Source organism: Onychostoma macrolepis, chromosome 04 (genome assembly GCF_012432095.1).
Source record: "Onychostoma macrolepis isolate SWU-2019 chromosome 04, ASM1243209v1, whole genome shotgun sequence".
Taxonomy (NCBI): domain Eukaryota; kingdom Metazoa; phylum Chordata; class Actinopteri; order Cypriniformes; family Cyprinidae; genus Onychostoma; species Onychostoma macrolepis.
This window is the reverse complement of record NC_081158.1, coordinates 27076633-27198711: the sequence shown is the minus strand read 5'-3', so window position 1 is coordinate 27198711 and position 122079 is coordinate 27076633. Positions and strand designations below refer to the sequence as shown.

At 36.4% G+C, this 122079-nt stretch overlaps 7 protein-coding genes and 1 long non-coding RNA gene across 11 annotated transcripts; all 8 read right to left on the bottom strand.

Moving 5' to 3' along the window:
* Positions 1 to 11702: 11702 nt before the first annotated feature.
* Positions 11703 to 20655, bottom strand: dera (deoxyribose-phosphate aldolase (putative)). Its single transcript, XM_058773306.1, has 9 exons — positions 20498 to 20655; positions 19908 to 20005; positions 19682 to 19829; positions 16848 to 16943; positions 16591 to 16725; positions 16264 to 16392; positions 12837 to 12949; positions 12603 to 12752; positions 11703 to 12360 (listed from the first exon to the last, which is right to left on the bottom strand). Exons 1-9 carry the CDS (start codon positions 20526 to 20528, stop codon positions 12304 to 12306), a joined length of 957 nt encoding a protein of 318 aa, XP_058629289.1. The 5' UTR covers positions 20529 to 20655; the 3' UTR covers positions 11703 to 12303.
* Positions 20656 to 20861: 206 nt separating this feature from the next.
* LOC131539030 (DNA helicase B-like) lies at positions 20862 to 28937 on the bottom strand. The gene is made up of 13 exons (XM_058773305.1): positions 28648 to 28937; positions 27599 to 27952; positions 27096 to 27325; positions 25935 to 26990; positions 25032 to 25209; positions 24752 to 24893; positions 24435 to 24571; positions 23800 to 23884; positions 23642 to 23701; positions 23261 to 23492; positions 22954 to 23109; positions 22249 to 22860; positions 20862 to 21792 (listed from the first exon to the last, which is right to left on the bottom strand). The coding sequence occupies exons 1-13, from the start codon at positions 28856 to 28858 to the stop codon at positions 21664 to 21666; spliced, it is 3582 nt and encodes a 1193-aa protein (XP_058629288.1). The 5' UTR covers positions 28859 to 28937; the 3' UTR covers positions 20862 to 21663.
* A 244-nt stretch (positions 28938 to 29181) lies between these two features.
* Positions 29182 to 37047, bottom strand: LOC131539116 (DNA helicase B-like). Of its 2 annotated transcripts, none has more exons than XM_058773452.1 (12): positions 36629 to 37047; positions 35651 to 36013; positions 34902 to 35122; positions 33774 to 34628; positions 33497 to 33674; positions 32784 to 32925; positions 32459 to 32589; positions 31998 to 32082; positions 31074 to 31133; positions 30779 to 30995; positions 30435 to 30590; positions 29182 to 30316 (listed from the first exon to the last, which is right to left on the bottom strand). In XM_058773452.1, exons 1-12 carry the CDS (start codon positions 36813 to 36815, stop codon positions 29993 to 29995), a joined length of 2919 nt encoding a protein of 972 aa, XP_058629435.1. In that variant the 5' UTR covers positions 36816 to 37047; the 3' UTR covers positions 29182 to 29992. The 2 variants fall into 2 exon arrangements, with proteins under 2 accessions (XP_058629435.1, XP_058629436.1); XM_058773453.1 differs by lacking the exon at positions 36629 to 37047 and having other exon boundaries at positions 35651 to 35815; positions 35943 to 36146.
* A 308-nt stretch (positions 37048 to 37355) lies between these two features.
* On the bottom strand, positions 37356 to 46335 carry LOC131539497 (DNA helicase B-like). 2 transcript variants are annotated; one of them, XM_058774106.1, is made up of 13 exons: positions 45841 to 46335; positions 44044 to 44409; positions 42952 to 43175; positions 42131 to 42814; positions 41867 to 42044; positions 41643 to 41784; positions 40974 to 41101; positions 40724 to 40808; positions 40393 to 40452; positions 40093 to 40309; positions 39757 to 39912; positions 39373 to 39647; positions 37356 to 37526 (listed from the first exon to the last, which is right to left on the bottom strand). In XM_058774106.1, the coding sequence occupies exons 1-12, from the start codon at positions 46025 to 46027 to the stop codon at positions 39378 to 39380; spliced, it is 2697 nt and encodes an 898-aa protein (XP_058630089.1). In that variant the 5' UTR covers positions 46028 to 46335; the 3' UTR covers positions 37356 to 37526; positions 39373 to 39377. The 2 variants fall into 2 exon arrangements, with proteins under 2 accessions (XP_058630089.1, XP_058630088.1); XM_058774105.1 differs by lacking the exon at positions 37356 to 37526 and adding an exon at positions 38512 to 39295.
* A 195-nt stretch (positions 46336 to 46530) lies between these two features.
* On the bottom strand, positions 46531 to 52663 carry irak3 (interleukin-1 receptor-associated kinase 3). 2 transcript variants are annotated; one of them, XM_058774107.1, is made up of 13 exons: positions 52419 to 52663; positions 51537 to 51719; positions 50930 to 50973; positions 50651 to 50717; positions 50338 to 50489; positions 49625 to 49689; positions 49421 to 49532; positions 49215 to 49333; positions 48932 to 49130; positions 48666 to 48728; positions 47538 to 47705; positions 47010 to 47463; positions 46531 to 46884 (listed from the first exon to the last, which is right to left on the bottom strand). In XM_058774107.1, the coding sequence occupies exons 1-13, from the start codon at positions 52531 to 52533 to the stop codon at positions 46757 to 46759; spliced, it is 1869 nt and encodes a 622-aa protein (XP_058630090.1). In that variant the 5' UTR covers positions 52534 to 52663; the 3' UTR covers positions 46531 to 46756. The 2 variants fall into 2 exon arrangements, with proteins under 2 accessions (XP_058630090.1, XP_058630091.1); XM_058774108.1 differs by having other exon boundaries at positions 51537 to 51700; positions 52419 to 52573.
* Positions 52664 to 53993: 1330 nt separating this feature from the next.
* On the bottom strand, positions 53994 to 55848 carry b2m (beta-2-microglobulin). Its single transcript, XM_058774194.1, has 4 exons — positions 55689 to 55848; positions 54762 to 55034; positions 54634 to 54678; positions 53994 to 54504 (listed from the first exon to the last, which is right to left on the bottom strand). The coding sequence occupies exons 1-3, from the start codon at positions 55750 to 55752 to the stop codon at positions 54665 to 54667; spliced, it is 351 nt and encodes a 116-aa protein (XP_058630177.1). The 5' UTR covers positions 55753 to 55848; the 3' UTR covers positions 53994 to 54504; positions 54634 to 54664.
* A 15515-nt stretch (positions 55849 to 71363) lies between these two features.
* On the bottom strand, positions 71364 to 105843 carry hmga2 (high mobility group AT-hook 2). The gene is made up of 5 exons (XM_058774301.1): positions 104989 to 105843; positions 102263 to 102349; positions 97575 to 97625; positions 80470 to 80502; positions 71364 to 75730 (listed from the first exon to the last, which is right to left on the bottom strand). The coding sequence occupies exons 1-5, from the start codon at positions 105109 to 105111 to the stop codon at positions 75692 to 75694; spliced, it is 333 nt and encodes a 110-aa protein (XP_058630284.1). The 5' UTR covers positions 105112 to 105843; the 3' UTR covers positions 71364 to 75691.
* A 548-nt stretch (positions 105844 to 106391) lies between these two features.
* Positions 106392 to 111568, bottom strand: LOC131539471 (uncharacterized). Its single transcript, XR_009270875.1, has 3 exons — positions 111434 to 111568; positions 111289 to 111328; positions 106392 to 107299 (listed from the first exon to the last, which is right to left on the bottom strand). It is a non-coding gene; the product is annotated as an uncharacterized LOC131539471 (long non-coding RNA).
* Between the last annotated feature and the right edge of the window lie 10511 nt (positions 111569 to 122079).

Genomic DNA, 122079 nt, shown 5'->3' with positions numbered 1-122079 from the left:
ACTTAAACGCAGAGCACTAATTTCGAGTATGGGTTGACAATACGTCACTAACTTAACAACTTATATGCGAAAGCACCTTTACTTCACCAATAAATCATATATATTATATACATGTATTCGTACCAAACCGTCATGGTACAGACATCTTGGTTCGGTCGGTGCATGAGGCCTTACAACGAAAACAAACAATTCACCCCCAATCCAAAAGGGGGCACCCGCAGTAATGCAACGCTGTTTGATAACCACCAGCAGAAGAACAGCGAATGCCATGAGTTGCGCAATTGAAAACAAAGCCCACTAGACAGTGACCAGGTGCTGATTCTGAATGCGTCTCTCATAGACTGACAAAGGACTATACTTTAAAGGCTTGCGCACTCAACTGTTTGCGAAATGGAGCTTTGTGCTCGTGTATCCTACCTCTCTCATTCGGCACAAACCCAAATATTCTGTAATATTTCCATATATATTTCCATATTTGCAATGTAACGTATCTGAATGCTAAACTATTATTTATTATGTAAATTATAGGCGTTGTACTTCAGTCGCGTTCCAACGGCGGGCACACTGATGTTTGGTTTGGTTTGATTGTATTTTATTTTGATAAAGTACCAACTGTGCAGTCAAGTTAGCAATGCACTCCGGCGCAATCACTTCAAATGTTTCCTTATATCAGCAGAATCAGAAAGCATAAAAATAAAGAAAACAAATAAGATGTCGCTTTCTGCCATTTGAGTTTCCTTTCTGTGAACAAATTAAGCGTGTCACAAAAATTAACTGAAACTCAGCATAGGCTACGTTACGTCTTGCACTTTTTTCCCCCCCTTGTTTATCTGTAAACTAAATCAAATATATTTCAAGAATTTATTCCTTGTATGCATATATGTAGGCTACTGCAGATTTTATATCTCAATGCAATAATATTTAGTATTTTCACATCTAGGTGGAATTTTTTTTTATTTGTACTACTGTTTGTTCAAAATAAATGAAAAGAAACTAAGTATAGTATTTGTTGTTGTTTTTTTGTTTTTTTCCCCCGAACCGAGATACGTAGGCATACCGACCCATGACATCTACCGTTCCACCCCTTATATATATATATATATATATATATATATATATATTCAATTAGCAAATCAACTCAAAGTCATCACTGATGGACTGCCACTTTTATAAAATAAAGTGAAAATTTCTATATACTGCAAAAGTTGGCATCACTCTAAATATTCTGTAATGTTTTGCTTGTTATTCGCACTAAACTTCACCTCTATGGCAGCAATAAAACTTCAAATGACTTCAAACGAGGAAGCGCAGACAGGATGAAGTCTGCTGTGGTAAAATGAATACACCTCAAACAGAGTCATTAGCAGGAAAGGGTTCACAAATTAAAGATGTAAAAGGGACTAAAGATCGATTGTGGGGGATTTCGGCTGAAATCACAGCGTGAGAATGTTTGCTGCGTTGTAAGGAGGGGTCTGGATCATACGCTAACCTCCATTCGGTGTGCTAGCTGGCGGCCCCAGTCATTGACAGGAAGGAGCGGGCCGCCAGGGCATTGATTGATTAATCAAAGCTAATGTTCTTTTGATCAGCGGGGGCTGCCCTATTAACCAGCGAAGGAAAGAGGGGGAGAAATGCTCCATCTTTTATTTACCCGCTTGCGAGGTCCCTCGTTGACTTCCATCGCTAACTTCAAAGGAGACTGTGACAATTCTGTCACAGTTTTGACTGATAGAAAAAAAAAGTTTTATATATATTTTCCCTCGACAGTAGATTTTGTTTAATCGTTTCCAGCCTCGCTCGGTTTTAATATGTGTCGAGGAAGAGAATACAAGTCTCATGTTTTCTTCATGACTGTTTCCTTTCTCGTCTAGTTGTCTAGTGGGTTGTCCTCTTTTTCGCACTGTGCCATTTTATGCCGTGCACTGCCTGTCACAAGGACACCCAGGGAACTTCATGCAACTTTTTGTTGTTTGCTATAATTTATCCCCTTGTTCCAGGTTGGAGTGCACAGACTTTCAGTGTCAAGCATGTGTTGTGAGAGGCCTAAAACGACAGTGTTTGACACTGTATACAAACCTCCCCTAAGAAAAACACTATTTTTCATTTGTCTGCAAATCTTGGATATTTAATCATTATAAATCATTTCAGAGTTAGCTTTAAGAAATTTTTGTAACAGAAAATGATTGATTGATTTTAATACTACATAGTTTTTAATGTTTTTGTTTGTTTTATTTACATTTTTAGATTTGAAAAAGTTCTAGTGTGCAATGGGACAGCAGTTTTGGAAACAAGAAAATTACTTTGAAATCAGTTGGTAGTTAGTTCAGAGAAAATCTTGTGATATAAATATGTACATACATTTTATATATGTGACCCTGGACTCTTTATAATAATAATGATAATTTATTTTTATTAAGTGTGTATTATTACTATTATTATTATTAATAATTGTCAAGGCAAAAGGCACAACTATATATGATTGTTGACCAATAATAATTTCTTGTTTTCTCTGTTCGCACAGAAAAATAATTAGTTACCGCTACATATTTTTGTACAACAGTTTAGCTATTTGATAATATCTAAAACAATACAAAATCATTTTTAAAATATCTGAAAATAAAAAGACATTAAGAATATGTTATCAGTTATATACGTCACAAACAGAAAGTTGGACATGGATCCATTTTGGTATTATTAGCGTAGAAACAAATTATTCCTAATTACATTTGTGAACATCAATAGTCATCTCATAATTACAGTAACACCTACATGGCATAAACACCCTTTGACTATTTTCACAATATACCTCTTGTACCTCAATGGTTAATAAAACTTGTGCTACCGAGTACAACAACTTTAACTAAGATAAACTCAGAAGAGCCTACAAAACATTCACCTCAAACTGAAGGGCATCTTCTTGGCTGCAGCACACATTTGTGGACACTACAAGACAATCAACTGAACACCATCCCACCCCAGAAGGGACGTTTGCAGGCCCTGTGGCGTTTCATATCATGTTCAAAGTTCCTAAAAGTACACTGGTTCCTTTCTTTTCTTCCAGATGAAGAGAGAGACACACCTGAGTGTAGACTAAGTGAAGTATCCTTCTCCGTTTTGTTTCATGTGGGTTGACTCTCAAAGTGATGAGCAGGTGGAAAACTGAAGGTCTTTTTGCCGGATCCTTGAGGTTCTTAAGCCTTTCGAAGGTCTCTGAGGGAAACGGTTATATCTCATATTTAATAAAAAAGTTAAGAAGCAACTCTCTCCACACATATACAAACATACACAAGCAACTTAAAACACAAACGCCACTTACAAGTTGTGTGAAGTCGCCTTTGTCTTTGTTTTTCCTCTTCTGTTCTCTTTGGCTCCCCTCCCTTTCTCATTTGAGAGCCTGTTTCCTGCTCAACCCCTGCCCTTGAGTTTTTCCCAATGTCAGCGCACACTTCAAACACCTGCTGACAAGCTCAGAAGAGTCCGCTGAGAATCCCCATTCCAAACAATTATTCCGTCTCCTACACGCCGGCAGATCTCTTCCCAGCATTACGGCTAACAAAAAGTTCCCTTTGACCTGTCAACAACACCATAGACTTGCTGATAAATTTGCCCCTTGTTGGTAGGTCTGAATATAGTAATGCGTACATATGTTTAATATATAAGAACGAGCAGCGCTGATGTTGATTTCTAGAACTGAGAACGCCTGAAGAACATGTTTGGGTTGCGTTAAATCTCTCTCTCTCGGTATCTTCAACCTTTAGCAGGCTTCAGGCAGTGACTGTACCTGGGAAAGTTTTGTTAAACAAACAACAGGCTTTCATCTTGTGAAACCAAATCATTTTTTATAGATTAAAGCTGGGGTAAAACACCTCAGGAAACCTGTCCGCAGTCAGGCTGCATGAATGCAGATCCACTGTGGGCAACGAGCTTCTCTAGATGCAGATGCTCATGTGAAGAATCTCTCTACCAAAGTGCACTCTTAAAAATAAAGCCTCCAAGTGGAGGTTTTTACAGCGAACCATTTTGATTTCCCAAAAGACCTTTCAGTAAACATTTTAAAAGTCCACTGTATATTTTTCTACTATAAAGAACCTAATGTGGAATGGAAAGGCTCCATGGATGTTGAAGGTTCTTCATGGAACCATCAATGTCAATAAAGAACCTTTATTTTTAAGAGTGTAATCTGAACATTTTTAGTCTAGTTTGATTTTACTTTGCGAAAAGTTTCCCCAAAAGCCTGGATGTATAAATTTAAAATTTAAAATAGGCAAATTGGTCCAATCTAAGCACATTTCATGATGTGCAAACCTGAATTTTAAAACAGCATTTATAAAATTGCCCAAACGGCCTCACAGGAGTCAATAATTACACTCACTGATTAGAACAAAGACAATCAATAAAGATCACCGCCATGTTTTTGGAGTATCCATCAAATGTTGTAATCTGCGATTGGAGCTTGATCTTTCAGTGCCCCTCCCTGAAACTCATCTCCACCACCTGAACCTCCTCTGCAGCCTTTTTTTCATTTATATGGAGCACAGACAAGTATTTCCATATTGATTGTGCTGCAAATGTGGCCTTTTGTTTGGTAAAACCCAAAGCCAGTCTGAAATATGGCCTTGTTCATGTATATCAGGTTGCAGATGTTCAGTTTCTCACTTATGAAGAGGCTGAGGGCTTGAGTTTGGTCACTGCAAACACCAGTTATCAACTAATATTATGCCTAGGCAGTTGTAAAAGGCCAGAGAAAATGTAATGTTCAAAAAATAAAATTCATCCAATGGATTCAATTGGCTGAGACAACTTTTAATGAGTACTCAATTAGGTGCCTACTTAGAAATGACAGACGATTATTTTATCTTAATCATGAAAAATATGTAAATTATTGCAGTTTCCAGCTGAAATGAACACAGTGGTAGTCAAACACCAATCATTTTCATCATATACAAATTATTACAGGGGCAGATCATTGATATAAAGATGATAAAAACTCTTCATGCAGTTCCATGTACAGTACTATATTATGACCTCAAAACATTTTTCATAGCACATGATTCGTAAACTAAAGTTTGCAACACATAAATAGATCCATATGTATGGATTTTATGACACTGTAAACTTGCTTGGTAGCTCACCTGGTACAGCACTGCACTTGCTTCATTTCTTGCAACGAAATAATATTTTGTAGAAATGTTGCCACATTTTTTCCAGTGGGCCTAGGTTGTTCGTTTAACAAGCTAACAGTGCAGCCCACTAGCTTACCATAATGCTAACTTGAAAAGTTTTTGATTAGCTGAAAATGTTTTTGACCTGGGCACAATGTCAGTTCTGGATGCTAATGCTAACATAGATGGTATAGCAACAGCTAGTGAATCTAGCCAGCTAATAGCTAGAAACTGATCATGTATCAGGAACAATATGGAAGATTTGCCTAAAAAATTTGAATAAAATTAAATCTAATCAACATCTTTTAGCTTGTGATTCACAATACGCATATCACTTACTTAAAGCTTAAAAGAACACAGTTAAACAAACTTTTCCATCTATTGTCAGCCTACATAGCCTTTTGCTTGAATGAGGATTTATTGATATTGGGTAAATGCCAACAGTTAAACTCACGTTAGTCTTTGTAAAAGCCATTCACCTTCCATTTCGTCAGCCACGTAGCATTTTAATGGATTATATAAATACTTGGCTGATCTGTCAATGACAAATAATTTATCCTCTGCATATCTGAGAGAGATCAAAGCTAATTAACTTTTCCTCGTTAATTTCAGCTGCAGCGTTTGACAAGTGTGGCTGGAGCAAAGGCTCTTCGGAGAGTCAGACATCAGACCGCCGGTGCCAGGTGAGGCCCGAACGCAGGTTTGATCTCATATACATGTATTCCTTCACTACTCGCTCGCTAGGGAGCTCTGTGCCAAGGTCAACATTCAAAGACAACTGCACACAGCGAGAGACACTCCTGCACGAGCGGCGCTGCGCAAGCCATGGCTCTTTTGTTGTGTGCATCACAGCAGCATCAGAGGGTTCGGACTGACACTAGTGAAGTCCCTGGATAGCAGCCATCGCTAACAGTTTCCGTCCCCTTCACAGGAAAACTAGTATACGTTCTAATTGCATCATTAATATCATTAGAGATTAATTGCCTTCTCCGCCTGGTTCCCTTTTACAGCGTTGATGAGGTGCAAAGTGTGAGTTTTGATGACCTTCAACCCCAAGTGAACAAAAGAAATCTTTTCTCCAGTGGCTGAATATAATTTCTTGATGTGTACTTGAAGGACAGCTTCTCTTATGTGCAGGATTAATTTTCCAAAACTATTATTCATTCTAGCTGTCCTTTAACCTTTCTGGCAGATCTGCTGGTTTGAATGAAATATTAAGTCTGAGACCATGAAAATCGAAGATTTAAAATCTAATTTAAATCTGGAAAATACTGACAGATTTTCTTGCAGATCATAGCAAACCAAATAAATAAATGAAGGAGCACATATAACTGAAATTAAAATAAAATTTAGACAGCTGTCCTTTTAACCTTTCTGACAGATCTTCCGCTTTGAAGGAAAGTTGGAGACCACAAAAAAAAAATCGAAGATTTAAAATCGAAGTAAAACCTGGAAAATACTGACAGATTTTCTTGCAGATCATAGCAAACCAAGCAAAGAAAGAAAGAAAGAAAAAGAAAGAAACACATATAGCTAAAATGAAAATAAAATTTAAATAGCTGTTCTTTTAACCTTTCTGGCAGATCTGCCACTTTGAATTAAATGTTTTCATTCTTATTTCATCATTACCTAATTTAAACCTGGCAATACTGACATTTTTTTTTTTTTTTTTTTGTAGATCAGATCAGATTACAACAAAACAAAACAAAAGATAAACACATATAAATGGTATAAAAATAAAATTAAATAATTTTACGTAATAAAATACATTATATAATAGAAAAGTGTCCCAGATGGAGAGGATCTGCACTGTAAAAAATGACTGTGATTTTAACGGTAAAAAACTGTGAAAATGCTACAGTAAAAACCTGTTAAATGGTTAACCGTAAGTTCCTGTAAAATTTACAGGGAAAAATCGTAAACTGACGTTCCCAGAATTCCTTGCATTGCATTTCAAATTTTTTTTGAATTTGATGTTTTTTTCTTTGAAATAACTATGTTTCTTCTTAGTTTTTATTAGGGTTGTATGTTACATCTAATGTTGTTAAATTAATGTTTATTGCATATTTCAGTTTAATGAGTCTCACCATGATGGTGTTTAGTGTTTGTGTGAATGACACTGTGCACCATCTATGTATGTATGTTATTATTTAAAAGCTGCTTGTGATGGGCTTTGGTTCATCATGTGACTTTCTCACCACCACCTGCATTTGGTGGTTATCAGTGTATTTCAAAGGTACAAAACAGATTTCAGTACTTTAATAGGTTGGTATATTAACATTATATCAGTTAATGAAATTACAGTATTTAACTGTAAATTTAAGTTAAAACCGTAAAACCAAAAATGTTGTTACCGTATTTGTTACGGTAGAATTCTGGCAACCACAGCTGCCGTTTTTTTAGCGTAAATTTTACGGAATTTTTTTTTACAGTGTGTCTGTCAAAATGAAAATAAAATGTGAATCTTCAAAGCGGATTCCAAAGATATAAGGAAATCATATTTATATAATAAAAGAAAGATTTATTATAGGAGAAAAATAGCTATAGCTAGTCATTGACAGCTATTTCAGCATAAGAGTAGCTTGACTGCCCCTAAACTATATTAGATTATGACGGGCATGTAGCTTGGAAAGTTAAGTTGTCAAAAGCAGGTTCACCAACATGGCGCACACACCATACACGTATAAATGGACAATATCAGTTTTGTCAAACTCCAAAATTGAGGATGCCAAAACAAGCATGTTAACATGCAATTGACACAAAACTGTCAGGCCTCACTGTCATATGTCAGCTCAACAAATGTTACCAATTATTCATAATCTCACCGCCTGCGTTTCGAAGACAACTTCTGACATTCTGTCACAGATCTTTTACAGTCGTTTTGCTCTCTTTTGTCTCTCAGTATGTTAAAATTCAGCAGCCGAGAGATGACTTGCCAAAGATAAGCAAAGGCACGCTATCAGAATGAATGCAGCACAGCGCTGGATATTTCTGTTTAAGCATCCTTGAGCAACTCTCAGACAAATGAGAGAAACATAAGATGTGTGTATGCTATTAATCACACAGAATAACATGTTTCCATAGCAATTGATTACAAGCTAGGCTGGTGTTGCCGCTGGGTAATATGTGAAAAGCACACGCACAAACCTCCAACACGCAAAATCCTGGCCTGTGATGAATGTAGTTGACAGGTGACTCACATGTCATTAAAAATGATTTTTTTTAGCCTGGAAACACCACCCTGAGCACACCATTTTTCACAACTGCTTCAAGGAACAAAGAGAAAGAAAAAACATTTATGAATAAAACAGCAGAAAAGCAATCAATCTGAAGAAAGACATTTGTCAGCGAGTGAGTGAGTGGCGACCAGCTGACAGAGTCAGTCAGATTGTTTCAGAAACCAGGTTACTGCCTCAATATACAAGAGCGTTTGCACCAGCCACCTAATCTATGCCACACATACTGGATTAAACATATATGACAGATTGATCCCATGTACGTTAGTTTATTAGTAATAACCTGATAATGCTGCCAGTCGGGGTCCAAATTTACTTTTTGCCACAGCTGTCAATTGTCAGGAAAGTAAGATCAATTTTCAGTCCATAAATACAATCAGAAATAATCATCAATTATAATTGTACTGTTATTACTACTAATAATATTAACAACTTTGCATAGTTTGGATTATGTACTCATTCATTTTGGAAGCTTTATGCAAGGAAGAATGTTCCACATGTAGCCACGGAAACTGACAACAAAACAAAACAACAAACTGCAAAAAAAAAAAACTGACATAACTGACATAAAAATAAAACAAAATACCATAAAAAAAAACAGCTAAAATAAATAAATAAGTGAAGGAGCTCATAAATTGTAAAAAATTATTTTGCATAATTTATATATTTTATAATTTTATAGATTATTTATTTTGTTTCTCATATTATAATTCTGGACACTATTCCAAGTGACAGGAGTCTTTGATTTTCATCGATCACATTGAAGGTCAAATTGCTGTTCTTACAAATCTTAAAACATGCATTATGTCAGAGTTACCAGTCAACTAGAAAACAAGTTTTATTTCCTTGTCAAAGTCAATTTTCACTTACTTGGTGAGTGTTAATTTTGGACCCCGTTGGGAATGCTATTGTGAACCACAAATTTTACCATTACAAGATTTCTATGGGATTTTAAGAATTGTATCAGATTGTATGTCAAATGTAATGAAACACTTCAAATGCAAAACAGCGCCTTCAACAGTAGACCTACATATTCTAATGAATAATTCACATGTAATTCAGTCATTCCCTTTGGCATTTCAGCTGTTTCCTGGGTTCATTTACATTTCATTCACTGCATGACCTCATAATCAAATTAGACTGCTAGAACAAATGGATGTGTTCATAAAGATTTGAAAGAAAGAAAGAAAGAAAAAAGAGAGAGAGAGAAAGAAAGAAAGAAAATGTGATATGGCGGAAACCAATAAAACTATGGCTGGGCAATATATTGCATATTCGCAGTATATTCAAAATACTTTTTCTGCTATTTTTGAATTACAGTTGTGAATCAGTCTTGTTGGATCGTCATAAAATAATGTCTCCATTTGGCATTTTCATATATTCAAATGTTTTTACATTTGAATATATGAACATATTTGTTAAACAAAACATATTTGTTTAGATGTTTATACTACTGTTCACTGTGTGAAAAAAATACTATAGAAAACTAGATTTTAGCTATATTTTATTTGCCTTAAATATCAAGATATATCTTTAAGTATCATATTTAGGCTTTTTGACACTACAGTATATCACCAAGCTCTAGATATAACTTACTGGCACTTGAATGCTGTATAATATACAACAGCATATCTCTTCACATGTATTATTTAGTCAGATTTGTTTATTTTGGCTTAGAATGCATGATTGAAGCGCTGTTTTGTGTTGGACAAGTAGAGAGGACGAAGATTAATAAAATACACACATTATATCTGCCAGCTATATGAGCTTATATGAAGTACAACTGCAACTGATACAATGCCTTAAGGAGAGAATGTGATTGAGTAAAAGGAAGGCGAGAGCTAGAAGAAAAACAGGGAAGAAAGCAAAGGAGAGGAAGTGTTTGTCTGTGGAGGGGAGAATCAATCTGAAGGCTAACTCAATCCCTCAGCGTTATCTGGCTTGGTGGCGCGGGCCATGGGTCCAGATTGCAGATGATCTACATGCCTTTATGTAAGTGAAGCTAATCTGTCATGGCCTGAGGGAGGTGGGGAGAGCCAGACGGAGCGCTAGGGCTCCATCACTCTTACTCAGCCCTGCCAGTGTGGCCTCATAAACTACCAGAGTCACTGCTAATGAAACACAGGCACAACACACAATCAACATGTGAAATAGATAGATAGATAGAACGATAGATAGATACAATGATATAACGATAGATAGATAGATAAAACAATAGAGCGATAGATAGAATGATAGAACGATAGATAGATAGATAGAACGATAGATAGATAGAATGATAGAACGATAGATAGATATAGACAAAGACAGAACTATAGAACAATAGATAGAATGGCAGACAGACAGATATTAGACAGACAGATAGATAGATAGATAGATAGATAGATAGATAGATAGATAGATAGATAGATAGATAGATAGATAGATAGATAGATAGATATGAGAGAAAAAATTAAAATGGACAGATAGATGGATGGATGAATGGATGGACTAAAGGACAGAAGGATATAATATATGGTCAGAAGGATAGATAGATAAATGCACAGGATGATAGATAGATATACAAACAGAGGGACAGACATAAAAATGGACAGACTGGTAAAAGGATGCACAGGTAGGTAGGGAGGTAGGTAGGTAGATAGACAGTGAGACAAACAATTGACAGATGGATAGACGAATGGACAAATGGATGGGCAGAAAGAGAAGGATAGATGGGATAGACAAACTTAAATTTAATCAAGCTTTAATCAAGTTCTAAATAATTCTTTCTGATCTTTAAGAAATGCTAATAGAAGCACTACAATAGTGCTCATACAGGTATCATTAAGCTTTTGTGAGGATAGCTTTTATCGCTTCTCCGCAAATACAAATCTATTTGTGCTCCAGTTTTCGGACTAAATTTACGGAAGTTTCTTTCTTGCTCCACTCGCACCTCTCGGCTCATTCCCCATTCCACAATTAATTCAGTCATTTATCCTCCATCCCAGTCAAGGGCACGGCCCGAGATCTCTTAATTAAAGAAGAAAGAGGGAGAAGAAAAAGAAAGTTCTCTGTCTTCAAACGAAGCTCTAACTGGCACGCGGCTTTATCTGATCATTTAAACTCTCTTAACCCCTCTTAATTAATCCCAAACACACACTTCTGACATCCAGTGCTTGATTAATGAAATTAGCTCAGCGGAAGTCAAATAACATCAGCCTCGGACAGTGATAGCGTAACCCCAGGTGCAGCTTACGAGATCTGTACGCTTGTCTGAAGAACAACTGCTGGGAATCGCAGATATGAGAAAGTGATGCAAGAGGCCTTTGCACTGACGTAAAGAGAGCATTTTTACTTCTGATGGTTCAGGTTGTACCATGTCAAATCCAGAAATTCTCTTGGGTTTGAATTATTATACAAGATATCTTTAAAAAGACATTCATATCTCAAGTTTTTACATTGGAATAAAATATATTCTTAGTTTATGATAGATACTGGACTTCATTTAAAGGGATAGTTCACCTAAAAATTAAAATTCTGTCATCTTTTACTCACCTTCTACTTGTTCCAAACCTGTAAGAGTTACTTTCTTCCATTGAAAAAATATATTCTGAAGATTGCTGGTAGCCAGTTGACAGTACCCATTGACTTCCATAGTATTTTTATTTTTTTCCCACAAAATGGAAGTCAATGGCTACCGTCAACTGTTTGGTTACCAACATTCTTCAAAATATCTTATTTTGTGTTCAGCAAAAGAAAGAAAAATTTTACAGGTTTGAAACAACTGATTAAATGACAGAATTTTCATTTTAGGGTGACTTTTCTTTATAATTGTCCTCATAAACAGGTGTGACGTCTTTCCATTACATCACTGGCTGATCTGATCAGTTTTCATTGGCTCAGATCTCCCCTGATTTTTCACAGATTCAGGCCATAGGAAGCTCATGATATGCAGGATAGCGTCCAGTCACGTAGTGGTAAATCTGTAACAATAAACAGACAGATTAAAAAATAATTCAGCTTCAGCAAATCTATCTAAGTTTCTAATACATACATAAAAGGGCTAATCTATATCCTATTCACCACAGGAGACCAGGGTCACGACTCCACACTCCCTGAATAGTGTCTGTTTCCATCCATAATGGGTGGTAATTATCAGTTTATCACACCTGCAGACATAATAGAGCGGCTTTGAGAGTGTGAAACAGTGTGTTGGTTTAATTACCTGCCGTTCGATGTCAGCTAACAGGCTACTCGCTCCCAGTCGGAAAAGGTGAGGATTGAGCCACTCGTCTCCAAGCTCTTCCTTCATCAGGGTCAGCCACACCAGGGACTCCTGCGCCGTACGGATGCCTCCCGCGGGCTTGAAACCCACCTGAGGAACAACAAATGCATCAGTCAAACAGGCTGGATGATTTATTTAAAAGAAGGTGATTTGGAAGTACTATGGGTCATTTACCTTATAGCCTGTCCTTAAGTAGTAGTCACGGATGGCCCGCACCATTACTATGGCAACGGGGTAAGTGGCATTGACAGACTCCTTGCCAGTTGAAGTTTTGATGAAGTCAGATCCTAGTGGTTACAAAGTACAGGAGACACAAAACCTTTTGACTACTGGCATGAAGTCTGGACCACTTTGATTATTATTTAGGCCAAAAAAGCCAATGTAAAATTATTTTAATTTCTAAATTGATATTGATGTGTGTGTATACATTTAAAGCTTTATTTAAATAAACAATAAATATATATATATATATATATATATATATATATATATATATATATATATATATATATATATATATATAATTACATTTATAAAAATATATATAAAAGCTTATCCAGATCATCCAAAAAGTATGTGTGTGTATAAAATCATACAATGGTCAAGTCTTAATATCAAATAATTTTACCTTTTTATAAATCTGTCACAATATGGTTAGTGTCATGCGATGGCTCTCCCAAAAAACAATATTTACCTAAAATATGATATATGGCCTCAAAAAATACTTTTAAAAACCTTTTTTGAACATAATCATTAAGAAATACACTCACATGTTTTCCAATACTGTATGAATTATCTAAGCAAATTAAAATTAAGTAATTATTAAGTAATAAAATATTTTTGAGGTCATATATCATATTTTGAGGTAAATATCATTGTATTTTGCAAGTCGCACCACATGACATCTAGCAACTAACCATACTGTGAATACTTTTAAAAACCTTTTTGAACATAATCATTAAGAAATACACTCACATGTTTTCCAATACTGTATGAATTATCTAAGCAAATTAAAATTAAGTAATTATTAAGTAATAAAATATTTTTTTGAGGTCATATATCATATTTTGAGGTAAATATCATTGTATTTTGCAAGTCGCACCACATGACATCTAGCAACTAACCATACTGTGAATACTTTTTAAAAACCTTTTTGAACAAAATCATTAAGATGCATACAATCACATGTACTCAAGTTGTAAAAAAAAATAACTGTTAATTTTTATTTGAGGATTACACCACATGATATTTTCATCAAGCTGAAACTTTTCTCGGAAATTATATTAAGATCTTCAAAACTGCCATGAGTGCAAAGAGTGAAAGATTTCAACGAAAACAACATGTTTTTAATTGTCAGAATGCATCTGCGTACTCCAGATCACACCGGTTAGTCATTCTAATTGTAACTTTGTTAACAATCCCAAAAACTTCCATCTGACACTTGTTTTGTTCAGACTGACAGGTCAAAGTTCACTCCAACGAGCTCTGAAAATAGAAAGGCCTGCACATTTTTAGCACCTCCATTCAAGCACTTCTGAGAGGCGTCAGATTTTTGCACCCCGACAGGACATTAGTCGCGAGGGCAGGGGAGGCTAGACAAGAACATATGGTCCCGTCGGCAGGGCGCAGAGGGTGTGCGTTCGTTCATCAATAAGAGCTTTCATTTCTCCCTTCCTCTCCTTCATAGCCAATTACGGTTTATCAGCGTTCCGATAAAAATAGAAGATAAAATGACGCTTCTAATGGATGAACCACAAACTGTGGACCAGCTCTAACCCCCAGCACCCGAGTCCCGCCTGCCCTTCCTCATGTCTAATGACTGTTCATTACCGCACAGAACAAGATGAACATTTTCCAGTTCATTAAAGATACGTTCTATGTGTTTTTCCACTCTTTTTTCCACCCCTTCCCCTTTCCTCCGACACTCTTTCACTCTATTGCTCACCCTCTCCCTCAAACTGACATAATCCTTGAGATTCGTTCTGGGGAGTCTTAATTACACGATAATGGATAACGGTTATTAAACGCGGGCGACAGTAATGAAGCTCTATTCATTTGCGGCGGAGCGGGGGGACACTGCCGGAGAGCGTGGGAGTAAAATAGCTCCGGCGTCGCAGATTAATAGGTGAAATTATCATTCAATTTCAGAAACCTCATACGCAATTCATAGGAACAAGGGGAGATTAAGGAATGAGCGCAGCGACAAAAGCAATGCATTTTAATAACGATCCCTATCAGAGCCGCTGACAATTGGGTACAGTAATCGGCTTAATGTGCAATGGCTATTTAAGCATACAGTCGCTGGCCTGCTCTGTGTGTGTGTGTGTGTGTGTGTGTGTGTGTTTGGACATCTGGATGCGGAGCACAGAAAGGATGAGCAATGGCGCCACGCTGTGGGCAAAAGATCAAACTTGCTAAGGCAAGCATCGCTGTTAGTTTTGATCATACCAGGAGGTCAGATTTAACTGGTTAGCTTGTGCAGTTACTCCCTGCTGGTGAATGCTGTTACTGCACAGGCACCCAAATAGTAATCCTGCATTTTTCTGACTAAAGGGAGGAAAACGAAACTAAAATAAATAAATAAATAAATAAACATTTTCCCCACAATTAAATGTGTTAAATAATTTGTTACATAACAATTATTTAAATAAATAAATGTAATAAATATTTAATGTTAAATAAATAAATACTTAACTAAATATTTATAATAAGTAAAACCTTAATTACACAATAATGGATAATGTTGCATAATTTGTTACATAACAATTACATGTGTTAAATAAATAAATACTTACATTTTAAATTATATTTCTAATAACTAAATCCTTAATTAAAAATATGTTTTTGATTTCTGAATTAAAATTAATATAGATATTTTTTGAAAGGCACGAAGTTAGAAATATCAGATTGACAGAACTGTCCTGATGTAATTTAATCATTTTAATAATTTAAAGTTAAATTAATTCCTAAAATTTATTCCTAAAAGAAAACCTTATCAAATAGTTTGACATTATTATACAATATATAACCTATTACAATATATAACCTATTATTTCTTTAAAAATGTAAGTATTTATAAAATAAAAATATTATTTATTATTATTAACATTTGAAAAACATGTGTCCAAAAATAACAATGTCCAAAGTCATGTGGAATGAATGAAGGAAGGATAACGATCATTTAAATTATATAAATTACCAAAAATAATAATAAAATAATAAATGAATAAATAATAATAATAATAATAATAACTCATGCCCTCTGACATTTACGTATATTTTGCAATAAGGAATATTACCGTAATACCATCGATGCAAATCAAGCTTGAAGGGCAATGACGCAAAATGCTCATGGTACAAGACACGAGACAGACGTATATTTGACACCTTATTTCTTAACGTCCTGTTAAGAAATAAACGATTTGAAAACCTTCTTTAATAATGACTTAAAAATGATAATGTAAAAGAATCTAGACTTTATAGTCTTTTTTATGATTTCTAAGTTCAAGGCTACACAAATACAAGCAGTTTCCTACATAAATCCATTTTCTGCGATTTAAAACTAAATTACACATCTGATTTCTATGCTTAATATTCTCACCTGCCATCATGGACACCAGACTGGCCTTGTAGACGTTTGTGAAGGTTCCCAGCTCTCCCACTGCCAGGATGGTCTTCATATGGGCGTCTCCACAGGCCTCTCTGAACTGCCGGATCTCATCGTAGAGAGCTGAGGAGACAAAAATGAACTCTCATCCAGTTGTATGTTCAAAAAATATCACTCTAGAATTAAGGAAAACCACGCTAATGGTTGAGGCCAATGTCAGCTGCTCAGTCTGAAAGAAACCAGTGTAAACTAAGAGCAACAGGCTTGTTTAAGAGAGTTTTTTTGGTATCTGAATTCTTTTAGCTCGCTGGTTACACACACCTGTCCACTGCCCAGTGAGTGCCAAAGTCCGGTTTATGACAATATCGATCTCTGTAGCACCATCCTCCACGGCCATCTGTACCTCCACGAGACGGGTCTTCAATGGCGTCTGTCCAGCAGGGAAACCAGTCGCCACTGAAGCAAAGAGAATGTGAAAAAGAGAACGTGAGGTGAGACAATGCGGTTGCACCCTCTCTGGGAAGATGTTTGAAGAAGGAATGAAACGTGTTTTAAGATAAGCAGCTTCAAAGTCTTACCAGATGCAACAGGAAGACTAGAGTTGGCTGCTTTAAGAGACTTCACAGCATCAGCCACCCGTGATGGGTACACGCAGACTGCTGCAGTCGTGATTCCTGAAATCATGTGCACACACACACACACACACACACACACACACAGTGTTCAAATCAGCAAAAATTCTAATGAATTTAATGTAGACACACAATCGTAAAAAAATACAGAATGAAAATATAAAGAAAAATGCATTAATACATTAAGTCCTGTTAATGTCTGTTTATTGTTGCATACTACTGTTTTAGCAAACTGTAGAATTTAAGTTGTTCAAGTAAGTCACTGATCTCTTCAGCGAATCAACTTCTGTGAAAAGAGCTTTGTCTCCCTCTTGTGGGCAGATCTACAGTGACAAGCTTATGTTATTGATACTGACAACCATAAATACAATATGAAATATAATATATATATATATATATATAATATATAACATTAAAATAACAAATAAAAATCGCTCTTTAAAATTTTAATATCAATATTTGTATCACTTTTTTATCAATCTTCAAGTTCAAGTTGAGCTTTATTGTCATTCCGCTACATGCGGGGGCATACAGTGGAACGAAATGTCGTGCCTCACAGGACCACGGTGCTACATAAATACAGGCATACAGCAATGAAGTAAAAACAGTATAAACCTATACACAACTATCCTACTGATAGATTTTGATTATAAATATACTATATATTCAAAAAATAATAATTTTTTTTTACCTATACATAAACTAAAAAATAAAATCTATACAAACTATACGAGTGCTTCAGATAAATACTGTAAAACAGTCATGCTGTTTAATGTTTTGTGGAAACTGTAATTATTTTTTCAACATTTAATTGAAAATGAAATCTTTTGTGACATTATAAATCTCTTTACTATTACTTTTGATTATTTTCTTTCTTTCAAAAAAAAAAAAATTATATATATATATATATATAAAAGTTACATTTACAGCATTATTCTGAAACATCTACTGCCATTAGAAAAAAGTAAAAATATTTAGAATGTTTTACTACAATAGTGAGTTTATCAAGACTTTTCATTTGTAATTAAGTTGTCCTTTGTAGTACTAGCAAATCTGCATAGATCTAAATTTCTGAATTAATTGATTTATTGTTATGATCTAAAATGCTTCTAACAGTAATTTGTTTAATAGTTTTAAATGGTTTTAAATTCATTTTTAGTTACGTTTAAGGAAAAAAATATTGTTTTACATTATGCAATCTTAGTAACAGAAGAAAACAGAGAGATGTGGAATCAGTAATTCAAGTGCACCAAGAGGGATGATGTGATATACAGTCATGGCCAAAAATATTGGCACCCTTGGTAAATATGATCAAAGAAGGCTGTGAAAATTAATCTGCATTGTTAATCCTTTTGATCTTTTATTTAAAAAAATTACAAAAATCTAACCTTTCATTGGATAATAAGAATTTAAAATGGGGGGGGAAATATCATTATGAAATAAATGTTTTTCTCAAATACACATTGGCCACAATTAACGGCACCCTTTTATTCAATATTTTTTGAAACCTCCATTTGCCAGTTTAACAGCTCTAAATTTTCTCCTATGATGCCTGATGAGTTTAGAGAACATTTTACAAGAGATCAGAGACCATTCCTTCATCCAGAATCACTCCAGACCCTTTAGATTCCCAGCTCCATGTTGGTGCTGCTTCTCTTCAGTTCACCACTCATTTTCTGCAGGGTTCAGGTCAGAGGACTGGAATGGCCATAGCAGAAGCTTGGTTTTGTGCTCAGTGACCCATTTTTGTGTTGTTTTTGAGGTTTGTGTTTGGATTATTGTACAGTTGGAAGATCCAAACATGGTCCATTATAAGATTTCTAACAGAGTCACACACTTATTGATTTTTTTATCTGTTGGTATTTGATAGAATCCATGATGCCATGTGTCTAAACAAGATGTCCAGGACCTCCAGCAGAAATATAGGCCCACAGTATCAAAAACCCATATTGAGTGTTTGCTGCTAAAAAGCCTGACCATAGAAGCCAGTCCCATTTGAAGTTCCAGTCGTGTATATAACTGAATATGCTGGAGTTTGTTTTTGGATGAGCTAGGAGAATTTTTCTTGAAACCCTCCCAAACAACATGTGGTGATGTAGGTGCTGTTTGACCATTTTCTTTAAGGTTTTCTGACCCCAAGACTCAACTATTTCCTGCAATTTTCCAGCTGTGGTCCTTGGAGAGTCTTTAGCCACTCAAACTCTCCTTCTCACTGTGCATTAGGACGATATAGACACACGTCCTCTTCCAGCCAGTTTCGTAACATTTTATATTGATTGGAAATTCTTAATTATTGCCCTGATGGTGGAAATGGGAATTTTCACTGCTCTAGCTCTTTTCTTAAAGCCACTTCACTAATTTGTGAAGCTCAATTATCTTTTGTTGCACATCAGAAATATATTCTTTGGTTTTTCACATTGTGATGGATCATTAAGGGAATTTGGGCTTTGTTTTCCCTCCTATTTTTATTTCTGTGAAACAGGAAGCCATGGCTGGATAATTTCATTTCATGAGATATTTTATTCATAAGAATTTCTAGGGGTGCCAATAATTGTGTCCAACGTGTACTAGAGAAAAACATTTATTTCATAATGATATTTCCCCCCATTTTAAATTCTTATTATCCAATGAAATGTTAGATTTTTGTGAATTTTTTTTAATAAAAGATCAAAAGGATTAACAATGCAGATTCATTTTCACAGCCTTCTTTGATCATATTTACCAAGGGTGTCGATATTTTTGGCCATGACTGTATGAAACAATCCTCCAGACAGAGGCACCTTTGTCGTGCATGTCCATGATCTTCAGCAGATCATGACGGATCGGCTGTGTGGCTTTCATGCAGAGTCGATGGACATTGGAAGGTGTATCATCACCAGCGAGGGTTGTCAGATCGATACATGTGACGGCCTTCAGCAGCCAGGCAGCCTACAATAACAATGCAGGTGAATAAAGATGTATTTGAGCTGGCATAAAGCAAAATCATAAATACTGTAAACTGTTTACCTGCCACTGTTTTTTAGCCACTTTGCATCCCTGGATCTGCTGAGCTCGTTTAAGAACAGCCTGAGTGTTGACTCTGACTTTCAGCACCCATTCAAGATCTAAAATAAAGCAAGAATGAATAAAAAAAAGAGGTTTTAAAGTCAGTTTTGTCTTATTTCGCTCTGCTCAATGTGAGTCATGAGACACGCAAGTCATGTGAGATTCATTACGTGTATTTCAGCAGTAAATGGTTTGAAATCAACTGTATATATGGAAGAAATAACGAAATCCAGAATAATATTTAAAATCAATTACAAAGGCCAGCAGAATGTTGAATTTGGGAGTTCGTAACTGGTCAGATGGAGTTAAAAATTACCCATAACACCAAGAATATACTTTGCACATCACATGTTCAATGTTAGACGTATAGATTAAATTACACCACTTACACAAATAAAAACTTTATTTTTTGTTTTCTGTTTAATCTAATGCTCACACTGTCGCGTGGAAAAAGTAGCGGTATAGATTAATGTAAAAGCTTTGATTCGTTTGGAGAAAATTATAATTCGATAGAATTAAATAATAATAAAAAATAAAAAAAAACAGCTCACCAAGATCCATTCCTGGATTTCTAGCAGACATGATGAAAAATAAATTACTGAATGAAATGAATTGAAAATCGAGTTAATTTCGCAAGTATTATCACTAGGTTTAACGATACTGCGCGTCTTCCGGGATTGCTAGTCACTGATACGTCGCCGCAGAACACTTTCAGCCAATCATTTCACAGCTTCGCAAGGCGTAGAATGATGACGTTTTTTTTTTTTTTCGTATTTACTAGTGAAGGCTCCAAAATCACATTAGAGCAGTGGGACTTTTTTACAAGAGAATTAAGAGTCAACATGAAATGAATGTTTCATATACATAGATCAAGCATGCATTTGAACTTGAATAAACAACAAAACAAACAAAAAATGCTATACTGTTCAGTCTGGTTTATTGTTAGACAACCGTCATACTGAGCTTTTGCACCTGTCACGTGCTTCAGGCTTTAAATAAAAAGTGAAATTATGGCAACATTAACAATATAACGACCAATTAAACCTTAATGACATTTTAAAGTGCACCCTAACTGCTAAGACATCTTAAATTCTTCAGTCTAGAATCAAAACATTGCTCTGCCCCTAAAAGATAGAAACTCTGTAATTTACATTATATAAACACTGAGGGAGTTTAATATATATATATATATATATATATATCCTGCATAACATGTTTGTACCTTAACAAGTTTGCTAGTAAGATATGAGATAAAAATATAAAAGTGTTTTAAAATGACATGGTAATAAACAAGTACAAGTTGTGACTTCAATTACAAATCCAATCTACATACGATACCATTTTCTTGTATAGGTATGGTAAAACGGCACTTCAGATTTCAGATTTTATAATTCTTTTACACAATTGTTAGTTACATGTGATTTAAGAATAATGCTTTTCTAAGGATGTCTGAGCAGATAGAACTCACACATTTCTTCCACAGAACCACAATATATAATAGGATATAGTTATTCTTGGCATTCTTTTTCTTATGATTATTATACAATACAGTACTATTTTAGATAACAGAAGTCATGAGTGAAATTAGCAAATTATTCATAATTAATCATTATATAAACACTAACTCATGCTCATCCAAATCCTCTGAAAAACCAAATAAACTGCATTAATTACGTTCTTTCCAGCTGTGGCATGTCTGGTCTTGGCACTGACCACGCTAAGGCTGTTCCCTGTGAGAACATGAATTGTCTGGGAAGAGCTGCCTGCCGGATTTGGTGCTGGGACTGGTAATGGACAGAAGCTTCAGCCTTGAGCTCCCCAGCGGAGACTCTTCTGAAGTGGTTTGCTGCAGAGGAGATGACAGAATGTTATGCACATTCAGCCAAAAACCTTTGGTATAGGACTTACATTTCCAACATCACATGGGCATTCTATATTACACATTTTGAAAATAATTTGCAATGAATTTTATAATCTTAAACAAAGATCTGACTCATCATCCCATTAAAGTGATTATTTCTGCACATTCGATTGAGTGTTTTATATTACATGGGCAACTGTTTGCACTTTTTGTTTCATTGTTTTGCTGCATCTTATTTCATTTATAATTTATTTGTGTAAATACATTCTTCTTCATCATTGCACAATTACAATGCCATTGCACCAATGTGCATGTGGCAAGTAAAGCTTAGCGAGATCATCTATCAAACATTCAGTAATATTGTTTTTTTTTTTTTAATCACAGTTACATAATGGCACATTTTTTGTCGATCATTTCCAGATGTTCTAGTACATTCATTACCTTTGGTTGTTTAGTTGGTGTACTGCAGATGTCCACAGGAATTAACCGTTTAGAGCCCCTACTGCATTCATCTGAGGGAGAGCTAACTGCTGCTAACAATGGTACATTTTCAACATGATTGGATAATTCCGATGCATTTTCATTCTGCACTTCGTCCATAGGTGACCAAGAGTAGCTTTGACTGAATGCTACATCATCTTGTAAAGATATATTGGAGGTTTGACAGCTTTGTTCATTTTCGTCCTCGTAGAGGTGGCGTACACATGAAGGTCTGGAGAGCTTAGAGTGGTGGCGACTAGGGGTCTGTGAGGCCACTGGTGTGGACTGTGAAGGGCCGAAACCGTGGTTCACAGGAGTTTCTACTTGATTCTGACTGCCGGCAGACTGAGTCAAAGAGTCTTCAGGACCTGGTTGGGAAACAGCATCCGTGACTAAGCGGCACAATCGTGTGTTACGAGGGATGATCCATCTCTTGATGGCTCCTTCTAGATCGTGCTCTCTACCCACCACATACACGCGCTTCTGACCACGTGTTACTGCAGTGTATACGTGCTGCCAGTTTTGAGCAATGCTGTCTCCAAGAACGTACACAATAGTTTCGGCTTCTGAACCCTAAAGTGAGAAAACAAATTAGCCACATGAAGCTGAGACAAATGCTAATGTCAGGTGTGAATGGGGCCGTAAATGAACAAAAAGCATCAATACCTGAAAGGTGTGAATGGTTCTTGCCCAAGCATGGCGCAGTTTACACTCTCTCTGTAGCTCCCTGTAGCTACAAGTCACCACACGGCCGTTGTCATCATCTAGTGTCAGGTAGCGTATCATTTTATGTCCTTTTTCCTCGTCCTGCTTAGTCACATCCTGTGATTGATGTAAAATAACAAGGGCAAGTTAAATGAATCAATAATTACTCATGTGCTTACACAAAACCAAGCATTTAAAAATATAAAAAGACTCTTTCTATTTCTCAAGCCAGAAAACATATATAAATTGTTAAATAAAACATTAGTACATCTTTAATGAAGAAAATTTCCCCATTGCACAGTCGCTCTCTCTTCTCTTTCGTCTGTTCATTTTGAGTCTGATTTCCAGCATTATCATGGGAAGATCGGGTGCTATGTTGTACAGCTCTGGCAGTATCAAAGGAAGTAACTTCTTTCTTCTTCTCATGGTCTCTGACGTAGCCATTCTTAGTGCAGCAAACTTTATCATCTGGTTGAAAGTTCAGTTTGTTTTTGGAAGTCCTGAAATGAATGAAAATGAATATTAAACCCAAAATATTCGGCTAAAAATATAACCTATAAAGCTGTGATAAATTAAAAATGTTTATATTAACAAAAAAGAAAGTGTCCTGCTTATTTAGTTGTAAGAAAACTAACTTCTATTTACACACCTTGTAGTATGTTGAGAATAATGTTTGCAACAAAGCTCATTGATCAACTCGCAGTCCTTCCTGTGAACAATAAGAACAGCAATTTTAGCTTCAAGATCAACATTTGCTGAAAAAGACTGTCTTCTCAGCATAGTATGACAAAGTGTAATCTGTCTTACCTCCTGAAAGCCACAAACTGTGACCATTTATGATCCTCCAGTCCAGGACCTTCCTTGAGTAAGAATGTAATGGCATCCTGGAGGTCTATGCAGCAAAATATAATTAAATAAACTTCAAATACAGACTTTCTTTGTCCATTATAGTGAATACGTAAAATTTCACAGCATTCAATAATGTTAGGCAAGAGCTTTTGTTGTTGGTCAGTGTTAGATATTCTACCGTTTTGGCATTTCAACAATGTATTCAAATTCTAATTGCAATAAAGTTGCACTGAGGTGCTTGTGGGGAGTGAAATGTATTGAAGATGGCTGTGTAGCTTCTGGGTTGATCTCAACCCAAGGTGTTGAATGTCACAGATGACAGGAAGTGTATTTTCAGGAACTATCCATTGAAAACCTGCAATATGTTAGACATACAGGAACTAAAATGTGATCTAAGTGTGTTTCTTGTGTTATTCTGATTGTATGGGCCGTCAGGTTCACCTTTACTGCATGAGCAATTGATGTGCTTCTGAGGCACATTGTAAATACCACACATCATTCTACAGTTCCAGCTTAGAATAATGAAGTGTTAAAAGAATAAATCCACTAAAAGACATCCAAAATTTCCACATATTTCATAACTGCTCACTTACCAAATCTATCATTTCCACCATAGATTTTGACAAAAATGAACCTTTTGTCAGATGGTACTTTGGAAGGTCTCATCATGTTTACAGTGGCATCAAACTCCAGAGGACTGTAATATTTTTTTTTACCCATCTCTGAGATGCTGAAAGTTTATGGAAATAACAACAGTATAATTAATAAATGAATAAAGGTTTGAGTCCATATTACATAAACACACATACACACACAATAGTCTGCAAACCACAAAGGAACTAAAATGATGAAGTTTGTATAAATTTATATAATCCCATAAAACATTTAACAATACAAACTATCTGCTCACAGTCCAGCGTTTCTGACGATGAGCTCAGACTCGGCACGATGGTTGGTTCGCATCTCAATGGCCCAACGGACCTTCCTGAGACCTTCAAACAGATCGTACAGTGTGTTTCCAGGCTCGATGCTGGGCAACTGTCTCACATCTCCTGCAGACACAATAAAAATGTTTTTATTTGTTTAATAGTAATACAAGAAGTTACTTAAGCTGTAGAATAAAGATGCCGATAAAATACATTGCAAATAAGCTCTAAATAAGAAATATTATGCATGCAATTTGCCTTTACCCAAAAGGATGAACTTCTGGAGTTCTGCGTGTTTGGTAAGCATGCTGAGAACAGAGTGAAGGATCTGAACCGACACCAGACTCCCCTCGTCGACCACCAGAACCCGCACCTTCGAGAACTTCCATTCTTGTGGATTTCCACTTTGATCTTTTTCTTTGGTCATGAAACTCCATAAAACCTGAGAGAAAATGGATTTTTTTGTGATATATGTAAGAAATACAAGGTATTTATAGCAACTGAAACACATATATGCTAAAATTAAAATTTTGTGCACAATATTTATTCATTGAAGATATGTTAAAACAGCAAAAGCACATTAACCATTGACAAACCTTGTACAAGTGTAATGTACGAAATGTATTCTGAAGTTATGTAATTTAAGTAAATGTTGTTTAAATCATATAATGTCATGAAATATCATGTAGTGTATCATTATGTATATGTAACATGTTATGAAAAGTAATGTTCCACCGTAAAAACAAATGTAATACAATAATTAAAATTAAGTTCTGAAATGTTACGAAATGTTCAAGGCTTAAAATGCTGTGAAATACTATGTAATGTAAAGTTGTTATTATCATTATTATATTATGACATTTTATGTAATTAATGTAAAGTTTAAGACATAGTTGCAAAGTTGTGTGATATAAAGTTGTATATAAAGTTGTAATGAAATGTTATGTAGTGTAAATATATGTTAATTTGTGAAATTGTTATGTAGTGTAGTTGTTTATGTAACACTATGTTATGTTGCAGAAGTGTAAGATTTGAAATGTAATGTCATCTATTGTTTAAGTCATGTAAAAAATTATTTTTATGTTTTTGTGTAATTTTTAACTTATGTAAGGTTATATTAGGAAATTCTATGTAATGTAAAGTTATGTTAGGTTACGCAGACTATACCTGGTGCATAGTATAAGCAGTGAAACCGGTTCTCTTGGTAAGAAGTGAAGCAGCTCTTCCTGTAGGCGCAGTGAGAAGAACCTCCACAGGCTTTTCATCACGGTCACTCCCTTCATTATCTTTTTTCTCCTCGTGAACATCTGACAGCAGCCCATTACTGGACCCCTGAGAGTCATTCTGAAAGTCCACACAGGCCTTCAGCACTTCTTCTCTGTCACTTGTCTGTTGCTCCATGGCCGCCTTAAACACCAGGCTGACCACTGTGGTCTTCCCACAACCACCCTTCCCACTGATCACGGTCACCGGGTTGTCACACATCATTTCTGCTGCTTGCACTTGATCGGGGTCTAACTCTATAGTTGATGGATCAATGTCGAAGTAAATGGAGTCATCTGAGGAGTCTGAGTCTGAAGTTACACTTTCCTCTTTAATGGTGAGCTTTGTAATTTCATAGGCCTGAAGAGAATCACATGTTGTCATTTCTCCATTGTGGTGGACCACGCTTGAAGTACCAGGCTGGGGAAAAGCAAGACCTATCTGCTCAACCTTAACCTTCTGAATAATGTCATTTTGTGCTTCTAAGACTGACGTTTCTGCGTCAGCCTTAGATTTCCTCGAACGAGTCATACTGTGTTTTTCACGGGCCTTCGCCCTTAATCTATCCAGTTGAGCTTCGCGAAGAACCTCTCTCACATCCAAGTGGATCTTCCAGGGGTCTCCCTCAAGCAGGCCTCTCAAGCATTCGGCAATGCCTTTCTCGTAGCCGAAGAGGTTCCGAAGTGCCACCCTGTCACCTTCTCTTTTAAGCACCCCCTGCTCCACAAGAAAACGTAAAGCTTCCCAGGCACCCATATGTCCTGTCTCCTTCGATATATTCTTCTCCAGCAGCTCCCGGTCGGCGTATGTGCTGCCAGTCGCTCTGCAGTGTCTTTTCAGTTCTGTATACAACAGCAAGGCATTACGTTGCAGCACCGGGATACTCCAAAATAAACGACAGAGCTTGAAGGCCTCCATTTGTGCTTCACACCGAACCAGATGTAATTCTTTAAACATGATCTGTTGAAAAAGTTTGAAAAATATTCATATTAAACAATACAAAATAATGAAGGAAATAAAGTGAGCTTAAGATTTAAAAACAAACAACCAGAGTGGCAATCTTACATAATTGAAGCCCAGCTTCCAAACATCAGTTTTAATGAGCTCCTCAAGTTTGGCCAATACATTTGTATTGTTTCGTTCTTGTGTAGTAGAATCATCTCGTTCAGACGTTTTTGGCATGCGTTCCATCCTTCCTTTATTTATTATGTCCAGAAACTGGCCTGGCAGCAATGTTGGTAAGTATTTCATGATTTCAGGGTACAAGCTGGCAACTCTCACATGTGTCCAAGCCACTGTTTCGTTTAAAGATCAATGACATTATTATGATGTCAGTATCACTTTTTCATATTCATTATGCATGCAGAAGTGTATATTTAAGGTTCAGGCATCAGATTAAGCTCTAGGAAGTTACTTCAGATCTGGCTGTGCCCAGGGTCTTCTGTGTTTTTTTGTTTGTTTGTTTTTTTTTACGACTAAACATATGATTTGAATTATTGCAAAATTTAATATTCTACCAAAAATCACTTTAAGTGTCATGCAAATTATATTTATATTATATTTCCAACCTGAGCTATTGACTTTTGACTTGAGCTGTTCAGCCACAGCTTTATTCTCAGGAGATGAATCTTCAAACTTCTGCAGGACATCCAGCACATTGACAGGCTCCACATGTATGTCGTTGGGCAACCACTCCATAAACATGTTAACAAAATCAGGTTCTGCCCTACATGCTTTAAGAAAGAGAGACACGAGTGACCGGCCCTCTGTTCCCAGATCAGTGCGGAGCCTGTAGGAGGGGAAGCCTTTGACAAAATTTTTGTGCCGGCCTTGGCGAATTGTACAGGTAACCTCCCACCAGGGGTCATGGAGGGGAAAACGGCCATCAACCTTATACGTCTTATTACCGGCCATCAATGCCACTGCAAAAGAAGAGGATAAGACAGGCATGAAGCATTTTGGTCCCTAAAAAAGACTATGTATATAACCAAATATAATACAAGTCAATGTACAAATAAGCTTTACTTCTCTTAAAGAAGTGAGACAAAATATGGTGATTTTAAGTGAAACAGTGTAAACTTAAAACAATTATTAGACATAACAGTGTAAAATGTACTAAACGTTGTTTTACTAACACCATAATCTGTAAATATGATAATTTTAACAGTGAAAACTGTAAACAGGCTTACTTTCTAACTACGTAAACTGTAAACACAATTACTTCCACTTGTGTAAACAGTGTAAATTGTAAACAGGCTTCTTTTGCAAGTACATAACCTGCAAATATGATTATGTTTTCTTATAACAGCGTAGATTGCCGGACTACTTTGTTACGCCAACATAAATTAATGGCAAATTAGGAGTAAAAGTATCCATAAATCATAAGAACATAAAATAAATGTATACTTTTTTTTGTTTGTTTTGTATTTTATATGGTATTTTGGCCTAAGTTATCTCTGTAACTTGAAACCGTGTTAAACGTAAACATACTTGTTTACGTATTTTCCGTACACACATCTATGTTTACTTATTAAGTGTGTTAAAACGGTTTCATCTGGTCACAAAACGAATACACAACCAAAGGTATACAAATGTTTGTTAGTATTCGTTGTTCTACCTTCTTTTGACGCTGACACGGAAGATTTAAACATGCTTCCCCCAGATGAAACAGAATCCATCTCTTTCATGTCCAGAAACTCAGGCTGTGTTTCCACTTCTTCATCTTCACTTTCTGAAACGTCTTCTTGGTTTGACTGTACATCGTGACGTTCTGGTAAAATGCAACCAGTTATGGTTTTTAATCCAGCGGTGGGACTTTGCAGCGCCATGTTGACTGCAGACTTTAGTCAGTTAGACAGTTTTCGACTGTTCGCGGTTCGACTGTAAACACTGTCAACAACAGCCAATCACATCACGTCAAAATAAAAGTCCGTTCCGTTTATGCGCAGCTAGCTTCCTGTCAGTGGAATCACCAACGCAAGAGTAAATAGAACATGATGGAACATCATGAACAGACATATGATGGAGAGGCAGTATAAAATAAATGTGAAATGATATTAATACACAAATCAACAGAATTTATTTTAATTTCAAACATTTTTAATTCATTTTAATCATTATTTTTAATCATTCTGGAATGATAATTGTGATGAAATGTTAGAAATGCCACATTACATGCTTCAGACTTATAATACTAATAAAAGAATTATAAACATGCCATTAAAAACATTTAGAATGTCCACAGTCAAAAGTAGAATATAGGGGGATGCAGAAGTGAGAACGAATACATATTGTAATATTTTCTTGATTTATGCAATAATAAAAAGGAAAGAAGGCATTCAAACCCAAACTTTAAATCTAAACCTTAGAAAAAATACAGAAAGTGCATAGATTGCATGATTAATATTTGGAACATTAAAAGCATGACAAAATCACAAGTAGGAAGATTCATAAACCTGGGGGAAGACAATGGCACTCACAATGTCAGTAACATAATCAGTTATACTAATTCACTGCTTACTACCTAATTTCAGAAAGTTAACAATATTAGAAAACTAAATATTTATTAGATGATTAAAGATGTAGAAATAGTATAAAATCTTAAATAGTTTCCATTCACTTTACAGCATATTTCTTTGTTTTAGTTTTTCAAAACTTTTGTTGTATTTCCAGGATTGAATCATCTTGGATCTTGGTTTCAGCTTTTTGTTGATGCCACTACCCGTTCTACTTTGTAAACGAAAATTATTCATAATTAACTGCATGCATGTTCCCTGTGAGAATGTGAATCTTCTCAAGGAAGTTCCTCGCTGTGAGACTTGGGGCTTGAATTAGGGCTTGAATTTGTGCGGTCTAACGGAGGCTCTTCTGAAGTGGTTTGCTAGAGCAAGAGTAGGTCACAGAATGTTAAAAACAATATCAGAATACTTTTGATTATTTGCAGATGTTTTACTCTGTTACATTTATAGGTTTGCTCTGTGTAGTGCAGGGGTCTGACTGAGCAGGCCGCTTGGAGGCCACTGGTTCACAGGGGTCTCCACATGACTCTGTCTGCAGCCAGATTGAGTGAAAGAGTTTTCAGGACCTTGCTGAGCAACTATCTCCTTGACACGGCCTCGCAATCGTGTGTTACGAGGGGTGATCTTTTTCTCTATGGCTCTTTTTAAGTCACCATTTCTACCCACCACATACACACGCTTCTGACCGCGTGTCACGGCAGTGTATACGTGCTGCCAGTTTTCACCACGGCTGCCAAGAACAAACACAATTGTTTCTGCCTCTGATCCCTGAATAGAGAGAAAACAACTGATTAGGTGTGAAGATGAGACAGATGATAATATAGGGTTTAAATAGGCCATTGATGAACAAAGTATTTTAAAGAGTGAGAGTGTGTGAACTCAATACCTGGAAGGTGTGAATGGTTCTTGCCCAAGCATGGCGCAGTTTACAGTCTCTCTGTAGCTCCCTGTAGTTACAAGTCACCACACGGCCGTTTTTATCATCTAGTGTCAGGTAGCGTCTTATTTTGCATCTTGCTCCCAAATCCTTGTCAGTTACAACCTGTGATTGGTTGTAAAATATCATAAAAACGCACCAATCCAATTGAGGTAATTACTCTAAATGTTCACAAGTTTGTATCCTAACAAATGTCAGTTTACTTTAATATCAGATATTTCAGATTAAAAGGCTTTTTGGCATTGCAAAACAACAATAAAACAAATCAAGACATTTTTCACAAAACACTTCACCCCTTTAATGAAGAAAATTTCCCCATTGAACATTCTCTCTTTTTTCTCTTTCATCTCTTCATTTTTTCTTTGGGTATTTGGAATATTTTGGGAAATTCCAGCAACATCATGTGCAGGCTCTTCTTGCATGTTCTCATCATCTTTATCTGAGATATAGGCATTCTTTGTGCAGCAAACTTTATCCCCCACTTGAAAACATATTTTATTTTGGGGAGACCTAAAGGAAATCAAATACATACAGTTAAAAAGAGAACAAATAAAGGTAATAAAGGTGAAAGTATTAGGTTTTACTTACATTGCAGAATGGCAAGAATAATGATTGCAGCAAAGGTCATTGATATCCTGACAATCCTTCCTGTAAGCAAAAGCAACAATTCTTATCATACAGCTCACTCATATGGGACCCCATTACATTTAGTTGTGATGCAAGTTTTTCAGTTGTAGGCAAAAGTGGGCCAAATTGGGAGATTGAAATTAGAGCAGTGATGATCAGTGTCAAAAATCCCAATAAGTGAGCAGCATTCTGTTCACATTTGGTTGTGTCCAAGCTTTAGGTTTCCCTTTGAGCAACAAAGATGAATTAAATGAACTAATTAGACAGATTATCTCTGTCTAATGTGATTTCAGATTTATTCAATGTCAGTATCACTTTTGTAGCATTCCCTTGGATCCGAGAGCCTCAACTGATGTGTGGGGTTTCCTTAAATTCACCACGACGACAACGCAATGTATTCAAACAGCATCTTTATTCCGTACACATTGAAGCGACTAACAACACCCCACAGCACCGTGAAAACTGTTTTAACACATACAAATGACAAGATTCATAATTCAAGCATAGACTCGTAAACGTGTTGAATTGCATAAATAAACATCACAATCGATTACATTACACAACAAACGTTCAGGTATTTCTTTAATTACAATCACCATACCTCGCTACGCTCACCAAGGAATGCAAATCAAATATGATAATCCTTTCGTCATCATCAGACATGCGTCTAATTCATTTCAAAGTGATACGAAGTATAAAATCCACATTAAAACAATATAGGGTCAAACGATCAGCGTCTCACATCCACCCGCCATCTTATTAACCTTATTAGTCCACCTGATCACTAGGACAATTTCAAGACATATATTCCATGATTTCCGGTTTCAATACATAAACACACACAGGGTGCAAAAATATTCACTATATCTTTGAATGAGATCTTACCTTGTAAATGCCACAATCTGTGATGATATATGATCTTTGAGTCCAGGAGCTTCCTTGATTAAGAATGTAATGGCTTCCTTTAGAGCTAAGCACAAGAAATATATTTACAATATATTTAAAATGCCCATACAAATACATATTTCAATACCAGATTCACTCATTAGAGCTGAGACAACTTTAACATTTTCCAACAGAAATCAACAAATTATTTCATTCGTGATTCTTTCATGGGCAATGTTAGATTTTTCAATAAGCAAAACTAGTTTTGCATCTGATGCACTGTCATAGTTCTATCAGTAATCTACAGTATCAGGAAACAGTTTTATATATATATATATATATATATATATACAATTCTTCAGTATGTAGCGTACATGACCTAAGTGCAAAACATTTCATGCCATTCTAATTATAACATGTCAAAGATTTTACATGCAATGTGTTGTAAACTGCTCACTTACCATCATTTTTCTCACTAATCTGGATAAAAATGAACCTTTTGTCAGACAGCACTTTGGAGGGTCTTGTCATTTCAATGATGGCATCAAACTGCAGTGGATGATACGACTTGGTTTCACCCATCTCTGAGATGCTAAAAGTTTGTGGAATTAACAACAACCGTATGAACAATAAACTATTATTAGGATTGAGCAAGAATTTGTTCAAGCATAAAAACACATACACACAACAGACTGCAAACCATTAAGGAACCAAACTGGGAGAGGCTATATACACAAATTTCTGGAAAGCTCATTAATTGCTTAAGAGTACAAACTAGCTGCTCACAGTCCAGCATTTCTGACGATGAGCTCCGATTCTGCACGATGGTTTGTCCGCATCTCAGTGGCCCACCCCACTTTCTGGAGACCCTCAAACAAATCACACAGTGTGTTTCCAGGCTCGATGCTGGGCAGCTGCCGCATATCTCCTGCAGACATAAAACAAAATGAATAAAGTACGGCAGCTGTTTATTTATCGTCTGATACACTATATTGCCAAAAGTATTGGGACACCCCCTTCTAATGAACAGGTTTGACTACTTTACTAATTTCCATAAGTAAAAATCTTAATGTTTAAGCATATGAGGATATTTTAGGGAATTGTGTGCTTCTAATTTTATAGCAACAGTTTGGACAGGACCCTTTTCTATTCTAACATGACAATTCCTCTGTGTATAAGGCAAGGTTCAAAAAGAAATTATTGATTTAGTCAGTGTGGAAGAACTTGACTGGCCTGCAGACAGCAAAGTCCTAATCCAAGCTGAACACCTCTGGTGTGACCTTAAATGCAGACCTTGAGCCAAAAACTCATCACCAAACATATACAGTCATTTTAGACACCTCCAAAACTGTTGCAACAGAGATGAAATCACAATTTTTAAATACATGGATTATGTTTCCATCTTTGTTGCCACAGTTTTGGAACTGCCTTTTTTTGTTCGAAAGAAGGGGGTGTCCCAAAGCTTTTGGCAATATAGTGTACATGCAATTTGCCTTTACCCAAAATAATGAACTTCTGGAGTTCTGCGTGGTTGGTAAGCATGCTGAGAATGGAATGAAGGATCTGAACAGACACCAGGCTCCCCTCATCGATCACTAGCACCTGCACTTTCGAGAACTTCCATTCTTGTGGATTTCCAGTTTGATCTTTTTTTGCATTCATGAAACTCCATAAAACCTGAACAAAGAGGGCAAATTAACAAGAAGGAACATCATGAAGGAGTCCATTGTATCCATGTTATTTGACTGCTCTGTATACTGTATAATGTGGCTATACCTGGTGCATAGTATAAGCAGTGAACCCAGTTCTTTTAGTAAGAAGTGAAGCAGCTCTTCCTGTGGGAGCAGTGAGGAGAACCTCTAAAAGAGGCTTTTCATCACTGTCACTCTTACTGGTCTGTTTCTGCATGGCTGCCTTAAGCACCAGGCTGACCACGGTGGTCTTCCCACAACCACCCTTCCCACTGATAACCGTCACCGGGTTGGTGCATATCATTTTTGCTGCTCGCACCTGATCTTCGTCTAACTCTATAGTAGAGGGATCAGCGTCCGTGTAGGTGGAGTCATTTGAGTCAGAAACTTCAAAGGACTGGGAAGAATCACAATGGGTTGCCATTCCTCCATTGTGGTCCATGCTTGAGGAACCAGCCTGAGCTTCATCTTTTTGCTTGCACCCAACCCCCTGCTCCATGTCATTTTGTTCTGTGGTCGATGATCTTGCATCACAAGACTTTTCCCTTAGTCTCTCTATCGCAGCTCTTTGAAGAACTTTCCTCACATCCAAGTCGATCTTCCAATCGCCTCCCTCAACCAGAGCCCTCAAGCATTTAGCAATGTCTATTTCGTAGCTGAAGAGGTTGTGAAGTGCCACCTTGTTGTTCTGCATTATCAGCACCCTCTGCTCATTTAGGAACAATGCCCCTTCAAATGCAATTTTCCACTGTTGCATCTTCTCCAGCAGCTTCCTCTGTTCAATGTATGTGCTTCCAGTGTCTCTGCAATAGTTTTTCAGTTCTGCATACAATCGCAAGGCATGATGCTGCACCTCAGGGATTCTTCTGAGCAAATTACAAAGCTCGAAGGACTTCATCTTTGCTTCACACCTGATCATACGGAATTCTTTAAACATGATCTGTTGAAAATATGATCACTTTGAAGCGACAGTCAAACCAAAAAGATACCAAACAATGGATTATATTAAAATGTTTTAGCAATAGCAAAAAAGTAGAGAAGGAAAGCCCTGTCTGAAAGTTTAAAACAGTTTTAAAAGCTTTAACTCTAAATAGACAGACAGGCAGAACAGACTGAAGGATTGAGCCAAAATGAATGAAGCTTGAAAGCTCTAGAAGGTTGAAGGTTGAAGAAAAAAAGTAAAATAACAAAATAATTACAGCTATAAGCTTACATAGTTGAAGCCCAACTTCCAAACATCATTCTCGATTAACATCTCCAGATCCTCCAGTAAGTCTGTGTTAATGTGCTGCTGTGGAGTTTCTTCTGTGGAATCCTGTTTGTTTTTCATCTTTCCATTGCTTATTATCTCCATAAACTGGCCTGGCAGCAGTGTTGGCAAGTATTTCATGATTCGAGGGTACATACTGGCAACTCTCACGCGTGTCCAAGCAACTGTGTTTTACGACAAAATTTACAAGGACAAGCACAGTAATATTATTTTCTACTCATCACTTACAGTCATGTCAGACATCAACAGACATGTCAGAAATGAACCAAGAGTTGTTTTGTGTATATATAGTGTATGAAACTTAAATCTGTATCATTAATGACTAGATGTTCATGTGACAATGTAACTAAAGATACACTTTTCAACCATTTGAAATGAATGTAATAAAAATTAATTCATAATCAAAAATCCTTATAACATTAAAATATTAAATAATAAAATATTTTTATAGTATGTTATATGATAATACTATTTTGATAACATATTTTGACTATTTCAAAACAAATTGTATATATTTGTATATACTTTGAATATGTTTGTAGAATCACAGTGTTTTTGGACATTAAACATTCTTTACTCAGCTCTTGCTGTGTCTAGTTGTAGTTGGTTAGAGTGGTTCTTCAAGAAATTATAGAATGAAAGAGCTAAACTGTTTTAAGGAGTATGAAAGTAGGTAATTTATGTCGTCCAACCTGAGCGAGTGACGTTTGACTTGAGCTGTTCAGCCACAGCTTTATGCTCTGGTGCAGAATCTTCAAAATCTTGCAGGACGTCCAGCACATTGATAGGCTCCACGTCTGTGTTGTTGGGCAACCACTCCATAAACATGTTTTTAAACAGAGGATCTGCCTCACACTCTTTAAGAAAAAGAGACACAAGTGACCGGCCCTCTGATCTCAGATTGGTGCGGAGACTGTATGAGGGATAGCTGGAGGGGAGGGTACAAAACCCACTCCTGCCATGGTTAAGAACTTTGCAGGTTACCTTCCACCAGGGATCACAAAGGTGAAAATAGCCCTTGACCCTGTATGTCCTGTTACCAGTCACTAATAACACTGCAAAAGATGAAAATAATAGAGTACAACTGCAACAGTTTAGTCCGTCTTTCAGGAGTGGGATGAAAAATCATGATAATTTTACAAGTAACAGCATAACATTTTAAGTTACTTTTACTTGTAGAAAGTTTACACTTTAAACATAATTAATTCAAAGTACAATCAAACGTTGTTAGGCTATTTTTTAATATTAACCCATTTACTCATCTACGACACTTGTTGCCCATGACCAAAAAAGCTTATATATTTTCTTAAAAGTATTATTAAGATTAATTTGGTATAGATAAGGATATGCAAACGTGTCAGTTATCACATCTAAATGAACCACAAAACCTTGCAGAACGTTTTGAATAAATAACGGATTCATTCACATTATAAAATACAAATAAAAGAAATTTACTCTTCAAAGTATAGGTACGCTACATTAAAAGAAACAACGTAAAATAAAAAAGAGAAATACACATTTATGGATTAGGCCTATTTCTCCCGTTTTAACTGCTTGATTAGTTAAAAAATAAATATATATATACATAATAAAAAAAAGGGACTAAATGCATTTAACAGTTGGCTATTAAGTGATTTGCTGTTTGAAAGTTCATTCATATTTTGCCTTACCTTCTTTTAACGCTGGCATGGAGGTTTTGAACATTTTCCCCCCAGATGAGACATAATTCACCTCATTCATGTCCAGAAATTCAGGCTCTGTTTCCTCTTCATCATTTTCGATTTCTGCATCATCCTGGTTTGACTGAAAATCCTCATCGTCTGATCGAATGTGACCCGTTAGTTCAAGCAGCGACATTCTAACTTCATCTCTAATCAAAGAAATGGTTTCGATTTGAATTTCGCGGTTATTATTGATGACGGTATTAGGCTACTGTACCACTCGACAACCAGATTATCCCAAAATAAAAGTCTAGGTCAAACTGAACACACGTATTGTGGTTTCTTACGTTTCTTTTATTGTCAAGAACACTGTACTTTATTTTCATTTAGTTAGATATACGCGCACAAAAATTAGATCAAAAGCCCCTTTTGTTTTCACAAATTAATTATACTTAGTAGCGACCTCAAAAGCATAGAGCTTGAAGTATTTCAGGAGACTGTAAGGTAGCAAGGACAACGGGAAATGTTTTAACATGGTGTCAGTTCATCTTTAGAATTTAAAAATCATTATTTCAACGAATTATAAACACAGTTTGGGAATATGTTATGTTTATTTCTAAACTACTTTCATTTGAAATATGTAAAAATACTTAAAATATATTCAAATAAATATTTTAAAACAAGCACAAAAACAAACATTTAAACAAAATGAGCTCCATGCAACACGCCCCACTGCTGATCAGTCTTTTTTTTTTTTTTATGTTGAGATATACAAACTTGCTGAATCACTCTGACTTTAGTGAAAGAAGTTCTTCAGTTTTTATTAACCCTTGGTGATGAATTTTATTCCTTATTTTCTCTTTTGCTGGATTTGTGATGTCATTCTGAGAGGGCTGGGCATCATCATCTGAAAAAGTAAAAATAGCATAAAGATAACGTGAACGACGAGATCAAACATATACAGGTGCATCTCAATAAATTAGAATGTCATGGAAAAGTTCATTTATTTCAGTAATTCAACTCAAATTGTGAAACTCGTGTATTAAATAAATTCAATGCACACAGACTGAAGTAGTTGAAGTCTTTGGTTCTTTTAATTGTGATGATTTTGGCTCACATTTAACAAAAACCCACCAATTCACTATCTCAACAAATTAGAATATGGTGACATGCCAATCAGCTAATCAACTCAAAACACCTGCAAAGGTTTCCTGAGCCTTCAAAATGGTCTCTCAGTTTGGTTCACTAGGCTACACAATCATGGGGAAGACTGCTGATCTGACAGTTGTCCAGAAGACAATCATTGACACCCTTCACATGGAGGGTAAGCCACAAACATTCATTGCCAAACAAGCTGGCTGTTCTCAGAGTGCTGTATCCAAGCATGTTAACAGAAGGTTGAGCGAAAGGAAAAAGTGTGGAAGAAAAAGATGCACAACCAACCGAGAGAACCGCAGTCTTATGAGGATTGTCAAGCAAAATCGATTCAAGAATTTGGGTGAACTTCACAAGGAATGGACTGAGGCTGGGGTCAAGGCATCAAGAGCCACCACACACAGACGTGTCAAGGAATTTGGCTACAGTTGTCGTATTCCTCTTGTTAAGACACTCCTGAACCACAGACAACGTCAGAGGCGTCTTACCTGGACTAGGAGAAGAAGAACTGGACTGTTGCCCAGTGGTCCAATGTCCTCTTTTCAGATGAGAGCAAGTTTTGTATTTCATTTGGAAACCAAGGTCCTAGAGTCTGGAGGAAGTTTTTTTTTTATTATTGGTCTTATGAAGTATTCTAATTTGTTGAGATAGTGAATTGATGGGTTTTTGTCAAATGTGAGCCAAAATCATCACAATTAAAAGAACCAAAGACTTAAACTACTTCAGTCTGTGTGCATTGAATTTATTTAATACACGAGTTTCACAATTTGAGTTGAATTACGGAAATAAATGAACTTTTCCAGGACATTCTAATTTATTGAGATGCACCTGTATTAGAAATGTGATAAATACAGAAATCAACAAATTATTTAAATCATTCTTAATATTGATTTAATGTTCTTTGTGAATTGACAATTGTGCTGAAATGTTACACGTGCACATGCCATTACATGCCATTCAGACTTAAAAGTAATAATAATAAAAAATAAAATAATGTAAAAGAAAAACACGCCGTCAAAAACAGTTAGAATATCCACAGTTAAAAAGTAGAATAGAAGGGATGCAGAGGTGAGAATACATTATATTGTAATAAAAGGCATAATTCAAACTGAACACAAAAAATACAGAAAGCACACTGATCACATGATTAATATTTGGAACATTAAAAGCATATAAATATCACATGCAGGAATATTCATATACCTGAGAGAGACAGTGCCACTCATAATGTCAATAGCATAATCAGTTATACAAATGCATTATAAAGACTACCTAATTTCATAAAGTTAACAATAATAAAAAGAAAATTGATTATATGATTACTGAAAAAGAAACAGTGCAGAGTATTAAATAGTTTCTTTCAATTTACAGCATATTTGTTATAAAGTCAACATCCTGAGACTTTGTATTTGCACTGGTTTAAATTAGATCTTGAATAAGGAATTATCAGGGAAGCTCCTTGCTGTGAGATTTGGAGCTTCAGCTTGTGCTTTCCATTGCAGCTTCTTCTGAAGTGGTTTGCTAGAGCAAGAGTTGGTCATAGGTTAAAAACAATATCAATGTACTTTTGATCATTTACAGATGTTTTACTTTGTCACCTTTATTAGTTCGCTCTGTGGCGCTTTGAGACTGGACTGCAGTCAGACTGAGTGAAAGAGTCTTCAGAATCTTGTTGGGCAACTATCTCCTTGACACGGCCACGCAATCGTGTGTTACGAGGGGTGATCTTTTTCTCAATGGCTTGTTTTAGATCATGCTCTCTACCCACCACATACACACGCTTCCGACCACGTGTCACTGCAGTGTATACGTGCTGCCAGTTTTGAACAAAGGTATTTCCAAGAACGTACACAATTGTTTCAGCCTCTGAACCCTAAAGTGAAGACAAAACGTGATTGGTTGCATGAAACTGAGACAGATGCTAATACTAGGTGTTAATTCTTAAACAAAGAGCATCAAGAGTGTATGTGCAAACTGGAGACCTGAAAGGTGTGAATGGTTCTTGCCCAAGCATGGCGCAGTTTACACTCTTTCTGTAGTTCACTGTAGTTAGAAGTCACTACACGCCCGTTTTCATCATCTAGGGTGAAGTAGCGTGTTGTTTTGCGTCTTGCTCCCATATCCTCCTCAGTTACATCCTGTAATTGGTAGTAAAATATCATAAAAATGCACCAATCAAATTCATGTAATTACTCTAACTGCTCACAAATTGATGTCAGTTTACTTTAACATCAGATATTTCAGATTAAAAGACTTTTTGGCATTGTTAAAAAACAATAAAACATTAAATCAAGACATTTTTCCAAACACTTCTTCACCGCTTTAATGAAGAAAATCTCCCCATTGCACATTCTTTCTTTTTTCACTTTCTTCTGTTCATTTTTTCTTTGGGTACTTGGAATATCTTGGAATATTCCAGAAACATCATGTGCAGGCTCTTCTTGCATGTTCTCATCATCTGTTTCTGAGATATAGCCATTCTTTGTGCAGCAAACTTTATCCCCCACTTGAAAGTATATTTTATTTTCATGAGTCCTATAACGGAAACAAAATATGCATACAAACTGTTAAAAAGGCAACCAATAAAGGTATTATGAAAATATTATGATTTTACTTACTTTGTAACATGATCTGAATAATGCTTGCAGCAAACCTCATTGATCAACTGACAGTCCTTCCTGTAAGCAACAGCAATAATTCTAGGTTACCATTCATTTGGGACTCAATTACATTTGTTGCTATGCAAGTTTTTGAGTTGTAAGTTAAATAGGGCCAAACTGGCAGTTTTAAATATGGTTAGTGTCAAAATTCCTCATCAGTGAGCAACATGCTGTTTACATGGTCTTTTCCAATAGGTTTCCCTTTGAGCAACAAAGATGATTTAAATGTAAACATGCGAAGCAGTTTAAGGATATCGCCTCTTTTATTAACCTTTGAATGAGATCTTACCTCATAAATGCCACAATCTGTGATGATTTATGATCTTTGAGACCAGGAGCTTCCTTGAGTAAGAATTTAATGGCTTCCTGGAGAGCTAAGCAACAAAAATATATTTAAAATGCACATCAAGTAAATTTTTCAATACCAATTTTGCTCATTAGAGCTGTTTCTGTTTGTAACAGTAATCAACAAAACATTTTATGTCATTCTAATTATAACATGTCATAATGAAATCGTGTGTTGTAAACTGCTCACTTACCATCATGATTTTCCCTAATGTTGACAAAAATGAACCTTTTGTCAGATGGCACTGTGGAGGGTCTTGTCATGTTTATGGTGGCATCAAACACCAGAGGACTGTAACGTCTTTGACCCATCTCCGAGATTCTGAAAGATTATGAATAAAAACATAACAACAACACTATGGCCCGGTTTCACAGACAGGGCTTAGCTTAAGCCAGGACTAGGCCATAGTTCAATTAGGATTTTAAAGTAATTTTTATAGACATGCCTTGTCTTTGTCTTGAGACAAAACAAGAGCACTGACATATTTCAAGATCAATCAGTACAAGTTTCTTTCAGTTAAAACAGCTCAGACTTACATTTTAGTCGGGGACTAGGCTTAAGCCTTGTCTGTGAAACCTTGGGTATGAGTACTAAACTGTTATCAGGATTCAGCAAGAAATAGCATTAATATTTGTACCTACAGTGTACTTAAAGCGTACATACCCCAAAAGTATTGTAGTATAAGGTAACTACATGGGATAAGGTTAGATTTAGGGGTAGGTTCAGGGTTAGTGCCTAGCTATTCCCCAGTTATTGTAATTGCTATAATAAGTACATTGTATGTACATGCGGAACAGGACTGTTAAATAAAGTGCTTCTTTATTTTCTAATCAAATGTTTAGAGTACAAACTATCTGCTCACAGTCCAGCATTTTTGACGATGAGCTCAGACTCGGCACGATGGTTGGTCCGCATCTCAATGGCCCACCGGACCTTCCTGAGACCTTCAAACAAATCGCACAGTGTGTTTCCAGGCTCGATGCTGGGCAACTGTCTCACATCACCTGCAGACACAAAATAAAATGAATAAAATACAGCTGTTTATTTCCATTATTGAAATCTGATACACATGCAATTTGCTTTTACCCAGAAAGATGAACTTCTGGAGTTCTGCGTGTTTGGTAAGCATGCTGAAAACAGAGTGAAGGATCTGAACAGACACCAGACTCCCCTCGTCGACCACCAGCACCCGCACCTTCGAGAACTTCCATTCTTGTGGATTTCCATTTTCTTCTTTTCTTCTGTTCATGAAGCTCCATAAAACCTGAAAAAGATGAATGCACAATAAGGAACATCATGCAGGAGTCAAATTAACATTTATTTGACTGTACTTGTACAATGTGGCTATACCTGGTACAAAGTATAAGCAGTGCAGCCAGTTCTTTTAGTAAGAATTGAAGCAGCTCTCCCTGTGGGAGCAGTGAGGAGAACTTCAATAGGAGGCTTTTCATCACTGTTTCTCTTGCTGGTCTGTTTCTCCATGGCCTCCTTAAACACCAGGCTGACCAATGTGGTCTTCCCACAACCCCCCTTCCCACTGATCACCGTCACCGGATTGGCGCATATCATTTCTGCTGCTCGCACCTGATCCTCATCTAACTCTATAGCAGAGTCATTTAAGTCACCACGAGCCATCTCCCTTAATCGCTCCATTTCTGCTCTTTGAAGAACCTCTCTCACATCCAAGTGGATAATCCAGGGTTCTCCCTCAATCAGGGCCCTCAAGCATTCAGCAATGCCTTTCTCATAGCTGAAGAAGTTGTGAAGTGCCACCTTGTTGTTCTCCTTTATCAGCACGCCATGCTTGTGAAGGAACAAGAGCCCTGCATCTTCAATTTTCCACTGTTGCATTTTCTCCAGCAGCATCTTCTGTTCAATGTATGTGCTGCCAGTATCTCTGCAGTAGTCTTTCAGTTTCGCATACAATTGTAAGCTGTTACGCTGCTCCTCAGTCATTCTGCTGAGAAAATTACAAACCTCGAAAGCCTCAAGCTTTGCTTCACATCTGATCATACGGAATTCTCTAAACATGATCTGTCAGAAATATGATAACATTGAGACAACAACCAGATCAAAAAGATGCCAAAGAACAGATAATATTTATTAAAAATGTTTCCAAAAAAATGGATTATGGATTTTGGAGAAAAAAAAGAAGACAGCTTTGTGCTTACAGAGTTGAAGCCCAGCTTCCAAACATCAACCGTCTTAATTAACTGCTCCAGAATCTCCAATACGTGTGTGTTATTCTGCTGCTCTGGAGTTTCTTCAGTGGTATCCTGTTTGTTTTTCATCTTTCCATTGCTTATTATGTCCATAAACTGGCCTGGTAACAATGTTGGCAAGTATTTCATGATTTGATGGTACTTTCTGGCAACTCTCACATGTGTCCAAGCAACTGTTTTTCAGGACAAAATTAACAAGAACAAGCACAGTAATATCATTTTAAACAGTTATGTCAGATAGAAAATCAACAAATAACTGATTTGTGTAAAAATCATTAATGACAGGATGTTTATATAACAATCTAACTGAAGATACACATTTTTAATCATTTGAAAGGAGTGTAATAAATATACCAATTCATCTTTATATAATATCACTAAAATATATTTTAATAATGTTATATGCAAATACTATTTTAATAAAATTGTAATTATTTGACATTTTGTATTATTAAATTTAAAACTGAGTGTGTGTGTGTGTGTGTGTGTGTGTAAACATTTTTGGCTAAGTTTTGCCTAGTTGTCTTTCTTTCACATTCTAATGACACTATTGTCTCTATTTTATGATAAATATTTTAGAAAAATTCTTAAATTGTAACAAAATATTTTCTTATATCCACCTTATTTTTCCCATAAGAGTGGGCGTAGCCATTTGTAAATTTTATGGGTCTGGCTTCCGGTCTCATCTGCGTCCAGCTATTTTTAGCTATACAAAACAGCTTGTTTTGCTTCTTGATATTGCAAATTGGTGTGTCTTTCCATATTATTTTAATGTATTATCTTAATTATGAACACACTGGTTTGTAGTGCAAACAGTTTTACCGTTTACAGCACTTTGTTACTCTACTCATTATTTCCCTATAGTGACTAATAAACTGGAAGTCTCGCCCATAAGCTTACTTCAGCATTGAAGAATAAGGTGAACAGATCACTTCAAAACACAATCTACTTAAGCAAACGTTGTGGAGTGGTCCTTCAATATGTTATTGAAAGTGCTAAATTGTTTTAAGTATTATGAAAATATGTGATGAGTCGTCCAACCTGAGTTAATGACATTTGACTTGAGCTCTTTAGCCACAGCTTTATTTTCTGGTGCTGAATCTTCAAAATCCTGCAGCACATCCAGCACATTGATAAGCTCCACCACGTGTGTGTTTTTGGACAAAAAGTCCATAAAGCTCATAACAAACTCAGGATTTGCGCCACACACTTTAAGAAAAAGAGACACAAGTGACTGGTCCTCTGAACTCAGATTGGTGCGGAGACTGTAGGAGGGATAGCTGGAGGGGATGGTAGAAAACTTGCGCTTATTGCCACGGCGAACTGTGCAGGTTACCTTCCACCACGGATCACAAAGGTGAAAACGGCCCCTAACCCTGTAAGTCTCCTTATCAGCCATGAATGTCACTGCAAAACATGAAAATGATGCTCAATTGCAACAGCTTATTCTCTCTTTCAGGTATGAGATGCAACAGCAAGAGAGTTTAACATGTAACAATGCAAAGTTTGTTATTTTTATTTGTAAAAGTGTATGCTCTAAATATAATAAATTATGGGTTGTTCCTAGGCATAGGAGAACTGGGCAGTTGCCTCGGGCACCACCAGCTGAAGGGGCGCCAATGAGCTCCTCAACTCCTCCATTAACATGGTAACATGTTATTGTTTAGCAATAATTAGGCTAACTACGTTTTACCTTTTTGTCTTTGTTTAATGTTATCAAAAAGACAGTAATCAATAATCTAAATATTTAGGCCTATTGCATAATATACATTTAAAAAGTGAAAAAATGGCATCAGCAAACATTCGTCCAGAAAACACAATAAAATATGGATAAAATCTAAATGTCAGTTGTATACCTCTTTTTTAAATATTTTAAATGATCATACTATTATACTAATCAAATGCATCATATTCCATGAATTATATACATATATATGTTTATACATAAATATGTTTATTTTCAAAATTTGCAACTATAAGCTGCAGTCAAATCAACGCGTTGCTATTTTAGCTGTGAGGAGGGAAAGCGACGATGGCGCCAAAAAGGATCTCCCTGGGGCCTTAACCTTTTCAGTGGTGAGTTTAAAATATTCCAGCGGTCCCCCCAGAGTTAGTTTTTTTAGGCGACCCTTATTTTAGAACGTTTCCCCTTAATGTTTCCATGGCGACGCGTCATGATTGTCACGTGACACACCGCGGCCACAATAACACTGTATGACAGATGGATGGTTTTTATTTCGTTTTTCCTTTTTTATTCAAAATATTCATAAACTTACTTACCATATAATCAACTATCTGATATTCCGATTCACAGATATGCGCAAATGAGTGTGTTTTATCATTTAAAAACAGTTCTAAATGAGAGAGTCTGAGTGTATTTTACAAACTCTAAATGTATTGTTTTACTAGTACTTATGCGTATTTAAATGTCTAAAGCATAAAATAAACATTATGTGGTTAAAAACACTGCATAGGTGCGATTATATGACATGTGCAGCGGCATCTCAGCGTCAGACAAGGCGCGAAAACGCAGTTTGAATTTGGCAGTTACGCGATGTCACCAAACGTTCTAAATCCCATATGTGGGACCGTACTCCCAGTGGCACGGAAATGAAAATCCCATATGTGGGACCGTACCGCTCAAAAGGTTAATGGTCAGAAACGGCCATGTTTCAACGATCAACATTGTTAGTTTTATTGTTAACCTATTTACCCACCAAAACTTATTTCTAGATTTAAAAGGTTTAAAAAGAGCAGATGATGTATTATTATAAGGTCGCTTTTGAAGGAGCTGCAAGAACCTGGAGCGGTGAGAAAATGACAGAAAAGTTAATATACCTTCTTTGGACGCCGGAAAGGAGAACTTAAACACTTTTCCTCCAGATGAGACAGAGTTCACCTCCTTCATGTCCAAAAATTCTGTCTGTATTTCCTCTTCTTCATCTTCGTATTCTACATCATCATTCGGTACAATATAACCAGTTATGGTTTGTTCAATCAAGGTACCTCGCGTTCGCCGCGACATTCTGACTCAAATCAAAGAAGTGGAAGGTTTCGATTATAATTTCGCGGTTCTTGTAGATGATGACAATCATGTCATGACATTACTGTACCACAGCCAATCAAATATTTCCAAAATAAAAGTCTCCATAAACTTTAATTTGTTTCGTTAATTATGGGTAAAGCATTGTACATAAGTTTTATTGGATAAAATGTGTACATACATAGATAAGATTAAAAGCCCCTTGTGTTTTTATAAATAATTCAGTCGTCAAAACAAATTTACAGAGCTTCACTGAAGCATGGAGATTTGTAGGCACTATAAGGAAGTGGGAACACCGAGAAGTGTTTCTGATGTGGTGTGAGATCGGCTTTACTCTTTGAAATAATTGCTTTAACTAATTACAAAGAAGTAACAGTCTAAAATAAACTATTATGTCCACCCTCCTAAGTAACAGTAGTTGCAGGGGTTTGTGTAAAATAAATTGTGGTTAATATTTTTAATAATTTTTGTAGCATCACCACATCCACATTTAATCAAATTATTTAATGTTAAAAACTCAGTTTGGGAATAAGTTATGTACATTTATAAGCAGATAAATATAGAAATACTGTTAAAATATCTACAAATATTTTTTAAAACCAGCACAAACAAACAAACAAACGTTCAAACAAAATGAGCTCCAACACTCCCCACTGCTGATTAAAGTCCCAGAGTTTTTTTTTTTGTGGAGATATCCAACCCATTGCTAAATCACTCTGACTTTAGTGACAGAAGTTCTTCAGTTTTTATTAACCCCTGGTTGTACAGATGAATTTTATTCCTTATTTTCTCTTTTGCTGGATTTGTGATGCCATTCTGAGAGGGCTGGGCATCATCATCTGAAAAAGAAAAATACTGCATATTAATTCCGAACCTGCTTGGAAATAATTTAGTTTGTACTGACAAAGAAGTTCAACACTTCCTAGACAGATTTCTCTGTGAATGCTCCCTTGACTCTACTTGCCTACAGTTACATATAAAACAGATTGACTGAATCCATTTGCACAGCAGTCCTCACACCCCTGTGCTTCAGTTCCAGTGCTACAGCTGCACTCCACAGGCCAGCTCCCATATAAGTCCAGGCGCGCTGCAGAGTCTGACTGAAAACTTTGTGATGCTGAAACCACTCTGTCATTTTCCTGAAGACATTCCCTGAGGGAATGTGACAAGTTGGGATCTCCAACACTCAAGAAAGTGACCTCAGACTGGCTGCACTCGCAGGGTTCTGCCAGATTGTGAACTCTGTGAGATTGCGGTTCCTCCAGTGGGCTGTACATTTCATCATCTTCAATGGGGAAGCTTAGACGCGGACTGTGGCCATTGTATGACTGCTGAAGAGGGACTGTATCATCTAGAGTGTGCGGCTGGTCCTCAGGCAGTGCAGGTATGGGAAGAAGTTGGCTTAGTCTCTGAAGCACCTGAAGAGGAATAAAATAAAGTTTATATACGTTTATGTGTGTACATTTTTGCATAAATGAGAATATTTACTAACCATTTCCATGCTCGGCCTGACTCGCATTTTGCTGCCTGTGCACTCTAATCCGATTCGGAGCAGACAAAGTGCCACGGCAGCAGGCCAGTGCTTAACTTTGGGATCTAAAAACTGCAAACAGGCATCCACAGAGCCTTTTTCCTCAAACTCTGAATGCAATACATCTCTCTAAAGAAATGCAATGGCATTAGTCAGTGAAAGGCAAGGTTCTGTTATAAATTATGTTCCAGGGGTAGTTCACCCAAAAATGAAAATTCTGACATTAATTACTTACCCTCATGTCGTTCCAAAACCGTAAGACTTTCGTTCATCTTCAGAACACAAATTAAGATATTTTTTATGAAATCCGAGAGCTTTCTGATCCTGCATAGACAGCAATGCAACTACCACGTTCAAGACCCAGAAAGATAGTAAAGACATTGTTAAAATAATCCATGTGACATCACTGGTTGTTATGAAGCTACAAGAATACTTTTTGTGCACAATAATGACTTTTTTCAACAATTTATTTTCTTCCGTGCCAATCTTCAACACGCGTTCACGACAGTACCACGACTATTTTAACGATGTCCTTACTACCTTTTTGGGCCTTGAACGTATCAGTTGCATTGCTGTCTATGCAGGGTCAGAAAGCTCTCTGGTTTTTAAATATCTTAATTTTTGTTCTGAAGATGAACGAAGGTCTTACGGGTTTGAAAAACATGAGGGTGAGTAATTAATGACAGAATTTTCATTTTTGGGTTAACTATCCCTTTAATGTAAAGTATGAATTATATTACCAGATTAAAAAAAAAACTCAAAAATGTAAAAAAAAAAGTCATTAAATAATAATTAAATTATACAAATAAAATATAATGATAATTAAATAATATTAAAATTTAAAACAAGTAGTAGTAATAATAATTTTCATTTTAATATTTTTTATCATTACTCCAGTCTTCAGTGTCACATGATCTGTCAGTCATTCTTATACACTGATTTGGTGCTCAAGTTTCTTGTGTATGTTTATATATTAGGGTCAGACATTTGTAAAATTCATTTTACTCATATGACCACTTTAAAGGGATATGTTAATATTGTTTTGGCAAGTAACATTTTTTATTCCTCAAGTAGATGCTTGCTTCTTACCAAAAACAGGCTTTTTCCTGACTCTTGTTTCACCTTCTGTCCAGTACATGTCTCTAATATAACCTACAAACATAAAAAGAAAATTTAAAAAGAAATGTAAGAACAAAAAGCTGAATTATGTTGGGCCAGTAATAAATGAGAAATAAATTTTAATGGCCATATTCTGCAGCTGAATCATTAAAATTAAAATGCAGACATAAATCTTTATTTATACAAATTATACCTGGCTTCGGAATATCATATTTTAAACAGGATGCTGCGCTCACCATGCCAAAGCTGTACACGTCAAGTTTGACTGACAGCTTGCCATCACGGATGTACTCCTCTGGGAGATAGCCAAGGTTGCCATGAGAGGCTGTATCCATGACTATAGTGCAGCTCTGGTCGACAGAGTGCGGTCTGAGACGAGCTAATCCAAAATCTGATAATTTGGGCTGCATTTGCTCATCCAAGAGTATGTTTGAACTGTGAACACAACACAAAACAAGCTCATTTCAATGCATCTTCACTGGGCATCTAGAAGCTGTAGATATGGCTTCACACTGGCACCTTGTAATGTTTCCACAAATAACCATGCACGGTTGTGCAGTGTGTAGATGGTGGACTGCCTTTGCGGTGCCTTTGATGATGTTCAGCCTTTCCTGCCATGATAGAGGCCTCTGAACTTCCTGTGACAAGAGTAGTAAACACTATGAAAGCTTCAACTTTAGACTGCTATGACGAAACATGTTACAGTTTGCTGGCAGATGATTTACCTCATGAAGCCTGTGGAACAGTGATCCGTTATGAAGGTATGGATAAACTAAACAGAAGCGATCTGTCTCTGAAAAGCTGCCCCATAACTCCAAGATATTAGGATGCTGGTAGCTAAGCAGACAAAAATGAGATTCATGAAAAAATTATAAACACCATTTGAAGAGTCATTGGAATATGATCAAGCAACCATTTACTGAACCTACAGTTGTAGAACTTCAATTTCTTTGGTGAATTTTTCCCACAATGCCTTCCAATTAGCTTTGTTTTCCTGTTAAAATAATAAAAATGTGATCAGTGTTTTTCAAAACAGCATGATATATGTATGTGAAGTCAGATATGAATTAGTTAGGACCTGTAGAAAAACTTTCACAGCAAAAGATGCGTTTCCCCATTTTCTATAGTAAAATAATTTCCATCAATTAATTAAATAATCAATACATTATTATTATTATGTTCTTGTATTTTTATTATATTATTTTATTATTAATATAGAACAATTGCCAGCAAAGAGCATACAATAATATAATGGAAGATGAATGTAATAATTACAATAATTATAAACTATTTTATAATGGTCTTTTATTTTTTATTATATTGTTTTAGTATTAATAATAATAATAATAATATGTCCTTGTTAACTATTTTATTATGGTCTTGTATTTTTATTCTATTATTTTATTATACATTTATAATAGAACAATTGCAAGAAAAGAACACAACAGAATGGCAGATTAATGTAATAATAATAATAATAATAATAATAAAAGAAAAAACACAATAATATAATGGTAAATTCGAATGGCCAATTAATGTTTAAAAAAAGGTATGTGAAAATTAACACTAGGTCAATACTTGCCCAGCACAATTTGCAAAAAGATGATTTGCGTAATGTTTTGAGATATTAATAGATTATGACCTGTTTAAAAACTTTCACAGCAAAAAACCTGTTTCCCCATTTTCCGCAGTAGACCTCGGCGAACGCACTTGCTCCGATTTTTAAGTCCTGGTGGAAATGTCTCGTTCCCTCTATGACATCAGAATATGTGATGAAATACTTCTGTTTTTCACCTGAGATGGACAAATAAGGTTTAATCTCATATCCTTATGAAACCACTCAAAGTAGAAATGAAACTTTCAACCTAATATCTAGAATTACAGCTACATGTACGATAATGCTAACTGACACAAACACAATGAAGGTCAATTTTAAATGCACTTGTACAAATTACCTTTAACAGACACAGACTCTGGATTAAAAAGTGAGATTTGACAGGATCCCTCGGTGTTTGGCAGATACTGATTGAAAAATGAAAAATACAGATAGGGTGAATGTGAATACATAATATATAAACATAATGTGACTAGATAAGTAAAACCAAAACTGCTCAGTTAGTGAGTGCACATTCTTTTTGTATTCTAACACACCTAAACCAGAATAAAGTCAAGCATCTGAGCAGCATCTGCTTTAAAAATCTGCAGGTTGATAAGAGCATCAAAAACGACATTACCTTGGCAAAGAGAGGGGGCGAGGATGACTTCAGCATGCAGGAGTCTAAAAAAGAATATGTTTGGTTAAGGTTTGTTATGCAGCGGTTTCATAGCAGTATCACTAGCAGTTTCATTATACATTGTGTGCCGATGAATTGTGTTTTTGCGGGTGATACAATTGTTAGAACTGCCCTGTGGTTTACATGCACAGCTGTGGTTATTTAAATCACGTTTTTTGTTTTGTTTTGCTTAACTACAGTTCACTTCATATTTAGGTTTGCCAGGCTCCTCTTTAAATTTAAATATACTTTATAATAATGCTATATGTTATGGATACTGTAGCTTCTATGACTTAAAAGAGGAAGCTAAAAGGAGGCAGTAAAATGTAAACAACCCCTACAATAGTTTCAGCCAATATATTAGTTACTTAGTTATCACTACTAATAAAACAATAAATTAGACTGTAAATGATACTTTTCAGTCTTTTTAAAATTATTTTTATTTAGTAAATTACTGTCTACAATAACTGTAGTAGCTATTTTGGCACAACCAATAGTTAGCATGGTACTGTAATTTCGCAAAGGAAACATAATAACCAGAATTAGAGTCTTACAATGAAGATGCTACCTTGTGATTGGAAAAGACTCCTGGCTCGAGTGTGACCCATCTCATCCAGAACCTTCAGCAGATCTCCTACGGTTTTATTCTGCTGGGACCACAACCACATGAGCTCTTGGGTCGGACTTTTCCCAGCAGCCACGTACACTTCAATGCATCTCACTTCCAGCTGACTGGGAAGGATGAGAGTAGCTGTGAGGAATCAAACGGTGATGAAGATCAGATTTGAAGGAAGAAAAAAAAACTCTGTTGAAACCATCTGGATTAAACTGTCTGGGTTTCTAGCTGGTCATTAGTTTGAAAACCAACCTTTGGTGGACTCAACCTACTAGAACCTGGTTTGTTGGTGGTAGACCATCTTGGACTAAATAATGACTACACTCTTAAAAATAAATGTACTTCAAAAGGTTCTTCGAGCGATGCCATTGAAGAACCATTTTTGGTTTCACAAAGAACCATTCAGTCAAAGGTTCTTTAAAGAGCCATCTCTTGCTTACCTTTTTATAATCTGAAGAACCTTATTCGCTACAAACAACCTTTTGTGAAACAGAAAGGTTCTTCAGATGTTAAAGGTTCTTTATGGAACCATTTAGACAAAAAGGTTCTTCTATGGCATCGTGAAGCACCTTTATTATTCAGAATGTAGTCTGGACCAACTTTTGACCATCTTGCACTGAACAACTAATTACCAGTTTCGACCAATTATAATTTACAGCTAATACTACAACGTTTAAAAAAGCTTGAACCGCATTTTCCAGCGGCTATTTAACATTGACACATTCCCACATACAAGAAATACAGAATAATTGATAAGATGGTCATAGCTGAACCTCATACTTACAGGTAACGGTCGTACAAAGTTTTGACGGTAAAGTGCGTTTTGTTTTTTACCTAAAGCTCTCCATCCCAGACCGTCGACCCCGCTGTCCATCAGTCTACAGAAAGACCCCATCAGCACCGGCGGGACGTCGAAGAGGAAAGTCGACGTGTTTATTTTACCTGACATGATTCGCTAGTCTTAACGATACAGGTGTGTGTAGTTTGACTAGATTTAGATGTTTCATTCCTTTCGGACTGATTACACTACAGTGCTCTCTTGTGTTGGTAACTCTTGCTACAACACGGAAATTCCCAAACCCCACCTACTTCCTCTAATAAATTGACTAATTTAAGGCAGCATTATCTCACCTATTTACTTGTGTGAGAAAGGTGGCAACCCATACAAGACAAAACACACACACAAATCAAGCAATTAACTTTGGCAAATAATTAATACATAATATACTTAATAATAATAATAATAATGATGATTATTATAATAATAATAATTATTAGGCTATTATTATTACATCCTTGTATCATTTACTAATTTAATAACTACTTTAAAAATATTTCATTATACATTTGTAGGCCTATTAGCTATTCATTTAATATATAACAACTGACAGTAAAATAAAAGGCAATAATAAAATGTAAACAAAATCTAAAAAAGCGATTTATATGTGAAGATACTTTTGATACAATGATACAGTTGTATCAAAATTGATACAGCTGATATGTGATTGATCCTTTGTCTGTAGCCTACATAAACTGTAAAAAGTGTCTGAATCCTTTTCACTATTATCAGAGATAGAGTTCATTTGCATCTCAACAACGTACAATGTACAGAGACAGGAGAATCTTAAAATACTTAAATTCAAAGAGTTAGTGAAAAATAAGTAGTAGTCTATCTTATCAAAACATAAACAGAAATTGTTAAAGTGTCAATCTATCAGTCTTAATATTCTTTTTTAGCAAGACAATGACACAGAAATGCAATTAATGTTTTAGTAAACTCTATCTAGGGCTAGATGATCGCCCGATTCTCTAAACAAATACATTTTTCATTTTTACTGCGCATTCAGACAATCTAGCCTACAACTGTGCATCAACACTTAGATATTAAAACACATACACCTTTATCTACAAAATGTCTCTAAAATGACAAAAGCTGATGATTTTCAGTATGATTCACAGCATTTCAGCTTCATGATAGCATCATAAAATTATTAATATGACCACTTGATGTCAGTTGTGCTCATGCGCTTGAGGATCAGGGAGGCTTGTCACCGTCACAGGTTTTTCGGGAAGTCATGTGACTTTATTTTAGCGCGCGGCAGACTCTGTAGTGGCGCGTGATACAAACTGCTTGTATTTTCTGCCAAAGGCACTTTAGGCCATGAAACAAATATGATAAAATATAGAAAAACCTTGAGGATTTTACCTTTTTAATAGCCTCTTTGAAAGCGAAACTATTTCTTGTCGCCTGTTTTTTAATCCAATCACAGCTTTGGTTGCTCAGTTGCTAGGCAGACATTCATGTTTTAGGTTAGGCAAATAACTGAAACTCCCTGTATAATGTTGATTTAACTTCGAAGTACAAGCAACAGTACATACTATTTGAAGCAAATAAACACAACTGTTCCATTAGGTTTTCAATTTTTTTTTATTTTTACCCACTTAGAATTACATTTTCTCTGAAATAATGTGTCAAATTGAATCATTCATATTCATTAAATACCTTGTTTGCAGTCTTAACTGTTTTAAAGAGAGAATTGATTGTGTTATTTGTATTTAATTACAAAATAAAGCCTCAAATTAGGTATAAACATTGCCAAATATTTTTTTTTACCTATACAATTGCCTAACTGCTACCGCTTGTAGGCATACTACACAGAATTTACACATGCACAGAGGAATGAAACAGTGAAAAGAACCCGGAAAACGATCCAAAACATGTAGCAGCTACTTTAGTTAAATTATGCTTACTATCATGGAGAAAAAGAATGTCAACTTAAGGAAAAGCTAAAATCAATGCATCATGGAAGTTACAAATCATTTGTGTAAATAGTGCATCTTGAGCAAATCGGGTATGTAAAATTGGAACAGCAGGATATTATGGAGATGATGGAAAAAGTCCAAAACATGAGAAATTAACCTAAGAAAAGAAAAGAAAAACACCTTTATTAATTTTTACAATTCCGAAATGCCACATTTTAATGGTAGAAGATACTTTTTTGGTATTTGGCTACATTTTTCAATTAATAATAAACAAGGTAATACTTACTTTCCTTTGTCCGACTTTGACTGTTTTAGATTTACATGTTGGGCTCTGCAGAAAAAACATGAGATGTTCAATAAACATGCAATGTCAAACCACAACGTATCTTCTAGAAACATACACATTACACTCACCCCAAGAATAGGTATTTGTGTTGGTCATGTGTCGAACTTTGCAGGCGTAATCTTGTCCTCTCTCGGGTGTGAATCTGACACTCTTGGTGAGGTGAAACTGCCAGCCCTTTTCGAAGGCCAGGTCAGTCTGCTGGGCATTAGGGAGAATCTCGCCATTCTTCAGCAGTTCAATGGAGATATCAGGAGGATGGAAGCCACTCACATGGCAGATTAGGGTGTTCTCCTTTCCATACTCTCCAGGAAAATGGCTGTACACCTGGACCTTGGGACTGGCTGAAATTAGAATTTAAAATATTAGATTACAAAGATAACATGGAAATAAATATTATTGTAACAGATTTAAAATATGATAAACATAAATCACCAAATAAAAATGTATTTCAACCTTTTTGACTCTAGACAAAGGAAACTGTGAGGGAAATATTAATAAAAATAAATAAAAAAATAAATAAAAATCACAAATTGCATCAGAATTTCGCCTCACTTGCATGCAGTAAACAGGTAACGCAATCAATGAAAAATTAAAATAACTCTGTTTAGCAGTAGGTAACATTCAAATGATTTACTATATTTCTCAATGTTAGTCACTGATGTAGACCCATAAAATAGAGGCTATTAATGTCTTTAAACTGTGGATTTTTGATACAATAAGACATAAATACAAATTAAACCACTTTAAGTGACATGACGCATTGTTTTTAAACTATGTCAAATTAATGCTAGAAAACATCACTTAAAAATACTGATTAAATCATTTGACTATAATATAGACTATTATATAGATACATACATAGTACTTTAACTTATGTACTTGGATAATTCCAGTGGGAAACATCTCTTGCATATCGGAAACAATCAACAGAGTAACACAACACAATAAACAAACAACACGATACAGTATTCACATATTCAATATGAACTACTTACATGTTTTAGCTTGTACAGTGATGTACAGCACACAGAACAGGGCGAAAGTGATGATTGCTCTCATTTTAGTTGATTTAGTTGCGAGCACAAAAAACAGTATGCTTCAGCTATCAGGTCCAAAGCTGTTAATATCGAAAGTAAACGACCAGTAACCTTAAATGCACTGTCACCACCGACACAAGCCCAGCCTTCAAAATAACAGGCAGCCAATAGCAAAACTGCAACAAATTGTTACTAGGTGGATTTGGTCTAGGGAGGTTATACAGACTGTTACATTGGTCTGGTGGAAAACAATCCCTTTGGAAATACCCTAACTTACCTAAACAATAATAAGACTCCTCCCTCTTCTTTGCCCTCATAAACATAACCAATCATTGCCAAAGACATTGCCAAAAGTATATTGAAAAACAATATTTATAATAGTGGTGACACTTTACCATAAGGTCCCACGAGTTAACATCAGTTAATACATAAATAGAAACAAACAAAGAGCAATACATTTGTTACAGTATTTGTTATTATTCATCTTATTAAAAATACAACTAGTTCATGTCAGCTCAGGTGCATTAAATAAAATAAACTTGTAATGCATTAGCAAACGTTGAAAAGGATATTAACTAAGATTAATAAATGTTTTAGAATTATAATTTTTTTTATTGTTAGCTCATGTTAACTTATTTACGTAATGTTAGTTATGTTAACAAAGGAGAATTGAACATTAATGTAAATTGTTACCATAATAGTAAAGTGATTTGTAAATAGGCAAATATATTTTATATATATATATATATATATATATATATATATATATATCAAATATAAATTTTGGTCCCACTTTAGATTAGGTGGCCTTAACTACTATGTACTTAAATTAAATTAATAATTTGGTACAATGCAATTATTGTGTACATACATGTTTTTACATTGTACTTATATTTTTTAAAATACCTATGTTATTACATCTGTAATTAATTTCTGTAATTACATTTATAATTACACTGTTGACCCATCCCTCACACCTTAACCCACCCTTAAACCTACCCATACCACCAAACCTGCCCCTAACCTTACCTGTATCCCACCTTAATAGCAGCAAAAGTGTTTTGCAATACAGTATGAACACAATAAGTACATTGTACTTATTTTTTAAAGTAAGTACATAGTAGTTAAGGCCACCTAATATAAAGTGTGACCTAAATTTTATTTAAAAAACAAATGGTTAGTGAACTGTGTTAAATAGCAGTGTGCTATACTTGCAAAACTATTTTAACTTAACATTTTCACTTTAATAAATTTAAAATTACAAAACTGAGTGACAATGGTATATTTGTAGTTTTAAAAATAGTAGGCTATTATAGTATAGAATACATTATGGATGTTAATAGATTATACAAGAGCCCCAGATGCCTTTAAATGGGGTACTGGATTACAAGAAAATGCAAATTCAGTCTTTCTACTTCAAAATTTCACATTTAATTTGGTGTTTGTTTCTAATTTTTGGTAAATGCAAAATCCATTAATATCAGTTTCTTTTTGGGGCAGAGTGCAAACTGAATGCCCAAATATGTAAATCTAAGGCTGGTAAAAATATGAAGCGCTAAATAAAGCATCAGCCATAGGAACGTTAAAGTTATCCCTGTTCCTCAGGCGTTTGGGTTATATGGAATAGTCAAAGCAATAAAGAAACGCATATGAATTGTGGCTTGGCCTGGATGCCAGATTCCCTGCCACAACATTCTTCATCTCAGTCTCTATGGATACTAAGCACAATATTATGACACCATTCTTTGTGTAGGTCTGTAATCCAATGTATTAAACTGCTGGGAAAAATGTATAAAGCTCTACTTTATGCAATTTCTGTGCTGTCTGCTTTGGAGGTGCTTTCACTTTAAGGACGTTTCCCTGTGCATTGGTTTGTTTACCAATTTGAATTAAACCAAAGCAGATTTACCAGCCTGGGCACATTTCATATGATTTGTCAGCTTTGCAAATTATGTTTCATTTTCTAATAAATTATTAGCATATACAGTGGGTCAAAAAAAAAAAAAATCACAGAGTATCAGATAACTAACCATGCATATCAAATCAAGTAACATTTACTGTATTTTAAAGAAAAATCTCAAGTTTCTTACTTGTTAAGCTTAACTAAACTTAACATGTCCATTATTGATTTGATGAACTATATAGCATTATATTGTATGGTCGCTAGTACCCAATAGAACACCTACGTGAACTTGCCAATTGGTTTTATAGCCTCTTATCTAGTGCAGTGAAATTCATCTATGTTTGAGTGTGGCTTAAGTATCTAAATACATCTGTGTCCACTGTATCAACAAAAAGTGAAAGTAGATTCCAAGGCTCACACAAGATCTCCGGGAAATCATGTGATAAAGTTTGGGGTTTTTTTTTTTATTGTACGTTAAATTACATATACGGAAATAAATCTCGAGACCAATGAGTATTACCCAAAACTGCCTCTATATCTAAACCGAAAATGAAAAACTATAAACAAACATCATCTGATTATCTGGTGAGGTTTTTTTCTGTGGTCAAAACCTCAAACTATCTGGTACTTTTGTAGATTACAAAATATAGGGCAGTCTGCAATGGCACACTTTTTCCCACTAGCTGTCAGCATTGTACCAGCATTGAAGGTGAAACTAAAATCATACACAGAATTAAATCTCCAGCCAGGCAGTGAAAACTAAGTTTGAGGTTTGGACCAACTACTAAACATACTTTAGATTTAGACTGATTTATGTCATTGTATCACAAACTTTTATATGATTTGAACCACCAGAACTTAAAAACAAGCTCACCATACGCTATAAAACTTGGTCATATGACATCCTGTGATAAATATCATAAAAGAGATCTTTTTTTCCATCCAGTGTTCAGCTAATGTTCCTTTCCAACACAAAGGTTAAATTGTAATTGAAGATCAATTAGCAGCCTTCAGTTAATGTCAAACAGAGGAAGTCAGGGCTCTCTGCTCAGATAGACGTTCACTCAAATGTAACACCACCATTTTGCACCTGTCTCATTTTTCATGTCTCTATCTAGAGCGTGCCACAAATCTTGAGAGTTTGCGGTGTAGCCGACTGGGACGGCTGCGCAAGCATGTGGTAGCGTTCACAACCTCATAAAGGCTGCAGACAGAGACCATAACAAAACCTTCAGGCTTTATAGGAGGGACTTTACTCTTTGCACTGACAATGAAAGGCGTTCAATCTATCTGTGCAAAAATAGTTATTTTCACTGCGGAAAAATAAATAAATTAAAAAAAGTCGTCTAGGCTTCTGCACTATTAAAAATAAAAGCTCTAATAGGGGATTTTTGTAGAGATGCAATAGAAGAACTATTTTGGGATACCCAAAGAAAGAACCTTTTTTTTTTTTTTTTTGTAGTGTGAATAATATTTTAATATTCTAAAGAACCCTTTGTGCAATGAAAAGGTTCCACGGATGTAAAAGTTTCTTCGTGGAACTATCAATGCCAATAAAGAAACTATATTTTTAAGAATGTAGCAATCACAAACATGCTTAGTGTCATACAAGCAGTGCACAATCTTTACTATATCTCCTTAATTTTACATAATGGTGTTTCCTTGTTGTAAATGTTAAAAACTTTTGGAAAGATTTTGAACCCCACCAGCGTACATCGTCGCCTAGTTTATGGTACAATGTTGCAGCTAGAGCCACAAAAAAGTTCAGATTTCTACACTCTTAAAACTAAAGGTTTGTAGCAATGTTTAACAGAATAACCATTTTGAGTTCCCTAAAGAACCTTTCACTGAACAGTTCTTAGAAGAACCATTTTTCTTAGTGTGAAGAATATTTTAATAGTCGGAAGAATCTTATTCCACTATGAAGACCTTTTTGTGCAATGGTTGTGCAAAGTTTCCATGGATGTTCTTAGTGGAACCGTCAATGCATAAGAATAAAGAAAGTTTATTTTTAAGTGTGTAGGTGTCACAAATTTGCACGATTCCCTGTTTTAAAGGTTAAAGATTCATCCTCAGACTGTGTAAATCTTCTCCTAGTTTATGGGACAATGTTGCAGCTAGAGCCTTGGAAAGTAGTTTTTTTTTTTACATGTGGTGTTGTTGCCATAAGTGATGGAATGCAATCAAACATTTGTCGTGGAATTCTTGGAGTTACTCTAGAATTCCCAGACTTCCCGGTTGGTTCTATTAGCGTTGGGAATGAAAGCCAGATTCTGGAGTACAGGGTGGTTTAGAGAGATTGAGGGAGGGAGGTTCCAGCCATGCGGTTTGGTCTCCCCGCCAAGACTGTGCTTCATTAAAATGAGGTCATTTACAGAGCCAGGAAGGAAAGGGAAAGAGAGGGAGCGAAGGAATGAGACAGGCGAGTGAAAAGAGAGATAGACCCATTGAGGGAGGAGGCGGTAATGGAGGCGAGTTGGGTGGCGGGTGGAGGGGGGCGGCAAAATGAAACCAAGATGAGTCACAGAGACCAAGAACAAGAAAGAAAGAGGGAGAGGAGGAAAGGGAAATCTTTCCTCGATGACTGTGCGAGTGTGGCCGGATTGTGCAGAGCGGCACGCGAGCTCACGGCGATGGTGACAGCGGGATGAGTCAGGACCGCCGGCGTGAGTCACTGACAGCATGACACCCGGGTCAGACACACCCTCAAACAGAAGTGCACAAACACCCATCAGTCACACAGCGTAAATAAACACACATTCATGCAGCCTGGTGCACTAAGTAGAACTCACTGCTTGAAAACCATCCATAAATACACATTAAAGATGGAAAATCATACTCATATTTATATAGTAGAGTTAAAAACCCAGTTTAATGGGCTTACACACATAAATGACACACTGAGGTTGAACTGAAAAAGTTTGTGTTTCAGTCTTTTAAATTATGATAGAAATATTCCAGAATACTTGATTCTGATCAGTAAGTCACAGTCTATATTTTTATATAGTGAGCAGTTAACTATGTATTTATCTCCTATAGTTTCATGTCTTTTATATTACTCTACACTCTTTTTCTTGTGACATAAAATAATTTCAACTTAAATCTCTATTTTACATCCATTTATTTACTTATTTGGTAATTAACTGTATAATTAGCAAAGTATAGCATTCAGTCAGCGAATCATTATTGCAAAATATACCCCTTCTGGATAATATGAGACCACTGACTGATTGCACATTTTTCATTACATAAAAAAATATTTTTTTTAAATCCTAAATCAATTTTTTCAAGTACAGTAACAAATAAATAGTAAATTAAACATTCAATTCAAAAAAAATGTAACAGTAACAATAATAAAATCATGATAAATTACCACGATTACACACTGAATAATAAATTATTAAAAAATAATTCAGTCACAGTACATTAAAAACTAAATTATAATTCAACATGAATTCCATATTTATTATATATATTTTTCTTGACCATTTACAGTTGGCTCTTACTATATATATATATATATATATATATATATATTGTGTGTGTGTGTGTATAAAATTGTAAAGCAAAAATTTTAATCTTTCATATATATATATATATATATATATAATAAATGTGGAAAAAATAAAGTAATAAAATAAAATGTTAAATCAATAAGAATTATATAAAGAAATTAAAAACGAGAAGAATTAAAAACAGTAAAATAATAAACGAACTGCCTGTAGCCCATTACAACTGTAACCTGTATTTAGATTATGTAATGTCATGACATTGTGAATACACAAATCTAAACACATTTAGGTTTTGGAGCCTGCAAGCTACGTTTTTCAAATGCCCTATTTTACCGTTTCATAGTACAGACATGAAAATGTGCTCACACACACTCACAGTCACAAACATACTCAGTTTCAACAGGTCCCAAACACACACAGACAGTCGTCTCACTAGGAAAGACACCCACACACACAAACCCACAGCCACCCACTCGTTCCATTCATCCTGTCCACGCTTCCACTTCTCCACACGCTGGCTCTGGAACCCAGAAAAACACACGCCCACCTTGAATGCAGCTCACGCTGAGCTTCGGCGCAGATTCAGCGACGACCGGCCTCTGACACACACAGGCTGGGGGAAACCAGACACGGTCACATCCGCTCCATATTCAGAAGGAAGCAGGCAGGATTACACAGCCTGAAGTTCTGATGTCCAGTGTGACTCATTCCTATAAACAGACACTTCTGAATGGAGGAGGATCATGTGTTGAAGGGCCATTCAGACATCTCACCAGTGTAGAATTTAGTGTACAAATGTGCTGCTGACTCACCTCAATTTGAGCTGTTTTGATATTTGAAGGCTTGAATGAGGCCAATGTGGTCCAAATGTGCTGGGATGGATCAGATATGCCACTTGAAGACTCAGAAGGACCCTGGACTGCACTTCATGCAATAAACCATGAATGTCATCTAAGTACACCTTCTTTATGCCTGAAGCTTCTTCATCACTGTAAAACTTGGGCCGACATTTGAAACAAATGTAATAGCACTATTTACAATAATTTGTAATAGTTATTACAACAAATTTATAATATTCATAAATCATTCTTTCCCCCTCCTTGTATTATATAGCCTACATTCTGTTTTGTGATTTACAATATGTTAAATATTCAATATATTAAACAGTCAGTAGCCTAAGTATAAAACTTGTCAGTATACCCTTGCAAAAATTAACCATGGTTTTACCACAAATAAAACCAAATAACCATGGTTACTATTGTTAAACCATGGTAACCACAAATTAACCATGGGTTTGCTACACTAACAGTAGTTTAACCATGGTATATGTTAGGGATGCACCGATACCGATACTGGTATCGGTATCGGGCCCGATATGAGCTCCTGTACGCATACTCGTTAAAATGCCCCGATACCACACAGCATGTGATAAGTGCCGTATTCAGACAAAGAAACACGGACAACAGAACAACAGACAGCAGAATGGAGTAATTAGGAGATTAAGGATGTCTACGAAATATATTTATGCAATGAATATAATGTTAAACATTCAGTGTTAACGACTGTGATGTCCGCAAGCTCATAAGCAAATCACGCTGAGTGGATTGATGCGAGAGCTTGTCGAGTGAATATAGCCTACCTTTCTCACAGTTATCACTGGAAAGTTTGTTATTTCGGTCGGATATGTCAAATGGTGTAAGTAAAACAATGCACAAGTTACTTAACGGTAGGGAGGAAGAGAGAGAGAGAGAGCACTTCTGTTGTGTGATCTTTGATGTTCACTTAGCACACGCATCATTTGGATTAATACTAAATCGTAAAAATAAAGAGCATTTATAGGGGCATTCACTATAAACAAAATTAATTTTCAACCTGGCGAAAGTGAATCTACCAGCCAGTGTAAATGTGCTTGGCTGTACTACTTGTACCTCTCATTCTGCACCAATACAAATACGTGGGCGCGTTGAGCGTTTTGCTTGCTTGAGTGTTTCTGCATTATATGAGTGGCTTTGGAATATAAATCGTAGCACGTTTCAGATGAAAAAAAACGCTACTTCTATTTATGAAAATATCACAGTTAGGAGATTTATAACGAGTGGTTCCCAGCATTATTAAAGCAAAACGCGTGATTACTAATCTTTTGATATTTTTTAGTGGGTGCAGGACACTATAGTTCATTTATGTAAGTGAGTAGCAAAATAAAGTAAACTGCGAGAAATTATTTTCAAAAATTCTTCATACAGTGGACTACCAGTAAAATTGATACAAATTTGGGGCCAAAAATTATTCAGACCGAGTCTGGGGGAAAAAAAGTTAAGGTTTGCAGGAACCTGTTGACAGCATGCCCAGGAGACTACAGGCTGTCGTTAAGGCTAAGGGTGGCCTGACAAAGTATTAATAGCTGTGTAAATATTGTCATACTAACAGCTGTCTGAATAATTTTTGGTTGATTGTAATCCATTACATACCTTATCAAGCTGAATTTGTTCTGACACAGTTTAACTCTGAGTTCTTGTCATATTTTATTACCATTTTCTAAACTATAGTGAATAAACCGTGATAATGTGAGAAATGTTGAAGGTGTCTGAATAAATTTTGGTTTGACTGTATCTATTTGATAAATGAAGTTAACCAACTAACATTATACACACTCTTTTGGTTTCTGTACCCAATATTTAAAAAATTTACTAATGCAATAAAAATATCGGCAAGTACCAAAAATAAAAGTATCGCTATCAGGCGACTACTGGGAAAAGTGGTATCGGTGCATCCCTAGTATGTAGTTAAACTGTGGTTATACATGGTAAGCAATACGACAAAAAACATGTTAACTACACTTTTGCAACAACAAAAAAAGGGTATGGTGGTTGACCAAATTGTATCTGCAGAGAGACAAAAATAATGTTTAAAATGACTAATATCCACATGGCTACATAATTAGTGAGGTCATATAAATTGCATGTATAATAATAATTACATACGAATTAGAAACAGGTTGTTTAATATAGTTTAAGATGGAGTATCACATCACACTGCAGGACATTGTTTGAAATGTCATGTCGGCTACCCGTTTACACTTGTACACAATTACCAGGCGTATGGAAAATATGCTAATATTTGAAAAGGCTTATACATAAGATTATAATGTGATATCTGGGTGTAAGGATTATATGGAAAAGCATGAAATGGGATTTAAAAGGATCTGAAGCGGATATCTGAGTCTGCGCCAGGGATACAACAGCTGCACCCAGACACACAAGAGACGACAGGAAGTGTGTTTTATTTGCTCAGCAGAGTGGACGGACATCCTTTAGTGTGGAAGATACAAGAAACGAACAATTATGTGGAACTCACCTCCGATACAAAAAGAGAAAGAACGAGAAAGGAGAGCGTGAGCCGTTCAGACAGAATGCGGTCTTGCGTTTAAAATCGCAAGTGCAAGTGCAAGACTAGTTTTAGAAAAAAAATCTTAAACTTCTTGATACTGCACCTTAAAATCGCCGCCCTTAATGCACGAGACCCTAAAAGCGAAGCTTAACAAGTCGCATCGTTCACGAGAAATTCGTTTACATGGAAAATAGTTTTAAAAACAGCTGGAGATGGCGTTAATCACGTGCACAGTACAAGCGTTTCTATTTACGTTTCTAGCGTAGGCCTACTATGCCAGAAATGGGGCCAAACTGAAGGGGAAGCATATTTTCGCCTTTAATCGGTATTTTGACTCGTTTTTAATTAAAGAATGTACATTTTTAATAGTGATGGCGAAGTGAAGCGTTCTGAACCAGCTTGGTTCATTACTCCGAGCTTCTCAATACAGTTTATGCTGTGGCTAGTGGTCATAAAAATGAATAACAACTTCCAAAGTGTTATGTTCCATTACAGCCGTTGGTTTCACAACTGATTCTTTGTTTTATTATATTTTATATAAATAATGTTCATTGTCAAAGTCATTCATTTCTGCCGGTGTACTGGCACTAAAAAAAATAAAACTTAAATTCATAAATTACACCTATGATCTGTTTAACTGTGCCTAGTCCTTGGACCATGGCCCAAGTTCATTTTTAAGCTCAATATATACATTTCGATAAAAAAAAAAAAAAAAGAAAGAGAGAAAAGAAAACAATGCTAACACATAAAAATGTAACAGTTGAGTGCCTTTACATGCACCCTCTTAATGCGATTATAATGACAATATTGCAATTAATCTTTACCTCATGTAAATGCAATACTTCGATCTAAATAATACTATTAAGCTCATAATCGCATTAACATAGGTGGCGTACGCCGATTTTAATCGAAATACATGCTACCTTAATCGCAGTATTGTCGCTCTGACCAAAGTGCGCATGCGCTTGTGACACATATGAATAACGTGACACTCACCTGTAATAATAAGGAGATTAGAAACGATGGAGGGGAAGAAAGCATCACATTCTGAGGAAAACACAAGCTGCCAGCAGTCTGTACAATCATTCAGAAACGGCGAGTAGAACGCGACGGCAGCGTATAGGCAAACAAATTCCATCACATTTCTATGGAGCCGAAAAAGCGTGGAATATACAGCCATACAAAATCATTATGCATTAGACGTAAATAAATTAAAACAGCGACCAGTAACACTGCTCTTTCTGAGTCCATCATTTGTGCTGTCCCGTGGGGTATGTGAATAATGGCAGTAAAAAAAATAACCACAATTCTTAGCGAATAATAAGAATTGCATGTAAACGGGAGTAAGAGCTTTGCTCTTGACATAAACATCATAATGCAAAACATCATAAAGTCCTTACTCTGATTATTGGAAATAATCGCAATATTCGTGCGCATGTAAACGTAGTCAATGTAAAGGAAACAGCACTGAGGTTCGCTTCGTGAACCAGATACTGAAGCAGTCACGTGGTTTTCAGGCGAATGACGTCATAGATCACTTGCTTTGCCGATAGCTCCGATACAGTGCTTCAATGTGAAATGTGTTGGGTTTTTTTTTATACAAGCTTCGGAGCTTCCGTGTTGAACGTAACTAATTTTTAACACTACATTACAAAAAAAAAAAATAAAGTGCTTAATGCTGCTACGTGTTTCTAAAGAAGGAGGTATTGTAAAGTTGACATCTTTCTCTCTTCTGACCAATGTAATCAATCTTTCAATTTTATTTTCTTCTTTTGTAAAGTCATAAAACTGCTAGGCCTAGAGTTGGGGAACTGTGACGTCACTCTGTAGGCGGATCGGCGGTTAGCATGAAACTGGTTCCTTGGGAACCTACGTCACGCCGCGTCGGATTCCGCCATGTTTTAGGTCACGCTCAGGAGCACACAGTGTAAACAAATGCAAATCACCACAGAAAAAGCCGACCGTTTTACATTCATATTTTTTGAAAAACATCTTACATACACTTAGAATAAAACGGACTAATATGTAAATCTCTTTAAATAAAAATAAAAAATCGCTCTGTTGTTTGTCTGAGAGGCTGCAAATATTCATTACTAATCAGTCTTATTTGGTACTGATAAATGCTAACTGCTAAAACACTTACGACAATTGACCATGGTTTTACTATAACGTGTAGCGACCGTGTTTTTGGTGTATGTATTACCATTCCTATAACCACAATCTTATTAAATACCATGGATAAACTATGGTTAGAGTAGCAAAACCATGGCTAATTTTGTAAGGGGAGAATACACTACAGCTAGATCTCAAACAGTGGATCATTGTTATATCGTCATATTGCCCGGTAAAACTGCTCGGTGTTAAGAGTTAAGTTATTATAGAGGTAACAGAACTTGAAGCTGCTTTGAAACGATGTGTATTGTGGATGCTATGCAAATAAATACATTGACTTGACCGAACCAAGTTGAAGACTCCTACTAGGATGCCGAACAACGATGCGAGCGATCAAATAAATGAAGGAAACTTAATCCGTACAAAAAGTGGCCGGGTAAGGAGCTGCCGCAAATAACATTTCCATACATGATTTCCTTCTATTAGTGGTGTGAGGGCTTACAGTTTAATGCAAATCACTGTATCTATAATATATTAAATCTACAGAGATGAATAGAACTATACGGTATCAGTCAAAGTTGTGGAGACACTGGTATTGTTGGTTTTGATGTAACACTTTATGTTTGTGATAGATGCTATGGGTTATATGTTGTCTACTGTCTTTTTTAAATCTGGACCTTGAGTCTGTAATAAAAGTTTGATTGATTGATTGATTGATTGAATTATAAAGCCACATTTTATTTTAGATGTTTACCATAGGAGTTTCGGTTTAATTTTCATCTGAGTTCCGTAGTGAATGTAAACATATTTAATGTTTATGATTCAACTTAGATCGCGTTGGAATGATCAATTGCCATAGCCCTTATAATCAATGTCTGCAGGTAAAACCTCTGCTTTTTCGGCTTTCTAACGCGGAGAAAGCACGTTTTTCACACCGGCTGTGCAAAGGGATATGGCAATTGATGATACAGTAAGCCAACCACTGCAACGCGATCTTAAGTAGAATAATATAAACATTAAATAATATAAAAAGTCTACATTCACTACCACTCAGTCTCCGCTGTAGCTCCCGTGACCTAAATTCCCAGAATGCATTGCCGCTGTGACGACACATTCCCAGACTCTATAGGATTTTTCCATAGGCTTTTGGATTATCGCAAAAAATAAGCTCTGTGTTCAATCACAGTTCGTGAAATTTACACGTTTTGTCCATCAAGATCATCTTCACAAAATAATATAACTTGGACGAATTTTGAAGCCTAAATAAAAGCGCCAGAACTGAAAAGCTAAACTTGGGCTATAAACCAACTACAGCACCACGGTAGCTCACCTTCAACATCACGACTACAGCGCTCCCGACAACTTATTTTTAACATGTTCAGTGAAGGATTTACTCTGTATATGAATGTTAATCCAGGCTACATGAACCTTTTCATATAAACTGGAATTAATACAAAACCAGAGCCAAACTAAAACTGAAATAAGCAGTAATAAATAGAGAATAAATGAAATAACCTTAACTAAAGTACATTTAAAGCATGTAGCCTATTTCTGTACATTTCTAAATAAGGTGCATTAAAAGTCAATAAATCCTTGATTAATATGAATATTTTAATTAAAACGTATCCCCGCGTATTTAATCTTTTAAATAACAGCAGAGTGAGTGAGTTTTTGGATATGGTAAGATTAAACTTATTTTGGTGAACAAAGTACCACATTTCAGCTATAATTTTGTTGTGGGTACACAAAATGTTATTTTATCCTTGCTTCTAGGAAATCCTCAATCTGCTTTCTAACAGCTTCATGTGGCCGTAAACATTTAATTTTAACATGGCTTTAAACACTATGCATCATTAAAGTTTCACTTTCACAAGTAAAGCCGGTAAATGTGGTGTTTACCTGTAATAATCGTAATATGAGTTTACCTTATAGTACGAACCCAGAGTCTCGCATCAGTAGGAAGGCGATAAACTCGAGCTTCTTCCCTCCAAAGACGCGTCGCATTTCGGGGGGGGAAAAAACAAAAAACATTGTCGAACAAAAATATAAAATGCGGTAAACTATTCGTTGGTTATTCTAAAATTAATTGCATTACAAATTATACTACAATTGGAAAATACTGTAAATTGAGAAACTTTTCGGCGTGATGACGTTGAATGTCTCCGACAGCGCCTGTAGTCCCATTTAGCAACTTGTTTGCAACCGTCTTTTTTAAGAAACATAACAGCTTAAAAACATCACGAGTGGGGTGTAACTGGTGTGTTTTATGTTGTAGAATAAAACGTGAAAGTATCTTGAGCTTGTGTGAACCACAGACCTTATTTAAGGGATTTAATCAAAATCCCATTCAAAAAACCCATTGACTCTGGGACGATGGAACCGGAAGTGCTAAAATGCACTCGCTGCTGGGTTTTCGCCTACAAAGTGACATCATAGTTCCACCACTCTATTGGGGCAAATGGGAATGCAAAAAATAGATTTGTTGTAGTTTCCATCGACCACTATGACAACTTACACTTCTGAGATCCCCACAATTCCGCAGAAATGTGAAGAGTCAATAATGAGAATTTGTATGTTTTTTGATGAGTTGCGAGATCTTTCTAAAGTGTGCTATCTACAGTGTAAGTTAACTGAACCAGATTTTTGTCAGAGGCCTTGTCCCTGAACAGCTGGATGTTTGTTAATGAGAGAGCAGGAAAAAGGAGGGAAACGCTCTCACCCTCTCCTCTCTCTCACACAAAGGCAGACCCTTTTTACACGGAAAAGAGGAAGAGGTGGCAAGACCACCTCTGAACGTGGTTGTGGTAGCAGTGAACTCCCTCTCCACCCATTCCTCCCTCCCTCTACTCGGGTCAATCTGGCGGAATTACTGAGCAGCTTGACGATGTGAGCTGGCACTAACAACCAAATCCTCAGTACTGTGGTGGATAGGGGCGAATAACCGAGGTGAGGTGAGGTGGGGGGTTGCAAAAAGGAGCGGAGTGTGGGGGGGATGAGTGAGGCGCCCTGTCAGAGCGCACAGAACGGCAGAGCTTTGAAGTGGGGGCCGCCGTCCCATTCACAGAGTCTGCTGCGGAGCAGAGGTCAGGGGCTCCAGGGTGGGCTACGTCTCCCCCGTGAGTACACCAAAGAACGGGAGTTAAAGAGATGTTTCGGAATTGGGAAGAGGGGGAGAGTGTATGGAAGAGGAACAGGGGGAGGGAGAGGGAAAAAAAGCAGTCGTCTAAATTCCATAACATCGTGTACCTAGAAGCTCCATACATGGCCTCTGTGTTTCGAAACGTGCAGCCTCACTGTCCTGCCCTGGAATGACCTGTGACACTTCAGTGCTGGCTTGTATACATATGCATGTGCGTTAAGAAAGGAATTAGGGCCTCTAATAAATGGGTGCACTAAGTAACTTTCTCCAAAGTTTCACTCATAAGAAATGAATGCCGCTTTGGCAAATGTGTTTCGTTTAGTTTTTTTAGAAGAACACCAGAAACAAAGATCAAAAGAAGAATTTAAATCTACTTGTTCCATTCACACAGAATGCATTTTTGCTTTGAAAAAACGCGAGAGGCGGGCAGCGGAATGAGGAAAACGCAAGGCCTCAAGATCTGTTTTTTAAAAGTTGAAATTAATTTAACTTGAGGACCTTGTCATGTGAGTGACACTGCAGAAGTGCAACGATCAAAAACTTCCATCTAGCATGCTTACATAAAAACAATAGAAAAAAATAGCGCAGTGGAATGGAAAAACGCATTCTGTGTGAGCGGCCCCTTATTGGACCTTTAATAGCAAGATATTAAAAATGATTTTCAACGATAAAGTGAACGGATATCATTCATATTCAAGGAGAGAAAGCATTTTTTACCTTGTAAATCAAAACGAGGAAACATTAGTACAACGTGGCGTTCTTAATTCATGGCCACGATTTAACTAATATGAGGGAACAAATGAATAAAATGAAGGAATGAATTTTTAATTTGTGAAAACGAATTCTTAATTTGTGGCCACGATAAATATAATTTTGCCATATGAATCCATGGGAGTTTCACATCAGGGCAAAAAAGTTCCCCATGAAAATTGTGTGCATGTTCAAAGCACGAGAATGAATTGGTACACCATGGCTATTACTAAAACAACAGAACAAATGGTAACACTTTACAATAAGGTGCCATTTGTTAACATAAGTTAATGTATTAACTAACATGGACAAACAATGAAGAATTCATTTATTACACTATTTATTCATCTTTGTTAATGTTAGTTAATGAAAATACAGTTGTTCATTGTTTATTCATGTTAGTTCACAGTGCATTAACTAATGTTAACAAACACAACTTGTGATTTTAATAATGCTGAAATTAACATTGACTAAGATTAATAAATGCTGTAGAAGTATTGTTCATTCTTAGTTCATGTTTACTAATGTTGTTAACTAATGAACCTTATTGTAAAGTGTTACCGAACAAATGCATAAGTTGTGAGAATTTATACGGCATAAAAGTTGAAAAGCTTAAAAATCTAATGAATTGCTTATTTGCGTTTTAATCACCATCAGTGTGAAGAGGGCTTTGTGAAATGAAAAAAAACCCCCAAAAAACCTTAAATGCAATGTAAGTCTCTGTGGATATAAATAGGCTAAATGTAAAAGTGGCTCAAACATTTGTAGGCATTTGTAGATAAAGCATGCATTAGTAATATTGACTTCATACACAACAATGGTCACAGGCACCTTTTTTATTGTGCTGAATAAAGAGGTGGATACGTATAAAGAGGACATTTTTTCTAATACGTTTTCTTTTTTGTCCTTTTTTTTTAAACAAGCAAGCAATTTTAAGTGAAATCACAAACAGCAATACTAAGTGAAACAGCCATAATTGTTAGACAACAAGTTATATCAAGTGAAGAAAGCTGAGAGTAACCACCTAGTGATACTTTTCCATCTCCACAGCCGCAGAAACTACAAAACATTGCATAAATGTAAGACAGCGTTTAAAAAACAAGTCAAATTGTCCAGTCTTACCTAACTTGTGACTGAGAGGCAGAGAGGTACAGTCTTATAAAAAAATCCCCCCCAAAACACACAAAAATAAACTATGAATATATATTTATTTATATATAAATTTAAAACTTTACGCCGTTCTCTCTGGACTCAGGCACCTGAATTTAAGCAGATAGTAAGTTTGAAAAATGAGGTAACAGGAGGCCCTCTTGGAGGTAGAAAAGTGTATTCGATTGTACTAGAACATGTTGTCATGAAAATACAACTTCATCTTCATTAAGACACCCAGAGCTGAAAGCACATGAACAGTGGCTCCTGTGGATACACATTCAAACCAACATAGGAAGTATATGAACACAATGCCAAGTTTCGGGAAGGCTGAAAGCAGTGCGCCTCAGCGGCCATTATGCGCAGATCTCACAAAAAGCGTTAATACCGCTGAGGTCGAGCCGAGACACGCCATCCATCCACTTAAGCAAGCAACTGTTTCATCTGTTGAACTCATAGGAGAGTAAAGAAGCGGTCCGATTCGAAAACTGACACTTTTACAAGAACTGTAACCATTTAGGTAGTAGCATTACAGTGTTTGAGCAACGTTCAATGTTGGTTTGTGGCAAAAGCCAAGCTGCCGCATATAAAGACGGTCATTACATGCCATTGTAAGTTCAAGGGGCATGCCAACAGTTCCATTAGCTTCCTCTGAGGCTCTACCTCAGGCCCAGTTGAGATTACCATGCTAACTTTTCTTAAGGTTTTCATGGTGACAGGCTGAAAATGTGTATTCTTTCACTACATAAGCATTACATATACATCTGAAAAAAAGAAAATCACATTTGTGTAAAGTACACAAAAAACGCTAATCAAGTATATCTCAATATCTACTAATTTTCAAAAACATATTCATATATGCAATATACAAAACCCGAACATATTTTTTCAAACCTGAAAGAACGTTTCAAGTTTCTTTTGTTTTTTGTTTTTTTATGTGATGTGTATTTGTGAGTGTATGTGTGTAGTTATTTTCTTAGCCGTCTTCTCCCCCAAGCTGAATTAAAATGAAGCAAAATTCTAATTTAAAACTTTGTAAAACAGGATCTTGTGCAGTCCTAAAGTCTTTTTCAGTACATTCGTACTGAAAGAGACTAGGCAAAAAAAAAAAAAAAATCATTCCGTTTTCAAGACTGGAGGTAGGTATTTGTCAGCTGATTATTAGTCCATTTTTATCCTTTTTTTTCTTTTTTTTTTTCTTTTTTTTTTTTTTTTTTTTTTGAGGTACATATCTGAATAGTACATAGGAACTAAAACTATAAATTCAGAGCAATAGTGGAGAAAAAAAAACAGAGAAGGAAAAGAAAAATCCATTCGCAACAATATCATTTAGTGTCATACAAGCACTTGATCCTTAGAAACCATTGAGTAATCAGTACAAAATATATATATTCAAGTTAAAAATGTAAAACAGACATCCCAGCTGCAGAGACAGAGTGTCTAGTTACAAATGTCAGATATATGCTAATGTGAAAAAAAAGAAAATTAACTAGAACAAACACAGTACTTTTTTCCCTTAGCTGCATGATTAGTTCTATATATATGACTACAAACAGACCTCAGAATTCAGTTATTACCTGCCCGACTCTCACAAAAAACATTTTGCAGAGCGTTCGCCTGCTCTTACGACAAGGTTTGTTTTCAACATTGGCACTCGGTGCCATCCCCTGCTTTGTAATGAGAACTCTATAGCAGCGCGTGTCTTTTCGAGCTGGTTTGCTGGTTAAAGAAATCAGAGGTAGCTTTGAAACTGTGAGAAGATATTGCATTGGTGACAGCTCTGGCGTACATTAGGATTCGCCAAATACCATTTGACGCCGTCGCTGCGATTCAGGTATTTTTGTGTGCAATGAGGTATAGTGTGGTTTTGTTCCTGTGGTTTGGGTGTTTCTTGAGGTTTAGGTCTTGACTGAGTTGATAGATTTCCCTTTCACTGAATTTGTCAAAAAATTATGTTCTTAAAGCTATGTCATACAAGAAAATAAAAACACAATTATGTACACGTATGTTAATTAAGCTAAGCCGAAGTTGCGAAGATATGTACAGTAGAACTACCGTTCTGCAGTAATGCAGAAAACGGTGTCCCAACGAGACATTTAAATGTTCACGGTTATCAGTTATCGGTTATCAGTCAAAAAATCACCACCAAGGACACAAGGGACATGGATACAACAATAGAGAGGGATAATTTACCAGAAAATAAACATTCTGTCATTATTTACATGTTCCAAACTTACTTTCTTCTGTAAAACACAAAAACAGATGTTTTGAAGAATGTTCACATTGCTCTTTTCCATACAATGAAAGTGAATGGTGACTAAGGGCTCCAAAAAGCTCTATAAAAGGTACAATAGTTCAAACCATATGATAGCTTTGGGTGTGAAATAAATTGAAATTTAAGATGAAATACTTCCTCAACAACCGTGGTCACCATTCGTGGGCACCAGCTTAAGCCTTATTCGGATGGGACTAGTTTTACAGGGAGTCGTTAGAGAAATTTGTGTTTCAGACTTACTTAGCGATTTTAATCCTGTCCGAATCTGCCACGTCTGTGTTTTTCTCGCACAACCTCTGTAATAATTCCAGAGCAAATTACCTAGGCCTACTGTTTTTCAGCAAACTCAGTGATCCTCTGAGAAAATTAATCTCGACCAAATGCGAATGTCTGTGATTGCCGGCAATATTTTTTTCACAACGCGTTTCCTTTTGTGTTTTGGCCAACGTAAACTACCGTAGATGCTCTTACTACTGCACGCATTTTTGATATGTTTGCCTCCCGGCAAAGAAATAAAAAAATAACAATAATAAAATCAAGAGCCAGATCACGTAAACTGTTTAGACTTGCTACTGTAATATCAGCGTCAGGTAAGATTAACGTTTCTCACCTTCATTTCTGCACTCAATCACATAATGTTTTAATTACATATGTACCTTTATGAAAATTAAACATGATTTTACTTAACTATTAAAATAAATTAAATAGTTAACCACACATTAACCATGCTTTTGCTATACTAGCCATATAGCTTCCACATGGTATTTGTAGTAAAACTTTGGTTATATTATCAATCCGAATGAGTATACGCAACTCACCCATGAGCGCGTGATCTTAGCAACGGCCAGAAGAACAAAACAGACCCTCCCACCTCTGTAATAAACATGGAGATGTTAGTCCCGTCCGAATTGGTACATGAAAATCGCAGACGTCAAGTGATAAGAATCGAAACTCAAACGTAGTTTGAGAAAATAGTCACATCTGAATAGGGCTTTAGACATTCTTTGAAATGTCGTCTTTTGTGTTCTACAGAAGAAACAAAGTCAAAGGGGTTTTGGTTGAGTACATAATGGCAGATTATTCATTTTTAGGTAAAATTTTCAATTATAGTAACTAATAGGCTCTGTTTGCAGTTTTAAGGCAAATACTTTTAAAGCTCACTGTCATTTTGGTCAAAACATCAAAATGAAGTGGACAGAGAAGGGAAAATGGTCTTTGGTGGTTTGGTACTGTAGAGAGGGGGGTTCTTGAGTGAATGGGTGTGTCCATTTAAAGCTCCACCCAGATATAAGAAGCACCACATGCTGAATGACAAAACCAGACAGTTTCACCTTCTTCTTTACCAATGTAGCCTGGAAAATCAGTCAACAAGAGAGTGTGTGTGTGTGTTTGTGTGTGGCGCAAAGAACCACTGCAGCACATATTGCATGTTTAACCCCTGCACCTTTGTGCTTACAGCAGTTTTGTGGGAAGTGGAAACAGCAAGGCGGCTCCAATTGTCATCTGCAAGATGTTTGTTTGCAGTTGCGTCTTTTTTCGGGTTATGCTCTGAGGTGTTGTGTGTGTTGATCACAAAACGAAACCAAACCCAAATAAACCAATGAGAAAAAACGAAAATAAACAAACGAAAATGATCAACTGAAAGTGGGAAGTCAATAGTAAGTGGTCAAGGCAGTCTTTTCCCTTGGAGAGAGCTGACAGCTGGATGAGGTAGAGGTAAAATCCTGTGGTTGCTTAGTCCTCTTCTTGCTCCGCCTCCTCCTCTTCTTCTTCCTACAAAACACAACAGTGGTCGCCCATCAGTCACCACAAAAAGATGGCTGCAAAGCAAAACACGGCTGTGCCTAAAAACGTTAGACTGACAGCAGTAAGACGGACTGGAATAGCGCAGTTATTAGCATTTATATTTTCTTTTTTTTTTGTTATTGTTTTGGTTACAAATGTTCTTTTTCATAAGCTCAGACAGAGATCGTCCCACAGCTGCTGCCGAGATGACCACCATTGAAACGGGAGGAAGGCGGTGAATGGGGGTTGGGGAGACGCTTGGCTTTGGGCACTCTTCAAAATGAAATGGATTTCATTTTCCACATGGCTTCATTTTATTTGGGGAGGCTAACTGACAAAATTTATAACCCTCTTCCTTTCCCAAGTCGCTGTGTTGCTCCCATTCAGGGGAAAGGCCGTGGCAAAAGCCTGTCTGCATTATATGAGCCAAACTCCATTCATTAGTGCGGCAGACACTTCAGCTGTGAAGGACCAGCTAAGCGCTACCATGTGTGACATGGGCGAGTGAAAGAATGGAGATTGGGGTGGGGGGGAGAAACAAAACTCTTTAATCATATTCGGACACCCTGCCCACCAATCGTGCTTCCAACTGAAGTGCCACACGGACCAGAAAATACCAGCTTAGTTACGTGCTCAAATGGAATATCAGAGAAAGAAAAAAAACTCTTTAATCATATTCGGACACCCTGCCCACCAATCGTGCTTCCAACTGAAGTGCCACACGGACTAGAAAATACCAGCTTAGTTACGTGCTCAAATGGAATATCAGATTTCATTTGGCAGTTTGTTTCATTTCAGAACTGCAACTGTGGTACATTTTGCAAAATTCAAAATTTTTTGCATAGGTTTTTTCTAAACATTCCATTATTTTTTTTTGGAATCAAAATGACTTTGTCACGAATCATTGCTTGTTCTTTCATTCCTAGAGCAATTTAAAGGCACAGTTACAGCACTCGAAAAACACTAAAACCTCAATGGAATTCTGTTCCTGGGAAAAAAATGAAATCAGTGGCCAAGATTACCATGCGCTTGGTTTAACCATCACCAGTGAAGAAAGAAGATGGTTTAAAGATAGTAATTGAAAGTCCCTGTTGTGGGTTTATGACGGATCTTTTGTTCCCTTTGAAGTTGAGGGAAATTGACATCGAAACTAGAAGAAACAATTAAAATAATTATAAAAAAATACATTTTAAGAAAAAACTAAAATCGAACACTACTACCATTACCATACTAACAAAAACACTACTGTAAGTGTAAAAATCACAAAAAAAATCTGTATAAACTGGGCACAGTAAAATGTATTAATATGAAGGAATTGTTTTCTACTGGTGTTTTACCTGTATTTAGAGTTTTGCACTTCATTGCGTTGTATTTCAGGTTAATAGAAATGTCTGTAAAATTACTGGATAATTTCCTGACAGATTGTTTTTTTTTTTACAGTAAAGAATTTTGCCAAACTAACATGGATTAGTTAGTAGGTTGCCTGAACAATTGGGTAATTAATCAGTATTAACTCTGTAAAGCCTACTGTATCATAACAAAGACTATAGAATAGACGTGTCTCCAGTACAGTTTTGAATGGGGAAAAATGCAAAGCCCCGCCTTCTGAATGAAAGAGCCAATCGCTAATCAGTAAAGTGATTTCAAATATGAAATTTAATCGTAAGCTCAGTGAACAGTTTTGAAGAATTTGATGTTTCCGCATTCAAAGAGATCGGAGCTGCACTTGCATGCCTGAGAGGCGTTTCAAAGATGGCCCGCCGAGTGACATGACTTATGCCGAGTTCACACTGCACGATCTTTAGCCCGATTTTTTTTAGCCCGACAAGTTTTGATAAATCGCTGACAAATGCCCGACATCGGAGGCAAATCGGAGCTCGTTCACGCGAGTGACAATCGCTCAGTGTGAATTACCAAAGACGCGATCTGAGAGAATCGCCGACACGTCGCCGACGCCCGTGAAATATTTGGCATGCTAAATATCTGGAGCTGTCGGCGATTCACAATCACGCTGTGTGCAATGATTTCTGACTGAAAACTGCATCACGATGACCTTCAGCCAATGAGAGACAAAGATACAGGGCAGAGAGAAGTTTGGTGAGGAGTTATAGACCATATCAGTATTTTAATATGTACAATTATATCATACAGAAACAAGCACAAACGCTTGACCAGCCGCAACATCAGCATAACAGTTACTGCAAATTATTATTTACCAGAACACAATCCCTGTTCCCTGCATCTCCCTCCTGCATAATCTGTTTTTGTTTTTGTAGCTGGAAATCAGCGCACAGACCATTTGCGGGCTATATTGTTTTAATACTTCCAGTCTCGCTCGAGAACAAAGGTCTGACGCACGCAGGTTCTGGCGTTATTTCCTTATCACTTCTCGCGTGTGTTTTGTTGTGAAACGTAGTTTGCAGATCAGACAGAGTTGTCGGCGATTCTTCCTATTGTGAAATCGTGCAATGTGAAAGCCCCTGTCGCCGATCCATCGTGCAATGTGAACACAGCAGCGACTGAATGCTACCCCAGATAGTCACGCAGTGTGAAAACAACAGCGATCCGACGAGTTTGAAAATCGTGCAGTGTGAATCAGTGATCATGTTTCATGAAGATATTTTGTCAATTTCTTACCATAAATGTATCAAAACTTCATTTTTGATTAGTAATATGCATTGCTAAGAACTTAATTTGGACAACTTTAAAGGTGATTTTCTCAATATTTAAATTTTTTTGCACCCTCAGATTCCAGATTTTCAAATAGTTGTATCTTGGCCAAATATCGTCCCGATCCTAACGAACCATACATCAATGGAAAGCTTATTTATTTCGAAAAATTGACACTTAAGACCGGTTTTGTCGTCCAGGGTCACGTATTTTCCCCAGTGCTATATGATTATCCATACATAACACTGCTCAGACTTCTGAGGAATGTTTTTTTTTTTTCATCTCTCAATCATCATTGTATTGCATTGCATTATATGTTTTGCCCCCCATAATTAAAACTACAGTCTGCCATACTGCTATAAAATCTCTTTGATTTACAAGCTATCAGAATTTCATCTTTCTTGTTGGCCATAAAAGTATCAGCAACTGAGATTTGTTTTTGTCCTCCTCAAGTATGAGCTCCATATTCTCCTATATCATGCTATGTAAGCTATGAAAGCTTGACATATCAAATGATACTCAACAAAAATCACATATGCAAACTTTCGTCTTTCGATTTTTTTAAAGGTTCACATGATCCCCATCAGATGCATGTCTTAGGGGGCTTTTATAAAAGATTAGTTCAAAATAGCTAGATGGAACACAGTGATCTTCAGACACATTTTCAAAAGTAACTAAAAGTTTAAACTTATAGTGATGCCTTAAAAACTCAGTGCTCATGGTGTGAGATGCTTAAAAAACAGTGACGCAATGGCTAAAAACATTTGTCCTCCAAGAGAATTTCATTGCATATAATTAACCAAGATGGTGCTGGTAGCTCTGCCTTCCAGTTCAGAGATAGCATCTCAGACTAGGTATAGATACCTGTGTGTGTATGTGCTAGGCCTTCCAGTCCAGGGTCTGTGCGTTCCCACATAGCAACAAATCAGGCCTCAGTTATGCATTCACACCGTAAACTGGTCCGCACCAGCGAACAAGAGGAGGTGAGCAGATTCCTAGTAAATGTGTGGAAGATTGTGTGGGAGAGGAATTGTATCTAAAGCCATTGTGTTTTTTCTTATTAGGGTCTTTTCATTATATCAAAACAACATACAACAAACATCACCATTAAAGGGAAAATTCTGTCATCATTTACTCAAGTTGTTCCAAACCTGTATGAGCATCTTTTTCTTTTGCCTAAATATTTTGAAGAACGTTGGTAACCCAACAGTTGACGGTAGCCATTGACTTCCATAGTATTTTTTCCATACTATGGAAGTCAACGGCTGCTGTTAAATATTTAGTTACTAACATTCTTCAAAATACATTCTTTTGTGTTCAGCAGCTGAAAGAAACTCATACAGGTTTGAAACAATTTGAGAGTGAGTAAATGATGACAGTTTTCATTTTTGGGTGAATTACATTTATGGCATTTTCAAGTTTGAAAACGTCAAAACTAATCATTTGTTAATAGTGAATAGTTCAGATGACAAAAATTGAATCTAATATTTTATTTAGACATTTTATATAGCCAATATTGTATGTTTGTTTTATTTTAATGTATTTTAATGCATTTTAATGTATTTTCATCATATTCAGCCAGCATCTAGGTCTGCAGGCTGCTGTCATTCTTCATGAGCACATTAAAGTAGCACTGTGCACAGAGACTATAGAGTCGACTCCATTGTTAATACACTGAAGGAATTTTGACAAGAGAGGAAAAAAGGGGCAACTCTTCAAAACTAATCCTGTCTGCCAGATTGCATATCCATCTGTGAGGGGATGAAACCAAAGAAGACTGGGATTCCACACATAAGGCTATAGGATTTACATTAGCCTTAACCAAGCAGGTCTCTCATCAAACCAGAATTATGCCCCCCTTCCACTCACTTTGGGTTTTTGAGGACTTTGTAAACCCAAACAGCAAATCCTCTTCCTCACACAATCATCCTCAATCTGCTTCTGCAAGCTGCCATCCCCTTCTAGCCAATTGGGCCTTCGGTATCAAATATATATTATATATAGGCATGTCCACCTGCTATATTAATTATGTGGTGCAAAGATTTCATTTGACATACCTGAGCGGGCTTTTCCTGGACCACTTGTTGTGGCTGAAAGACAAAAAGAGAAGCAATTATCATCTGAATGCAATAAATATTCTATACAATAATCAATCAATAAATATACATATATAAACATTTAAAAAACATTTAAATGTATGTATTTTTACATTTAACTGTATTTTTAAATCTAATTTAAATTAAGACAGTCAGATCCAGGCGAAATCCCTAAACCCTGATCCTTAAAAAACATTAAGATTCAGAGGACATGTGTGCACATACAGGGCTGTACGCAGCAGTGCCTCCACAGTGGCAATAGCGTGGTATACAATGCCCAGATTGTGCCCTACTCGCATTACATCATAAACCCTAAGCGCTGCCACCCCGCAGGAAGTGCTTCTAAGACCGGAGCTTGACAGCTGAGGAGTCCTCCGCTGCTCTGAGAGCCAGGCAAAAATAAAACCCTGAGAGTGTCCAGTGTTTGGAACCAAAGCCAGCCACTGCCGATAGAGTACACACACTCACACCATTTGGGATTGTTGGGAGCAGCTGGTGTGTTTTGTGCCAGCTCTCCCTGGAATGCTATCAGGCTGTAACACAGTAAATGTCAACACCGGATGGAAGCAGGAGAAGAATGCAGCTGGCGATAAAGGGAAATTGGGAAAATGATGCACACATTCCAAATGGGATGGACGGAACACAAATATACTTTTAGACATGAGGAGGAGGAGAATTCCAACACCTTACTGATTGCACCTATTTATAAACGCATGAAATACAAGATGCCACGTGCACTTTACAGATGTCAAAACTACACTGCATGTTACATCACTAATGATACTGTACATGCACAAAAGTAGCAAAAACACAAGAGCCCCATAGAAAGAACCCATTTTCTTGTTAGCACTGAACTTGTCACCCTGCACATCAGAAGCCCAGACCCCTCTTGCCCTTCTGCCCCTCAGAACAAAAAGAGAAACCACAGCCTTGTCTTTCATAAAACCTTCCTCGCTCTTTGAAGTCATTAGTAGCTGACACGCCAAATCACTTCTGCAAACTGAATGACCCCGTGGCTCCTGTGACCTCCTTGTGCTGTGCATGGCATGGACAAAAAGAGCAATATGTAAAGTATGTGCCTAAAAAGATAAAGTGAAGCTAAAGACCAAGAGGAAACCCAACACGGATTTCACCCATCTTCAGAAAGCTCTCCACAGATCTTCTTTTCCGCTACAAATCAATACAAACAATCAGTGTCAGCAATACTGCTCTCCATAAGAAAAAAAAAAAAATGTAATTCTAATATGTGTTTCCTGTACTGCTATTCTGAATCTGGAGTGCCAGACAAAAAAAAAAAAAAACATTTTGATCAAATTAAAATTGTACATTACATACACTGAGTACATGGTGTACACACACACATACTATGATTAATTATATATTTTTAAAATTTATATAGGCCTATGTGTATGTATGTATGTATGTATGTATATATGTTATATGTTAATTTAACTTGTAATATATTGGATTTAATGTGGTAACATAAAAGGAAAGTGCCACAAAGTAAATATAAAATCATTATTTTTATATACTGTATGCAGTAAGGACCAAATAAGGGGAGGGCACGACTCCATCGGATATAGACTATCAAATGACACGGAAAAAGCTCTCGGACACTATTTATGTCCCACTGGTACATTTGGTGTAATCATTTGGAGATACATTTAGCCATCAGGTCCCGGATATCCAAATGTCTTAATTATAGATAACTTGTGGACAGCTGAAATAAACAGAAAATGAGAGGATTGAAAGAAGCAATGAAGTAATTGCAAAAGCTCTCATGAATCGACCAAGTTCATCACTGTTCATGCATAAGGTGACACGTTTCTCTTCCATCTCACAGCTCTGTAAACTTCATTGTTAATGAGATCTGGTTTTAATGTAGGAAGTCATGCTCAGTGACCAAAGGGAAACTAACTGGTGTGAGAAGCTAATTATCCTGTGAGAACATTGTCTTTTGTTGTGTATTGAGTTAAATGTTGTGAAACGTGATGAGAAAATGTAATTAGTGACCACTGGACCTTCTCTAAAACATTAATTGCTTAGTGGGCTCAAGGTTAAAGTGGACTAAACAATATATGCATACATATTTATATATTATTATATCTTATATATTTAAAAAAAAAATCCTACTTTACTTTATTCGTAGTTAAGAGCCATTCATTTAATTTTAGAAGACTTAATTGGTCTTATTTGTAAATGATAAAAATGTAAAATATCTGACAAAGCCTTGTGTGTTAATTCACACAAATAACTTCAATTAACCAGACGTTTTTACATATATGTTTAGAATAAAATCCTGTGTGCAAATATGAAGGCTGTTAAAATGGAGGAATGCAAGCCATTTGGAGTTACATTTTAACAGCTTCGCTTTCAGTAGGTGAACTTCCAATGTAAAGGCTTGTGTTTATAAGTGAACAGAAACTGCACTCTGAGAGGTTGTTAAGGCCATTAATTTTTTATGCCAACACGAGAACAGAGCAACTGCTCAAATATTATTTCAAGTCGTGAGTCACATTCAGTGTGCAACACAAAAACGTGAGGCTACGTTGCAGTTGGCGTGATTGACAATGACCAGAATTGTCCTATAGCAATTAAAGCCAAAGACTGAACTACATATATACAAATATAATCAATTAAGAATCAACCAGTGCAAAAACCCACTCCAGTTGACCACACAAATTTGGAAATCGTGGGATGGCATGTCCACTCAATGTCTTTTGTGTTTATAGCTTTGATTAAAACCAATTACATAAATGTACAGGTTGATTTGCATAGTCCACATTGGTACTGGTTAAAGAAACACACTTTTACGAGAAGATAAAAACAACTTAAAAGGAGATGTTGAAAGAATCTCAAGCCTTTTCTCACTGAAGTGACAGATTAAAGAGTAATTCGCCAGTTAGAGTGAATTTCCAAGCTCTTAGCACTACACTGCCAACTGGCCTCGGAGTTCATTGCTTGCCACAACCCGCCACATTGGAAACAAGTACTACTGTGAATTATTTTCCAGCCTACAATGTTACGCATGCCTTGAAACAAGGAAAACGGAGACACCCACAATGTTCAGGAATGATAACACTGATGAACAGTATCTCCAAAATAAAAATAAAAAACAATGGCAAAGTGGTAAAAAGAATGTGGCATCCTTCATTTTTTTTTTTTTTTTTCACACAAAATGATATTTTTTACCTTTTGTGTTTAAAAAAAAAAGTCATACAGGTTTGGAACGACGTGAAGATGAGAAAAAGGTTTCATTTTTGACTGAACTATACCGTTATGCTTTTTTAAATAGATAGTACTACATCTTGCTAAGGACTACTTGAGGTACAATTCCTCCCTGTTCAGTACGAAACATTTGTTTTTCTTAAGAAGTTAAAATAATAAGATAAGCAACATCTTCGACATCCAATTAAATCCTGTCTGGACTGGCGTCCTCTTAAAGTTGTTCTAACCTTGACGACACAATTAGTCAACGTGTTCACCAAAAACGAATAGATGGGCTTGAGCTTTTTCCAGAAGATTGCGTGGGTGTACAGTTATTGGTCTTGTGGCCTAGTAAGAAAATGGCACGCAAACTCTTCTTATCATTAAATACTCCAGCAAATCTTGGCTTTAAATACAATTCAAGTACATATTCTGTATTAAAAGGTGATTCATATTGTTGTAGAAATGTTTTCTTGCTGCCATGGTCTCTCATCCTGCTTTGAATGGAGGGAGGATCTTTAAAATCTATTGATCATTGGAAAGTATGTTTGGTAGACACGATTTTGGAGATGCTTCATTCTTCAAGTATGCAAAGAGGTCTTTGGGCCAGTTACACAAAGAGATTATGTAATGGTTGTAAGTCAGCCTCTGGCACAGGTACCTGGGGGCAAAAAGCTGGGAGCGTGCAGCTGCACGTCTCAGCAGCTCCAGAACAGAACGTGCCGGGGCAGAGCAAAGCCAAGCTAGTGGAAGACTCCTGCTCTTAGGACCTGGCATGTCTTACCAAAACCATTCTCTGCGCCAAGAGTCATTTACTAAAAGCTTTACACTGAGGGGAACCCCTCCCTCCTCTTACAAGAAACTGCACTGGAGATATTTATGTCTCTCTCTCATTCATTGCTCCTGGGATCTTTGAATCTTTGTCCCAACTACAAAAAACGGAGGACATCTATATTTGAAATCCCTTTCCATTTGATGTCTTAGTATGAGGGAGACCATCCATTTTTATTCCTATTTTATCTTTTTATTTTACCTATTTACCCATTTTATTTTTGGCGGCCAAAATGTTACGAGTCCCTATTGTAGTGCTCTCAGCTTTATCTAATATTTTGGACTGTTTAAATATGCAGAATTTGCCAGATTTTCCCTCAAAATAAGCGCAGAAAGTCTGTAAATTCCGCCTGAGCCTATGAATGTCCAAATCCGTGCTTTAACATGGTACGGCCCATGAGACCCTTTCCTGCCCATAAGCCGTATTCATTTTACCTGACTGCCTGGTAAAATAAAGAGGGAAAGTTTAGAAAAACGGAACGCAGCTCACATTTGCTTTAAACTTAAACGGCTAACATATGTTTTGCGTTTGTGGAGAAAAAAGCCTTCACTTGAACATAGTCTCCTTAGGGCTGCTGACAAGAATTCCACAAAGACAGGAAACATAAAAAAACACTCTGCTTGATTTGATGAGGCAAACTTATCCAAGGACTCCCTCACTAGAGGCGGACCCCACAGACGAGCCACCCAGTAACTGCACCCCCTCCGCTCCCATGAATAAAGGCCACATGTTCTGTTAAACTGGAGGTGGAAGTGGGGAAAACAAGCCAGACATCTCCAGGGTACAGGGCCACAGCACTGGCTTTGTGATCTCCCTTGGAATGCCTCCACCGGTTCGGCCGAATCTGAAAGGATTCCAGGTCCGAGAGCCCCCTTGCCCACCCCACCGCTCACACGTCCCTTCTCGGACTCCAAATCAAGCACCCTCCCCAACAGTGCTATGAATGCCACCTATCAGAGCTGGGCTAAACCCTGCGATTAGGGGGAATTTGCCGAAGGGCCCTTTGTAGAAAAGAAAAATGTCTGCCAGAGCAAGGAATGTGGAAAATTCCTGGCAGGACAAGCAGCCTTTTGTTAGGAGGCCTTTTTTTTAGGGGGGAGGGGAGGGGGGGGGGGGGTGTTCTGGAGGGAAAGAAAAGCGCAGACAAATTGGATCTGGTCCGTTTAGGAGCCTCTGCTGTTTGAAGTGAAATCAGTTCCCAGAGTTTCTCAAAGGAGAGAGGAAGAGAAGGGAGAGGAGTGGAGGGGGTGGGCACAGTAATTCAGGTTTTTTTATTTACTTATTTTTTTTACTTCAGTTCCACAAAACTTTCCAGTTTTTTTTTTTTTTTACTGTTCTTGGGGCTCTGTGGGGTCTTTATTGGGAACTGGGTCAATACCTCAGTCGGTCCAATGGGATTCTTTACATACTCGGAAATATAGATTTATAGTTCTCGATCTGTTTCAGTTTTACTAAACATTCCAACTCAAACAATAAAAAGGAGGTTTTGTTTTATTCAAATACATGTTTGCAGTAGGGCTACTGAATGAATAACAAAATAATGTTAAACAAAATAAATAAAAACTAAATAATAATAAATAAAAATAATAATTAAAACAAATTTTAAAATAAATAATTAAAATAAGATATATAATTTTTTAATTATCACATAGAATTAATTTCAATAAATGCCAAAAAGCACAATAATAATAAGTATTATTAATAATAATTATTATTAAACAATGATTTAATACCAAGTAATCATTCTTATCAATATTTGCTAGATATAGCTATAGCTATAGATAGATAGATAGATAAACTGTAAAAAAAAAAAAAAGAAAAAAAGTTGAGCGAACTTAAAAAAAAATTTTTTTTACCAGCTTCAGCAGATTTTTGAGTTTGCTCAACTCATTTTTGTGGGAGATTCTCAAATTTTTGTTGTATAAACTTAAAACGACAAGTTGAGAAAACTCAAAAATCTGCTGAAGCTGGTTGCCTTCAAATTTTAAGTTGGCTCAACTTTTTTTTTTTTTTACAGTGTAGATAGATAGATAGATAGATACACTATAAATACACACTACTCTCAGCAAATATTATCTATGTAAAGGCCTAGACACTGAAAACAAACTTCTGAAAGTATTTTTTACAAGAGTGAATGCAGAGGTCCTGAACCTGGTAACATTTCATAATACTGTCATAGTTTCTAACAGCTTTAAATCTGGGGTTGTTTTTCTTCAGATTCGGGGTGTATAAATCAGGGCATTTCCATGAAAACATGTATGTTACAGTGACTCTGAAGTACCTGGAGAAAGACGTCAGTGAAAGAATGCATGTGCACAGCTCTCTGTGTGAACCACTTCCCGCCTGGCCATACCATGATAAAGGACTCGTGTTGCAGAGGTGTCACCATCAATAATGTATGTCACATACCTTTCCCTGTTCATACAAACACAAAGATTTCCTGTCTTCCTCGCCCTCTCCCTCACTTCTTTTCCTTTATTCATTCACACGTCAGCACCATGTCAGCATTGATGCTTCCGTTATGGATTGATTAATTAAGATGATTATAAATTAACCATTGACTGCACATGATTGCATTGTGCTGTTCTCATCATAGTTGCTCTCAAAAGTATATAATGAAATTAGGAACTTAAATTATGAAAGTCCATTTCCATATGATGGCAAAAAAATTGGCAAAAAGTCATAATTATGACATACTAATACAAATTTATAAGAAGTCAAAATTCAGAGATAAAAAGTCAACATTGACATCTCGAGTTTAAATTACAACAAAAAAGGCAAAATTCTGAGATAAAAAGTCAACATTATGACATTATGTTTAAATTACAACAAAAAAGGTAAAATTATGAGATAAAGTCATGATTATGGCATTAAAAGTCAATCTTACAAGTCCGTAAGTTTTGCCTCTTTGTCGCCATCTCTGTTTGAAAACCTGGAATTGCAGCGGTTTGCGGAATTATCTTGCTTGCGTGGGCTGTACCCCGGCACGGCTTCAGCGTGGATGAAACTAATGTTTTGAGTTGAATGTGTGGCTGTCAGTCACTGCACCGGTGTGGATGTTTACTGTACTTCACAATCACAGATTCTAGCCTATGTCTTGGAATATATGACCAAAATAAGAATTTTCACCATATATTGCCATCTAAACAAGTAAGTAACAAGTCTTCCACGTTTGTTCTGACCAACTGAGAAGAAAGCATTATCATAAATCGCGCTACCAATGGTAATTAAATCTAAAGATCGGTTAGCTCAGAAACATTAAACCGTGCAAAGTATTATTATTATTATACTTTATTATCAAATTGTTAATGTTAACAACATCAGCATTGCGTGACTATAAGTATAGTGTGTATTAGCGTGTAGATTTCAATTTCTGTACAGTCTAATATATAATTGTCATACCATTTGAATTTCATATTCAGAAATTATTTTAACCCAAAAAGCAAACTATGCTCCCTTCGAACTGGTTTTCTTTAAAATACAAATCTTGTGTAATCCCAGGCTATCTGTAATCAGAAGCACATTTAAAACTGGAATATAGTTTAATTTCATTCACATGTGTTTCATAAACACATAATCCTTTTTGGATTACAATCCGCCATCAAAACGATATATTTGATTATTCCAGCTGCTGTGAGAAAAGGCTATAAACGATCCGTCACCTGCAGGATAGACGGGACAACTTCTTTATGTTTACAGACGTGACGTAATGACGCAGCAGCATGCTTGAATTTCCCACGAAAACCTACCCGTTACACTCAAAAAAGAAAGCATAATTATAAGCTAACCGTTGTGAATCGGGCTAAAGTAAGGCAATAGTTTTGAACACTGGCTGGTTATGTACTTGCTCAAATATTGATTTCTGATCATTTTTAACAAAAAAAAAGTTAAGGACTGCAGCTTTAAAAAGATATATTTATGAAACAGTATGACATGTTACAATGAGGTAAAAAGTCATAATTTTATTTATTTATTCATTTTTGACTGTTTATCTCATAATTATTCAATTATTTACCAGTTATGATTTACCAGTTTTTCCTAATGTTGCAGAAAAAAAAATCCTGAATACTGACAGCAAGAGAAAATACACAGTATTGTGACGTTATGAAAGTAAGTTTCCAGGTAATTGTGACTTTATATTTCACTTTTTTTAATCACTCGGTGTGATTATTTCTTATTTAGAATTTTATTTTGCAATTACCTTTTATTGCATACAACGTTAAATATTAATCTACCAATTAAACAACAGAAAACATTACACTACTGAATCTCTCTAATATGGGGAAAACTTCTTTATTAATTATTGTAATCATCTATCCCCCCCACTGCTTTCACTTGCGCCCCTCCCTCTCCCCCATTTCAATCTCTCGCCTCTCACATTCTCATCTCTGGAGCACCTATCGAGGCAGCTGTTATGGTCGCTGGCTCAGAGCAAAATGATTAAAGCGCTTCCAGAAGCTGGAACTGGAAAGGGAGGGGGGGCAACGAGAGATGAGGGGGAGAGGTCACAGGGGTCACCGGTGGAAATCCGTTGAGGTGGTCCCAGCAAACTCCTGCTGTGTGAGTAGAGCTCCAGACTGAACACACGCCCCTATTGGCAGGAATTCAGCTTCTCGGGCCCCAGATCGAGAGGGAGAGAGAGATAGAAAAAGAGACGAGAGGAGGGGAGAGGGCTTGGGGAATGCAGGGAATGAGGTAGAGATGTCCACTCTCTCTCTCACACTGTATCTAACTCGCACAGCCGTCCAAGTGAGGGACAGGAACGGCTCCAAGCCACAATGTAAACGAAGCTTTTGCAAGTGCATACTTCCAAGACCCCAACTGCTGCCCAGGGTTTCAATAATTGCTAATAAAATGTTTGCAGCTCATTACAAAAATCTAGTCACCATCCAACTACATCTAATTGGAGGAGTCCTGCCAAACGAAATCAAAACTATGAAAAGTAACTTTTCCGAACATGCTGTACAAACAAGAAGTTTGTTTTAACCCACAAGACCTTCTTATTATTTATGCTGGCAAACTCTAAAATTGACAGAAAGGCGCTTCAACTTGAGTCAACATGACTTGACATTCACAACCCTTTTCACTTCTGTAATGTCAAGTATTTCCAAGTGAAACAAAACATTCAACAAGTTAAAAATGTATGGAAAAGTTGATTTTATCTATCATACAACACAGAAAGTCAAAATTATAATAAAAATCGGAATTATAACATAAAAAGTCATGTCTACGAGATGAAAAGTGGACATTATGACAAGTCACAATGAGATAAAAAGTTAGAATTTTATTTTATTTCAACTGTCTGACTTTATATCATAATTAAGATTTACAATTTCTTTATGTGGTGGAAATGGACTTCTATAAAACATACTAATTCTTGGCAAGAGAAAATCGTGATGTTATGAAAGTCGGTTTCCATGTCATTGTGACTTTATTTCATGTGATTGCAACTTGTTTCTCGTACTTTATATTTCACAACTGAGACTTTTTAATCTAACAATCTAACAAGTTAAAAATGGCAAAACTTGTATTATCCATTAGGAACAGATTGGTTGTTGACTGTGAAGACTAAAAAAAAATTGTCTAAGCACAGACAGAAATGCAAATATTGAGTGCAACAGGGACAACTTTTCACTGGGACAATTTTGTACCTTATCTACCACTAAAAGGTGCATATTAGTACTTTAGAAAAGTAATAGCCTAAGTACACTTAAGGTACAACTATCAATCTTTTAGTGGTAAATCAGGTACAAAAAGTTGTCCCTTTAAGTTTTTGTACCCTTAAAAGGTACAACATTTTATTTAATTTTTTTACAAAAAATGAAGAATCACATTTATTTCAGTCTTTTATATAATAATTACATTGCTTATGACTGTAGCCCGAGAAGTCTAAATAGATATTTGGCCTTTGCTTTACATAATATTACACTAACATTAGTCTAGGTGAATCATATGGAAATAAAAGTCTAGGCAGAGCAAGTTATTAAATTCTGATGAAATATTTTGAATAATGTGTCTTGACGAATCATGCACAATAACACCAAGAACAAGTATTAATAAAGTAAATAGGGTCAGTTTTAATTTAAACATAACAGGACATGTAGACGCCCATGTAGACACCCGTATGACTCAAAGCAAAGTCTCATTGTGGTGTTCTTCAAACACTGGGATTTGTTTACAAGTTTAAATAAAGCTGACAGCATCTTACTATTTCAGTCTCGTTTAGTGTGGAATAGGAAATGCGAGGAATAAAAACAGGCTGAAAGGCCAAGCCACTGACTCAGAGAAAGACAGGACCTCAGCTGACTGCCGAGTTCAATATTTTGCCCGGGAGGCTCGCGAAGGCTATAAAAAGGTTTTGATGTTTGACACCAAATTCCCATCACAATACCCTCCTCCCGCCTCACACATGGACACATTAAGAAAGGGAAAGGGGGAAGAGAGAGAGTGAAAAAATCTTTTCACACTTTGGCAGCGGCTGAGGGTTTTCCAAGCCTCCCCACCAAATCGAGACTGTTGGACGACTCCCAATCGCAGCCCTTGTTCCCCTTGAAACACAGAGCGCCTCCCCTCTTCCTTGCCAGACTCTCCCTCAGCTCTGATTCCACTCCTCACCACCTGACAACACTGTCTGTCCTCCAGCCAAAAGCATCAGATCCTTGTGTGAGATGAGAGAGAACTTCCTCCCCACCGTCTCCTGTCCTCCGCTCATTTGTGCCTCTTCACTAATTCATTCACTCATTTCCTCGTCTCTTCCTAGAAGTGGGAGTCGTTAGGTTTACAGCGTCCCAATTGTTTTTTTACCTCCATTTTGGCAAGCTGGAGAGCGACCTGCTCAGATGTTTGCAAGGCCGTCATGATCCAACAAACATAGGTGGAGTGAACCACCTGGGAAGGGAAGAGCGAGCATGAATCACGACCCTGTCGTCAACCTCATATCAAAGGAATTCTTGGCGTAAGATGAGGTGAACATCATAGCATCAACCTCTTGGCCAGATCTTTTGAGTGCATGTGACATCCCTCACAGTTTGAAGACGCCACGGGAAGTAAATCTATTGTCTTCGCCGGCATTCCCACTTCTTGCCTTGGTAACAAACAAGCAGGGCTGTTGGCTAACTAACACTTGGAGGGCCGTGTAGGTCTAGAGAGAGCACAAGAACTTCTCCCTTCTCCGCCATGGTCTCGCTTGCAGAGGAACCAAACGTGTAAACACGCTGGACACCGGCCAGTTGGCAGTATGAAAGGGAACTGAATAATGTTAGCTGTTTGAGGACAGAGATAGTCCGTTCCAACACGCCCCCACCTCCGCAACACAGTGCGGCTTGTCCGCTTGGCACAGTGGACCCGGTCCGTCTCCGCACCTGTGCAGGAGGAGCACCCGGAAAAGGAAGAGGGGGGCAATAAATCAGTCTTTTGGCTGCTGAAGCAAATCTAGCAGATAACATTACGCCTGGTGCAGGGGATCCGCAGAATTCTCCCTATAGCAGGACTTCCTGTTGGCCTGATTTATAAATAACAAAAGGACTAGAGCAGAGACGAGTAATGAAATGTTATAATGCAATTCTGCACCCAGTGAATGGAGTTATTTATACTCAAAGATGTACTTTCACAAAAAAACAAAAAAAACAAACACCTGACATATGGTCATTATTTTAAAGCATAAGTAGTCTGAATGATATATATGGAAAATTCAGTATTTATTAGGAAATTATGCAATGTTGTAAATATTAATATAATTTAATGTGTTTTTTTATTTGCCCATCGTTTTCTAAACACTGCATCATTATAGCTTCATAAAAATGATATAATATTTTTATATAATAAAAATTAATTATTTATTTATTTATTTACACACACACACACACACATATATATATATATAATTTAACAGGTGTCACAGCAACATGAGGACATGAGCATTTTTTATTGTAAACTTTTTCAGGAATATGTATACAATAACATATAGTGTTATCTTAATATCCATGAGATACAATTATTGTTTTTATTTTTTCGTTTTCATTTGTGTGTTGTGTGCTTTTGAATTTTTAGTTGTTTTATGTATCTTTTTAGTTTTTATTACAATGTCATATAATATTAGTGCGCTTCCATTGGAAAACATCTTTATTGTTTTTAATTTAACTAAAAGATTTTTTTAATTACTTCACACGTTACTCAACCTTTTGTTGAAATGATGGTTCATCTCATTTAAAAAAGGCAAATACATAATCAAAATTACAGTTGCAAAAAAATTGGAAAATTTCCAGTAAATTTCGGAAAATTTCCAGAAATTTTGGAAACTTTCCAGAAATTTTTGAAACTTTCCGGGATTTTTTGGTATCTTCCTGGGATTTTTTGAAAGTTTCCGGAAATTTTCCACCCCTTTGCAACCCTAATCAAAATGCTGAAAAAAATCAATATTTTTTCAAATATATTGTCCAGCTCGTTGTTTGCCCATAACCTCCAAACAACAACAACAAAAAAAACATATACAATTTTTATACTCTTTGTGGACGCAATCTACCGACTGATGAGATTACTGGAAGATTACCGGCAGATTACTGAAAACAACAAATCCTTTTGTATAAATATTCCAGTTAGCAAATTAAACAACTCAAGGTCTTTGTTATATTATCACTATAGAGAAGCACAGGGTTTTTTTGCAGCAAACTAGTATCTCACATAGCAGCTGTGCCACCTGCGAAATGTTATTTTAAGGATCCCAAACTTTTCTACATCCTCTGACTGTTGGATTTCCCGTCTGAAATCATAATGCTCAATGCATCCATCTCAACAGGGGTCATTCTGAACCTGATGAATGCCCTAGACAGATGAAGCGGTCCTGATGAGCCTTTGGTGGCTGTCCTCATGTCTCCGGAGGAATAAATGTGATTAAAGCATTTTTTTCTCTTCTCGTAGCCAGAGCCACCTTCCACTATTAACCATTTAGGGGGGTGGAGATACTTAGTTGGGGGAGGGGGCCAAAGGAAAACATTCCAGCGGCCCCTTGTAGCCAAAAAGGATATGCTATAATTAGTTCCAGGAGGGCGAGCAGTAGCTGAATGAAGAAAACTGACTTGTTTATCCAGAAGAGGAATGGCAAAGCTCTTGTCAAGTCCACCCTGTAGATGTGGAGTCCGCCGTGCAGCCCCTCAGCCATGTCAATTCATCTGTGACATGCTAAACAGATCATAACCCACACACAATGACCCATACAAGAGGACGGAGGGCTGCAGACGCACACGTTTCCTATTGCCCATTCATAAAAAAGGAGACAGGAAGACAAAAAAAATGTTGGTTTTCTGCCTCAAACTGCATTGACTGAACTCAAAAAAAGCCTTGGCACACATCTGGAGATGCAGGGCTCGTTCTTTTTTCGGACACCCTAACGTTCTGATCGGAGCGCTATCTAGCTCTGCTTTCCATCTCTGACTCATTATCATTCATACACTTGGCCGCAAGTTCATCTCGGACTTATTCACAGGATGTCATACCACTATGCCCACTCCACATTCAGGATGTTTGTAGTATGACTACAGCCTGATGAATATGCCTCCAGATTCACACTAGCTTGTAACTCATATCAACTGCAACATGTGTCTTTGTGCAACAGAAAAAGCTTAAGTAGGGCCCTATGAAATCCGTTTTATTTTTTCACAAATTCCGTTAAATTTTTTTTCCAAATTCCGTTTTTTTATTATTTTTTATTATTTTATTACAATTTTTTATTTTTTCTGTTTTACTTTCCAGACTATGTTTTAATGGTTAAAGTTTAAAGCATGTCTAATTAATTGAAATCATGAAACTTGCACAATTTAACAGAAATGTATTAAACATTTAACAAAAAGCACATTTTTAAGTCCATATGAAATTTTTTTTTTTTTTCTCAATTTAGTTTTATTATTTTAGAATTTTACAAAATTATGTGATTCCATTTGAATGGTTTCATTAAATTTTAATAAATCAAAAGCATGTTTTTCTTTTCTTTTCTTTTTTGAAATACTGTGTATTCACATCATTCTGGTAAATACATTTTGGTGAATATTACTTAAAAATAATGTTTAAATAATAATTTTATTATTAGTAGCAGACTAGTACTATCATTACATTAAGTTGTAATTATGAAGATTTTAATGAAGATTCTTTTAGCATTTTCTCTTCATATTTTGTCATTTGTTAAATTAAAAACAAAATACAAAATTAAGGAAAAATATGAAGGAAATATAAATGAAAATGATAAATATTAGAATTTAATGAAAAACTGGATTTTAATTTGTAGCTAAAAATCTTTTTTTTTTTTTTTTTTTTTAATCTTTATTACTGATGCCTTTCTGAAAAGAAAATAGTTGAAAGCGCCGGTATATTTGTTTCTCCACAGGGTAAAATTTATCACACTTCCATGTTAAAAATCTCCTGTTCGCTGACAGACTTCTGCCCTTGCTTAAGTCTAGTTAACCTTTGACCCATAATGTTTTAGTTTGTTAGCTTGGCTTCAATCAGGAAGACAAACCATTTTTTCTATTTCCGTCTTTGAAGACATACTCACTGATATGGCAGTCGTCTTGAACTTCATACTGATGGATACAGCATCAAGCAAAAGCAAAAGCCTTTTTTTTTTTTCTGATTAATATCCTCCACACTATTAATTTCATTATGTGTAGAATGTTTATAAATTAGGAAAAAGTTCCTATTTTCTTAGCTATTTCTGTTGCTAAGTGAGGAAAAACATTTACAAAGTCTACTAAGCATCTACAAAGAAAATCACTCCACTATCTATTTGTTTAAGACTAACTGACATCAATGTGTGGGTGGATCAATTGCGTGTATGTGTGTGCGTGGGAGTGTGTACCTGCATCACGCAGCCATCATGAAAGCGCAGCCGAACGCACCTTTGGGCATCAGTACAAAGGAAATAGGGCAATAAATGTAAACTTTATCAGTTCAGTCCAGAGAGTTCAGCAGTTCAGACTCTCAATCTAACACACTCATTTAAACACACACGTCTGGATCAACGTTTACCCAACTGTTGTTTAAAAAAAAATAGCCTTTTCAGGTTTGACGCTATTTTTAAAATGGTTTCTATATTCTCTAATAGACATGCTGCATTAAAAATGCAACACTTTGGTGCTTTAAAAGCGATTCATTTACCAAAAAAAGAAAAAGGAAATAACAAAGGAAAAAACTATCTAGATAATGCAACTAACCTAACAACAAACCAGATTTAGAGCCTTGGTGCTCATACAGGCACTACGAGTTTGAATCCAGTTAGCAACATTTTGTCATTCTCTCATTTTCAACCAATCACTTTCTATCCTACCTTTCACTGTCCAAATGCAAATAAAGTGCCATAAAGTCCAAAAAACTGTTTGCATTCTAGAGATGCTTCTGTAAGACTGCACTCATTCTCTGACCCATCTTATGCTTTGCGTGTCTATTAAAGTTTCTGTCCTAAAACAGTTTGACGTGACGAATAAAAGCTGAACTTTTGCATGTACGCTATAGGGGCTCAGCCGAGACCTGGATGTAAAGGGTGTTTTGGAACAGCTAGGCTCACATGTGACTCAAATCGCATTCCTGGATGATAGAGTCAGATGGGTCATGTTTTCCTCCAATACAAATGTACTCATTTCTGTATTGAACAAATCATTTCAGCCCCCCGTGCAATATGTGAATTCATGCAACTATGTCGATCTGTTTAATGAAACCACACTGAGAACAAAATAGCCAACTTTAAAGATCTGCACACGATATATCAAATCTGTGCTGTCACTTTCCTAAAAACGTATAGTGAATTCAGATGCGACACACTTTTGAATCTTTCAAGTCGGTGTGTGTGCGTGTGTCCAGGGGCCTCGGAATGCTTTGCTTTTCCTGTCTGCCTGAGAAAAATCCATAAGGACACAGAGTCGGCATGCCACAAAGGGTTCATTCTCTCCATATCTCCCCGTAGTCATTCTGGTGGCACTTTTAACTGCCTGCGGCTTTACTCCTCCAGCCATCAATCAAATGTGTCAAGCTGATAAACACCCAAAACTTTACTGGAGGAATTACTGAATTAGACCTGAGTGCAAACAGTTGCAAATCCTCCATCTTTTGCACATCAATTCTGCAATGAATAAGTGATTAAGTAAAACAAGTACATGATTGGATTGACTCCTAAAAATTACTTATGCATATATGTATACTAAAAATATATGCATATTTTGCAAGAATTTATATTGAAATATTATTATTTGAAAAAAACAACTATATATGTAATTGTAAGTTAAAATATAAAACTTGAGCTTATATATGCATGTATTTTTATATGTTTTTTTAAATTGTGCAATTAAAAAGGTCAAGTTGTTTTTTTGTTTTAAGTTACAAATACCCCTACAATATAATCATACATTTTTTACGATATTGTTGGTAAATAAAAATATTTATGTAATGTTACATTTATGTTGCTAGATGTTAATAGACTTTATACTGAAATCTTATTAATTGGTAAAATACTAAATAAATACACTGTGTGTGTTTATGTATGTATGCATGTATGTATGTATATATATATATATATATATATAAATAAATAAAAGGACACATTTATGTTTCCAGGTATCAGTATATATATATATATATATATATATATATATATATACACATACATACATGCATACATAAACACACACAGTGTATTTATTTAGTATTTTACCAATTCAATTTATTTAGTCATTTAGTAAAAGCCAGCTTGGTAATTAAATAATTAAGCAAATTATATTAAAATTTAAATTAACATTAAAAGAAAATTATACCTGGATTATGTATCATATGTAAAAGTATTCATAAAATATAAATAAATAAAATTGAATAATAAATGAATGAATAATAAAACATGATTCAAAATGTCATGTTTTTCCAAAGTATTCAAAGCTTGATGATACACTGAAAAGCATACTGATGAATTTTCCTGCATAGTTTTGAAAGGTAAATGGGAACGTGCTGCAAATGGATGTGTCCAGTTATATATGACTAATGTAAACAAACTCACCCATTTCCTGGGTCTTCCTCTAGGTCTTTTCTCCCCTGTGGTCTCAGCTTTCTGCAAATGCCAACAACCATGAATTAGTGGCCGGTATTTCATCAAGTGCTTTAAACAAAATTTTCAGGCACACAATTTGTCACAAGCAGAGTCATTTTCATATACAGCCACAAAAGGAGAAGGTTAAATGCTAGGGCTCCATTTCCTCTAATGCTTTTAATGCAGAAAGAGTTTGTAAGGTATATCCGGGCCTCCAACAATGAACTGTCTCCATTGCTCAAGTTTCTGGTCTGTGCAGCGTAATATTTCACTAGAGGAATTTTATGCCATTCAAGTGTAAATAAGAGCACCATTATCAGCAAAACCACCCAGATAAGGGCCATGAAAGACAGTTATGGGGTTTCTATAATAGTGGCTCCAACTTAAGTTCATTGAAGTAGTCTGTAAAAATAAACACCTATGTCTTCAACATTTTTTATAAAACATAACTTTGCCATCCTGTTGCTAAAGTACATTAATAATGTTTAGGAGGCAAGATTTCTTATTTGATCTGATTCTGGTTGTCTAACTTCACCATAGGAGCCAAAACAGCAGCGTAGGATTTCTTAAGGACATTATGTGTCATTCAAGCAACACTTTTGTCCTTCTCTGAAAACGTAACTGAAATTATTTGACAGGTGGAAGTAGGAGAATCTTCCCCCACGGATTTGAACGGCATGGTCGAAGACGATTAACAAGACAAGACGCATCTTCATTATTTATAGCATGTAACGTTTTCTTCTGGCCATGGGCTATTGTTATGCAGAGGCCTGCAGGAAACCTTACTCAAATCATCAAACATCTATGAATTCTGCGAATGACCCAGGAAAGGCAGGTGTCAGTGGTATCATGTTTGTCAGCAGAGTACATCCAACCAAGTGAGATACAAATCAGTGCTGGTAGAGTGTGCGTCTCTATTAACAACACCACCAGTACGCTTAAGCATTACACTAATCTGAGAGTTATCAATATGGTGTCAAAATAAATCCTGAATCATGGGAAAATTTTCCTGGTGTGGATCCAAAAATGTGTAGCTGACAAGATATATAATTTATTTAGAAATTAATCAAATTCATTTAAAGTTCATTATCAGTTTGTACTGTAAAAGTATTTGGATTTGTGCAGAGTTGTTATTGTCAAATACACTTAAATCTATTCAAATTGTTTTCGTTAATTAAGCTAAATTAAACTAAACTCTGAATATTAGATGAAAACCTTTAACCAAAATAAATCTGTACTAATATTACATATTACTAATATATTAATATTAATATAAAAGCTATACAGAAATTATATATATTTAATACTAATAAAAAATTAACTAATAACTAATAAAATTGACAAAAAATGCCAACAAAATTACTAAAAATTTAAAATAATATTAAAATGAAAATATAAAAATAAAAGCTGATTCAAAATGCTTTTTAACTAACAGTACATAAATAATACTAAAACAGCACTGGTTTTGTGAACTGAATCAGTGATTCACTGAAAAGATCCGATTCAACAGAATGATTTTGTTCATAAATCGGACAACACTATACTTCTCTAAAGGATGTGCTACGCTAGGGAAGACATTAAGATTTTCAGTAAATAATGTCTTAAATTTTGGTCTTTTCCTCACCCAAACCTAGCGTATGACTTCAGAAGATTTGAAATACAGCGAACGAGTCATATGGGACACTCTCTGGTATTTTGAAGATTAACAGACCCACATTTAAATTCATTATTTTCTTCAAAAATTCACCTTTTATTTAAATTATACCTATGGGGGTTCAACAGCTTGTCATTAGTTAACTTTGTACCTTATTTACTCTTAAAATATTCACAGCAGTACCTTAAGGGAACATATTACTATTTTAAGGTACTAATGCGCACCGTTTAGAGCAAGATTAGGCACAAATTTGTCTCTTTAAAGGAACTGCCCCGATGTACTGCTGAAGGCACAATTTTAGCACATTTTTCTCTGGCAGTGAAGAAAAAGTCATACGGGTTTGGAAAGACATGAGGGTAAATGATGACAGAACTTTCTTTTTTGGGTCCCTTTAAACCCCAATTCTTATGGTTGGAAGACTTCCTCAACAGCTTCTACTATGCATCCCTTTCTCTTGTGTTGTGTGTGATGTGTTCAGCCCTATTTGGGTTGGTCTGTTTGCCCTGACTAAGTATGCAGGCATTGTCAAGGCTCACATTACCACTTCTCCAACAAGCAGAGTTTGTTTTGAATACCCCAAGGACGCTTCACCGTTCTGCGTAGGCATGATGGAGAAACATAAACCTGAGCATCATAGTTCACGCCACAGCCGGTCACTTAGAAAGGACACAGAGGCAGCTACGGGTCAGCGGTCAGCCCTGTGCATCCTCACAGGATTGAAAATAGCTAAAAATTTGATGTAAAGATTAGATTACAGTGCTTATAATTCCTGCACGTTCTCAAAGACAATCCCTTTAACCTCACCTCTCCTCATCAGCGTCTTTCTCAATGTCTCTGTCTGTCTTTCTCAGTCCAATCAGTGTCTCCCTACCCTCAGTCCTCTGTTGGGGATGCTGCATTTTTAATGAGGAGATTTAATGGTCTGCAAGCCGACACCCTGATCAATTAATCATGTCTGTGTTTGCGTGTCTCGTCCGGCCAAGTCTCGTGTCCACGGCAGACACGAGCCTGGGTGCTCACTGTCCTCGTCAACACCAGGACATCCTGGCATGCGTGTGAGGCTGGGGACAAGGCCATCTCTCATTAATGGAAAGGGAGGGGCGGTCTCGCCTCTGCCAAACCCACTTTTACAAATGGAGAGTTTAAAATTAGCCCCCTGGTGCCCCGTATCAAGTTCCAACAATGTCTAGCCAATGGAAAATATTCGGGCTAGTTATTAGGGCCAATGTACTGACCAAAATGATCATAGTAGGGCGGAAACTGTCTGGTTATATGTGTTGACAGCTAAAACCATGTTAATCACCACTGAGGTATATCATGGCTTGGTTAGCCTGATTTGGCCTGGATTGTTCATATGATACCAGTTCTGTGGGTTATTTAGTGCAATTAAGAGCTAACAATGCCAGAATCTGTAATGCGTGAATTAAATTGCATTATTTATTGACTGCTACATTTCATGAACCTGGAGGTTTTTGTTTATTCATTGTATTGTCTCAAGGTACTATCTATCTAACTATCTATCCATCTCCCAGCCTAACTATCTACCTATCATTCTATCTATCGTTCTGTCTTTCTGTCATTCTTTCATCTGTTGTTCTATCAATCGTTCAACCCATCCATCTATCCATCCATCCGAAGATTTGCCTTGTATGACAATGTCTTTTCTCATCCTGCAATACTTACCTTATAAAAGAGTTCTCAGCTGATACTCAGCTGAAGTGCAGCATCAGTGTGGGTCAGTCTGAGAAGCAGAGCCTTTAAACTTTGGGTCGTGCGTGAAAGTGGTAGGAGACAGATAACTGATTGCGGATGGGAGAGTAAATCTTGTGAGAAGTGTCTCTAGTGAGGCACCTTGCCGATTTTGATTCTTTTCATCTTGGTAGATTTATCAGTCCTCTGTATATCATAACAATGCTAAACAAGATGAAACGGGATTACGCTATCAGAAAAGTGCTCAAGCTTTTCAAAGCGGTCCCGTGACTGTTTACAGTGGTACATCACTGTGAACAGAGAGTGGTCGGAGCTGTCAGTGAGTTATTAATGCAAACTAATTCCGCAAATAGACATCTCAGTTTCCCTTGATGGCTCGGAGACGAGAATCACATAGTAATACTTCTAAAACCCAAACGCACTGACAGTTGGAGGGAACTTCCCGCAAACATATGCCAGACTAGACCACACACACAAGCAAGGCAGAAATGTTAATGACTTCATTACAAAATGCTCGCCAGAACAACTCCTCTTTAAAGGCATTCCCAATACATAAACAGAATTATGCGATTACAAACGCTGACAGTCACATTCAGCTAAACTGATGCACGGCAACTAAATCTTATGTGATGCTGCGATTTGCTTTTCTGTTTACATGGGTATTAGCAAGGAATGGGAACAGAGTTTGTTTGGCAATATGCAACAGTACATGCTCTATACTCCCTGCTCAAAGTATACACTTCATGCATGCAAGCGTGAGTGTGTGTGTGTGTATGCCTGCATGTTTGTGGTTCTCTCACGTATGCGTGGTAATTTGCCTAAGGCGAGACAGAGAGAGAGAGTATTTATGCGTGTAGAATTCACTGCTACTTTTAGGTGTGTAGGTCAGCAGGACTCTCCTCGTCACATTACTGGAGCTTAGTGTTAACTACTGCACTGAACACACACAGCAAAGAGGTTCGGGTCACTGCGGTCCATTCAAACAGGCTTTATGATTGAGACATCAAGAAGGCAGCCCCCAACATTCACACACACACACACATACGCCCCGGATGTTGACACATTTCACATGCTTCTAAATGTTCCTGACACGTTCTTGATAAATGATTCATAAAAATGGTAAGAGCCTATTTCCTCAGTTAACACTGCCAAGGTTAATATTCCTTTTCTTGTGAAGTGGTACATGATAGATAGAACGATAAATAGAAGGATAGAACAATAAGAGGAAGGACAAAACTAGATAGATAGAGTTAGATGTGAGTTGCCTGGACAGAGACAGTTGCCTGGTTCTCACCTTCTGTGCTGCTTTGGAGGGGCCCTTGTTCTTGCTTCCTTTGGGGCGTCCCCTCGGTCGTTTGGGGACAGGCTCTCCTGTGGGTTCCTGAGGATGAGAGGAGGTAAACTTAGGCCATGAGGACAGGAAACTTTCTATCAGCAAAGTAAGTGCCATTTATTTGGAAGAAACCACAAGCAAACTTTTCATACCAGTTTTTCAAATTATAAAACAATAAATACATTGCTCAAAATAACAGCAAATGTATCTGGACACTTTCTGTTTGTCAAACGTTAGTGGATCCCGTTCATAGTTAATGTGATGAACTACACCTGTGGTTACTCTGCTGTGTGAATAAGAGGAGAACTGACTTCATACATCCTCTAAAAATCACATTGGGACCAGCTGCTTTAAAGTAATTGCAAAAATAGCTTAGCCAAGTGCAGGTGCCATTTGATTTGCCATCTAATGCAAGGAAATGCATGCATTTTAAGTGTAGCATGGGTGTCCAAATACATTTTGAGACCACTGCTGCACTTTCCCTCTTCTCAAAGAAGATAGGGTCCACCTTCAATCATACACACATTTACTGGTGGTCTCCCATTCATTTTGTGCTTTACGAGTTAAAACCAAAGCAACGGGCAAATGTTGTGTGTATGTTTGTGTGCACACATGAAAAACAACTAAATGTATCTTCAATTCTTGCACATACAACAAAAATGATTAAGCAGACATTTTCACAACACAATTTTGTAGCTGTGTGTGTGTGCATGTGTATATATATATAATTTTTAATTTAAAGAATTGTACATTTTATTTATTTTAAATGTAAAGAATTTCTCATTTAAATTTTTGAAATTTCAAATTAGTTTTTTTTTCACATACATGCATCATCTTTGCCAGCCAAACAATTCCGTGTATTTGGTGAATGACTGACTTTATTTTTAACCCCTCTTGCCAGCTCATCCTGATGGCTATTTGCAAACAGAGGTATTGCAGTGAGTCACTTGTGAATTACTTAAGATAGTGAATCACATCCTCTGACCACAAACACTCAAAGCAAGAATTTTGAAGGATGTGGTCATGACTAAACAGAAAGATGTTCAGTGACATAACATTGTAATTACACACCTGTTGTTATAGTAACCACTGCACACATCAACAGGTACATTTAAAATAGCCAATATACAACGTTTGTCTCTCTACCTCTATATACACACACAACACAATTACTATATATATATATATATATATATATATATATATATATACATATATACATATACATATACATATACATACACACTACTATATAATTATATATATATGTATATATATATATATATATATACACATATATACATATACATATACATATACATACACACACTACTATATAATTATATATATATGTAGGGTGTGTGTGTGTGTGTGTGTGTGTGTGTGTGTGTGTGTGTGTGTTTTGTAATTTAGACGAATCACAGTGCATCATTTAAGAAAACCTATAATGGTTTGTTCATGATTCAGAAGTAAAAAAATTATTTTATTTGGTCTGATGAAAGATTTCTAAAGCAAACTGGGTTTGATCTCATCACATCAACAGAGGACCCTGTAGCGCAGGCTATACATTTAGCTGATCTTATCCAAATCAACTCACAAAATTGCTTTAGCATCACATATGAGAGACTGCTGTGATCAACAGATGGCAAGCGTGTAATTTGGAATATTATCTGCTAGGAAAGAAGTGCATCCTGTACAAATACAAACAAGTGCTAATCGTAGGCCTACAAAAAACCTAACACACATAGAAGCTATACATTCAGTCTGCAGGAATTCCCCACAAGAGAAACGCAAACTTCAAATGCAATCACAATCAAAGCACACAAGCTTGATACTTCTGTCTAAAAACACCTAGTGAACATTCTTGAATAGAACACAATAGAAAAGAACAGACTTCATTGACACGACTTCATATTTCATGCAATGACAGCAGTGTCCTTTAGTGTGCCATACTTCAATTCATCAAAACTATTTTAAAGAAATATTTTAATTTATCTTGAATTACTATAGACACAACTCAAAGTAATTAAAATATCTGCACTTAAAAAGTAATTTGTCATACTGCATGACATGCATGTAAAAATCAAATAGTGAAGGTAAAATATTAATAACAACAGTAAAAATTGGAAGGAAAAAATTAGAAATAAAAAAAATAAAAAATAAAAATCACAATGTTGAAAATAAAAAAAATATTTATGGCCAAGTTATATTTCTATCCAGATAAACATATACTTTCCATACAGTCCATCCTGTTATATATATATATATATATGTATATATATATATATATATATATATATATATATATATATATATATGAAACATCCTAAACCTGACTAAATTGGTTTGCTGGTCTTAACTAGACTACTTGGTCTCCCAGCCTGGCTAAGCTGGTGTTAAGCAGGTTTTGCTTGTCGCCAAGTTGGTCAAACTGAAAACTGGCACAATTTCCTTTAAAACCTACAACCAGACCTGTCTAAGACACCAGCAAACCAGCTCAGTCTGGTTTAAGCTGTTTTTGCAGCAGGGGTGCATGTAAACATGAGCCATAAAGTGCGGGCGAAGAGTAATATATGGTTACAGTAAGAATGTTTATTGAGCAGCCCTGCAGGTCTAAACGCGTCCATTCCCTCAATTTAGAATATTAAAGGTGTTCGTGGTGGAAGAAATAAGAGTCACACACTGACCTGTTGCGGCTTCCTGGGTCTACCCGGTCCCCTCTTCTTTGGCTCGGCAGGGGCAGGCTCGGGCTCGGTTTGCTCCTGCGATCCTGAAGCTTCGCCGGCGGCTTCCTCACCGCGCGCGCTCATCGTGTGTGCGAGTTTCAAACGGAGTCTTAAGCACCTTCTGTTCCTGCAGTCAGTGTCTTGCGCTCTCACCAATGCGCGCTTATCAAGAACAATGCGTTTAAAACCGGTGCGAACATGAAGGGGATGCAAAATGTAAATTAAAAGCGCGGTATTGTGAGAAGCACGTGCTGTCTCTTGGTTGAGAATTTGGCTCACACACACACTGAGGAAAAAAAAAAAAAAAAAAATCTCCTGTGTAGAATTAAGTGGGGGTGGCTTTAGTAATAAAATAAGCCCGGTGATCGATTGCAATTTGAACGAGACATTCGCAGAGGGAAGTGTGACAGTGCACTGTCAAATCCACGCTACTGCGGATTCAAGAATTTGCGGGGAACGGCTTTCTACGCGGATTGGTTTAAGTCAAAAAATGGGGGCATTTTAAATGCATCCCTGCTGCCCACACGGAAATAAGTCCACAGACTGTGGATGAGGATGAGGTATATACATTAAAAAAAAAAAAAGAGAGAGAGAGAGAGGCGAAAATCACTTTTCCCGTGGGTGGATAACACGGGGAGGGAGGGGGCACGAGAGGCGCAAAAAGAGAGAGAGAGAAAAGAATTGGACAACAGCCAGAGAAAACATGAGAAATACTAAGAGGAGAGACCACATTGAGACAAACTCACGTGTCCAGCACCATTCATGTTACTGGCTACACTCCAGAAAAGTTTAAAGACACAGCGCAGTTCATAGACTGTTTATTTGTTTGTTTATTTCAAGAAATACGTAAACTTCGCTTCGGGATGTGCTACGATTATTTTTCTTCTTAACGACTTTGTGTCCGCCAACGATTCTTTTAGTGCACTTTTTCAAGAATAAATATTTGAGAGAAAAGTTTCGTGTTGCATTTACTGCCCTCAGCATTGCCACATGATGAGATCATTTCAGATTTCAACTATTTAGTCCGACCTTTTAGAACGTAACAGTAGCCTATATTAAGAAAAGGAATATTAAAACAAAAATGTGCTATTTTATCCATTTATCCGTTACTTTTGATAAAATCCCACAAAAATATATAGCCTATATATATATATATATATATATATATATATATATATATATATATATATATATATATATATATGATATAGGCTATATATAGGCCTAAATTAAAATTGGTTAATTTTAATTTATATATATGATTTTAATCTATATTCAATAATAAATAATAAAATATTATATTTTAATCTATATATATGATATATATATATAGGCCTAAATTAAAATTGGTCACTGGTCTCTGGTGCTTTAGAAGCTAGTTCTTGATTCATGATTTGCGGTTTGTAATTATGCATGTGAAAAATTGGTATTTGTTGCTAATAAAACATTTAAAAACACGATTTGCTGTTCAATAGTTGAGTCAGATTAATTGAGTAACCCTGCTGATTCAAATGTGTTTGGATTTATTAGAAAAAAATCATTAGTTCCGAATCGGATAACACTGGTCGCGCTGCATGTTTTTCAATGAATGAATGAATAAATAAAGCAAGCATTCACTCTTTGTGAATCGGAATACACTGGTGCCGCTGTATGATTTTGATTCACAAAAAATAACCGCTTTATACGAGTCGTTAGTTCAGGATTCGGACTAGGCTGTTTCATGCTATAACTTTGGTTAAAAATAAAAATAGCCTATAAAAAATGGACTTCGAACATTATAAAAAAATAAAATCATTCAAATAAACTTTTGTTTGTTATGTAAGTCCTATATGGCCACTGAGCAATTTAATTATAGGCCTGGTTAATTTAATTACAGCATAAATACATAATGTGGCGTTTCCACCAAATACACACAGTTCACGTCACGCCTCATACTATGCAATTTTACGCACTCATCAAAAGTGTGCGTTGTAAGCGTTCGGGAAGCAGTTGTTTTTTGTCCCTCAAGGCCGCGAGCACAAGCAGATCGACCTCCAACAGCCGCGTGTCTTTGAAGTCTTCCGCCCATCGACGTGGAGTGAGATCAATTACACAAGAACAACAGTGACAAAGAATAAACTGCTTTACGTGGAGGGCCTTTCCCACGATCTGACCAAGCCTGCTCACAAACGGGGGAGGAATGGCAAAGTCCTCCCAACCCTCTCCAAATGAATACAATTGTGTCAGAGATGGGCTTTATAACCGAGAGCTGGAGGATCTTGAACTCCAAGAGCTGTACAAAGGACAACAAAGATGGGAGAAGGACAGAAAGAAAATTTAAAAAGTGCATCACCAAATATATAAAATGCATGTTTTATGGGTCACTGACTGATGCTAGTTTTTTGTCAGGATCTGTAAAGGTCACTCTATGATAACATTTTTAACATAACATCAAGTAAAGTTATTTTGGTATTTTAAGCTTAGGAGGTGTAAATCTACTCACTGAAAAAAAAAAGAAAAAAAAGGGGGTGGGGGGGTGGGGGTGGCGGGTTGTTAATTAAAAGCATGAAATTTTTAATGAAATCTTGAAAAAAAAATCCTTTACAAATAAGCAGTGCAGAATTTTTATTTAAATACAAAATTGTGTGTGTAATATATATATATATATATATATATATTCATTTTAAAATTAGATATATTAACACTTGTTTGTCAAAACAAAGTAACCACACTGGAAGCCTTTTTTTGTAACAAGAAAAGAAAATAATAAAATAGAGAATGATATTAATACAGCCCCTAGTGTGTCAAGGTCATTAATTAAAAAAAAAAAAAGCATAATATTTATACATATTTTTTTGGGAGGGAAAACATAATAACTTGTCAAATATCTTTTAAACAGATCATCTCAGACACCATTAACCCTTATATATAAATACAATGAGCATCTGAGTGTGTGTACATGTATAATATAGCTTAGTTTTACATTAATGCACTTTAATGGGTTTGTTATGCTTACTGAATATTCCTGCTTATTAGGGAGTTTGAAATTTTTTCTAGTACTTGCGACATGATTCTTTGTATCTGCGTAATAAGTCAACATCAGGGTGGTTATTTTTACACTACTGCCCTTTTATATTATTCCTCACTGCATGCTCTTCATCATTATTCAGAAACCGCGCATGTTTGTAGAACTGGCTGCAGAAGGAGTGCTTTTCTTGTGAAAGAGACTGGTTAATTTGTAGTTGGTATTCAGTTCATTCATAAAAAACAGCTCTCAGACCCCCAAAGAAGGTGGAGAAGAGGAATTTCAAACCACTCCCCCGCAGACAGAGCGGCGTCGGGACCGCCAGCGAATGAAACGAATACGATCAATAGCCCCAGCCACAAATTACTGCCCAAAGTACTACCAAGATCGATTACGGCCAACTTGAAACTTTTGTCAGAACATGGAGACATATGACTTGAATGTATACAATTGTGCAAAATGCACTTGCAGCTTCTCCTTTTGCAAAATTAAAAAATGGTAAAAAGTTTTCTATTGCCAAAGCATTCATAAAAAAAAAACAAAAAAATACTAATGCATATGTAATGATTGTGGTGGTAAATCATGAGAATGCAGGCCAAATCTGCAGAAATGTGAAGGAAACAAAGCACTCACAGGGTGTAAAAAAGCAGGAGCATGTGCATTTCAAAAGACATTCTTTGGGTTGGACACAGATTTCCTTTTTCTCTCTCTGTCGGACAGAGGAGGGGAGCGCTCTGGGCAAATTGTGGGAGAACTCGTCCACCGCGGCACACTAAAAAGATTTGAGACCAACCACAGCCCCTTTGCCACCCGATGTCAATTTTAACCGTTTCACCCCCAGACAGCCTCAAAGCGGCCCCCACATATGCAATACATTTATGAAAGCCGGCTGCCAGGGGCCTACAGCCACACATCAGACACAAACTGTTAAAGCATTTTCCTCTTCACTTCAGTCTCAAAGCTGCATAAGTAGCGGTAAGGGAAAAAATGACACAGAAAATGTTCAATGCTCATGGGGCAGCTTATCAAATCTAGTGAAGAAGTCCCAGGCAGTGAGATGAGCAAGTTTTACTGTTTGTTACAAATGGATCTCAGACGTTTTCTTCCCAAGGCACACGGCTATTCACATTTTCTGCATTAATTTGAAAGGAAATATGACAAAATGCTTTAAATACAGTCTTAGTAGCTGAAAGCATGAATCCAATTAGTCAAAATATTTGATAATATTATATACTATTAATATTTAATGTGCATGAGATAAAGCATATATTAATAATGTAATATTTATAATAATGTAGTAAATATATTATAAGTTTTCATTGATTATAATATGAATAAGAACTGTGAAGGAATAATTGACGTATTATACATTTACAGAGTACACACATGTAATAAAATACAAAAAAAAAATATATATATAATAATAATACTTTTATACATGTTTATTTTAATTATATTTAAAATGATATAATTTTGTAAATTAAATGAGAAACAATTATATAAATTACACACATTCTATAATTACATCTACTATTAATATATAGGCTAGAACTGTGAATATTATGTAAATAACTTCTACATATATTATACATTTATAAGAAATAATAAAACAATGCATTAGATAGATACAGGTAACAAACTGAGATTAGGAGCACTACCTTTAAGAGAGTGCTTCTAATCTCAGCTCCTTACCTGTATAAAAGACACCTGGGAGCCAGAAATCTTGCTGATTGATAGGGGATCAAATATTTATTTCACTCATTAAAATGCAAATCAATTTATAACTTTTTTTGAAATGCGTTTCTCTGGATTTGTTTTGTTGTTATTCTGTCTCTCACTGTTCAAATAAACCTACCATTAAAATTATAGACTGATAATTTCTTTGTCAGTGGGCAAACATACAAAATCAGCAGAGGATCAAATAATATTTTCCCCCACTGTACACACACACACACACAGTATGTATGTATGTATGTGTGTGTGTGTATGCATTTACATGTAATTTTATTTATTTTGGCCAAAATATTTAATAAAAAACGTGTTTGAGATGGAGGAAGCATATACTAATAATACTAATTAAAATATTATTATTATTTTTCTCTCTCTCTCTCTCTCTCTCTCTAAATGTATTAGACATTAAATGTATTAGACATGAAATGTAAATACACACACATGGCAGCCTAACTGGTCACTTAGAAATGGACTATCTAGGGTCAGTCACCCTGTCGAGGGGTTAAAGGTGACGTGGGGCCATAAAGACAAATTATCAGCCGGAGCTGCCTCTCCATCCCCTCCCTTCTGAAGTGACATAGACGTCTGGCCAGCTCCCAGGCCACCTTGGAGAGACAGGGAGGCAATGTGTGCAAGCTCACACAAACTCCCACCTCAACGAACCTGAGTCCCCTGTGAACGGCAGGGTCCGCTGGTCTATTCATAGTCTCCAGGCTCTCGTATTCCTAATGTAGTCAGATGCAAAAGGAAAGGGTGGCCTGTCTATATGGAAATGGACCTCTGTGAACTCACGCTCCAGTTTGGGAAGCTGGTTCAATGTGGCGTCACAGGTCAACAGAAGGTTCTGACCCAGGAGAACACTTGTGTGAAGAGGCTACAGTTAGTTTACTGTTTACTATGGGAATCACACGCAGCACTTGAGATGGTGGCTTAGTATAGATGTCCTGGTTAGAAACTAAACTGCATGCTTTTAACCAATAAAAAAATGAAAACCAAAATGTACCTTAATGGGATTGTTCATTCACAAAAATATTTAGATTCATGTATTTAAATTACACCTTTTGAACTAAAACTTAATTTGATGCATATTTATCAGTCATACATAAATGAAACGTCAAAAAAAAAAAAAAAATCAACCTACTTCAACTAAGTTCATATCATTTAAAATAAGTTGCTGTTTTAAATTTGTAAGTATAATCTTGGTTGTAAAAGTAATTTCAATTCAAATTACATTAAACTGACCTAAAAAAAAATCTACTTGCATTTCAAATAAAAATGTTGAATTTGCTTCACTTACTTTAATGAATTAATGTAAACACATATGTTGCCATGACTTAATGATCATGTCAATTTTTTACAGTGTGAAAAAAATTACATTTCTTCAGTTATAAAGGATGAAAATGGTTACAGTGTATGAGATTGAAATAAATTGGATTTTTTGAGGACAAATAAATCTGGTTATTGTGTATTTAAAACGCATTCAGTTTATTAGTACTACTACTACAGAAACCTGACCTGTTTCTTACCTGCTTCATTTTTGTTTTGTTCAGTTTGTTTATGTTAAAGCTGGATGGATAGAACGTTTAGATGCAAATTTAAACACATAAATCTTAAATTTTGGCCTAAATATTTTTGTTGAACATAGAACAATTTCTAATGTCATTTACTCACCCTGACTTTCTTCTTTCTTTTTTATCTGTGGAACACAAAAAGAGAAAATTCTGAATAATGTGCTGTTCGCTGTTTAATTATGCAACTACAATGAACAAGAACTGAAGCATTCCAGCTTTAAAAACAGGGCAAAAGTATCATAAAAATAGTCCATATGACTTCCGAAAACATTTTCAAACGGAAACTGCAGCAAGTTGAACTCATGAATCAGAGCGCTCCGTTTTGTAAACAAATTATTCAAACTGGTTTTGTGATCTGAATCAAACGGCTTCATTGAAAAGATCCAACTTAAATGAATGATCTGTTCATAAATCAGATACTGAACTCATATGAATGCGATAATGAAAGCTAAGGGGTGAATAATGAACTTATACTCTTAAAAATAAAGGATCCGAACGGTGTGCCGCCAAAAACATTTTGGGTTCCCAAAAGAACCATCCCCCATAACCTAAAAAGCCTGTTTCCACTATAAAGAACCTATTGTGCAACGGAAATCTTCCACTGAGGATGTTATTGCTTCTTCATGGAACCATAGTTGCTAATAAAGAACCTTTATATTTAAGAATGTATGACTCCAGAACATGTCAAATATCGTGCACAAGTCAATATGGTGCAAATATAGGGCAAATCACTTTTATTGTCAGTTTGTGCGCAACACTTTTCTTTCACTTTATTTTAAAATACTGGCCATGAAATTCTTTAAATAAAAATAAACAAGGAAATAATGATAGAACTTTTAGTTTTGGGTGAACTATTCCTTTAACAAATGACTTGATATGTTACCAGTTTAGGCAACAGGTGGAATCAGCCATAACGCACTCCCACTGTTCCCGGGACCCTGAGGACCTGACCAGGACCACCTCCATTTACATGAGAAGTTTATGTTTGTGCACAAACATGCCATACAATAGACTGACCTGCACTCAAAGGGCTGTTCCAGCAGGTGAAAAACCTCAGGTAAAGCTGATCTGCTATCAATCAGACATCAGGCCATTATTTCTTCTTATCTACTGATAACTGGTATCTGCTAAAGTTGCTAACATAACCAAAGTCATGCACAAATAAACCTAGTAAACATTCTAATCACATTAACAATCCAGAAACAGACCTTGTGAACTCCTTCAAAGCAAGCAAGATGCTACATATGGGATATTCTTAAATTAAACAAGTAAAAATCTTACCTTAATATGGTTACTGGTCCAACTAATGATGCTTCTCCTGTAATTAAGGGAAGTCAAGGAAATATCTTCATATTTATGGCCAAATATTTGCTAACCAATGTGTGCCATCCTATTAGCTCCGCAAAGCCGCAAATTTAGCACCATGATCTAATTGAGTGCCATAAAGCTGCCTGTTGTCTGATGGCCCAGAGCAATTGTGCTTTGGCTCTTGACCCAGTGGAAAGGTCAGATGTGAATGCTGTACGCGAGACATTCTTCAGTAAAGCAGCTATAAGGGAAGTTCATGTCATGCTGGTTTGTTGATAAGACAATAAGATCGGGTCTTTGAGGACTTTCTGTAGGGATGTATTACTATAAATATCTTGAGTTGGTTTGGATGACGATGAGTGAATGATAAGGCTTCTTTAATGTCAGAGAGAAAATAAAAATATGGCTAGCCTAAACGACTTGTTTTAATAGGAAATTCAGGTGATTTCAGGAGTTTTTAAACTGTATATTAAATAAATAAATAACCAGTGTGGAAAATGGATGGATGAAAATAAATAAAAATAAAAACAAAATACATTTTTTTTTCAATCGCACTCCATTAATATTTAAGAGCTAAAATATTACTACTGTAAAATGAAGCGTATTTTAACCTATAAAACAATATTTTTTTTAAAGACTAAACTTTTACCTTTCCTAAACCATAATTTATTTTTTATGTCCTCTGACAATATCATTTTTGTATGTGTACGCTAAACCTATTCTTTGTGTTTATGAACTTCCATTGCTGGAAAATCTCCACACGTTAACTTCCTGTGATGGAGGCATTCAGGAAACCAAGAGCAGAAAAACCCACTGACCTTTGACCTCTGTGATGCCAGCCAGACTTTTACTTCCACACTTTGTTAAGGTCAAAGTGTAACCAACACAAAGGATGTACCTCCCAGGCTGAGATGAAGCGCGAAAACTTTGCTCACGGGTTTTTTTTCTTCCACCTTCCTTGCTCTCTCGCTACTAGATTAACTAATTAGCTGACTAGTTCAACAATGCACACAATCTCAAGCGACTACACAAAAGCAGCAGACAGGGAACAATGCATTTCATGTTTTAAGAGCCCTCAAAAACATAATCGTTCACATGATGAAATATTAGCAATGGGAAAAAAATGATAGCAGGGGGTCCTGTCCCAGTCAAGCAATAGAAATGCTACCTTGAGATTTCTCCAGTTATCATAGACCTGGTTGCCATCTGAAGGTAGCACCTGAGCTGTCTGTTCTCCTCAGTGCCAGCTCTAAATGTGTGTGCTGCAGACAACAGCTGGCAGGCCAAAGGCTCCATCTGCCGGCACAGACGAGAGAAGTTGACAACTAACACTCCCCATTCACTCATTCACTAAAGTTCAGAGGACGCCAAATGAGCACATTCCACTGAAAGCCTCCAGCTCTGCTAAATCTATCCCACGCTTTATCTCTTAGTGCACCTCACTGTCAAGAGAGACATACAGCAGTCACTGCTTTGTTTCTGAGACATGTTCAGATTTACAGCACACTTTTTTACAGCTAGACGTTTCTCTCAAGAAAATGGGAAAAGTTTGACCTTGGGGTTCAAAAGTCTGAGACCAGTTTTGCCTTCTTACTTGTTAAATGTATTTTTCCTCATTATAAATGCAATACGGCTTCAGAGTAATTGTAGCATTTAAATGTTGTTTCCAGTTTCCATGTTTTATTGAATTGTAACAGAAATATTTTAATGTTATTTCCATTGCAGTTTATGAAATTATTTATTCTTATTATTTTTGTGTGTGTGTGTGTGTGTGTATATATATATATATATATATATATATACACACACACACACACATATACATATTACGTGTGTATACTTAATACTTCTAATGCATCATATATAATAAAATTAATTATTTATATACTTTAAGTCATTTACATATAAAAACTTCACTGAGTAAATTTGGATGTAAAGCACTGGAAACTGAAGTAGTTGAGAAAAACCGTTATCGATGGTTGTAAATCAATGAGTACATTTCTGTGTTCAACTGTTTATTTTACTTACACGCAGTTGTAAAAGAAATTCCTTTTCTCCACACGCTCTTCTGTCATATGGCGACAGCAATCCCAACTATGTTCTACAGGGGGTTTTGCCAAGTGGAGACACATGTAAATTTTATGAATAGACCAACTTTTGGTCAGTACAGAATCTCTGTTCTTCTATTGGCTGAATGCAGTCTAACAGGGTGCAGCAAACCACAACTTTGTGAGTTTTTCCTCGAAGGCAAATGTTTTTCCAGCGGAGGAAATATTTTCGGAGACACGACGTCCCTGTCACACACACACACACACACCTATGTACAAATACAAACATGCACGTACAACACACATTCATACACAGTCTCAGTGTAGTCCTGATAAATTCAGCTCTGTTCTTCAATTAACTCGTTTTCATTGACAAATTTATGGAACGTTGGCCTCCGAGACAGGAAGTCTTCAAAAGAGAGCAAACGGCCCACTGCACATTCCTGATCTCCCCAAAAAACAGCTCAAGTGCAGCTGCCACTGTAAACTTCACTACCATCACACGCAGCAGAACATGCATGGTCACAAAAAACCAATTTAAACAAGCTTTTGTATAATTATTATATATATATATATATATATATGCAGTTTTATAACTTGCATTAACTGAGATCCAACCTGGAACTCATTTGTCACACCACAAACCAATTAGTAAAATGAAAATTCCGATTCAATCCAAGTTAAGCTGAAAGGAGAATGCTGATTATTATATAAAAAGATCATGTAATCATGTGGCTAGACTACTGAAACAGTTAATATTGTAACATTTATGGACTGGCTGCTTTCATTTCCATTGTAAGAGCTTCAATATAACCCAGATTTTTGCTCTTTAAGTTAATAAAATACAAACAAGCATTTAAAAATGATCAAAAACCTAGAAAAAAATGTGCTGGATCAAAAATATATGTATTCTGTAATGCATTTGTGACTTGTAACCTAAAATCTTCATTGATCCATTCAGACTTAAGTGTCTATATCCCATCTGTTTTCTGATAAACACTCCACTTTTCACGTTTCAATGAAGACAAGGGTTTAATGGGTCATTGACTTGGAGTTATTGATCAGTTTCTTTTTAAGTAAATCATTTGAGATAAGGACACACACACACACACACACTTCAGCAAAAGCTACATACCTTTCTGAAAGCTTTCCGCCGTCACCTGTAGTTTAGTTGGATGCCTTGAGGAAAGGTCAGTCACTGTGACCTTTGTTTAGTTTTAGGACTGGGTGAGGGGGTGATTGGTGAGACCTGTTACATCAGGAATGTGTGGAATGTGAGAAGATATAAAAGAAGTGAGGGAGGAGACACTAAAGGTCAATGTCGTAATTATCTGCAAAATCCACAAAAGTCAGAAGCTGCTGCTTTCTCTGTCATTTACAGTCCTTTTACATTGAGACCAATTTAGAGAAAGCCTTATTTTTGCTAATTAACAGAAATAAAATTAAAAGATGAAAAAAGACTTAAAAGCAAGCTAAAATTATGAAATTATTTTAAGTAAAAACAAGAAAAAATAATCAAAATGTCAACATTACTTGAACTAAAATATATAGCAATATAATATACATTAATTATTACATGTTGAAAATGACTCATGTACATTCTTAGACATTAGCAATCTTTAGCAAATACCTGTAATAAAGAATAAATTGATAATAAATGAGATCTCTTCAATATCTCAGATTGTTCTCCTAGAAATAAATATGAATTAAATTGACCATATTGCTTAATATTTAACAAGTCTTCACATGTCTCCTATAGCGTCAACGCTAAAACAATCTCTCAAATTGTGCTTCAATTCCATCCACAACTTTACAGCTCTATACTTACTGCACAATTAATCAAATTTATAATCATGATTACAATTACAGATGTCACAATTACGTAATCATTCAAAGGCGCAAAAACAAAAAAAAAGTTCACTTACATTATCCTGAGTGCTTTTTTGTTTCTACAGGTTAAGGTTTTTTTTCTCATTGTTTTAGTATAAGATTATAATACCATGCATATTTTCACTTTTATTATTATTATTTTTTATTTAAAGAAGAAACCAAATCAATGCATAGTTGACATTTAATGCTAAAAGCAATAAAAGTTTTTCAGGAAGAGTGCCTTCAGCTTGTTTATTTTCATATAAAATTATGGCATGCCGTTCCATCAAACAATGATATAAAGTTATTAAAAACATAATTCAATGTAAACCGTGATATCGTAATTAATAATCGCAATTACAGTTTCAAGGAAATAATTGTGCATTCATGATTGTGCAGCCCTAATAATTACTACGTTAAAATGGTTTAATTTTTAAGGAATTTTAATTTTAATATAAGGCCCTTTATCTGTCGTGACAGACTGCTGTAGCACCTGCAGTTCAAGCAGCATGTGAACCGATCATTTCTTCCTCTTATAGCATGAAATAAACATGAATGAGCGTCAGAAGGTATCTTGTTTCAACCGGAAAGATGTCAATACACACCATTTTTCAAGTCCACCGACGTTAATCTACTCTGTCAATCAAACCTCCTGTGAACATGGGACGTGAGATGTGTATTGACGTCTTTCCACAGTGTGAAGGTCAATTGAGAAGACTCCTGAGCAAATAATAATCATCATCATGGCTTCTCAGTCTTCAGTTATGTCTCACTTGAACATTAATATCAAGAGCACCACTGCCAATAAAATGTAAATACTTTGAAGAAATTGATTCCAAACCAATACAATCTAAAAAGAAGCATCTATATGGAATGGCATACACTTTAACCCAGACTGGGAGTCTTCTGGTTTATGTTTACATATTGATCCTGTAGAGAGAAAAATTTGGGGACTTTGTTGATTGGACCAAATGCTAACAGCTGCCTAATCTCACTACCCAAATAGGCAACCTGAAGTATTTGCCAAAAGCCCATTCACCATTAGCCTAATCAAACAGAGGAAGTAAAACAACACTGGATCGCCATGAAACACCTGCCAAGGCCAACAGAAGAACATCAGATTAAAGCAAAGTTAGTTTAACTCATTCGCTTGAGTGGCGGAAGGTGACACCAGAGTTTGCCAAGTCAAGCTAAGGTTTAGTATTTTGCAATTGCATTTCTAATATGTCATTACACTGAAAGAAGAAACACTAGTATTAATTAAACAAATACAGCTGGTCAATAGTATTTAGTGACATTTCATTACGATCAGAAGAAGAAAACTAAAGTATGTCACAAAACACAATTCCAGAGATTCGCTGTGTGCATAAACTACATATCAAGTAATAGATTCAGTTATGAAAATGTACATATGATTGTACGCACAATATGTAACTAGTATGTATATTTCCTGATGTGGATTGTGTAAATAAATGCCGTCTCAGTGTGTCTGTCTGGGTAACCTCTGGCAGCGGCAGAGCGCTTGAGCACTGCTCACAGGGACCCTGAAAGAATGCACTTTCTGTGGGCCCGCTCCAAGATTTGTTTTGAAAAGAAGCCAGGGGAAAGTCTGGAAGGCTAAGTGGAAGCAACTGAGCAGCGGTGACATCCTAAAGATTTGGCGTTCGCTCAATGCTCCCCGCCGCCCAGGGAGCCAGAGGCAAGTTTACTTGCTTTGGAGAAGAAGAAAAAAAAAAGAGAGAGAGTAAAAAGCGTGAATGAGGGGGAAAAAAAAGTTTTTGTGTGCTGATAAGTGTTTACTTGGTGCTCCTTAGCAACCAAATGTGGTATGCATGTCGGTGTTCGGAGTTTTCTGTTTTAGTCATAGGTTTTGGCTTTTGACAACAATGTACTTTAAATTTAGATAATATTATGTCATGTTATATGCATTAATATTAGTCCATTTTACTATGATTTTTATGTATGTTTAAAAATATATGAATATTTGGTTAATTTAAACATGCATTAACGCACAGCAAGGTATATACTTAACAAGCAGCGTAGAGATCGAAAAAAAAGCTTAATGCTTTGGCCTCTTTTGGAGCTACTTTTGTTGCCGTAGAAAAACAAAATTAAATAACCATCCAAATTTGGTTGGAAAATGCAAGAGCCTGCACTCAAATCATATCATATCGCATGTTATACGGCTTAGCATAAGACAAGGTATCCAAGCTAACAATAACTTGTTTTGTTTGCAATTTCATGGACATAAACCAAAGCACTGGAATATGATTTTACACCCATCATGGTCATCTCACCTTGCACCTCAAGAAGAATTTCATCATATTGCACGGAAATCAATACGTCTTGTTTTTCTGTTTTTCCTTGTTAAAAAAAAAAGACCTTAAGGAATTAGTTTGATTCTTTCTATGGGAAATGGTGAATGAAGTAGCTTGGTTGAAGGCATGGATTTACATTTTCAATTCGGAGTTTAAATCAAAGAGCAGTTGTTCTGAGCAGCTCAATTCTCCAGAAGATTTTCCACATTTCTGGGCTGCAGAGCGGAGGGAAATTCCCATGGCTTCCTCCACAGTTTGGCTAAGTTGTTCCAGAACAGAACCATTTTATTCTCAGGTATGCAAATCGTGAGTGCTTTGTAACCATTCTATATTTAACTTTGGGCTCAGAGATACTGCCTTTCCTCCCATGGGCTATGGGAGAGAGGGGGCCAGCTAAGAACCTTAATCTTGTCTTTTCCTCCAGATGCAAGTCCTGCACAGGCTGAAACTACAAAGGCACAAATGCCCTCTGTCAGTTTTATGGTGTCAGCTCTTGAATACGCTCTTATAAAAGCTAATTTTCGCTTGACGGTATGAACCGCAGAACTCGGCAAAGAAACAAGAGGCCCAGTGGCCACAATTTCACTCCACTTTCTCCTCGGAATAATTGATCCCAGAACCTTCGGATGCCATTCTGAACTTCCTTTCTCACAAACACACACCTCTACCTATTTTTACCTATATTTCCCTGTGTCAATATGATAAGGCTCCGTTCTGTCCACTGCAAAACAAAGGCACCCACTGGCTGTTATCTCAAAAGTCTAAAACGGAGGCATCAGATTCATTATTAAACCTCACTCTGTCTCCTACACTAAACAATCGGCTCCGTCTCAATGCTTAAAGGGATAGTTCACCCAAAAATGATAATTCTGTCATTAATTACTCACCCTTATGTCATACCAAACCTGTAAAACCTACGTTCATCTTTGGACATTAAGATATTTTTGAGGAAATCGAGAGATATCTGATCCTGCATAGACAGCAATGTAACTAACATGTTCAAGGCCCAGAAAGTGTGACATCAGTGGTTAAACCGTAATTTTCTGAAGCTATGAGAATAATTTTTGTGCGCAAAGAAAACAAAAATGACTTTATTCAACAATTCCTTCTCTTCCATGTCAGAATGCAATGCGCGTTCACGAAAGTACCACAACGTTATTTTTGTTTTCTTTGTGCACAAAAAGTATTCTCGTAGCTTCAGAAATTTCCAGTTTAACCATGTCACATGGACTATTTAAAAAATTTTCCTTTCTGTGCCTTGAACGTGTCAGTGGTGTTGCTGTCTATGCAGGGTCAGAAAGCTCTCGGATTTCATCAAAAATATCTTAATTTGTGTTCAGAAGATGAACGATGAACGGTCTTACGGGTTTGGAATTACATGACGGTGAGTAATGAATGACAGAATTTTCATTTTTGGTGAACTATCTCTTTAAGCTTTCACTTTGCAACAGCAAGCCCAATCCCACTTGTCCGTAAAAGTTACGCTTCTGCATTCATCACCTATTAAAGCTTCACTGAAGCATCTGTTCAACCCTCGGACAGCTGCGAGGTCATGCACAGGACACATTCACTGGGCTCATCAGGATGTGTGCTCGAGATGCAAACTTAGGCAGTCAAAACAAGCTGGCAGATTCAAAACAAACAGGGATAGAAATTACGTTTTCCCGGCTCAAGAGATGCTGGACTTCGACTATTCATTCCCATACACCAGCTGCAGAAAGACACACACGTCCCCAATAACAGCACATGCTCCTAAACTAAACACAGGGGTCGTGGTGAGCCTCATCCCCTTGACCAACTTCAAAACACAGAGCTGCTTTTTAATTCCCTGACCTGGGAAAAGAATGTCTTAACGAGGCTGCAAATGAACTATTTGAAGAGCATAGATCACCGCCGGACACTTCCTGATAGTAATGCTAGGAATAACAAGGCAGCTAGATCCTGGGGTTTATTTATGTTCGGCAAGCTGGAGAGGTGGAGTGGTGATTGCCTGGTGGCATTCCAAAGCTGTGATGTCTCACTTGCAGACGCCAAACTACAGCAGAGGGAAAGACAACCTGCACAATATTCCCTAACAACTTAACCATTTAGTTTAGTAACAGAACGAGTGCAGTGTGAGTGGTACAACCTCGGGTAAAATATATCTGAGTGCATTTGGAACCAATCAGACTAAAGGCGCACTCGGTACAAGCAGGGCCTGGTAGAGGCAGAGTGTTGCCTTCAAGCTCGAGACCCTGGCCATACTGCATACCCTCGGCCCTTCATGTGGTTTCTGTCAAATTGCATCATTTGGAATGAGGCCACAGGCAGACTCTGTCCCTCTGCCCCCACACTGCTCATTGAAAAAAGTAAATACTTGGCAGAAGTTAACAGAGCTGAAATGAGATCATTGACTTTTCTCCAGGAAAGGAGTCACAACACATCCATCAGACGAATGTCTGATAGAGCTGGCAGAGCTACACTATTCCACAAGTTCTTTTTTTACTCTCACTTCAGTGCTTTGTCCTCCCTTTCTTCTTCAATTGACCAGATTATGACATTCGAAACATTCAGAATGCAGGGGAAAGGTCTGTGAGAGCTTGGGATGAAGCAATTCTTTCAGCACCATCAGGAAGTGCCTTTAGGAATCTGATTAGTTGGAAAGGGCCTCCAAACGCGTATCCTAATTAACTCTTGGTCCTTGAGGTGTGTCCAACTGTGGTAAAGGAATTAATAATTTCAAGGTGTAAACACTTGTATCTGATTCTAAATAAAGATAATTCCAGACTTAAAGAGAAAGAGTTCAACCAAAAATGAAAATTCTGCCATAATTTACTCTTAACTTACCCTTAATTTGTTCCAAACGCGTTTGACCTTCCTCTGTGGAACACAAAAGGAGGTTGCTCTATTTCATGCACATTTTCCAGTTTGCTGGAATGAAAGATTTCTAAGTTCAAAAAGATGCAAGTAGACCTGGAATATGGACTTTTCAAGTACTTTTATGGCAATTTTGGAAGGTGAAAACTTTAGTTCCCATTATTTCATGGAAAAGAGCCCCATATACGGGGGGAACTTTTTCAATGTGTGATCTGTGTGGAGATTGCACTGGCACTTGGAAAGCTAAACAGAAACCACTTCCACTGCTTTCCAAGCAGCTAATTTCAGTTTGGTTAGCACAAACGTTCCACAATCTTTGAATATGAAAGTGACTACGCGGGTTAAGG

Bases quoted from the DNA above. Each gene is read 5' to 3' on its own strand.
- hmga2 (XM_058774301.1), bottom strand. From the start codon at position 105,111: ATGAGCGCGCGCGGTGAGGAAGCCGCCGGCGAAGCTTCAGGATCGCAG. The intron at 97,626-102,262 runs GTGAGAACCAGG...TGGCATTTGCAG, and splicing joins CCTCCAAAGCAGCACAGAAG to AAAGCTGAGACCACAGGGGA. The intron at 80,503-97,574 runs GTGAGTTTGTTT...TTTGTCTTTCAG, and splicing joins GAGGAAGACCCAGGAAATGG to CCACAACAAGTGGTCCAGGA.
- LOC131539497 (XM_058774106.1), bottom strand. From the start codon at position 46,027: ATGTCGCGGCGAACGCGAGGTACCTTGATTGAACAAACCATAACTGGT. The intron at 41,102-41,642 runs GTGAGCAGATAG...ATAATCTTTCAG, and splicing joins ATCGTCAAAAATGCTGGACT to AATCTCGGAGATGGGTCAAA. The intron at 39,913-40,092 runs GTGAAGAAGTGT...TACCAATTACAG, and splicing joins AGATTTTCTTCATTAAAGCG to GATGTAACTGAGGAGGATAT.
- b2m (XM_058774194.1), bottom strand. From the start codon at position 55,752: ATGAGAGCAATCATCACTTTCGCCCTGTTCTGTGTGCTGTACATCACT. The intron at 55,035-55,688 runs GTAAGTAGTTCA...TTCTAATTTCAG, and splicing joins CACTGTACAAGCTAAAACAT to CCAGTCCCAAGGTCCAGGTG.
- LOC131539116 (XM_058773452.1), bottom strand. From the start codon at position 36,815: ATGTCGCTGCTTGAACTAACGGGTCACATTCGATCAGACGATGAGGAT. The intron at 32,926-33,496 runs GTAAAGGCAAAT...TTATGTCTGCAG, and splicing joins CCAGAAGTTCATTATTTTGG to GAGATATGCGGCAGCTGCCC. The intron at 30,317-30,434 runs GTATTGAGTTCA...CTCTCTATTCAG, and splicing joins GAACCATTCACACCTTCCAG to GGATCAGAGGCAGAAACAAT.
- dera (XM_058773306.1), bottom strand. From the start codon at position 20,528: ATGTCTGCTAGAAATCCAGGAATGGATCTTG. The intron at 20,006-20,497 runs GTGAGCTGTTTT...GCTTTATTTTAG, and splicing joins AAATCCAGGAATGGATCTTG to ATCTTGAATGGGTGCTGAAA. The intron at 16,944-19,681 runs GTGCCTCTGTCT...ACATGATTTCAG, and splicing joins CATGGACATGCACGACAAAG to GAATCACGACTGCAGCAGTC.
- LOC131539030 (XM_058773305.1), bottom strand. From the start codon at position 28,858: ATGGCGCTGCAAAGTCCCACCGCTGGATTAAAAACCATAACTGGTTGC. The intron at 27,326-27,598 runs GTTGGAAATATA...TAAACGAAACAG, and splicing joins GTCAAAAGTCAATAGCTCAG to TGGCTTGGACACATGTGAGA. The intron at 23,702-23,799 runs GTAAGACAGATT...TATTGTTCACAG, and splicing joins CAGTTTGTGGCTTTCAGGAG to GAAGGACTGCGAGTTGATCA.
- irak3 (XM_058774107.1), bottom strand. From the start codon at position 52,533: ATGTCAGGTAAAATAAACACGTCGACTTTCCTCTTCGACGTCCCGCCG. The intron at 49,533-49,624 runs GTAGGTTCAGTA...TTGTCTGCTTAG, and splicing joins GAAATTGAAGTTCTACAACT to CTACCAGCATCCTAATATCT. The intron at 47,464-47,537 runs GTTAGTAAATAT...ATTCCTCTTCAG, and splicing joins TCAGGCCGAGCATGGAAATG to GTGCTTCAGAGACTAAGCCA.